Source organism: Lonchura striata, chromosome 12 (assembly GCF_050655825.1).
Source record: "Lonchura striata isolate lonStrDom1 chromosome 12, ASM5065582v1, whole genome shotgun sequence".
Taxonomy (NCBI): domain Eukaryota; kingdom Metazoa; phylum Chordata; class Aves; order Passeriformes; family Estrildidae; genus Lonchura; species Lonchura striata.
In genome coordinates, this window is record NC_140714.1 from 12,151,201 (window position 1) to 12,273,096 (window position 121,896).

General features: G+C 46.7%; 3 protein-coding genes across 11 annotated transcripts in view; 1 reads left to right on the forward strand and 2 right to left on the reverse strand.

Moving 5' to 3' along the window:
* ABHD6 (abhydrolase domain containing 6, acylglycerol lipase) overlaps positions 1 to 9,915 on the reverse strand; it is a 15,013-nt gene extending 5,098 nt beyond the window's left edge. Inside the window, exons 1-6 of one of the 3 annotated variants that reach the window (XM_021532376.3) lie at positions 9,818 to 9,915; positions 6,334 to 6,403; positions 4,492 to 4,639; positions 1,077 to 1,233; positions 550 to 663; positions 189 to 321 (exon numbers count right to left, since the gene is read on the reverse strand). In XM_021532376.3, the coding sequence (XP_021388051.1) occupies positions 189 to 321; positions 550 to 663; positions 1,077 to 1,233; positions 4,492 to 4,610 (523 nt within the window). In that variant the 5' untranslated portion in view covers positions 4,611 to 4,639; positions 6,334 to 6,403; positions 9,818 to 9,915. Of the gene's footprint in view, positions 1 to 188; positions 322 to 549; positions 664 to 1,076; positions 1,234 to 4,491; positions 4,640 to 5,636; positions 6,268 to 6,333; positions 6,404 to 6,531 lie in introns of those variants that run through there. The other 2 variants (XM_021532386.4, XM_021532394.4) reach the window with 2 other exon arrangements.
* A 6,771-nt stretch (positions 9,916 to 16,686) lies between these two features.
* Positions 16,687 to 22,371, forward strand: DNASE1L3 (deoxyribonuclease 1L3). Its single transcript, XM_021530618.3, has 8 exons — positions 16,687 to 17,003; positions 18,414 to 18,502; positions 19,126 to 19,218; positions 19,510 to 19,622; positions 20,110 to 20,222; positions 20,541 to 20,698; positions 21,546 to 21,642; positions 21,868 to 22,371. Exons 1-8 carry the CDS (start codon positions 16,800 to 16,802, stop codon positions 22,021 to 22,023), a joined length of 1,023 nt encoding a protein of 340 aa, XP_021386293.2. The 5' UTR covers positions 16,687 to 16,799; the 3' UTR covers positions 22,024 to 22,371.
* Positions 22,372 to 30,803: 8,432 nt separating this feature from the next.
* Positions 30,804 to 119,004, reverse strand: FLNB (filamin B). Of its 7 annotated transcripts, XM_021532436.2 has the most exons (50): positions 118,940 to 119,004; positions 116,003 to 116,080; positions 102,343 to 102,443; positions 100,954 to 101,361; positions 77,581 to 77,829; positions 76,469 to 76,566; positions 75,465 to 75,612; positions 72,260 to 72,378; positions 71,447 to 71,524; positions 70,511 to 70,673; positions 69,041 to 69,238; positions 67,228 to 67,365; positions 65,991 to 66,117; positions 65,322 to 65,458; positions 64,791 to 64,984; positions 64,358 to 64,471; positions 63,703 to 63,846; positions 63,243 to 63,366; positions 62,839 to 62,999; positions 62,210 to 62,300; positions 61,821 to 61,990; positions 59,659 to 59,776; positions 58,692 to 58,954; positions 57,488 to 58,085; positions 57,093 to 57,266; positions 56,554 to 56,716; positions 56,005 to 56,165; positions 55,172 to 55,339; positions 54,530 to 54,619; positions 53,610 to 53,733; positions 53,202 to 53,358; positions 51,446 to 51,635; positions 49,396 to 49,643; positions 47,585 to 47,659; positions 46,776 to 46,878; positions 45,738 to 45,878; positions 44,092 to 44,220; positions 43,439 to 43,612; positions 43,127 to 43,285; positions 42,552 to 42,755; positions 41,826 to 41,978; positions 41,391 to 41,513; positions 40,592 to 40,858; positions 40,214 to 40,351; positions 40,008 to 40,123; positions 38,129 to 38,261; positions 36,945 to 37,121; positions 34,356 to 34,574; positions 33,225 to 33,428; positions 30,804 to 32,522 (listed from the first exon to the last, which is right to left on the reverse strand). In XM_021532436.2, the coding sequence occupies exons 4-50, from the start codon at positions 101,300 to 101,302 to the stop codon at positions 32,335 to 32,337; spliced, it is 7,959 nt and encodes a 2,652-aa protein (XP_021388111.1). In that variant the 5' UTR covers positions 101,303 to 101,361; positions 102,343 to 102,443; positions 116,003 to 116,080; positions 118,940 to 119,004; the 3' UTR covers positions 30,804 to 32,334. The 7 variants fall into 7 exon arrangements, with proteins under 7 accessions (XP_021388111.1, XP_085446658.1, XP_085446659.1 ...); XM_085590532.1 differs by lacking the exon at positions 54,530 to 54,619 and having other exon boundaries at positions 118,940 to 119,002; XM_085590533.1 differs by lacking the exons at positions 47,585 to 47,659; positions 54,530 to 54,619 and having other exon boundaries at positions 118,940 to 119,003.
* Between the last annotated feature and the right edge of the window lie 2,892 nt (positions 119,005 to 121,896).

Here is a 121,896-nt window from a genome sequence, read left to right on the forward strand (position 1 = left end):
CTGGAGAAGAGTAGTCAGCACAAAGCTGTGATTTTCTCTTGTGCCTTGCCAGAGATTTCCAGAGTGTAAATACAAAATATTTCTAAATGCTTTGCACTACACATCTATGCTGCCTCCAGCACTGCCCTGGGCTTTTGCACTGGCTTCTGCTTGCCCTCTCTCTGTTTCCCCTCCCCTGCCTTGCCCACCTGCAGGACAGATGAGGGTCAGGCTGCAAATATCTTCTGGGTACTGAGCAGCATAGACGCCAGCAACATTCCCCCCCATGGAAGTGCCAACCAGATGAAAGGGCTTTCTGTTCAGCTTGATGCACTCCACGAACTGGCAGGGAGCAGAAGGAGCATTGTTAGGAGAGAGGGAACAACAGCATGGGGTCAGGTCATTAGAGAAATTCAACTCAAAAGCTTGAGGCTGGCAGCTCTGGCTGCCTGGGAAGGGAGAGAGTGAGGCCACACAAGGCAGACTCACAGGGCTTAGCATCCCTCTCGTCCCCACGTCCCTCACGTCCCCATATCCCTCTGCAAAAGTGATGTGATGCTGGAGCTTTACCTGGTGTATTCTTTTAGCTTGCCCACTAATGGAGTAATCATCCAAGTCTGAGCGGGTCGTACCCTCGTGCCCAGGCATGTCCACACATACCAAGTGCAGGTTCTTCGGCAGGAACTGAAGAAACAAACCAGGAGTGGTTACAGTGCAGGGAAACTGCTGCAAAGCCCAAGGATGGCAAGTGGGAAGCCAGGTGGGAGCAGGGGGGGTCAGTCTCCTCCTGGCAGCCCTGGTTGCTCGTGCACCAGAGTAAGTCAGCTCATGTACCAAGGATGACATGATGAGAGAGCATGGCCAAGACTTCCTTCCCATGGAGGCAGCAGGTGTGTACTGCTCTTCCCCTGCAGCTCTGCATGTTATAGGGTGAAGGGAAGTAACAAGAAATGGGCATGGAGCTAAGCAGTGTGTTCCTAGCATGTTACAGTAGTCATCCTATCCCATGCATGCAATTATTGGGCCCCCCACACTCTCCCCAAGCCCAGGACCATCAACTCTCAGGAAGGAGCAACATGATAGAAATGGAATCCCACCTTGACTATGGACAGCCACATGTCCTTGTGGGCTGAGAACCCGTGTAACATCAGGATGGATGGTCGGTATCCAGGCCTTCCTCTATAGGAATAACAAAACTGATAGTCATCGTAGTTTGCATATCTAACCTGCATGCCCAAGGCTCGGCGCCAGTACCTGGAAACAAGGAGAAAACACCAGTGAGAAAGACAAGACCAGGGCCCAGCCATGACACTAGCCAGGTGGCAAGTCTGAAGGCAGCCACAGATTTTTTGGCTTACTAAGGCCAGTTAGGTTGGGCTCTCACTGGTGCTATAATGGGACCACTGGAATTAACCCTGTGCATGTGGTCCCTGGGCAGGTGTAGTATTGGCTGCTGGCTGCACTGCAGATGGTTTGTGGAGATCCACTGTCTGTTAAGAACTTAAAAAAAAATACCCTAAATAACTCATTAAGCAATGGAAATGGGACGAAATAACAATGGTAAAAGAGAAAATGCCCAAAGGCTGGTATGAGGACAGAGACTTAAGCACACATGGCACAGGATGGGCAAGCCAAGGTAGACAGCTCTCCAAGGTAGACAGGTGGATAGGGTGGATCTGTCACAGGGTTATTTGGACACAGTCCTGCATCAATGTGAGTACATCACCCCACAGACAAGCACATCAGCTGCCAGCCAAAACAACTGTGTCACCCTGGAGCACCACAGAAACCCAATTCCCATTGACCAGCTAGACAGCCTCTGAAAATGTATTTATACACACACAAAGGACTGGAGTGGACCATCCTTACACTGGGTTTAGCACCCCAGAAGATAGCAGGCTAACCCAAATGCTGCTCCTCTAAAAGCAGAGGCAGACAGTCCTGCCAGCATATGCTTGCAGCCTGCTCAGAGGATGCTGCAAAACTGCTGGCCAGAGGGACCTGGACAGAGATTATCGGTGACACTTCGGACACATGACGTGTACGTGCAGCCCACGGCAGAGAATGGGGCTGCTTCGTCTGTGATTCCCCTGTGCTCAGATACAGCCCTTGTCAGGACAACTGCTGGGCTACTCCTGGTGGCCAAGACACTGGCAAATACTTTTATAGGCCGTATCAGAGTTTATTTAAGACACAAGAGCAAGGTCACCAGCACTTCTGGACTGTCCTACCTCTCTGCCCACTCAAAGCTTATGCATAGTGAAATCCTCTTTTAGCATAATCTCTTTTTCGAGGGAGTTAGTGGGACTTAAGCAGCATCTCAGCTCTGTGCCGGTCCTACAAGGAGAGGTGAATTTCTCCCTAATAAGTGTCTTAAGAGTCCTTGCCTCAAAGGCACTAGTGTGAACTACCAATGGCCAAGATGATAACATTTTTAGCAACTGATCCTAATGGATCAATTCAGCAGAAGGCAAAATAATCTGTGCAAAGCTGAACTGATCCCTCACAAGGTGTTAACTCACTTAGTGGCAGCAGCTAAACTGATTAAGCCCTGTGGCAGCACAGGCAGAGCGGCTGCGGGGCTGGGTCAGCGGGGCAGCCCTGGATATCCTGCCAGGCAGGAAGGCGCATTAGCAGCAGGGAAAGCAGCAAGGCCGGGGTGAGGGGGCCCAGCATGACCCTTGACTGTGCCAACTGAGGACACTGACTGGCAAGGAGAAGAAGGAGGAGGCAGGGAATTATGGAAGAAGGGAGAAGCTTCCCCCAGGACCTCCCAGGAACTGTGCTGCAAAGCTGGAGCTGCATGGGGCTGAAAGAGGAGGGCAATGTGGCATGCTTCCTGCACCTCTCCTGCCTCTGCTGATGGGGAAACAGGAATTGCACCCTTCAAAAAACTCCAACTTGGAAAGAAGCCAATAGAAAAGGAAGAGTAAGGGCAAACACACACTCTTTGTCCACTGTCCCTAAAAAAAGAGGCGCCCATGACACACAGTGCATTGCAATTACTCCTGTAAGAAGCCCATACTGCCAGAAATGCTGGAAGAAAGGAATGGGGGGGATCACATCCTTCAAAAGAAGACAGTCCTTCTGACCCCTGCTTACAGGCTCCCTCCCTCACCCAAACACAGACCAACCTCCCCACAGTGCATTTTCACTCAGCTCCTTATCTGCAACCCCAAAATAACAAAGGCAGCGGGGCATTCTCTACCTTCCATTCAGCCCGGCTTCTCCAAGCTCCTGGCATAGACCCTGCACCTCCTCTGCCCTGTCCTGCCACCCCTGGCTGCTGAAGGCTTCACCCTGAGCACACTCACCCTGCAGTGCTTTCCAGGCATCCTCCTCAGAACCTCAGTCCATCAGGGTCCTCCCTGGCTTCCACCAGCCGCTCACATATCCAAAGAAATAAACCACCTGGATTGCCAACCCAGTACCACTCAGACACCCATGGGGCAGTGGAAGGCTGTGACACTGCCTGCTCTCCTCTGCAGAGTGGTAATCCCATCACTGGGGTTTTCATCCCATGCTCCCCCCTCTTTCAGATGCTGTGAGTAAAAAGCTTCTAATTAAAGCGCCTTAAGAAACAGGTTTCATCCCATTGCTGAACCTGAGTGCTGTGATGGACAAACAGCTTCCTCTCACACGAGGTCACTTGGACTTGGAAACACCCCTGAGCTGAACTGTAGGAGCCACCATCGACCAGCAGCACGTGAGGGCAGCCTGACACGCTGCCTGCCCTGCCTGTGCTGTCTGCCTGCTGCTGCCTGCTCCATGCTGGGGGATGAGGCTCTGCCCTGACTTCTGAAGGGACTTACTCCAGCTTTTCCTTGCAACAAACCCAGAGAGGAAAGCTGCCAGTGGGCTTATCACTGATTTCCAGGGACAAAGAAGGACTGAAGGATTTAGTGCTTACCTCCTGGTATCAGAAAGGACAAGATTCAAGGGATAAGGAAAAGCATCCCTCCATCTTCTCTGATGCTCCATTCCAGAAGAAAAAGGAAGGATGAGAAAAGCCTCACCCATAACTACTAATGAGGGACAAGTGCCTGCCTGCTGAGCAGGCTGTCAGCTGGGATGGAGCATGTGAGCTCAGGGACACCCACACCACAGCCACACTGATGAGGTGGGAGGTCACCAGACCGCCACAGCTGCCAGGCTGGTGGATAGACTGCAGTGGCAGCGCTTTTCTCAGTCCTGTCCTTGGGAAAGCAACCCAAAGAAGTTTGGAGAGATCTTGCAAGCTGGCACTGCAGTGGCACCCTGGCCAGCTGCCCCTTGGCACAGCCAAACCCCTGGGACAGCAAGAGGCCTCCACAGCAAAAATGCAATATGAAAATGCCATTTTTTTCTCCCAGACACATTTAAAGCTGCACACAGTTGGCATGGCCCTGGAAGACCATATTGCCATCAGGAGCAGGAACACCCAGCTCTGTCCACACTGTGACCCGTGTGTGTGGGGCCCTGCTGGGCACAGGTTCCACCCCCCCACGCGAGCAGCGGGGCTCGTGCACTCACCAGTAGTAGATGCGGATAAGCGCCGAGGGCCAGAGGAGGAATGAGGCCACAAAGGCCAGGATGGGGATAGCCAGGGTGCCACCAGCGATGACAAACATGTTCAGCATATCCAGGTCCATGCTGCTCTTCACTATTCAGCCTCGCCTGCCTGCATTTAGGGAAAGTTCTGAGGTTAGCCACTAGAAATTATGAAAAGTCACTGCTAAATGAGAACTCTGCTGCCAGATGAGGAGGAAAGCAGCTCTGCAAGAGGCAGATATCCTTCAGGAGCACGGCAGTCTCCTTCAGTTTTAAAACCCACCTATTTCTTCTGTCTCCTTAATGGATCTAATCACTGCAATGTTATCTTCTCAGGAAAGCACATCTCAAATGGGCAATGAGCCTCTCAACAGGCATGGAACATGTCCAGGGTGACAGGGCACAACATGACCCTTGGGACCCTTTGCAGACACAGGAAGCACAGCCCCCCAGAGGGGTGCAGGCAGCCTTTCCCCCCACCATGTGTGCAGGCAGCCTTTCCCCTGATGGCTGCAAGCAGGGCCAGCTTCAGGCAGGCTCCATGCTTCTTTTTAGAAGCCGGCATCCAGCTCTGTCTCCCTTCTCTCCCCCTGCCTGATCCCAAATCCCCAGCACACAACCACTGACCTAGAATTGATGGGTTGAGCCCAGCTCTCATTACCGTTCCGCACAGGCACCAACTAATCAAGGAAGCAGAGCCTATTAATGGACTCGGGAACAGAAGGAAACAACTTGGCAGGGCACTCTTTGGTGTCCAGCCCGTATGAGAAACAAATTTATCCCCACCCCCAATCCTCACTTCTGCCCCACATTTTACACCTCCTGTGGATAACAGGTTCCCATCCCTGCTCCCCAGCATCCTTTAGACAAGTCTCAGGGACAGCAGGTGGAGGACACAGAGCAAGGGCACGCCCTTGCACAATGTCATGTTTGTCCCTGAACGCTCCCTACTACAGGCAGCTTGGGTATATTTTTCTCATTAAGAGATTAAACGCTGCCACACACACATCTCCTCTAATTCCCCGTGCTAATCAACTCATGGCTCCCCCGTTCCTCGGCACTACACTTTTGTCCCACATTTGTAAAACGAAACCTCCTCAATGCCTGCTCTCTCACCAACCACTCACCCCCCATCACCACCTCCACATTTCTCCGTGTCAGGACAGTCAGATTTTTTCCAGCTTCCTGCAAGAAGTGGTGTGTGTGCGATATGTGATGCCGTGAAACAGAAACACAATCACCACAGTCACAGCGTCCCGCCCCCAGACACCGTCACATCGGATCGCTCTGGACCCCCTCGGTACACACGACCCTGAGAAACGGTGTACAGAACCTCTGAAGCATCAGCCAGATTTGGCCCCTTCCCCCAGGGAAAATAGGAATAACTGAAATTTGAGGAATACTGTAAATATTTCCACCAGGCACCTCCTTAACAAAGCTAAACCTCATTTCCGTCTTCAAGCCTCAACAACGTCGTCATTCATTTAATCAACGTTTTGTAGAAAGATCCTTGATGTCAGCATGGCTTGTTCATAGATAAACATTTTATGCAACCGATAAACCTCATCCATGCGAGCAGGGCTGAGAGGGAGCCCACCGCAGAGCACTCGCTGCGTTTTGCTGTGTGACTAAAACAGGGCAGAAATCAAGCACGGGAAATCGCCATTGTTCCCACTGGTGACCCGTAACCAGAGAAGGCTGCAGGAAGCAAAAAGCGCGAGATGGTGGAAGTCCCTGTGACACGGGATCACCACCTCCGCCTCCATCTCCACACTACTTTTAGAAAGCTAAACGGGGAGAAAGCCTTTAAAAAGCCCGGCTTACCTTGCAGAGTTCCCCTCCTCCTCTCGGCACCAGCCCTGCTCGCTGTGGGCAGCGGCAGTGTCTGAAAACACTGTCAGAAGAGGAAAAGAACAAGGTCAAAATCGCAATCCTGCTTTCACTCCTCCCTTCAGGCTCGATGGCCCGGTGAGTTTGGGGTATTCAAACCACCAGCTTCCCTTCAAGGCGTCTCATATTCACCTTCTGACAGCCTCTCCCCTGTTTATGTAAATATGGTCTTTTGTACAATAAAGCCCGCTGAGTGCACTTGTTCCAAGCAGGAGCAAAGTGCACGCTGCCATCGGGGAGGAGGCGAGAGCCGCGGGGCGCGGCGGGGAGAGCCGAGCCCAGCGGCCCCGGGCAGCGCTGCGCGGATCCAGCGCCGCGGGCTCATGCTCGCCCTTCAGGTGATTACTGCTATTAGAACAAAGCCAGCTAAGCTGCTTCTCATCCCCTTCCTCTTTGTCTTAAAGGTAATTTTCCAAGCGCTCTCCGTGCCCCTCCCCTCCCGGAGCTTGCCCTGTGTGAGCCAGGCTGAAGCGGAGCGCAGCCGCAGGAAATTACTGGGGAGGCAGCAAAATGCTGGCCTGAACTCGCTGCCAGATTTTGGCTGTGAAATTCACGGGGGACGATTAACAGGTGCGCCGGAGCCACGCGGATTGAGTTCTGGGCTCTGCCCGAAGCCAGAAAATCCCTGACAGGTGCCCTTGCCACGGCCGCAGGTCCGGGGGCAGTCGGGGGCTGCTGTCCCCATCACGGAGCATTTCGGCAGGGCCGTGGCAGCCACCCCTCACCCCCAGAGCCCCGGCGCCCAGTGCCGGCCATGCACCCCCGGCAAGCCCCGCTCAGGGCCCCGCTGGCCACGGGTGCCTGGGGAGGGTCAGGATGCGCAGGCAGCCCCATGGCACTTCCGAACCTCCTTCTGCAGGGTCAGAGCATCGTCACTGACTTCCATGGCTAACTCCGATGCAGGAGAATGTAAGCAGGCTCAGCTATGCAGTCAGGGGCAGACACCATCACCACAGTGTCCCCAGCACCCACTGCCCAGCAAAGCCACCCCTGCACCCATCTGTGCTGCAGGGACACTGGCTCACCGGCTCGTGGGAGCACCCACAGTGGCAATGCCCTGTGGTGGTGCTTTGCCCACCCAGGAATGATAACCCTCCCTGCTGCACTGACACCGGGCACCATCACCCCAGGCCCCAGCACAGTCCTTTGCTACCAGCTAGACAGTAGCTTTTTAAGCCGCTGTGGGTTTAAAAATAAAACAAGCCCTCTGGTAACAGTCGTAAGTCTTCATACCACAGCTCATCCATCATTCTGAGGTGCCCTGTGACCAAGAGTTACAGCAAGTGGCCCCAAGTGTTGCTACTGCTTCTCAGAAGGCTCTCCACACACTTCATAAATTAACTTGGAAACATCAATTAGGCAACTCTGATAAATGATGTGTGATCATGGCAGTGATAACGCCAAGCACACTGAATACGTGGCAGGGCTTGGGATGCCAAACCAGGAGCACTGGTTCCCATACTGGCAATAAGCAATAGCCACCACAGCCTGCATCCCACCTGGGAGGATCCCCAGAACAAGGCACCCCAGGTAATGGGATGGTCCCAGAACAGATGCTAAGGGGAGGTTCCACATCTCCATTTGTTTGTTACTTCCTCCCCTGTGTCAGGTTCAAGCAAGGATCTCAACTCCTGCAAAGAGAGGGGCCAATAGGTGGAAGGGGTCTGTGAGTCACTACAGAGGACAGCATGTTGGGGACATTCCCAAGGCCATGGAACAAGGGTATTTTTCCTCTTTAAAGCTCAGTGTGTCGCTCCAGGGAAGCTCCAAGAATGCCACCCAGGTGTATATTTAATTTTTTACAAGCCCCACAAGAGAGGCAGCAGCAGCAGCACAAAACCCACCCCAAGGCAGAAGGCCCTTGGGCTGGAAGAGGAAACTGGCAGCTGATGCACTGGGCAGCCCTGAGAAAGGCCAGGCAGGGATTTCACAGAACAGGAATCACATGTATGCCATCACTGCCAACATTCAGGCACAAAGGCTGTCTTGGGCTGTGCTCATCAGGACTGGGCTGCACAACTGCTGTTGCACCCAGGGTTTTGCTCAGCCCACCTGCACCCAGTGCAGTCCATGCCTCACTGATCACTGAATCACTGAAAGCTAAGCAGCACAAAAACATATGTTTCTGATTTTTTTTTTTTTTAAGATCTGAAAAGGAAAAAGCATCAACCAATTTTAAGATTCCATTGCAGAAATAAGGGGCTTTGAGGGACCTCAATGACTGAGGTGGGCCCCCTAGAAGCCCTGACTCACAGCACTAACTACGTAAAAAGAAAAACCCAAAACATTTAAGTGAACTCTTTCCCTTGGAAAATCCCTCACCCTTGCATCATCTGCAGCCTGAAAAATAATATTGACTATAAACGATGACATAACAACTGTTATGATTCCCAGGGGTGTAGTTTGCTATGGGATCCTTTAGGTGCTAATCCCAGTGAAGTTATAATTTAATATCTATTAATATTTGAAAGACCTCTGTCTGTCAGTCAGCCAGCTCTCAATCTTAATCCCGCCTCCAATGAGCCGAATGGGAAATGTGCCCTTTCACCTTCATTTATTTATAGATGGCAGAAATGCAATCATTATTTCTGCAGCTGTGTTTCACAAAATGTCCATCTCTGAGCCATTTGTATCTCTACAACACGGCTCTAACGTGAGCCAGAGAGTCTGGGCTGGTCCCTGACCCTGCTGCTGTACCCCAGGCTTGGAATATGCAGGGACAAGCTATCAGCATCACTGCTAGCCAGCCTGGGCATAAGGTGGATGCAAAGCATGACCCAAGCAGGCTGTGCTGCCAGTCAGCGGCTGGTTTGGAAATTCATAACGCGCCCATCCTCCTTGTGGAGCCCGTCGCCATCCTCATCCTGCCGCACACGCACGCAGCAGAGCCTGCACGGCACATCTGATGGCACGAGTGCGCTCGGACCCCGCCGTCTCCTGGGGAGGGGGTAGCAAAGAGTTGGGCAAGGATGAGGTTGGGGTATCCAGGGGCCACATCCTGGTCCCTTTTCGGAGCACACAGCCCCCCAGCCCCTCCCCCCGCCCAAAGCATCCTCCTCCGGCAAAGTGACAGCATCCTCCGAACAGCAGCAGCTGGCCATAGAATCCTTTAGTCACAAACCGGTTTGCTTTGCAAGGGACCTTAAAGATCATCTTGTTCCAACCCCCTCGCCACCAAATGACTAATTGTTGGGGGGGGGGGGGGGGGAATTAAAGGCAAATTAATTAAATCTTTGGATATATAGTTTAATGTTTTTCTTGGATTCCGTCTTTGCTCGCGATCTTCTGCCCACCCCCTGCGATACCACAGCTGGGACCGGGGAGACCCGGGCGCCGGAACGGCCTCCGCTCCGCTCACTTCCCTCCCGGTCCTGTCATCGCCACCGTCAGCCCCGCATCCGCCCCCCCCGCCTCTCACCGTGCCGATCCGAGCCGTGCCGGGCCGTGATGGCAGCGCCGGGCGGCGGAACGCGGCCGCTCCGCTGCGCCCTCCGCGCCGGTGCGGCTCCGCGGGGCGCCGCGGAGAGGCGGGGACGCGGCTCCGCGGGGCGGGATGCCGCGGGGGAGAGGCGGGGTGGGAGGGGGTGAGACGGGGCAAAGAGGGGCTTACAGCGCGGTGGGAGCGGGGGTGCGACGGGGCTGCTTTGCCGGGGACAAAGGAGACAAGGGGGCGACAAGGACCGCAAGATGGCTACAGTGGGCACTAGAGGGACGTCGGTGGATATGCGAGGGGGGATGCAATGAAGCTGCAGAAGGAACGCAGGGGAGAAGTGATGGGGTTTCCGTGGGGATTGCAACAGGGCTAGAAAGGGGGATGCGGTGGAGCTGCGATGGGAATTCAGTGGGGTTAAAGCAGGGGATGCAATGGGCCGCAGTGGAAGTGCCAGCGGTGTATACGGTATAACACGGGCGCTAGAGGGACAATGTGGGGGTACAAGAGGGGACACAGAAGGATGTGATGTGACTTTAGTGGGGGTGTAAGGGAGGGGTGCAAGTGGGCTGCAGGGAGTGGGCAGTTACACCAGGGTTAGGGTAAACCTAGCCCTGGGAAGATGATTCACCCCGCCGAGGCAGCGTGCAGCCACTTGTAGGATTGCAAGCAGCCTCACCACGTGAGATCTAAACGGGGTATTGCAAGCGACACACAGCAGGGAGCCAAGAAGGATGCAATGAGCCTACGGAGCTCTTACAATGGGGTTGCCATGGGGATGCAACAGGGATAAAAAAGGGAACGTGATAGGGCAGCAACAGGGTTACAACAAGGAGACACAAGGGTAGATACAACGGGGATGGGGAGCGGTTTACAACAGGGATGTCAAGGGGATGCGATACAATTGCCACAGAACAGCAAAGGAGAGTGCAGTGCTACACCCCACAGAGAAACCTCTCAGCCCCCTTGCATGAGGCCTGGGAGCAAGCTTGGGGTGGGAGACAGCTGTTCCCAGGCCTGGGAGGGCTGTGGTCAGGGATGTTCCCATGGGAAGGACACAACGGTAGAAATCAAAGCATCCCACTTATAAAAATCCTATTTCAGGTGGTAAAGTAAGTCTGTCAGGTTACAAATCTTTTACTTTCCCAACAGACGACACTGCTATCAGGAGCTGTATTTCAATTTGCACTTTAAAATCTGCTCTGATTTTTCCCAAAACTGCCAATTTAATCCTTTTGCTATAAGCAAAATTAATTTCATTCCCCCTGGGTCACATATAACACTCGTGTGTACCTTTAAATTATGCCAAAAAAATTATGAGAAAACTGAATTAAACTGGAAATGAGATCAGCTCCTGAGTAAGTACAAACTGGGTCAAATCCTCACCCCACCTGTGCTCTGATAAAGGATGTCCCTTTGATTTGGCAGGTTAGGGAGGGTGAGATAATTGGTGTAAAGGGCTTTTCAAGTCAGAGTTTACTACAATAACCATAAGCTTTTGATAACATAAACTTCAGAAGAGATTTATAACCAAAAATCAAGGTGTTTAGGTGGTCTGGTGAAGTTGAGGCTCAGCCTGTTTTGGGTTTTCTTTCTCAGTCAAGCTGGGCTACACAAAGCTGAGTTTCCGCTAAGGTGACCTAGGTGGACATGAGAGGTATTTCACAAGCCTCCAAACACAGTTTGCAGGCAGAGTTGTTTGTTCAGCTTTCTCCTGCAGGGCCCCAGGCTCCCGCGGGACACCTGCAGGGCAGTGCTGACTCAGAACAGAGCTTGGATTACACACCCGATGGTTATTCCAGGCCACCTGGTGGGGAATGCCCCTGCACACAGTCATAGCAAAGGATGGTGCTTAAAATAGAGAAGCTGAAGCAGAGGCCTGTGGTGGTTTTGTGTCGAAACATGGCACGGGCTAAGCAGGGAACCCAGTCCTGCAAGCTCAGTGTGCAGCCACAGGGAAGAGTTGAGTCTCCTCTGGTGGTGATGGGCTCCTCTGATCCAGCCAGTGCCAGGACAAGGCCACAGCTTCAACAGGTCCCAGCCCTGCTGAGGGAGGCAGCCTGCAGAGCCCTGATCACCTTGCAGGCAGGGGCTGAGGCTGCTCCTCTGTCCCAGCACAGCAAAGGAGATCTTGGGCACTGGAGATGGCACAGGGGGAACAGGAGACAGTGCAGGGCACGGCTGGGCTCCCTGTGCCCCCAGAGAGCAGATGAGCCTCAGGCTCCAGAGGAAACCCCAGCAGTTCTGTGGGCACCTCCTTAGGACCCTGCAAGGCCAAGTTTGAGATGGCTGCAATGTGGCAAGCCCAAATTAAAAGCCAGTGCCTGCACTGACCTGCCCCATGAGTTTTATTTCTTTTCTCAGCCCACAGACAACTCTTTGCACAGCTGTGGCAGCTGGCAAGGGCTGAGTCAGCCCTTGGTCACCCTCTGAGGCTGCTGGCACTTTGGAGCCCAGCACCAGCTATGCTGGCCCTTAGCTGAAAATCACCCATTCCTAATGCCAGTGTCAGGAGTTGGGCTTCCCACGGGCACGGCTTTGATCCTGTGAGCAGGACACACAATGACCACAGCAATGACTTATGATCCAGTGAGAAATGAAATGTACCTCTGAAACAGAGCAACCACATAATAAAAACCCATTAAAAATAATCAGAAAGAGCTGTTGCATGGTCCCAGAAACCAGGACACGAGACTTCTATGTAAACAGTCTTGTTTTCCATCGGAAGGTGGGAGCTGTGGCTGGATGCAGTCCAGGATGGCTGTGGAGAGCTCAGACTTCTTCCTCAGCAAGCCAAGAAGCAGCATTGCTCCACTAGGTGAAAGGTTTCCTTGTTATTTTCTACTGCTGGGTGAGGAATCCCCAGGGCACATGGTGAGGCTGTTTGCAATCACAACAAGTGTCTGCACGCTGCCTTGGTGGGCTGAATCATCTTCCCACGGTGCCTTGTCCCCCTCCATTTGCACTGGCACAGTGGTGGCCCTGTGGCATGACCCATGAGCAATGCCCGGGGCACCGTGGGCATGGAGAGTGCCAGAGCCCGCCGTGGGAGCTGCTGTCGAGGAAAGCCTGGCCATGCCCTGAGCAGTGCCACTTTAATAACAGAGCTACAGAATTTCATCCCTCAGGACAGGGATAAGATCGCAGCTCGCCTCGGTTGCAAACTGCAGCTCTGGGTGAGCACAGGGGTAAAAAACTCCTCTGTGCACCACCCTGAGCAGCCACCCTGCCACTCTTCAGGGGCTTCATTGCACAACCTGGGACAAACACAGCAACAATGCTCCTGCCATTTAAAACATTATAAAGCAACACCTGCTTGCCTAATAACAGCTTTAAAAATGCTTTATTAACTCTACTCAAAGTTAATGCATATATTATGTGCATTTTAATTACATCTTTAATTGCTAACAAGATGGGTGTATGTATTGGCACAAAACCTTATGTGGTGGCTGCAATGCCTTTATAGAGGATTAACTTCAAAGTCTCATCTTGTTGTCATGCATGAAAGCCTGTATTTGAGATTGCCTCCTCCAACACAGCTAAGCAGTGTCCTTCAAGAAACTGGAAACATCATGAGGCATTTTTCCTTGGGCTGCCTTGTAGTGGGCAGGCTGTCATGCTTCAAACCACTAACTGAACAATAGTGACATATTAAGTTGAAAAAGAAAACCCTATCAGAGTCCTGGACCAGCAAAGGAATTTTGCCTTGACAGTAATTAAGTAGAACACTTAATTATAAATAAAAATATTTATTATTTTTTATTTTTTTATTTATAAAATAATTACAAATAAAAAATTGGATATCAAAGATTTTATTCAAAACATTCCACGTATTTTGCACAACAAATACTTTTACCCTGCATTGCACTGAAATGCCTGAGGGTCACAGCAGGACAATATTGCCATTATATTGGCACTGAAACCTCTTCCCAAATGACCATATACGGCCTGCAGCACAGCTATGAACTTTAGCAATCCAAAATGGCTCAAGTGCTTTGCTACTTATTAACTTGGAAATCCAGGAGACTGTGATAAAATACTCTGCCTGATGGTTGTGATGAGGTCACCAAGAGCCCAAAGGTCATTTCATTTGCCCAAAGGAACCCAATTTTATGGTGCTGGCATCTTTGGGGCTGGCCCTTTCTGGGCCTCCCCCCATCATTGCAGATGTTGTCAGAGAAGCAATTTGTGTAAAAATTGTAAAAATTAAGAGACGTGCAACACTTTAAAGCCTGCTACATGGAAGTGGAGGCCCCTTGTCCAGAAAACAGAGCTGTGGTGGCTCCTGGGGAGCATCAGCCTGGGGGTGTTGGTCCCCACAGGGCCACTCACACCCAGCATCACCTCTGCACGTGCTGCCCCTGGTTCCCTGTAGGCAATCTCCTCTCTGGGGATGTCAAATGGGGCAGCAGGACACCCCGACAGACTGGGGCTCAGGCAGACCAGGCCAGTCTTTGCAGCCTTCACTGAAAAGCCACAGCAGCACTGGTGTCCCCAGCAGTGCCAACCCCCTGAGCAGCACACAGCCACCACATCTTTCCTACAGAGAAGGAATGAAGCTTCAGCCAAGCCCCAAGCACCCCATGGGTGCTCCCCCACCGTGGAGCAGCCCGTGAGTCATTGCTGCCCTTCCAGCCCAGAACAGGCTTCCTCTGCCAGGGCAGAAGGGGATGTGGGCTGACCCTGCGGTGTCTCCCTCCAGCCCTGCAGGGAGGCACAGGAAACCTCAGAGATCCTCTCAGTCCATCTCTGCCAACAACAATTCTGTGTGTTCCCTACAGGCAGCCAGGGCTGCGACCAAAAGGAAGCAGCTGTGCCTGAGGGGAGAGGAGAAACTCCCACATGGCCGCAGGACCCTCCCACCCTGCTGTCCTGGGGGGACTCTAGGCAGGCTTGTGATACAGGGACACATCTCACCCCAGCCGTCCCACAGCACCTTCTGGGCAGTGGGAAGAAGGTGGAAGAGCTGCTGCTCCAGGGGGAGTGACACAGCAGCCACAGCCCCCACGCAGCCGGGACAGGCTGCACCAAAGGGCCCTGGCAGCAGCTCCTCCCTGCTCGGGGCTCTTGCCCAAATGGGCTCCTGCCCTGCCCTCAGCCTCCTTAGCTGCTCCAGTGTCCTGGCACCAGGGAGAGGCTTCATTAATGAATGTTCCACAGGTGCTGCTCAGCTGGAGAGGCTGCCTCTCACCTGCCGTCGTTCCAAGTGGGGACAAGAATCCCAGACTGTGGGTTTCACCAGCAGCTTCTTGTGCAAGAGCAGGGCAGCCCTGAACTGTCGGTGCTCATGCACCCACATCAAGCATGTTTTATATCTGATAAGGAGCAAAGAGGACATGCATAGATAGTGCAGTAAACAGGGAGTAAAGTGCTGCAGGAAGGAACATGAGCTCCCTGTGTCACCCCCCACAGGTCGACTGGCTGCTGTTTGTCCCCCTGATAATGCTTGGGGTGGAGGAAAAAGGGGTAACTGATATGCCAGGAGCCCTGAAGATAAACACAGTGCTGACAGCCATGGTTCAGGGTCAAAGCCTTCATGGGCACCACAAAAAAACACTTGCTCTTTGATGCCAGGGTAGCCAAAACAAGCCTGATTTTGGGGAGAGCTCTGGGTTTTGATGACTCTGACCCTGAAGCTGCAGCTGCTGTCGCAAATGCTTGGCTCAGGCTGAGCTTTCAGCAAGGTTAAGCTGGAGATTTACACCCCTCCAAGACTGTCACTTTCCCTCCCCTCTCTCTTTATTAGTTTCTTACAGACCCTGTCCTGCCTGGGGACAGCTCACTGGAGACCCAGAGTAGAGGAAGGATGTAATCCCTGTTATTTTGGAGGATGGCCTGCCCACTCCCCAGGTAGCTCTGTTGGTTGGCAAACACTGGAGTAATGTGGTGACACATCCCTTACTGGCAGCCAGTGCTCCAAGCTCCAATAATGCCAAAAGGGATTTGTGGTGCCTATTCCAACACCTGCAGCACATTCTCTGGAGAACTTGCCTCCTCAGCAAGCCTATCCCACTGCTTTCAGCTGTGCCATGTCTTTGGGAGCCCTTCCACGTGCTGTGCTTTGTGCTGTCTCCATCTGAGCCTGTTCAGTAGATCCAGTGTTGGCAGCCACATCCTGGTGCCTCTGGATCTAGAGGCAGCAGGGTGCAGGCAGGCTGGGTGTTCCTAGAGAAAGGAAGGAGGATATGAAAGCACCCTGTAAGCACAGGGAGAAAAATTCAAGACACTTAAAGATGTCACTCAGCTTGAACCCTTGATACATCTCCTGCCTTTATAACTTGACTGAGGGCCAACAAACATGTCTCTGGCTGAGGGCTGACACGTGGTGGAGGATTAAGAGGGTAGGGGGTGATTTCCCTGCAAAAGCCACCTCAGGGGACCAAGCCATCCCACCTGCAGCATCCTCACTCAGGTGTTGTTTAGCCAAACTCGTGTGTCCCCTTCCACCACGCAGCACCAGCCAGACTCACATGCACAAACCAAGACTCCTGTGCTGGGGACACTTGGCCAGGAGTTTGAGGGGCAGTGCTGGGACATCATCTATCTTACCATGGCTGCCTGGCAGATCCTTCCAATGGGTTTCTGGTGCCCTCCAGAAATCCCATCTTCCCCCCTGCTGCTTCCCAGACCCTTTCACCATCCACCTCATCCATCTCCTGGTCTTGACCGCTGTCCTGGAATGGAGCCTGGTCCTGGTGTAGAGTGGTCCCAGCTGGCGCCCACTCATGGCAAGCATCCCACAGCTGGTGTCTCCCTGTGGGGAGGGATAGTGAGTTCTGCTGGAGCTGTTGCTCTGCCAGGATTCTGAGGTTGGCTCAGAAGAGCCTGCGTTCCCTTCAGGCACAAGTTCAAAGTTTCCATGCTGCTTTGTGCTGGGAGATGAAAGTGAGGGAAAGGAGGAAATGGTGATTCCTGTTCATGATTGACACAGCTGACTGCTCGGTTTCACCTCCCAGCCATAGAGGGACGGATGCACAAACACACACACACACATTTCTTTATAGGCACGCTCGCACAACTCATTTTGCCCAGGTCCGTGAAGATGCTGCTCTTCTTCTTACTGTCACTCTTCCATTTCAACCCATCTCTGAGCCTAAAAATCTGCTCCTTCAATGTGAGGTCGTTTGGAGAAACTAAAATAGCCAGACCTGAAGTCATCGATGCTGTGGTAAAGGTATGTTTGTTTGCCTGGGTGAGACAGACACTGAGCTTTCTAGCATTTCTTAGATGCACCATCTTGCACTTTGTTTTCTTTCACAGTTAAATATCAAGCAAAAAAAGGAGCTAATTATTTTAAAAATATTGTACTCTTAAAGTAAAAATCAGCCTGTGGTTGAACAGAATGCATGTTGTTATTTTAGATTTCATAGTACTATAGCACAAAAAAAAATTGCTTTTTCCTTTGGAAATTGAGTTACAAAAGGAGGAAAACCTCAATGTACAGTAAAAATAATTTTCACTTTGAATCCACAATACTTTGTTTTGTGATACATTATTTACCTTCTTTATGTGCTAATTATTCTCAAATATTCTGGTCTAATTAGACCTATTTTCAGGACAGCAAATAGTATCTGTCAAATTAGAGTCTGGTAGAAATTTGAAAAAACAATTTCTGTAAGCAAACCCTCATCATCAGGCTGCCTCTGCAAAAGCTGAAGATAAACCTGGTTTTAAAAAGACTTGTGGTTTTGCCCTCCCAGATGCTACAGTGAGGAGGACGAGGGGCTTGGCATTAGTGAGGTGGCTGTGTGTGCAGAATGGCACCAACGAGGAATGGCACCATATCATTGGGTTGTATTCCCTTTATTGCAAACTGGCAGAGAAGAGTGGTTTGCATTCCCAGACCGTTCTTCCTGTACTGTCATCACTGTGGGCAATACATACTAAATATATATTTATATATATAAATATATGTACTAATTGTGGATAAGTTTCAGGGCACAAAGAGGTTGTTGTTTTTTTTTTTTCTTTGCAAAAATCACCCGCAAGGTTTAAAGAAAAATGAAACCAGGGGCAGAGGGAAGCCTTTGAGAATGTTGGGCTTTGGGTGAGCTGGACTTTCCCACGGGGAATCCCAACAGCAGCTGTGGGAGCTGAGCCTTCAGTCCCTCTGAGGTGTGCAGTGCCCCATGCTGAGGCAGGGAGTTTCTTTGGGCTCCAGGGGCTGTTTCAGAGGAGTCTGGAACAACCCGGGACCGGTGAACGCTCACCGTGGGGCAGGCGCGGCCGGGGCAGAGGCAGCCCCCGGCACGGGTGGTGCTGCTGGAATCGGGCTCACGGGAGCGGCTTTTGCTGCCCCTTCCCCTCCACACTTCCTCCTCAGGGTCAGGTGCTGAAGCTTTTCGCTAAATTTGAAACTCCGCTGCTCCCGGGGTTCCCTCTTCCAGTTCCTGCTGGGGTGTGCAGCAGCTCTGAAAGAGGAAAAGCTTCGTTCCGGCCCCTGCTCCCCTCCCACGATCCCGGGCTGCATGCCACTTCTTTCTCTAAGGATTTCCCCCATGCCCGTGACCACTTCTTTCTAACCCCTTCCTAATCCTCTAAGCCCAGGCGGGCGCCAACTTCCTCCTACTCCTTCCCCTTGCAGATCGTTTCCCGCTGTGACATCATGCTGCTGATGGAAATAAAGGACAGCAAGAACCGTGTTTGTCCTCTCCTGGTGGAGAAGCTCACCAGGTAAGGGTGGCCATGGGCAAATGGACAGATGGGAACGCGGCTGGGCAAGAGCCTGTGCTCTGCCCAGTGCCACTTTACTGGGGCAAAATCTAAGGATGTCCCAGCGCCAAGAAGGACCAAACTCTGGCAGTCTCACTGAGGGACAGGAGCAAAGGCAGCTCCAGACCACTGTAGAACACATTTTTTAAATCAGTATAACCAAGTTAAATTCAATTTGCTACAGAGAAGCTCCCGAAGGAGAAAAAGAATAAGGGGAAATGCCCTCACCGGGCTGGCATCAGGCTGCAGCAGGACAGCCACCTTCCTGCAGCACTTGGAACTGCTTTAGATTAGGGATTGCTTGCCTGGACAATCCAGACATCCAGAGGAAATAGCAGTGTTCAGCTGGCTGGACATGATAACAAGCTGAAAGAGAAACAGAGGCTGCAAGAGCAGGGAGAGGGTGGAGCGAATAGCAAGTGATGGAGCACGGATCCAGATCCTGAGAAGGGTTTAGTGTCTGTACCCACCTGCTTCTGAGGTCAGGCAGGCAATGCCAAAACCCCTGGGCACAGGCAAAATTATCTCTCTCTCAGCCCCTTGTGAGTGCAGAAATTAACTCAGGAACATCCCTTTCCTTCCAGTCAGCTGAAGAGACCAAAGGAGGAGTACAGGTGTGTGGCCAGCAAGAGGCTGGGAAGGAACAACTACAAGGAGCAGTATGCCTTCATCTACAGGTGGGTGAGCCCCTTTGCCAAAAGCCAGCCCCTCCCCCTGCTCTCTGGGGCACAGCCCCTGCTCTCTGGGCTGGACATGGTGGTGGCTTTGCTGTGAGGGAGCCAGAGGTGCAGGCTGTGCAGGTGAGCTGGGCTGTGCCTGGATGTGGGGATCATCCCAGCACAGACACCTGTGTGTCTGTATCCATCCCAGACTATGGCCAGGGCCCAGGTCAGAGCACGGAGTCAGTGTTAGACACGTCTCAGTGAGCCACGAGTGTGACATCCCCTATCCTGTTCATTCTGCTGCAGGCAAGATCAGGTATTGGTGAAACAAACCTACCAGTACCCTGACACCCAGCCTGGGGATGAGGATGTCTTCTCCAGAGAACCCTTCATCATCTGGTTTCAGTCTCCCAAAACCGGTGAGGTGTTTCAGAAAGAAGTCATTGTTCCGCTGGGAGCCAGCACAGCAGCTGCACGTCAGAGGGGAGGCTCCAGGGGCTTAATCCAGACCCCACACTGCTTTTCCTCCCAAGAGCAGCATCTTCCCTCCAGGGCTGCTGCCTCTGGGAAATCCCACAGCCCTGCACATGCCCTGCTGGGAAAGCCTCTGCTGCTGCCATGGGCAGTGGGTTGGTGGATGCATTCCATGCTGCTGGCATAGCCTGGGAGCAGTTCCTGCCTGGGTGCTGGGTCGGGGTTTGCCTGCACTGGCACAGCTCCTCAGGCCTGGCTGGGCACCTGGAGGGGCTCACTGTGCAACCACAGAGATCACCCTGGCCTACAGTCAGAGCAGAAGCTGTTTCTCCCTCAGAAAAAGCCCTTGCTTACAAATCAGTCTCTGTTCCTTTGTGACTCATTCTCTGTTTAACCATTATATTTTTCTTGTTCTTCTGCCTTGTTTTAAAGCTGTCAGTGAGTTTGCTTTTATCCCTCTGCACACCACACCAGACACAGCAGTGCGGGAGATTGATGAGCTCTATGATGTGTATTTAGATGTCAAACAGCGCTGGAAAATCGAGGTTGGTTGCCACATCTGTGTCACCAATTGAGCTTTGGTACTGAGTCACTGGCCACGTTATTCACTATTCAGAGCTGAAAACCTTAAACCTATTGACAATGTGCCCCAGGTTTTAAATATCTCTTTGGTGTATTTTCATTGAGCTCTCCACATTTTATACAGTAAATTTCATCACCTAATAAAATTATCACCAGCGTGCCCTGATGTGACCAGCAGAAAGGAGAAGCCCCACTGCATCCATGGACCATAAAAATCCTCAGTGGTCTTCTTTTGAAAAACTGTCCTCATTATTACATTTGGAAATCCTTTTACCTTCCAGAACTTCATCTTCATGGGGGATTTCAATGCTGGGTGCAGCTATGTTCCCAAAAAGCAGTGGAAGAACATCCGTCTGAGGACTTACTCCGAATTCCTCTGGCTAATTGGTGACAAAAATGACACAACAGTGAAGAACACCACCAGATGCCCATATGACAGGTAAAGGGCTCACTGCCAAACCACCCACTGGTTATGACTCACTGAGAGAAAAATTGTATCAGGAGGTGTCAGTGACCAACAGAGGAAACAAATGAACATGAGTCCATCAAAGACAAAACAGTGTCCAGGGGAAATGTGATCCAAATGCTTCCAGTCAGGAGCACAAAGCCCTTTGCAGAGTGGGCTGGGTAGGATTTACACAGAACCAGCCATCGCTGTGGCTCAGGTGGGGACAGATGATGACAGGACAGCCAGCAGCACTTCTCATCTGCAGGGAGCCCTGCAGACAGCTGGCAAGAGGTGTTGCTGCCTTCTCCACGCCAGCTTTGCACCACGGCTTTTGCTCTTATGTTTGTAATTTGGATTGACAAATGCACAGTGAGGCTCTGCGTGGAGAGGGGACACCTCACCTTACCCTGGACATGTGGCAATCCTGCTGCCACTGCAGCTCCCTTGGCAGGGACAAGAGTACATCTGCTGTTAGAGCCCAGAGTCCTCTTGAAGGATGAGTTTCTGGGTCTGAGCAGGCCCTCATTAATACCTCAGTCAAAATCCTGTGATCTTTGTATCCAAAGCAGGGCGTTGAAATTTGCAGCATTGTTGGTGGGTTTAGACAGAAGTCATTTAATGTTGGTTTCTGAGGCCAGTGCACACCAAGATATTTATGTGCCTCGCTGCCAAGGAGGCACCTAAAGGATCTGACATCGCTGGGCGGGCGGTCCATGGGTGAGGACAAACCACACACAGCTGTGACTTCATCAGGGCCACTCTGCCACCAGCTCAGTGCAGCGAGGCCGCCACGGGTCACGCACCCCATCACAGCACCCCATTCCCTTGCTCCTTGCAGGATTGTGGTCAGGGGACAGAAGCTCATCCAGGCTGTGGTGCCACACTCTGTGAACATCTTTGATTTCCAGGAGGAATTTCAGATGACCGAGGAGCAGGTAGGCACAGCACAGGCTCTGCAGCAGCAGGGAAGGGCTGACACGGGGGCACAGAGCCAGCAGTGCTGAACAGACCTGGCTGTAAAAGCAGCTCACTGTGACCATCACTCCCAAACTGCAATCCAGTGCTCATGTGCCACCTCCCCACATCCAGGCACTGCACATCCAGGCAGGGCTTGCACAGAACACAGGTGGCTCCCAACCCTCTGTGCTGTTGTCTTGCAGGCGCTGGGAGTGAGCGACCATTTCCCAATAGAATTTGAGTTAAAAGCAAAAGGTGGCTTTTTCAACTGGCTGAGATCAAAGTTTTCAAGGAAGAGGAGACCAAGAAGAGCCGCTCAACCAGATCATGAGCGTGTCAGGTCCTCCTACCTGGCATAGAGATACACAGATGCCAACAGATCTCGTAGAAGACTGGTATAGAAATGCTCACAGCAAGTGCAATATTTAGTGGGTAAAAAACCACAAATATTTTGTTAAAGTTCTAATATTTTGTGTGAGAAGGCAAATTAAGACTTAACGCTGCTTTTTCTTCATTGTATACAGAAATAAATTAGCTAGAAGCAGCATATTGTACTTTTTGTCACAAATGTAAGGAGCTACTGCAGGGCTACAATATTTCTGTGTGCTTTACATGCAACACCTGAAGGGCAGGGAGTTCCCATGGGCTCTGGAGCTTTGCCATTCCTCTGTTGGGGCAGAAGGATTAAAAAAGACCTTTTTGCATTATGTGTGTGTCTGTGTGTACGTGTTAATGATTCAGAGCTGCAGCCAGTGGGTATGATGTTGTACCTGGTGGCTTGCAATGCAAAATATTGCTGAATTTAGAGATTTCTCAGTGCGGGGTTTAAATTGGTCACAGCATCTAGGATATGGGAAAGACAGAAAGAAAAGACAGAGACAAGCAGTGAGGGCCCCTTTTGTGCACTGCCCAGCTCAGAGCAGCAAGAAGATGATGGTTCTCACCCCTGCCCACCTGCAGACCTCAGGTGAGACGTCCTAGGGATCCCAGGTGACACTGCTGCCAACAGAGTGTCAAAAAATTCACATCAAAATCTGATTTCAGCATCCTGGCGTAGAAGTGAACTGCACCCCCCTCGAAAAAAAATCTCCATGGCAGTCTAAAGTCCTCTGATGAACCAGATTTTAATGATGATTATTTAATGTAATGGTGCAGCAATCTGTTTTCCTAGCTCAGCCCACAGGCAGCATTTAGTGCAAACCAAACCCTGCCACACAGATGGCATCTGGGGAGTGGGAATAATCCAACTGTTAGTAGAGACAAATATTCATCTCCCTTCATCAATGCACCCCAGGTTGCCTGCTGAAAGGGCAGGTGAGTGAGAGAGGCTTTGTGGGGAGGGAAACAGTTTGGCATTTGTGAAACCCACTGTTCAGGGAGAAGAATTTGAGGAAAGAAACTAAATTAAGAGAAAATTATCTCAGGAGGTTGTGTGCAAAGCGGACAACAAATCCTCCAACTTTTAGTAGCAATTAAAGTAGAAATGATACAGCATTTTGTATGCCCCCTCACACTGCAGTCAACACAAAGGAAAAACCCTAAGAACAAATATTTACATTGGGATTTTTATAGAAATGCCACTTTCTAGCTGACATCAGTGATGGTTCATGTAAAGACTGAAATCAGTCTGAGTCTCTGGCCTCACATCTTGCTTCTATGTAAGTACTTTATATCTCTTGGCTTCCAGAAAGGAGCAGTGAACAGGGAAAGAAATCACCCTCCAGAAAAGCAATAATGGACACATTCAGTCATGAAAGATATATAATTACAACTAATTTTTACTAGAAATATTTGTCCTTACTTGCAATATTTGGTATAGCCTTTTATCCAGCACCTGAAAATAAGAGATGTGGCCAGAGGGCAGCCTCAGGAGTGCTGCCAGTGGCTGCTGGTCCCGAGCAGTGTGCTGGGTTTGGGTGGGATAGAGTGAATTTTCTTCACAGTAGTTGCATGGAGCTGTGTCTTGGATTTATGCTGAACACTGTGTTGAAAACACAAGGATGTTTCTGGTGCTGCTGTGCAGCACTTACACAGAGTCAAGGCATTTTCTGTCTCCCACCCCACCAGCGAGTTGGCTGGGGATGCACAAGAAATTAGGAGGAGATGCAGCCACAGCAGCACTGACTCAAGGGATATCCCATACCAAATGGAGTCCTGCTCAGCACTCAAACCCTGGGGGAGAAGAAAGGTTCATCTTGCAGAGATGCTGAGCTTCTAACTGACGGAGAGACATCTTAATGCAAAATGATGCTCCTCCATGGAGGGCTGGGACATGGTTTTGTGGGATTCACAGCAGAGAGCATCTGCACATTGTACATGTGATAGGGGCTGGGAGGTGTCCCAAACTCCTACTGTCAGCACAGTCTGTCTCTCTAGATATTCATGAGACAATATTATAATTACATCCTAAAATATTTAACAGTTCATGCTGTCTCTAGATTTCCCCCCCCCGGGGATCATTACCCAGCAGTCCCAACTGCAAAGGGGTTTTAAGTTGTTCCAGCCTGCAGGAGCCTCAGTATATTCTGCAGCCAGAACAAAGTGGCTGCATGAATAAGGCTTCTTGAGCTTTATTTATGATCAAACAGGAGTTTTTCACTGGGAATCCAAAATTCCTGGAGAGACTTTGTCTCATGCAAGCCAGATCTCAGATCACGGCTGGGAGAGAAACAAAGAGGCTCTTCAGAAGCAGAAAACTGTTTCCTCCCCAGCAGCCCTGTTCACAGAGAACACAGAGCAGAGGGGGCTCAGCTGAACAAAAAGTGCTAAGACCCCCAATCCTTCAGGTTGGGGTCCTTGGGAAGCCCTTCTCCAATACTGGAGGCACCCTCACTTCCCACAGACCCAAGGTCTCCACTGCCCGCAGAGAGACCCCTCCCAGCCTGCACAAGGTCTCTCTGCTCCTCACCACACAAAAACCCACACGAGGAAGGCTTTTGCTGCCCTAGGGCTGTAAGTCTCTTAGCAGGGGTACCCCCAGGCACCCACAGCAGCAGCCCAAAGCAGGACTGCCTCATTTCCACAGCCTCAGTCATCGCCGCTGGATAGGTTTGTCCATCTGCACCTTCACTTGAAGAGGGCTCCTGGCTTCTTCCTGCCTTGGCACTGCTCCCCACTAACCCACCTGACACCTCTGCCTACCTCCTTTTGCCTCTTCTGAGCTACTGGCAGCAATGAGGACAGAGGGGAGCTGGTACAAAATTCCCCAGGGACCCACCTGGCTTCTTTCAGGGTCTGCACCTAATATCCGATCTAAACCTCCCCTGGTGCATCTTGAGGCTGTTTCCTCATCCATCCCCCACCTGGCTACACTGTCCTGTCAGGTATTGTAAAGTGATAAGGTCCCTCATGAGCCTCCTTTTCTCTAGGCTAAACAACCCCACCTTCCCCAGCTACTCCTCATAAAAGTTCTGCCCCAGACCAGATGTACACATGTACAGATGTTTGGCCACATACAGATGTGCAGCAAACAACTGAGCTGCAGCCCCCAGAAGGGCTGTGTTGTGCTGTAACACAGCAGACCTGGTGGCACTGACAGCAAAATCCAAGGCAGAAAAATCAAAGAGCCTACCAGTGTGATAGCAGCAGCTGGTCCAAGCTCGGCTGGCTCGTGGCCCCTCAGCCTCTGGAGGGATTGTGAGGAGCACTCACGCCCCAGGCTGGAGCTGGCCGCTCACTGACCAAGCATTTGCCACAGAATAGGACCACGAGTGGAGCAGGGGCTTCCTGGGGCATCAGTGCTCATGTGGCACTCCAGGGGAGCTTCCCTCAGTGCCCCTGTAGCCCAGAGCTCAGCGGTCCTGTGGGGATTTTTCTCTGCCAGGCAAGCCTGGGAGATGGAGAAAAGGAGGTGAGGGCAGCACTCATCTTTCTCCTGCCTCTAGTCAAAAGAAAAACAAATTTAAAACCCACTTTCCCCCCTCCATCTGTGGCTGGTGAACAGCAGCTGCAAGCTCCTTCAGCCTCTTGCCCAGGGTAAGGTTTTGTCTCCCTCAGGGCTCCTGCCCGGCAGCGGAGCCGGAGCGCACCGATGTGACCGGGGCCCCTCTGGTGGCACCGCGGTGTGTCCCAGCTGTCCGGGGCATTCCCAGGGAATTCACACCCCCAGCATGGCCAGCAAACCCAGCAAGGAAAGGAAAAGGAATTTACCCTCCTCAGCTGGGAGCTCATGGATCTGCATCACCCCATGTTCTCCACACGGACGTTTCCATTCACTGCGGACAGCCCATGGCTGACCCCAAGGAGTCCCCAGGCCTGCCGTGTTTCTATGTTAATTTTGCAATAAAAAGGGAGCACTTTGTTGGCTTGAGGTCTAGTTATTCTTTGCCCACAGTTATTTAACCAGGAAACGTGCTGTGATGAGCCTCCCGAGGTGGCAGCAGCTCCCAGGACCAGGTGCTGGCAGGTTACAGGGCACATCCACCCCTGGGAGCCCTTGGTGTCCCTGCCACACCTGCACCAGGAGCACAGGGGCAGCTGGCCTGGGCCAGCAGTGACCACAGCCTTTCCTGCCTTCCAACCCCCTTGAGATGTCTCCTAGGGACTGTGCTTCTGCTCTTTGGTGGCTTGTACCTGCTTTTGGGAAAGACGTGAGGCTGTTCTGGCACCAGTGCCACCATCCCCTGTCTGTAACAGATGCCACCAAGCCCTTTTCCAGTGTCAGGGGGAACTGTAATCAATTTGGATCAGAGGCTCTTTCTACAACCAGAGAATCACAGAATATTCTGAGTTTAAAGGGACCCACAAAAATCATTGAATCCAACTTCTGACCCTGCACACAACCCCAAAATTCACATTATGTGCCTGAGAACATTGTCCGAGGGCTTGTGAACTCTGACAGGCTTGGGGCCATGACCACTTGCCTGGGGAGCCTTTTCCTGGGCTCATCCACCCTCTATGTGAAAAAACTTTTCCTAATATCCAACCTTGACCTCCCTGAGCTGGGTTTAGCTCACATTCCTCTCTATCATCCTGACAGATCAGGGACACAACCTCTGCACTTTCACCTGGTATAAAACCACAAGTGCCCTTTCTCTGCAGGCTGGTTTTCCAGTAGGTGTGAAAAACAAGGTTAAATACTTTGTGTGTAATTTTAAATATAGAGTCTCAGCTGCCACTGTTTGCAGGGGCAATATTCTGGTAGAGAGAAGAGAGATTTATAAGAATTAATTTCCATATTGGCAAAGTAACAAAAAAACCTTCCCTGAAAAGCTCTGCAAATGCTGGCATTGAGTTATGACGGCTTTCTGTGTCTCTCATTGGGAGGAGAACTTGACCCCAGCCATTTTTGGGGAAGCCAGATGCAAAATCCCACCCCCCAAACAAAACACCCTAGCTGGATATCACTGTCAGAAGGAAATATCCCCCCTGGCAAGACCAGCTCCTTCATGGGTTCCAAAAGACTCAGACTTCCAACTCAGCAGAGATGTAAATATTTGCAGTACCAAGGTCTTGCAGAAAGGGAGCTCAGCACAGGAAAGAGCTGTCAAACATATCCCTAGGTCCTGCTAGATAATTTTTTCCTATTATTTTTTTTTAAATCATATATACTAGCCTTTCATTCATGCCATTTAAAAAATGTGCTTTAAATCTCAGTCAAATTAACAGTGACAGGAGCTATAAATCCAACCTGATTTAGTGACAATATTTCTTCTAAGCATGCAATATAAATTCACAACTATGAAAATTAACTCCCAAAGTCTGAGAAATTCTGAAAAGCCATTTAAAAGCCTTTTTTCAGGAGGCCCTGGGGAAACAGCCCCACAAAAGAGCGGGGCCTGGCAGCAGGGCTGTTTTGATAACCTTCTGTGAAAGGGACCTGAGAATATTAACCATTACTAAATGTTGTGGAGGAAAAAAATTCTGTAGCTCTCCCTGCTGCTTTTTCAGCTCAGATGGAGCTGTGAAGGTATGGCAGCTGGGATAGGAATATGTCTAAGTTACTGTAACACAAGGAAAAGTTACTTTTAAAATAAACATTTGTTTAGAGGAGTTTGAGAGTTTGATGCTGAAATGTTCAGGTAACCAGTGGGTTTAGTCCCAGCAAGGCTGGGTGCTCCAGTGCATGTTCTGCACTGCTGCTGTTGGCAGCAAAATTCCAAATACTCCTTTCTGCTGCTCTGGATGTGGACAGGAGAAAAAGTAAGAAAAAGAAGATCCTCCAAGCACAGATAAACACTTGGGGAAGCTGCCAGCAGCTTTGCAAGGCCCCATTCCTTGTGTGCCAGAGCTGTCCCTGACCTGGCAGAGGACAACTGGGCAACCAGTTTCATTTGGCTCACGGGAGAGCATGGCACAGCCAGCTGTCGTAATAACAAATGGTTTGGAAAGTCTTTTCTCAAACAAATAAAACACACTATGTAAAAAAGCACCGTGCCATTCCCTGAATTAAGTTTCATGCAACTCCTTCCCACTTTCTGTCCAGTAATGTTTCTAATCCCTTTGGATAGGCTTTTCCATGTGATTTATATAATGTACTACCACAATTTATACATAGTTGGTTCCCTTTTTTTTCAGGTGAAAAAAAGTGCATTGTCTGCACCGCAAGTACATTTCAATGTGGAGTAAAAAATTAGTTAGAAAAGAAAAATCAAATAAATTAAGAACAAATAAACTGCAAAAGTGAGCAGTGGGGAAAAAAGTTTCTGGATTAGAAATGTCACAATCCCGCTTTTAATAGACAAGTAGAAGGAAAGGTTTGCATAATCTTACCAAACCCAGAGCCCTGCAAAGCAACAGCTCTAGCACCCACATTGTCAATGCACCTGGCTGATGTCAGAGCAGGTCAGAGCTTTTTGGGGTGAAGGGAGATTGAGCTTGGACACACAAAGTGCTCTGTACAGGCTCAGGCCTGGAGACTGACCACTGCAGCAACATGGACAAAAAAACTTAAGTATACTGGAATACCTTTACACATATAAATATATACACACATATATATAATGATTAAAGTATTAATTATACAAATATTTTAAGCAAATATTATGTAAATATTAAATAATTTGAAGTATTAAATAAATGGAATATTTAAATCATTTAAATAATATTAAATACTTTTAAATGAAAGTTATTAAAATAATTAAAAGACATATATTTAATTTATTAGAGATACTCACAGCTACACAAGGCAATGTGCAATTACCAGTTTTGCATGCAACACCCCAATATATGAGGAACTTGCCATGCTGGCCGCAGAGATGGCCATCAGAAACACAAAGCCAAGGCCATGGACAGCCAGGGGGCTCTGAAGAGGGAGCTCCCCAAAGCAAAGGAGAAGGCCAGTGGGCAACCAGTGAGATCTCAAGGTATGGCAGGAACAAGCACGGCCCAGGGTCAGGGATGGCTACAGGGCAGACTTGAGCTGCAGGATGAGGACAGGCCGAGTGTATGGGTTGTGAGGAGTTCCAGGACATCATCTCCAAAGACCCCTTCTCTTTGGCCATTGAGATGCACCAATGCATCCCACCAATGCTGGGCAGGGGGCTGGAATGCTCTGGAGTTACCACCCCATGGCAACAGCTGTGCTGCAGGGACTTACCTTCCACCCACCAAAACACCCAGGGAAGCTCCCAGACGTGCCATGGGTCCCAGCATGTGTTCCCATGGGGCAGTGCCTGCCCTGGGGCTGCCCTGGCTCACTGCCAGCAGCAGCAGGGCTCCAGCTGGCCACCAGGCACTGCCAGATCTAGTGCAGGACAGATCGGGCCAGCTCAGGAAGGATGAAGTTCCAAGTGACACTCACAGGTACTAAGTGGTGAAATCCTACTGCAAACCACCACCAAGGAGAGAGGCTATGAACAAATAAAAAGAACTTAAGGTCAACTGAATTGTCAGAAAAGATTTTCCACACCTAAAGGCAAAAAACTGATGCTAGTCCTCTTCCTATACTGAAGAAAGTGCATCTTGTACCATTGCAAGTCTGCCCAGCAGGAGGCACTGGGACACCAGTAACACGTACACGACACCCCGCCCTGCTAAGGATAGCCACTGCACTTAGAAACCTTTGTTAAGGTGCCAAAACCAGAGCAGAATGTCCCCCAAGGCACGGATCTGTGCCCAACACAGTCAGTCCTCAGCTGGCAGAGCTGCTGGAGGTAGCTGAGTGTTGTTGTCCAAAATCAACCCTGCCAAGAAGCTCTTCTCATCACCACTGCTGGGGGCTTGTAGCAAGGTCATTTTTGTGGCCACTCCACAGCTGTCAGTGCCCAGGCCAGACAGAGTTGGTCACTTGAAGCAGAGCTCAGCTTTTACTGTTGCTACTGTTACAGGAGGTAACAGTAGCAACGAGGGTCCATCAACTTCACAGACAGCTCCTGATAATTTCAGCCTGTGTCATTAAAGCAAGACAAGGGGCAACAGGCAAGAGAAGGCCAGACAAACACAGAGTGGACTGGGACATAGGAGTTATGCAGGTGAGATGCTTTCAAGGTTATTCACAACAACAGCTGTATCCAGGCTTGTTTCGTTTGAAAACATTGAATAGGAGGCTCATGCTGACATACCTACCACAAGGCTAATGAGTTAACTATAAAAAGGAAATAATGTGATAAGCTTGTGGTAGGAAAGTCCTTGGCAGCCACTGCATCTCAGGTTTCATGGGGGCTTTCAGCAGGAGAGTGTTTGGGAAAACATCTGCTGGTTTCCATGGCTGTGCCTGGAGGTGCTGGCCCCAGGTGCAGGGAGACACCTCCAGCAAACAACCCCAGGGATCCCGGGGGAGCAGGGGGTGTGGGAGGCTCCGGGATCACAGCCCAGGTGGCAGCTCCAGGGACACAGCACTGCCCCCGTGCCCAGGGTCTGCACAGGGGTGAACCAGCACAGCTGGATAATGCTCCATCCACACTGTGCCCACTGCACCCTGCACATTTACGCATGCCTTAAAGTTCTGCCATTTTGTTTTCAGGAAGAAAAAAGGTTTCAGGGAGAAAAAAGTTAATGGTGTTGAGGTTCTGCCCAAATTTTCATGGCTACCTGCATGGTCCATAGGCTATTTGGTCTGCCTGAAGCTGCTGTGTGGTGTAGTTTCAGTCTGAACTTTACTGACTACATATGAAAAGAATCCGATGTTGTTTTTAACATGCACATTTTAATGAAGCAAACATTTCTATTTAATAAGTTATAAGATACAATTTTACAATCCTGCATTTTATTCCAGTTTATTTTGTTTTTACTTTCTAGTTTACAATGTAGTGAGCATTTCACATTAAGGCACTAAAAAAGCACAGTAAAAAAAACCCCAACCTTCCTTTTTCCCCAGTAATTGTATTGGAGAGCAGTACATCCACACATAATTACAGAACCGTGAGCATGAACTTCTCCCAAAGGAACAGTGACATGTCAACAGGTTTTCAACAAATCCTACCTTCTCCAAACTGCAGAGTTTGAGCTCATCAGGAGAGTTTACTAAAGCCTCAGAAGCTGACAGCAATTCAGATATGCACCTGGGAAGTTGTATGGAGTAATCCGGGACAAACAGACAAGTTAAAAGGAAGTTTCCACTCCCTAACCCTCAGCAGCAATGCCTGTTGCAGCAAAAGGGGATTTCAGGGGAGATGAGTTTGCTTCAGGCACGTCCTTGGACTGAGATACAATAAACCATCTTGCACCAAAGAGGGGTTTGTTCATTGATACTGCTATTGTTGGTATTGCTATTACTGGTAACTTCACAGCCCCACCCTGTGTCCCACGGCAGATGTGGGTCCCTTCCCAGGATGGCTTCTTTGCCTCATCTCAGACACTGGCCTGGCCTGCAGCCTCCAGGGGAACCAATGGTCATCCTCTCAACACATCTTGGTGCTCTGGACTGCAGTGACTCTGGATCACACATGTGACAGCCATGCCTGGCTTAGCAAGTTCAGGGGCTTTACTTAACCCAGCCAACCCAGGGCTTGTTCTTAAATCAAAAAGAGTGTGGGGGGGTTACCTGTAAAGTTGAAGAAACATCACCAGCATCCCAAGCTCATTAAAAACCGCATTACTAGCATTATGGTCAAAAAGCTATCTGTCTCTAGAGTTACAAAGCGTTAACATAGAGAGGCTGAAAGCTTACAGGAAGTAATTTTCAATCTGCTTTTGGTTTGCTATAAAAGATAAACTTTTTCTAAATGTAAACCATTGGCAAAGCATTTTCAAAAACATTTTAAATTTGAGTGGTAAAGCTACTTTTAATAGCTTTTTATAATGTTAAGCATTAAAATTGATCAAGTATACAAAGGCACCTACTATAGTACCAGTTTTACCTCATTTCTTTACAGAAAAGAATTTGAACTGGGGACAGCCCAAGTCATATTCCATAACTAAAATGTAGTCTCCAGTCAAATAAAATCAGTAGTTAAGATACCCAATTACAAAGACAAATTCCAGTTTTCAATCAACATCTAAAGTCTTTAACATCCGCAAGGGAAATTAGTGTCTAGTCATCCACATGATTCTCCAAACATTAACAGTGACCCGGACAGTACTACAAAGGTACAATTTGAAGAGATATTAAATAAATTGACATTAGGTTGGTAAGTAGGATAGAAGTGAAATGCTTGTAAAAACAGTTAGAATTTATGTCTGACTATTGAAATGTGAGCCGTGTCTATCTAGAAATTGCATTTTGCAACACGACTGCACCCAGTACAACTCTACATCTGAACTGCGAATGCAGAGAGCACCTGACAGCGCGTCTATGGAACGGTGACGTGGAAGGGACTCCCAGGAATGTGCTCGTCACCCCACTTCACTGCCAGCACATAGTCCCCCCTCTCCTTGACAACATAAGTGACATTGTACTGATGGCTGCCCAAATGCTTGATGGACACCTCTTCACATGGTATTGTAGGTCCGTGGACACCAACTAACAGCATGTTGGAACCTATAGCAAAACAAATTGTTAATATCCTTGAGCTTAAACAAGGCTGTGGTTGCATCGTAATATATTGGCTCTGTAACACATGGACTTTGTTATTTTAATTCACAGAGTGGTAGCTGAGCTATACCTCAGATTAATTTGGTATAAGAAGGAATTTTATATTAAAAAGCTTTCAACCTCATAGAGTTGAGGGTTTATCTGTGCTATTTGCCAGACCTGACAGGTTACCACTAAGCAGAGCACAGGAGCCATCAGTGCTGCTTGTGAAAACAAGCTGGTATTGCTTTACAAGTACTTCATCAGAAGTTAACAGCAGGGGCCAGTGGACACAGCTGGCCTATAATCCACCCACCACAGAGCTCCCAGATGGTGATGATGATGAGCATCAAAAGGTAACAGGAACACCGTGCATTACATGCTACAATGCACCACAAGGGTTGCTTAAGTTCAGCAACCTGTTTGTTCTCATGCCATAATCCTGTGGTTCTTTCAGGTGCACCTGGCTCAGACAAAGACATTTGGAGAGGAACTTTATGGCCTCTGTATTAGGACTGACTTGGTGAGCACAGTATAATATTTACCATTTTTCTTTAGTACCAGATATTTAACTCAAGCTCCGAATTTTAACTCTGAAAGTTGGTTTAGGGGAAAAATGCTCAGCTAAACCACCGACCCTGAACACCCATCTGGTCCCTGTATCCATACCTGCTTTGCTGCAATCCACAGAGAAGGAGCTTTTCTGACCCACAAAAGCCTTTGAGAGTCCTGCTCCCCGGGAAACCACTTTGCTGGCATCCGAGGTGGATTTGGGAATGGCGCTATAGCAAGTTTCAGTCGATGACCTTGTCACTGACTCTACCAGGATGGAAGAGGTTTCGTTGGCACTGCCTGGACTAACGAGTCGCTGCCCTGGAAACAGAAAAGGTTTCTGACATTCAGATTTGCCCCATCTGAAAGGCATTCAGAAGGAGGTTTCAAAACCCTCCTAATGACTAGCATGCATTCTGCATCCAAAATGCATTTTTGGAGAGGAGCAATTTCCTACTTGGATTTTTAAGCTGACATCTTCCAGCACTGCTGGCAACAATCCCATCCCAGAGCCCTCAAGTGGCTGAAGGACCACAGGAACTTCAGGATTCATTAAGCAAAGCAGGTTGCTTAAGAAGAGTTAATTGTGCTCCAATCACCAAATGCCAAAAATGACTTGAGTTGGCAGAAAAGCAGGTGCAATTTTGCAATAACCCATTTTGAAAGCAGAGCATGTCCCAGCCTGGGGGAGCGCAGTTCTTGCCACCCTCTCCCGAGAACATCACCACAAGAGGGTTTCACAAGCTCAGGGGGAGGAGTAGAGATGAGCTTCAGCCTGTGCTTAAACACAGTGCTGGAGAGAGAACAAGCTTCCTAAACCAGCCTTTCTGACTTCACCTAGGAGCCTCCCAGACACTACTGATCTTTGACTAGGCGATACCTGCACCAAAATGAGAGGCAACACATACAGGTGAGCAGATTTCAGGCTTTGAGCGTGGGGGGAAATGGGTAAATAAGTCATATTTCCCTGCAACCCATGCAAGACCCTAGCACTAGATCAGCACTTAATATTACCCCATAAAGCCATTTTATGGCCCATCACTAAGTCAAGCTGCCAAGCTCTGTGACTACTGCTTTTGTAGCTGCTTCTGAGACCCCTCATCTAGGCTTTGGAGTGACAGGGAGAGATGTTTTGCTTCTCATGGTTTTGGGCATCTAGACCAGAACACCACATTGTCTCGGGAGGATTTTTTTGCTGAATGACATGACCTACTTCAGGCACAGAGTAAATACTAGTTAGCTTTTTACCTGTAACCTTTGCCTTGAAAGGGCTGCCCACTATGTGGTTAGGTCCACCATATTTAACTCCAATTAAATAGTTTCCTGGAGCCATGGGTGTGTACATGACTTTGTAACCTTCTGGAGTTTCCTGGCAGTCCATTTTCACCTTTGATGGCCCTTCAATTGTAACAGAGAGGGTACCTGGACCAGCCTTGGTCGTGTTAATGAAAAACTCCGACTGCAGTCCTAGAAAGACGGAGCACAGTGAGACACACTCTTCCTCACACCCGACGTTACACACGCAGCCTCAGGCATTAAAAACGGGGTAATTTGGCACAAGATCAGTCTGTCAAGGGCTGCAGGCAGGGAGGGACACCACATCCACCCCAACAGCCTTGCTCAGGCCAGCCCCCAATGGAGTTCTGCACCCCTGGCAGCTTCCCCAGCTTCATCCTGCTCCCTCCTCCAGTTAGGCTATGTGACTGTGTGGGAGAAGGGGTCATGAGAGCCCTTCAGGACTCAAGTGGAAGTAATTTGGTATCAAAAAACTGGCTTAGAGAGAAAACGAGCTTTTCTGCTGGGCATCAGAGTCCACACCCACACAGCTCCAGCATGGCTAAGTTTGGGAGAGCTCAGAGCTGTCTCGCTGCCTGGACTGCAAATCAGCAGTGAAGAGCCCACAAGAAAGCAGGAAGGACAAGGGGCAGGAGATGGCCTGGAGGAGATGTGTGTTTGAACTGCTCGGCAACAGCACTCCAAGCAGTTTATGGAAACAAAAGCTTGTTTAATTATAGCATCTGGTTAACACAGCTGAATTATTGCTGCTAATACTAAGCCAATGACAATGCCAGCAACACAAGAAAAAATTAAGTAAGGCTTTCAGCCCCCAAATAATTTACTGTCAGACTCTGGCCTCAAGTATTTATGCTCTTTGGGCTGTTGCATGAGACACTATTGAGGAGGAATAAAGTGCTCAGACACACTCAAAACCAGGATGGCCATGGGAAAGTTTACTGCTGCTGCGATGGGAGCACTGATGGGAGCACGAAGACGTGGGAATAAACTCGGGAGAAGTTTCTAGCCTCCCCACAAAAGAGATTGCTGTGTCGCAATGCTGGAAGAGCCCAGCTCCCACAGAGGATTGAGCCATTTTCCAGTGCTCCAGCAGCCCATCCCCCTGGCAGCACTGGCCCAGGAGGCCAGGCATCAGCCCACAATGCCCTGCTTGGATGGAGAGAAGTTAATTCTCAAAGCCAGCAAGCTTCATAGCTGCTCGCTGAGCGTTCTTGCTGCAGGGGCACGGCTCTTTCCTGTGGCCCAGATGAAGGCTCGCATTGTTGGAGGCTGCAGACGCTCAGCCCTCCCAGGGGGATGGTTCAGGTGCTCAGCCACTGAAACCCCTACACTGGGGCATTGTTCTGAAACGCTGCTCAGCAGCTCCCAGGGCACTGCGCTTTTGGCAGCGGCCAGGACTCAACAACGGGGCACAGAGCAGCTTTGCTGAAATTTAACAGTCTGTTTGGATTAAAAACAACCCCAAGCACTTTTATAGATTAAGAAATATTCCCCTGTCCCTGATGCATCACTGGCTGGTATTAATGAGTGCTTTTGTTTCCACCTATTAAAGGAACTCAAGCTACATCTTTATTTTATAGAGTGTATCTGCATGTTTCCAAAACCAACTGCTTGGTTCCTCCAGAACAGCAGAAGCTTTAACTGAATAACTGCCGTATTTTTTTTTTCCACAGGGAGAAAAAAGGTATGAGATGGAATCCACAGGAGACAGCAGTGGATAGGACAAAACAAACTAGCTATTCCCTTACACTACAAAAGGAGAGAAAAATAATCATTTTACTCTGCTATTTACCTGTGTGTGGCCTGAGCAAGAACACAAATAAATCAAAGTGCATATCCTGGAATGTTTTCGTACTAAGGCCACAAATCATAGAAATGAAAAAACAAACCCTAAACCCTACATTCTTGACTTGAAAACTATCAGATGAGGCAGCCACAGCAGACAACGAGGTGCCAGATTTCCAAGAAGAGACTGTTCACACTGCATCTGGAGCATGAATAGCAACTACCAACAGAACAACCCACCTCCTCCCTAGGGTTTACATATCCTACTGCATTTCACTTGAGATTTCTTATGAGGTGCAAGCACCAAAGGGAAGCTAACACCCTCATACCCATTTAATAAATACAAGATAAACAAGATTCCTTCATCTCTAGACAGGCAACTCAGATATTGTGTTCATGTGTGGAAGGGAGCCAGAGCACCTCTGGAGCTCGAGGGAACATTGACGTGGAGCTAAGCTAACTACCAGAACTGTAGCCCAGCTGCTAACCAGCAGTTCAGTGAATGCATGTTGCAGTTGCTGATTTACAAAACTTTTTTAAGTGTGTTAAGGCTCAGTATAGGCTGCAGACTTGTGAGTGATGGTTATAAGACATGAGGAACATGCTAGAAAGCAAAATTAGCCTGCACTCAAGTCAGCAGAGAATGTGGGTTAGTTCAGCTGCCTTAGCAGGTGAAGTCATGTAAAAGTACGTGTAGGAACAGGTTCTGTACGTCTCAAAGGCCAAGTGCAAGCAGGTGTGCAGGAGAAGGGTTACCCGTGGTGCCGCTCTCCAGGCCGGATCCGTAGGCTGTGACAAGGGCAGGGTTGCCCGCCTGGCCGGGCTCGCCCACGCGCACTTTGAAAGGGCTGCCCACCACGTGGCTCCCGTTGAACTTCACATCGATGGTGTGGATGCCGTTCTCGTGGGGGATGAACCGAACGGCGTATTTATCTGCAGCAGAGAAGGGGCTCTTCTGACAAACCAGAGGCAACAACCCAACCATAAACCACCAGTTAAACCCAACGCAGGGCTCGTTAGCAATCCAAGCTTTTGAAATCCTTTGACATATTTTGGCCCCAGTTTAAGTAACTCAGCTACATGAGCTGCTAAACTTGTATTTAAGCAGGAAAATGCTGTATTTATCACAGAAGGTTTTACAGCTTGTGTTTTCACCTTGTTCACTAGGACCTGATCTCAACTGTCATCTAGTCTGAGGATTATTTACCTCACTCATGCACTGAACATGAAAACTGAATCACAGCCCAATATGTTGGCAGCTGAGGGAGCCGTGTGTAGAAGAAAAGCAGCTGGTCAGAGCAAGCCAAATCTTACCAGCAAGCTGTGTGCTGCTCTGACACCACACCTTTATCTAATGAAGTAATTTAGCAATTTGCTGATATTTCACATTTTTGATTGTGTGTTAACTCAGAGGTGGGACTGATCTCCCCCAGCTGAACAGCTGCTGCTTGTTCATAGTACAGACCATAACTCATACAAACTTCAAGTGAAAAAGAAAAGCTCATTGCTGAAACAGGTGTTGAGCTTTCTGTAGTGTTTGCTTATAGACAGCTTCCTTGACATTTCATGTGAGGGAGTGAGTGTGAGTTAAAAATAAACTATTAGTCAAAGATCGAAGCATAGCTTTGAGAAATAAACTTCTTCTCTGGTTAAATTCAACAACCACATCATATTTCATTTATTACTAATGTCACTGTACCTTCACTGGCAAGCCAAGACTTAAATACTTCTATCTTACACAAGCTGGGGCTCAGTCAGTTCATGGAAAAATATGGAAATAAGCCAGATTTAACAGCTCTTGACACCAAAAAGTCATTTTCCAAGCAACATGCTCATCCTTGGGACACACTATTCATAAGCCAAAGGAACCAAATTCCTTATATGGCAGCAAGTGCTTTGGAGGTCATGCAATTGTTGTATCATCATCAAGCTGTGCTCACCTGGCTCCAGCTCAGACACATGGCACTCTTCGACAGCTCCGGAGGGGCTGTGGACTTTAGCATCAATCTTGCCCTTTGCCCCGTTCAGCCTTATAGCAAAGGATGCTGGCTGATTAACTTTTAATCCAGACTCCTGAGAATGCAACAGTCAGATTATCAAATTCAAACTTTTGTTTCAGACAGCACAAGATTTGTGGCAGGGAAATAACCACTTCAGCATGAGGGTTTCTTGATTTTAACAAAAGGCACAAAGTTGTGACTTGCATTAACTCTCAAATCAGATGCTCTCTCCCTCTGAGGGGGTGGCTGATAGTGGAGTCACCCAGGCTGGCTAGGCTGACTTTTCCCATGGTAACAGACTGTTTTTGGAAGCCAGACAATTGCACCACATCAAAGAGAGGCAGGTTTACAATATTAGTCACCCATTATCACTGAGGTCAGTCCTTGGTATTCAGGCACTTGATTTAAAAGATGCTTAAGCTATAGCTCCATTTTCAGCCCATTCATTCATTCCAGATTCATTCAGAGAAAAGCCTCTGATAATCCAAATGTCTGAAAGAGTAATATGCATGTTTATATTTGCCACAAGAGGCTGCATTTAGAATGCCACCACAAGACGTCTCAAACATGAGAAAATAATTTAAAACACAAAACCAGATGTTGTGGTGCTGTCAGGCCATTGGTGGAAGGCAAGGCAGCAGTAATATCTCACATTTAACATACTTTACCTCATTTTGTTTTCAACTAAATCCTGAAGAGGGAAATAAATGCAACTGAGTAGAACTGGGATACAATGTATAAACAAGTCCCTGATGTGGGTTTAGTGGAGACTGATGCTGCACAATGGACTCTGTTACAGAATACTCAGCTTTATCTGCCTCTCCAGGACTTAACTGAAGTGAGTATTCCTGTCAAAGAGTCTTTAAATGAAACACAAGGCAAACATCAATACCACAGTGACTAATTAACGCCCTTGTAACTCCTGGGTAGAAGAGATACTACCAGACCAGCCTGTCATGGTTCATTTACACAGCTGAGGTGGAGAATTCCTGCAGCCTGGGCAAACTCCTGGGGATCACAGCTGGGATGTAACCAAAAAAAGCCTTAACTGAAGTACTAATCATCACTCAAGGAGGACTGAGATACAGTATGTTTAGACACAGATTCTCAGTCTCACATCCAAGCTTCTGGCTTTGTAGACTTTAGTCAGGCCTTTAATGTTACTTGTATTTTAATGCCTGTAACCACACACATACACAAATTACATGGTGAAGTTACAAGATGAGCCCAGACCAGCTACAAAGCTGTGATTCACTCCGAGATTCACTATCTTTCATGAATCATCTGAGCTGTGACTCTGTGGTTTTGTGGCATCAGCCAGAGCAAATCTGTACCCTGACCTCATCCTGGGGCCACCTCTGTCTGCCTGGCCAGGCTGCAGTGATGTCCCAGCCATGCAGCCCTGTGCTACCTCACCCATGGAAATGCAGCTCTTCATGCACGTGCCAAATGAGTAACTTGGTACCAGCACGATCACTGGTGGTTCACCTCTAAGCTTCAGTTCTCCTTGTCCTTCCCCTAATGGCATGGGAAACATGTTTTAGCTCCTCCAATGCTATTTCTGGAGTTTCTTATTCCTAATTCCCAGGTATTATCACTTGTAACAGTCTCAGTTGAGCCTTCTGCCTTTGAACTCCGGCTAGCCAGAGTTACCCAGGGGCCAGCTGCCAAAAAGCTCTGGCTGCAAGCTGAGCTTGAAAACAAGCACCAACCAAGACAAGGCTATTACTTAGAAGAAAGGACAACCATTTTGGTTTTGGAGAACAAGGACGAAATCAGTCTCTGTGGTAAGTTGTACAGATGTTTCCTTATGTCTCACCTGAAGACTAGTGACAGTGAGCCTGCGAGCATCATCGGAGGGGGCGATGACAGGAACCAGGTAGGGGCTTTCAGGAATGTGCTCATCATTGAACTTTATGGACACCTCATAGTTGCCTGCAGAGAGAAGAGAAGCAGTGAGTGTTATTAGTTTCTTTGAAAGTCGCAATCAGTGTTGTTTCCATGTGATTTGGTCTCAGTACATACCCGGCTCTTGAACTATATATGATGCACCACAAGATCCATCTTTATGGTCATCAAAGGTGATTTCTGCTTTACTTGGGCCTTCTACAGCAATAGAGAGCCCTCCAGCTCCAGCTTCCCGTGTCCATATGCTGAACTCAGCTGTTGAAGCACATAAGAGCACACACACAGAGTAAGTTTGCTGCTGCTGCTGGGCTGCAGCTTCCTCCTAAGAGACTGTAAAGTTCCCCACTTGAGCATATTTGAAGACTAGTAGCTCATCCCATCATCCCGGGAGATACTGCTTAGCAGTTTCTCCAGAAGGCTCCTGTTAGCCAAAAGACTGCACTGCAGAACCTGCACACAGCAGATTCTGGAGCCCACTGAGAGCAGAGCACTCACCTGGAACACCTGTCTCTCCACGCTCCAGCCCCGGGCCTCCAGCTCTCACTTTATGGGCTCCTCCCTCGCCCAGTGGACCCACGGTGAACTGGAAGGGGCTGCCTGGCACCGGCTGCCCTTTGTATTTGACATCCACAGTGTGGACCCCCATTTCTTGTGGCACAAAGCGGACACAGTAGGTGTTTTTGTCACACTCTACAATTTCGGCATCAAAGTTTCTCCCAGAGGGACTGGTTACCTGAGCTGTCATATCAGCACAATCAATTTCTAGCAAGAGATAAAAAAATGCAGATTAGAAAGTGACAAAGGGTTTTGGAAGAAGGACCTGAGCTTATGTGATTACCCAGTACAAATAGCAGAAGAGGGACACAGCTATCTGTGTGCTTCTGGCCAGCTGCAGCTTCCCAGGTGCTACAGAGGCACATGAATTGGCTGGTAAGTGCAGCCAGCTAAGCCTGGACTACATGATTCACAGTTTCCAGACAGCAGTACAAACATTTAACAGCCAATATTATCTTAAAACCCTGGAGCTAAAGTGAGATTTGCAGCCCATTCTCCAGCCTGCTGTACACAGACTAAATTAAATTAAGGCCTCACCAGTATTTATTTCTCCATGTGTTGATCATGGTTATGCTTATTTTTAATTGTTTGAAAATAAACATTACCAATGTTTCTTCTATAAGCTATGTTAATATGAGGATGTCCTTACAAAACTGAAGTTTGTATTTTCCCTTTCTCAAGTACCCCATGCTATACAAGTACAAGCTGTGGTTTTGGGGATAAGGATGTTGCTGCTTACCTGGGATTTTTAGGTTCAGATCACATATGCTTCCTACTGTTGCAACAGAAGGAGCCCGTCTTGTTCGTGTGATGCTTTCCTTAACTCTTCCTTCACCACTTATCTTCACACTAAATGGGCTGCCTGTAAGTATCACAGCAAGTCATAGCTCCTTTGCTTATTACACACACCACTGAGGGCAGAAATGAAAGCTTCCTCTGACTTGTAGGGAATCATAGGGGAACTTTTATACCCAGCTAACAGTCAGGCCCAAGTCAAGTACATGCACATAACCAGAACAGTTTTGGATGCTTGCTGCCCAGGGAGAACCTCATCAAACCCTGGGACATATAATCCAAGCCAGATCACACAGCCCACCCACAGTTCCAGAGCACTGGTCAGCCAAATAAGACTTCTGTTGTACCAATCAAAAATTTGCCCAATGCTTCTACTTACCTGGAATATGTTCATCTGCAAATTTAGTGGACACAATGTACACACCAGGTACAGTTGGAAAATAGGACACTTTGCAAGTTCCATCTTCTAGATCTTCAGTTTGGATCTCTACCTTGCTGGGTCCTTCAACTGCCAGTGAGATCCCACCATAACCTACAAAATAGATAAGTTAGCCTCAGATTTCCAAAGCTCTACTCTAAATCTTACATAAAATAGTCCGAACCCATAGCAGGTGCTAGTTGGTGGGTTTGTATCATAATGGGCATACGGGAGTTGCATGATGCCTTAATGGCATTTCTGTACTCCTAATCAGTCAGAGGCATAGCATGCACTCAGCTCCTAAAATTCTCTGATTCTATCCATTTTTCTTTCCATAATGTTGAAAAGTTATCTACCGAGCTAAAATATTATCCAAAGCTTCACATTAACAGGGAAATAAGCCTCTTCCTCATTTCCTTCTTGCAATACCAAATGATACTAGAGCCAGCACCACCTCAGTGACAGTCACTGTTAGCTGTAACAAAGACATGTGCCAGGACCTTACAAAGCATATTCTAAGTTAATAGCACTGTCTGTGGTTAATAAATGCAGCAATGACAGTGCTTAATGGCCACTGCTGCTTTGCAGCTTGTGGCCTCATGGTTGAACACTGAGGGAGGCAGTACTCTCGTGTAGAGTCAATATACATCTCATAGCATCTCATGCTCCCTTTGTGAGGAAACTAACCAGCATCTCTTGTGTCTACAATGAAGTCACACATTTCAAAGGTTCGTCCTTCTACCAAGCCACGTCCAAAAACTCTTGCCCGTCTGGCATCCCCGATCTCAGACTGGACCACCATGATTGTTACAGGGCTGTTTGGTACATGGCTCCCATTTTTCTTGATGCTAACCAGATGTTCTCCTACTTCCCGTGGAATGAATGAGATGCCTACAAAGCAGAGAAATGTGAGAAATTTATTCAGTTTTTATTCATGTTATACTTGATTTAAATGCCTTAATCACATCAAGAAATTAAATACTGGAAGAGCAGTCTCTTTACTCATGTTGAAGTGTTGCTCTCAAGTGGAACACAAGGCCATATATGTTGACAAAACCCACTTCAATTGCAACCTGGCACGTCACATGCAACTTAAGACAAGAGGCCACTCTTCATACTTTTCTGTCTTTGGACAACTATAGCAAACACTATCAACTACTTGGTTTGACAACACTCTACTGGGAAGGAGCACAGAAGTCAGTCATTTTACAAAGCAAAGCAAACTGGAGTAAAGACTATCACAGTAATGTCTCAGATCTTACCAATGTGGTTATTGGGCAGCCTCTTCAGAAGACAAGGCTCATCACGACCAGATGGGGCTTTAATGCTTGCTGTTAGGAGACTGAGATCAGTCTCATTGATATCCAACATGAAGTCAGCAGCAGAACCAAGCTTAACCTGAGACCGTCGTCTGTTATCATCTGAATACATAAAGAGAAACAAATCACAAAACATTACAAGGTTAAGCACAGAACAAGTCAGAGGACTTCAAATTCCTGCCACAAACCAGGTTTCCCATGCTATCAGAGGTTAATTTTTAATATGAAGCATTTCCAGAAGTTTAAACTTTATACCTGTGATCTTGGCTGTGAATGGACTGCCCGGAATGTGTTTGTCATTGTATTTTACCAGGATGCTGTAGTTCCCAGGTAGTGTAGGGAGGTACGTGACTGTGCATGTCCCATCTTTGTTATCAATGCAACTGATCTCTGCTTTTGAAGGTCCTTCAATAGCCAAGTCCAGCCCACCTAGGAAAAAAATTAGTTTCGCTTCTGTAAATCTTTATGAACACCAGGTCTAAATATTTGGTCCAAAGAGAAATATCCAGTACCTGGTACTGAAAACAGAGTTTAAATGTGTGTTTTCAAAGGATAGCAGCAAAACCAGCTCAGACCAACCCACTAAAAGGCCACAGTTCTATTCAGTCTTTAGATTTACCAAACAGTGATTCCACACCCAGTCATCATCCCCTAGATTTAAGCTGCTTTCAGTTTATTTTTAATCAAACAAATAATTTGCACTCAGTACCACAGGGTACATCTACTGCTCTCAGGAAGTTATAATACACCAATTTTTACTGCCAATTACAGCCTGATATTTGCATAGGTCATTTTTGTCACATCAGAGATTCATAGTTGGACAGATGAATGTAAATCAAAGCCAATGCACATTACACTACCAAGAAGTTCCTCATTTAGGGTAGGATGGGTTCAAAGAACTGACTTACCCTCTCCTGCATCTTCTGTGACAATGGTGAAAGTTGCTGGTTTATTAGCAATCCCATAAATGAGGCCAGGCCCATAAGCAGACACACTACCACTGTTGGGGTAATTGACATAGAACTGCAGAGGGCTCTCTAAAGGGGAAAAAATCCAAAAAGAAGCACTTTTAAGGATGAGTGGTCTGGACTACAAGAACTGATACCCATGCTCCTGAATGCTCTTCTCATGACATGGTATCCGAAAAACCTTACTGTGACTGTAATGCACTTAAAAACCAAATAAGCCACCGTTTCCATCCTCAAAAGACACTTTTCCACAATTTGTGTCACATTCAGTAATGGATGAGTTACTCTAGTTATTCAGAGATAAGCTTAAATGATGTTGGAAAGGGTCTTGTTCACGGCAAGTTTATTTTTAGCACATTAAATCAGAACATGACTCAGAAGCAGGCTTTCAGTTCAGTCACTGATTCTGAATTTTGGTAGCCCAGAATTAGGAACTAGCACAGCACATTGTCTGACTCAATGAACCTGAAAGAGCAAATTTGAAGGGTATCCAAAAATGTATTTGCCAGCCTCAGATTAGCTAAGCCAGTGCACAAGAACAAAAAGTACAGCCACTAACAACCAATAATGGTTTCAGAAAAAGGCACAGATAGCTCTTCAGTCTAAAGTTAGATTTTGCAGCTGAGAAAGTAAAAAGTTTGATTCATGATAACCTTCAAGAAAGAAACATTATGGCATATCATCTTTCTATCCCAGCACAGGAATGGTCTTAGTGAGCCAATACAGCAGACAGGTCAGCACCTGTGGGGGTGCTGTATCTATGAAGTGCTGAAGAGACTGAAGCAGCACTATGCATCACATCATTGAGCCCCCTACTTCAGCCTAAGTTATCTGTGTTTCTGTAGAAACAGAACCAGCAGTTCCTCTCAGGCAGTGCTGAAGGTATTTTGTCTCATAACTACACATCCCTGTATAGGTCTGCCCCTTTCCACCCAGCCCCCCAAAGCCAGGATGCCTGGAGAACCACAGGGCAGCCACAGCCTCCAAGAGAGGCAGTGCTTTCACTGGGGAGTTGGTGAAACAAGGACAAAAGAGAAATGGAATTAAATGCAGTGGTTTCTGTTTGTTAAGAAGTAGCCAGGAAGAAAGAAAAATTACAGCATAATATGCATGTGTGTTTTATTTTATTGCAATCAGATGGAAAGAGTAACTATAGTATTTCAACCAATCAGTTCTCCCCACAATTTTGAGATTTTTTGCCAATGCAGTTTTAAGGATAAACACACACTGTAACCAGTAGTTTTGCTGAGCATCATGGCAGTAAATCTCAACCTGAAAAACTAGTAGTTAGAAAATTGTATGTTTCTTCTTCATAATAAAATGCCACAAAAGCTAGTTTCCCCAAAACCAAAATCCATTTTAAGCCTGGCTGGTACTATTAAACCACAACAGAAGCTCATATGTGCTGGCACTTACTCCTTTGCTTTAGTTTTCTCTGCTTACAGAGAAAGGGCCGTTGAATGGTAAAATATCCTGGGCAGATCTTTCCACAACATGTATGACTCAGCTACAGACCCTCACCAGGGAGCAGATGCATCAGCAGGACTCTGCACTCAGATTTGCGTTGTCTGCTTTGTCAGACTTACCTGGGATGTGATTTCCCATGTATTTTATGTGCATTTCATGGAGCCCAACCTCAGTAGGAGCATATTTCACTGTTACTGTGCCATCTTTATTATCCACAATATCTGGTGTATCCATCTTTCCAGAGGGCATGTGTACTTCACCTACAAAAGGCCACCATGGGAGTTACAGAAGGAGAGGCTGCCTGCTTCCCCTCTCCCACCCACAGAGAATTGTCTAGCCATTTTAAAAAAGCATTTTAAATTGTTAAATTCCTTACCCACAGGCACAAATAGGAGACTAATGGGAACACTAACCAGACATGTTTTCTGCTTAAGCTACATGAATACAAGGAAGTGGTAGACATCTGGCAAACAGTCCTGTGACCTTACAAACTCTACAGGCAGGGCTGTTTGCTGCAGTCATGGAGCTTTTCACAGCAAGCTGCATAAAAAGCACTGATCTACCTCATAGCAAGATGCTCCCTCTTCTGTTGCACTTTTGAAAAGGAAAGTTTTCCCGTTTCTCAAGCTGTGACAGGCCAGCTTGAAGAGTTGGGATTGCTGAGCTAAAGGGCAGAGGGGACACAGGCCTTGTGTACAGGAGCTTAGTGCAACCAGGGTGCCACTGGAGCGATGCTCTCAGCTGCCAGACCTGTAGAACAAGGGTCACCTGCTTTGGAGAAGGTATGTGTAACAGGAATGCAGAATTCACTGCTTTATAGCATCTGCAGAAAAGAAATAATGGAGCTTATCAAGGATGCATGTAGCTGCTCCAGAAGGGAAAAAGCATCAACAGACCCTGAAGTGCAGTAGCTCGCAGCCTAGCAATGAAGGCCACAGAAACACATCAAGAATCCCCTCACTTAATTCAAACCATTGAAGGGGTATATCCTACTCATCCTCAGTGGGTGCCACTCAACGTGAAATTAAACAGCTATATTGCTGGCAGGATACAAACCGCCCACACACACTGTGGTCTAGACCACCCAGTCTGCTAGCTGCAAATGGATAAACACACTAACAAAAAGCATAAATCTCCCTGAGAGGCACTCCAGGTACCTGTTATTTCTCCTTTCCTTACAGCAAATGGGATAACCATATCAAAGGGCCTGAACCCCATGCCGTTCATGTCTCCAACGGGGACATAAGCTTCTTCTGTAACCTAAAGCAAGCAAAAAGATGTGTCACTTCAAAAGTGCTGGTAGAACCAGATGAGCACTGAGCAACTCCACTGCAAGCACAAGCAGAAGAGAGTGTGCGGTGATTATTGCAGCCAGCCAAAGACTGGGCTCCACCAGAGCAGTGTCCGGCCAAGCTCTCCTTTACAACACCATACCGCAGAGCAGAGCAAATCAAACACGGCGTGGATGGAAGACATGCTGGAAAAAAGTAAGAGATAAAAATGGAACACAAAGGGATGGAAGACAATATAGTGCACACAAGACCCAAAGTGACTCCATCTGAAAGGATTTAGTTGCTTAAGGCCTGGAAGAGAAAGTGATTTTTAAATGGGGCAGAATGATTGCAACACAAAATGGACAAAAGGAACAAGTTTCACAATACGAATCTGAACTCAAGACACTGTGATTTTACTGGGAAAACAAAGCAGTGCTCTCAGGGTGCTTTTGCCAACAGCAGACATTTCAGAAGTGGAAGCTGTGGGCGCAATGATCCTCTTCATGTTTACATGAGTTTATTTGGAGACTCCCTTCAAGCAGCAAAGAAAAAACAAGGTCTGGATCCCAAGAACAATTGATGAAACAGAAAGAATGAACACAATGACCAGAGAGATCAAGCAGTCCCAAGAAGCAGGCTGTCATCTGAAATGGAACACAGATGGGGAGCTGAAAAATGTAAAAATTGTGTACCCAAGGGCGGAATCCGGGCGGGGAAGCGCCCACTGGCTCCTGCGACTGTGCGGCGACATCATCTGCATCTACAGCCTGGGCAGGGGTAGAGGCAGGTTAGTTGTTATTACATGTTATTCTGGCATGGAGGCATTCCCACCTTCCACAGTTCAGAACACACTGCTCCTTCCAGTTCAACACCTTCCTCCCACTGCGTAGCCCCCTCCCAGTCCTCTTGCCATAGCAAAGACTCAGATCCAGTCAGGGAAGCTGGGAAACTGCCCTTATCTGTAGGCACTGGAGGAAGCCACCAGTGGCACAACGAAGGGACAAAGCCAGTACGTGCCATTGTTGCATGCTGTGCCTGAACACTGGTGGAACTGAGTATCAGAGTTGCTTTCTTATGGGACTGATGCAGTGCAGGAAGGGAAAGGTTTAAACCTAAGATGAGAGTCCTTGAGTGCTTTGCAGCACGACATGCCAGCTGGGAGGCAGGGTAGATGGCTGCTGAGGGAAGGCTGCTCTGGTTCGTGCACTTGGGTGAATGACCCAGTCCACGTCCAGCCATAACAGCAAAGCCTTTCTTCTGATTCACAGCTGGGACTGCATCGTCAAGACACCAAATGCATTTTCCCTTGGCACAGCCACTCTTCTCACCAGGTGTGTCAGGAGCATGACTTGCAAATTCCCATCTCTCCCATTAAGTCAACACAAGTGGCTGGGACTGACACCCACGCAGGCGGCTCCCCCAGACTCAGCCATCTCTGCCCCTCCTGCCCATTTACACTGCTGCAAACCACCCTAATGAAATAACCCACTGGAAACTTCTGCATGGATGGACTCCACTAAGAAAACCAATGCAAAATAGAAATGCTGCTGTTTCAGTGTTCTCTGTCCCCAGCTGAGACACCCAAGTCAAACACAATGTAACAGTCAGCTAGGAAGTGGGAATTTTGGCTGGCCAGGATTGGGCTCCCTGACCTCAGGAGGCATTTCCTGTGGTGAACCTTGAGCAGTGACCAAGGCAGTAGTTTCTCTCAAGGAAATCTTCAGCTACCCACAGCAATCTTCCAGGATGACAGGCAGGAAGAGCCAGAGTTGCTGACCCCAGGGACTCAGCTGCAAGCTCCAGCAAGACTCAGTACAAGCACAGTCCTGTGATTTCAGGGACCAAGATGCACTAGAGGCTGCTTGGGCTGAGATTACAAGACTGAGAATTGTTTTGCCAATGCAGAGAGATGTTCTTCACAAGAAGAGCTTCTATGAGCCCTGAGAGGCACCTACTTTGCTTTATAGGGGACTGGGGTATTGTTTGCTAAATGTGGAGTACTGCACATAGAAAGGAAGATAATTAGAAGGAGGGGGAATTTGGCTATAACAGTTTAACTAGCACTTAAAAATTATTTTTAAGTGTGAGCTAACAGTCTGCTTCCCTGGGATCTGTCAGCACACCATTCCTTATTTTGGGATCAACTTAAAAAGTGAGAGCTAGAGAAGGCAGAGCACTGTATCTGACAATGACCAACAAAAGTAGTTGTAGAAGCTGATTACCACCACCCTTACATCATTTAGAAAAAGAACTACATGGCCAGGAAATGAAAACCTAATTTCTTCAGAAAAGCCAAGTCATCATCCTCTGATGGTTTCTATCCCACTTCACTTAACTCTATTGCCTGCTCAAAGTAAGCTCTGCAAGGAACAAGGATTCATTAGCTCCTGCTAGCCTAATAAATATCTGAACAAACATTTACACACAGAGTTAACCTATTGCTAAATAAAACATGGCAGCAGGGATTTGAGTGGGAGGTACTTCTGGAGCAGAACTGGCTTACCATGACAGTGAAAGGACTGTTGGGAATGTCCACCCCACCAAAGCGGACATAAATCACATAGGTTCCTGGTTTGGCAGCAGTGTAGAAGATATCGTAAGTCCCGTCCTCATTTTCAACAACATCTGCTTCAGCTTCTGTCCCATCTGGCGTGAGGACGGTACACGTCACTTTTCCCTTCCCTGCTGATTTGGCGTCTACCACAAAACCAACCTCCTCACCAGTCTTCACAGTGGGTGCAATTCCAGGACCTACAAGGCAATTTTAATTACAAAAAGTGTTCATAAGACAGTTTTCCCAGGCAGATCGCCTGTGAAGTGCCTGGGGAGTATGGCACCAAGACACTGGTCCCAGGAAACCACAGATGTGGTTTTGGGAGCAGATGTACAACAAGGGACATTTGTAAAACTGGTCAGCACAGTGGTATGCTAGAGCTGGCTACCAGTTCTCCTTCTCCTCTGCAATCAGAGAGGCTGGATGGGAACAGAGAGGAAAAAAGCTAAGTTTGAAGAAAGTAATGCCTTAACCCATACTCTTATCATCCTACTCCTTTATGCAGAGCCAAAGGCACTTTCTTCTGCCAGCAACTCGGCTGTACCGCTTTAACATAAACCTCCTTGTGTAAGCAGCTATAAAAGGCCACAGTAGCAGCCATGGCCACATTTTCTCCACCATTATCCACATATGATTTTCCACTGTTCTGCCACACATCCCAAAAAAAGAACATCGTGCAGCAATGCCAAAATTGTAACAATCAGATCTAGCTTGAAGAACACTGTGTTTAAATGAGAACTATTATGTCTTATTTGCAGTAGTACATATTGAATACTCCTGCTTCTGACCCTCATTTGTTACCAGGTAAATGGCTCATTTTGAACTGGCAACGAACCTGCTGGTTTAATACATTGGCAGTATTCCAGCACTTACTCCTACGGTGATTGTATTTCAGCTTTACAGCACTGAATCAGAAGCACTTCTTGGAAATGGGAAATTTTAGCTGGCATCTGGCAGTAATCTCCATCTCAGTTACTTTCAATAGTTCATGACTTGAGTTATTTTGAAGAGTATCAGATTTACACATTAAGGGATCTTTTAAACAAATTTTGAGGCAAAGAGGATATCTCTTTTTTCTTCCATTGTGTCAGGAATGTATTTTTGTTTAAAACAACTTGATAGCAGCTAGTTCATGGACAGGCTTCAGGTGCACTCTAACTGCACAATGCCCAGCTCCAGCACAATGCCCACACACTCTCACAGGTCAACAACAACAGATAAGGTTTCCCTGTTCAATTTGGCCTTGCCTAGTTTATTTATTTATTCTATAATCAAGGGACTTAATGTTCAGTGGTATTGTTGTAACTAGTTCCTGTCACTTCTGCTCCCTGCCACAGCCTCCTGGGAGGTGGGAGCACGCTACAGTGACCAGTCCAAAGCCACCTATCCTTAAAACCTGTGTGCTCCTACAGCAAAAAATCTGGAGTCCCCTACACCAAGACAATGATTTTTTTTTTTAGTCATAGTAATTATCTTATCTTTAGGTTCTCTCCTTCTCAAAATCCTGGTCAGACCTAGGTCAATCTGGACCAGACAGAAAAGCAGCAGAAAATTCCACCAATAACACCTAGCCTGAATAGGCTTTGCACATGACCAGCTACTTACATTCTCAGAGTTAATTCTGTTGTAGCTTGCAATGAAAAATTCTTGGAATGCTCACTGTGCAAGGAACATGATGCAGTGGACACACACATATGTGCTATTTTTAAATCAACCTCACTGATGTTCTCAGCTAGATTTAATGATGCCAAAATAAGCATCAGACAATTGCATCTAGCTGTTTATAACATCCCAGGCAGTCTGACAGATTTTGCAAGAGATCCCTGCTCACCCACAGGGTGGACACTTCTTTATATTTAGGAACACTCCTTCTGTAAGAGCAGCCAGACTACACAAGTCTCCAAGCATGTCTTCTACACCCATCACATCTACTGTACCATGCTCAGAAGGCAGCTTTACACCCAGAACAAACAACAGCAAAGAGGAGTCGAACACTTACCTGTGGCCAAACACTTGCTGGCATCCCCAGCTGGAGATGCCCGGATCCTATAGGGGGAGGCCGGGATATCATCTCCACCGTACTTAACGCCAATCGTATAGCGACCAGTTTTGTCAGGGACGTAGGTGACCGTGTAAGTGCCATCCTTGTTGTCATGAATGTCCACTCTCTTGGGTTTGCCCTCTTGGTCCTGGGGAATGAAAACCACAAGATTTAAGCACTATGAAGGTTTTGAATTTCCTTAGCTGGACATCAAATCTGTTCACAATCACACTTAGGTGGTTTCAAACAGATACAGAACTGCAGCTTTTTGAAGTTTAAAGATATTTTGCTCAAAGACTTTGTAACAAAAACAGAGTATTAGGAGCAGAAAGATATCAGACCACTATAAAATAATCACTACTATAATTAACTAATCTTTGGTTGATATGAGAATGTTTATAAGATCAGCAAGGCATTTTAATGAACTTTACATTAATTGTAAGAAGTTCGTGCTTTACTGTCATAGTGCTGTTGGAAATGAAGAACGCTTCCCTGTTCCCTGAGGCACAAATGGGCAGTCACACTGTGCAGCTCTGTCCTGAGTAAGCACTAGGTAGCCTTGGGCAGGTGCTCCCTGAAAGGTCTGAGGGCAGGGGGAAGCATTACTGGAGTCTGCTGTCAACCCCCCTGCATCAGGGATCCAGCTGCTGGCACACTGCAAAGTCTACAGTTAAAAACAGGACTATGCAGCCCCTTCAACTACCTTTTCTCATCAGCTGCAAAGCACAAAGTATTTTAGAAAGTCTTCCAAGCCTGTTTATAGGGAATCACATGTTGTCTCAATTTTGTATTTTATGACTTAATGCTGCCTGGGGTACAGTATAAGCTGCAAAGGACTTGAGATATTAGGTACAGCACGAAAGAGCTTACTTCTTTCAGGAAGGCTTGTGAAACTTTTGATGTTCAACAGCTCAGAATAAGGAGCAAACATGCTGCCAGAAGGATCACCTAATGCACTTCTACCATACAGGACTTATGGAACTTGATCTTCAAAGCCCCAGCCAGGCTGGGAGCCCTGATAAGCATTTTGGATCATTTAAGAGCACACTTGCACACCAGAATTAATGGCAACTGCTTTGGTGCATCTGAGCAGGCATTGAGACAGGACAGGAGCAAGAATGCAGAAGGGAAAGTACAACCAGGCATGCCATGACCTAGGCATGCCAGAGCTCAGCTATGTGCTTTATGGTCCACTAACCAGACACCTTTTTGCTGGGGCCACAGAGTCCAGGCACCAGAAACGTCAGAAAGAGTAGTAACAAAGATAAATCAAAACATTCCTGCAGTATCTCCTTAAACAGCTTATGACTTCTGGCAACCTTGAGGGAGACGTGTGGTAATTTATCATAACACGATGCTCAGAGTGGTCATTATCTCATGACCTTGCTGAACACTGCTAGGATTGTCTCCATTTCAAATGCCAGTATTTTCATAATCTTACAAGAAATTACTTATCTCATTCTGGGCATTTGCAGAGTGTAAGGTTAGGCAAGAGCCAAACAGAGCACATCTGATGACTTTAAGACAGAAGTTTCACAAAGGCACTCTCAAATGCAGAGTGCAAGACTTTCCTGTACCAGACCTTAGTGTCCAGTCAGCAGCCCAGTCTCCAGGACATTGGGTATGTTAGAATAAAGCTGTGGACACTTCTGAAAGGAGAGACTCGTGCCTCCTAGAAAACACGTATCCTGTCTTGCTTGGTTTTGTTACTTACCGTGATCTGTACAGCCAGAAGTCCCTGCCCAGCATCCTTAGCATCCACAGCAAACTCCACAGGCAGGCTGGCTAGAATGCCATAGGAACTGAGCCCTGGACCACTCGCTGTCACTTTACTGGCATCGTACGTAGGAAGCACTTTCACCTTGAAGGGACTTAAGGAGCAATTCATTATTTTCCCTCCTCCCGAGTTAATGGCTGATAGCTGCTGCAGTACATGCTGTACAGCGCTCTTACACTGTCTGCTGCAGGTGCAGTAGGATCAAAACACCACTGAACCCTGAAGTCGTGCAAAGAACTGCACTGGTTAAATAGAAAGGACCACAGACAGTCCTTAAATGGTGCTGGGAGAACACCACTAGATTGTTAAATTTTTAGTTCTCAAAATTTTCTCTTTTCACCTTACCTTCGAGGAATCTCTTCATCAGCATATTTGACAGTGATCATGTAGGGTCCCTCCTGCATAGGGGTGTACACCACTGTGTGGGTGCCATCTCCATTGTCTACCACATTAACAGGTCCCACAACTCCTAAAAAAGCAACACATTTTTTTCTCAGCTATGCTATTAAAATACAGTCATTTGCTGCACAAAGCTACAAGATGGACTGCTCATTTATAACATTTTTTTTAATGAAAGCAACAGGCATGGATCAATGATCAGTTTCCCTTATTTTATATTCAAAGCCATTGACTTGAGATAGATTTTTTTATCCACTGCTCTCTGGGCTCCCATCTTCTTGCTGTAAACAAAAGCTAGCATGAGAGAAAAAGAAAGATGAAGAAAGATCTGTCTTTTGGTACAGTCTAGGTCAAGAGCAATTGCTAAAGGTGCATTGAAGATCTTTCAAGACAGAAAATAAGTAATGCTTATAATTGTCTGAACTGTCATTAACAAGATTACTTATTACTGAACTGAGCACAGAACTGAGCTCTAAAGCCAGTTGCTATGTAGCATTCACCAGCTGAGTCTTTCACAATCAGGTGTTTAGAAAGGCAGGCTTGCTGCCTAGGCAAGAACACCCCTGCAAGCTGCCAAAGACCTAAGAAAGCAGGATCAATTATTTCAATTTGCATTAAGCTAAATCTACAACAGATTATGTGACATATCAGTTCAGATCAACACACAAAGCAGTCTACAATTACAAGTTGGCTTTAAAACACAGAAAGGATTAGTAGTAAAGCAAGCACAAAAGAAATGTATATAGCTGCCATGCACAGCCTAAAAGCAACACCATTGGTTCCCACTCCCTCCTGCAGATGATTCTTGCTGTTGCCAACCGGATTTCCAAGAACCAAAACTGCCAGCAGTTAATGAGAGTTCAAACCTGTCTCAGAGTCACCCTTTGGACCACCTTTAAAGAAATCCGAAATTGCTTTCAATGGGGAGCGCCATCCCTGGGAATCCGTCTCATCCGCTAGAATTAAAGAAGTGTTACCTGCAGGGCACCTGCACAGCAAGACCTGACACTCCAGTGGGGGGGCAGCCCTCACCTCCCAGCAAGATGAGACTTGCAGCCAACAGGTGCTTACTGACAAGATACTGTGCCACTGAGACACAGTAGGTTAATGCAAACACCATCAATGCTATCACTTGAAGGGCCTTGCTGTTCTCTGGGGACCACTGAGCAGTTTCACCATGATTCAGAGACTCCTGCAACCCACTGCCCCAGGTTTCCCAAGTCACTGTTCACATGTTAGACTTTGGATTTACTTTTTGATCTCTAAAACTTAACACACAATCGCTCATCAGTGATGGTTACTCCCATCACTTCTCCCAGCCCTGAAGATTAGGCTAAAGCCATCACACTGTCCAAAGCAGCAGTACCTATGACACAGCTCTCCTGTCACAGTATGACGTGGGTCAGCTGCCAAGGGGCAGAGGGAAATGCTCATTCAAGTGACATTGCCACCTTTGCAAGCTGGGCCAGGACCACGTTACCTGCCCAATGGAACACTTTGGTTCTTACCTCTGGGTCCTGTCACCACCACTTCAAGAGGTGCTATTCCTGCCTTGCTGGTGTCCACAGTGAAGGACTGGGGGATTTTGGCTCGAACAGCCGTACCCAGACCTGGTCCTGCTATCTTCACCTTGCTGGGATCCACAACATCCTTCACAGGAACCTTGAAAGGACTGCCTGGAAGTTGACATGGTAAGTGTTAAACACCACAAGGTTAACAGTTACAGAGAACAAAAGGTCGTTTTTCTCTACCTTTCCTTAGACTTTTTTATTACAATCCCTCTGCTGCAGGCAGGAATTACAACCCCCACAGCCTCCACACTATCCCTCTGCCTCTGCAAAACCCAGAAGTGTAATGATGGTGCTTCTACAGTTTCACAGAATTGCTGTCAACCATCTGTGACCTATCTACTTCTCACACCTCAGGAAAAAAAAACAAACATGAAAGAAACCAGAAGTGCAAATGAAGCATCATGGAGGCAATACATTTCCTTGTATCTTACTGTGTTCACTATGTCAACAGAGAATGAAAAAAGGAAACATCCCCTCTTACTGCAGAACAGGATCTTTAACGCATCCACATACCAAAGGACTATTTTCATGACCTAACACACCACTTGTACATAATACCAGTTATTTGTCATGGGTTAGTGTCCCTTTTCCCATTCCACTCATCTGTACCCATCTGAGCAAATGCCACTGCATTTTCTGCCTGAATTCTGAGGAAAAGCAAAAATCACATCAAAATCCCACAGCAAAAGGGAGATGCTGCCAACTGAGAACTCTGAGTCCATAGTTTGACTTCATCCCTCTTCTGAAAGCCACTGAGCAAGAGCTCTTACCAGGAATATGCTCTCCCCCATACGTGATGTTAACATCGTAATCTCCTGGAACATAAGGAATATACTCGGCACTGCAGCTCCCATCCTTGTTATCTTTACAGCTAATTTTAGATTCTGAAGGTCCTTCAACAGTTATTCCAAGGCCACCAATTCCTGCTCCTCTGCAAGATAGAAACACACATTGTTAGAATCACCTGCTTCTAAAGCAGCTTTGTAGCCTTCACATGCTCTGGCTGCATTTTCATCCTTTTTGGAAATGTGGTATCCTGACTTCCAATGTTCAGCCTTCAGCATGCGCTGCCATGCAAAGCTGTGTCAGCATTGCCTCACTCAAATTTTCCTAGAATTTTCTTCTCAGTAACTATCAATCCCCAATGTCAAATGTTTGCAGAGCAGAATGGATGATGAGGTAACACACACAGTCATCAGCTGGACACAGCTTGGCTTTTTTACAAATATTTGTATTGAGTTTAGCATCCTGCATTGCACACACCACTACGCTCCTCCCCCTCCTCAGATATTCCTTCAAGATCAAACAGGCCCCATCACCTGGTGACAACTGAAAAGGCATTGGGCTGATTTGTGAAAGCTTCTGTAAGTCCAGGTCCTTGTGCCTTCACACGTGATGGGTGGCAGCCCTCTGCAACATTCACTCTGAAGGGACTGTTTGGCACAGGCACACCATCATATGTCACGCTGACTGAGTGCGGACCTGTTAAAAAGAGGCAAACATCTCCTGAATTCCCTAAAAATGCTCATGACTTAACATAAATCTACAGGATGCTACAGACTTAAATGTCAGTAGATGGATAAGTTTCCTCTTGCATTTCACACGACTTCACCAGTGTTTTGTAACTGAGATTCCATCTACAAACTGTTCTTCTAAAGGCAAGTTACCAGAAAAGCCAGTTCTTCAAATTAAAATAGAACTACTTCCTGCAGAATTAGCTCCTCTACTGGCAGACCTCTTGCAAAGATGCCAACAAGTTACTGGCAGACCTCAGGGGTTTGCCAAATGAAAGTGGCAGAAGAGCTGCTTGCTCTTGGTTTTCCCCTTTCAAGTAAAAGAAAACAAGCCCCGAGGTTACCCTTTTCAAATGGCGTGTACTCCACTAAATATGTTCCATCCGCGTTGTCTTGGATGAGACAGTCTGTGGGGGAGCCAGATGGGCTTGTGATCTGTGTCCTGATGTGGTCACCACCAGCCTTTGTTAGAGGTCGAGCATCCACAGTGAACTCAGTTGTAGCTTCTCGGAAGACATCTACAGGAAATGTTTTGAAGAGTCACTTCAAGAAGTGCAATATATTCCAACAACAAAACATTTGGTGAAGCAGCATGATAAACAGCTTGTTTGGGAACATGAGACTCCTGTCTGCTCAAGGATCACCATGGAAACACGCACAGCTTTTACAACTTTCAACCCTCAGAATACACGGAAAGGACTGCAAGCTCTACAAAGTCAATAACAACAATGAGTCTCACCTTTTCCTTCAACTCCTGGCCCAAACACTTTAACTCTGCTTGTGTCCACAGCTGGCTCCACTTTGACCCGGGCTGGGAATTTAGGCACTTGCTCTCCTCCATATCTCATCTTGATTGTGTACATGCCAGCTGAGAGGGGAACGTAGGTAACAACATAGGTCCCATCTTTGTTATCATCGATCTGAACCTCAGCTTTGGAACCAGTATCTGACACCATGTCCACCCGCAGGTCCCCAGGACCCGCTTCTGTGCAGTCGACATTCAGCAGCCCTGCCTCACCTACTTTACCACGCTCCAGACCTGGGCCTGTGGCAATGACTTTAGACACATCAAATGGCATTTCTATATCTGCCTTAAAGGGTGAGCCAGGAATGTGAACTTCTTCAAAGAGGATGTTTACAAAATACTCTCCGGGCTTCGTAGGCAGGTAGGAGACAGAGCAGGTTCCATCGCCGTTGTCCGAACATTCAATTTTAGCTTCGCACGGGCCTTCCACTGTCAAACCCAAACCTCCAGTTCCTGCCCCTTTGGTATCTATTGTAAACTGGGCTGGTTTTCCAACAAGACCTCCTCGAAGTCCTGGACCATGAGCTTTTACCTAAAAGAGAATATGCAGTTGAGCTAAATAGCCTTTTCCATGTTATTGCCAGAAGACTTCCTAGTTACACTTGCTTGTATGTGGGACTTGATTAACAGGCTCTTAAAAATACACAGAAGGCACTGTCTCCTTTGCCACTCAGCCAATTTTTACTGTAAAGCTGGTACTTCTCCTCTAAAGAGATTTCTAGGCAATGATATTTATAATCTCACCATAGCTGTTTCTATACAGCCATGGGAAATAAAAGGTGGAAATGTTAAAATATTTGATGGTTGTACACATGTTTTTCTTGAAATATACTTCCTTAGAAAAACAGCATCTTAATACATCAGAGATGCTTACCAGAGAGACTTAAATTAGGAGCAATACTTAAATTTGCCACACTAAACAGGATATTTGTCATATTTCTGATTTTTTTTTTTCAAATACGGTGTTACAGGAATCAATTCTACAAGTCATGGAGGCTGCAAAAGGAATCACCGAGCACTCTTGAGTAAGGATGTTCCTGGGTATGTTTTGGCCAAGACCAAGCCAAGTCTCATGCAGTAGCCCACAATTCAGTTTTCAAATATCAGTTGCTGTGACAGCCCTATACTGTTCACTTACCTTGGAAGGGTCTGGAGGTAATGTGGCCTCCACAGTGTAGGGGCTCCCTGGGATTGGGTTGCCATCATAACTCACATCCACCACATACAGTCCTTCTTCCCGTGGGATATATTTTGCAGTGCTGCACTCCTTACCCAGGACTGGTTCCACCAGACATGGCACAGCTTTTCTCATAGGACTGGAAATATTAACCTCCAGTTTACCTTGCCCACCAGCTCCTTTGGTATCAATTACAAATTCCTGATCCTTCCCTACTTCCACTCCTGAAAAAGACAAAACCCATATTACATTACTTACTTAACATCAGACAGCAGTCCAAAGAATCTCCCATGCACATATCATTGAGGGAGCAGGCACTGGCAGAGCCCTACCCAGTCTGCATTCCTCTGCAGGCAAAAAACCCTCCCAAGCCAAACAACAAAAAACCCCAACCTAAACCAAATGCTTTGGTTAATCACATTACAAAGCTACAGAGGAAAACAATCCTGTAAGGTGTGGTCTGAGATAGTATCAGAAGCTAATTTCAGGAAAGCAACAGTATTTCACAGTCTGAAGTTCTCCCACTTTTGGAAAACAAAAAGACTATATGAATGACACTGTGCATTGTAAGAGTTTGATACATTCGAACAGCCATCTAGCCCTTAGGGAAACAGATTTCATCGGTGAGTTTTCAGCCCGGTGAAGCATCCAGCTTCTATTCATCACAAATGACCAAACTCCAAACACATGTTTTCTCCACATTACTATGTAATCTTAGCAAAAAGAAAAATAAATCTAAATTTAAATAAGGCCTTCAAGAGGACCACCTAAATAAGTGTGGTCAAGTTATAAAGTTGGAGCTGGTTGTTCCCCAGCTGTAGCAAGTTAAAAAGGAGATTATTTTGCCTGCTTCTGTTCCAGCAGAACATGCTGGCTATCACCCAGACTCCAGAGACCCTTCAGAGGCTTCCAACCCACAGGTACTTACTGTTTTCGAGTCCATTGACTATAACTTTGCTTAGGTCTAGAGGAGCAGCAACGCCCACTGTGAAAGGGCTTTTAGGGATAGGATCACCACCGTAAGTTACCAAAACCTTCATTGGACCCTAGTTGGAGAATTTACATGTTAGCTCAGTTCCTCACTTCACATAGACACACCAACACCCAAGCAGTACATAACCACATCAACTAATCTATTTTATCTGGCCACAGACAAACTTACTGGCTTATGGACATTAAAGCTCACAGCAGTGCAGCCCTTCAAAGTACTAAATGGTTTTTATTTAATACAGGAAGAGCAAAAAAGACAGTTGTTTCCAACACTTAATTAAACTATATTCAAGTTGCCTGGCAAAGCCTTCAGCTCAGGCTGGCTCCCACCCCCCGGCGCTCAGACCCAACAGCTGAATGAATGTCCCATTGCTCCAGACCAGGTATCCCCTTCCACCACATGGAGAGGCCAAAGCTAAGACTGCAAAGAGGCCATATTATTACAGCATCTGAAATACCAGGGGTTTAAGCTCTACAAGTCAGAAAGATTAATGCTCTTGTGTATTTTGGCTGGAATGCTGCACAGCCACGGCAAGCTCCAGCCCATGATGTGTGTCCCTTTTATTCTCTCCTACCACAGTCCATATTTTAGCTATATTCACTGTTTGCTTAGTTTTCACTCTTGGCCAGATCTGCTCCCAAGTGAAATAATCATGGATGTTTCATGCAAGCTAGTGAATAGCTTCCATGATTATTTTTGGTTGTTTTTAGAAAACACACACACGGGTAGCTGTAGCAACACCACGAGATAGATAAGACCAAATAAACAGCATTAAACCAAGGCTGCTCCACAACTGACGCTGCCCCTCAGGAATTTAACTACCTACTCCATCCTTCCACTCCTCTAAGGAGTCCACAGTCTCATTCATAAGCTACTGCTTAGGAACCTGAGAAGGACAGGGTCCAGGAAAGATCTATATGCTCACAGCATGGAGGGACAACAAGGCTACTCTAATTACTAGGCAGTCTATTTTCATCTCTTAACTACTGCTCTCCTGCCACTGCTATCCACAAGCATCTCCTGTAAGCCCACAGTGCTTCCATGACCCATGGTACTTCTCCAGATGGAAGAGCCAAGGGGAAAACCTGGTTTGGGCATCCTGGTTTCACCAGGGATTTTCAAGTGAAGCACAGAAATCTGGTACTGCTCATGAATGCATGGAGTACAGAGGAGTGCTCCCTTCTGCATACCAAGACTGACTAAACAAGCCAAAGCCTCTCCAAACAGGCACGCCAGCCACATCCTGAGATCATGCAACTGCTTTATCGAAAAACAAACGCTAGCTCTATGGTGCTTCCAAGAATTCTGAACCAGCATTATCAGTTAAATAATACTGCAGTCTTCCTTATCAGTTCACTTTTACATAGCTCCACTCAAGGAAGCTGGGGCAGATGACTGAGTAGTACATGTGGCTGTTCAGGAGAACAAGAGTAGCAAAATACTTTCGTCTTGGCACCAGGGCACCTACATCCTCAGAAATATAAGATTTGTGCATTCTGGTGTTTAGTGGCCCTTTACAAACATACAAGTACAGTGTAAGGAAAAATATTTCTAGTTATTAGGAGCTTCCACTTTCAGCTTTTTAATGGTGCTGCTGCAAAGGCACCAACTTCATCACTTGCCTACAGGAAACTAGTGCACCGTCATCCAAACCCTTCTTTTTGTCCCTGCTCTGGTTTGCACTCCAGCTCCTTTGACAGCAGCAGCCTGATGACAGGCAGCACACCACAACCTCAGCTCTGCAGGACTGCAGCAGCTGGGGCAGCAGTCAGCTCCATTGTGGAGTCTGGGAAGGTTTGCCACTTCTCTTCCTCAACTGATAAGGTATGGAATGAAGATGTGAGCTGTGTGCTACTGTGTCAATATCTTTCCTTGCCATAGAAAAGATAAGTGGCAAGCTATCAATAAACTACACCAGAAAAACTGCATTACTGCTTTCCAACTCCCACTGTTCTGCAGGCATAGGGATCATGGGGAACAAGATACCCTGGCAAGTTTTTTCTGCTTTTTCCTCTATGTACAGGTACTAGGGAAGGAGGTCATTGCACTACAGCAACACGAGTTGCTCACTCTTGTACCACTACAGGAGTCAGACCTACCTGCTGTATGGGCGTGTACCTAATAGTGTGGGAATAGTCATAGTTGTCAATGATATCCAGATCCATCACTGCCTCTCCTGGCACTGAGCTGCTGAACTGCACATCCAGTGGTGCTTTTCCAGCTCCCTTGGTGAACACAGTGAAGTGTGTTGGTTTGCCATTTTCCACACCTGAAGAAAAATGTTAATTCCAATTTACACACAGCTCACATGGAGAAACTCTCAAGAAGCGTTTAGTACCAATAAAGCCCAGCCAAGCAAAATACCAAGGGAAAGACATTGTTTGCACCTGCCTGACACCCCACCCTGCTGCTGCATCCAGGCTGTGACCATTGTGCTACAGCTCCTCATGATCCAGTACTGGTCACACTACATGAACCCAGCTCTCACCAGTTTTGTTCAGCCCAGGTCCTTCAGCTTTCACTTTGCTGGCATCGTGTGAGGGGTCCACCTTAACTCTGAATGGGCTGGCAGGAATTTCCTGCAACAGAAACACCAAAAATAACCATATCAATCTACACTAGCCAAAATTAAACAGATAATAGTTTTAAGATAATTCTGCTCTAATTCCAGCATCTTGAGTAAAATGTCACCTCACTTAAAATTACCTTACTGATTAGTGTAATTCAAAGTATAGGGCAAAGTTGGCAGCTGGAAGTTTGTCTCTCTGTTTTTTATTTTTAAGGAAAACCTTTTTCCCCTATTTTTCTTGAAAAGTCACTTAGGTATTTTACCTATAGAAGGCAGCCTTGCCCCATGCCTCCACCATGGAGACCACATCCATTATGCCAGTCCAACACATTACACAAACTTCAGCGTCCCCAACTCCTCTCACTTGCATACATGCAAGTATTACCAAAGAAGTTCCCATTTTTTACATTGTTATAGGAACAGTGAGCAAACAAAGTGCATGTAAGCTGATGTGGAAAGAGCCAGCTGTGAACTGGCTAATGCATGGTGATCAAAGAGCAGATAAACAGATTCTCAAAACATCAGGCTGCAAAAGGAAGATTACAAACCTCTCCTGCAAAAAGCACTTTAATAGTGTAGCGCCCGGCAGCAGGTGGTGAGTACTTCACTGTGAATGTATCATTAGCATTGTGGATGATGTCAAAATCTATGTCCTCTTCCTCACTGCTGACCACACGAGCATCACACTTGATTCCCACACTGACATCACCTAGGAAAAGTGGAGGTTTTGCTGCTGGACAGCACAGATATTGCCAGCCAAACAGCCAGACCATTCCCATTTCTAGCCGAGTCACCATGTTAACTAATGTAACAGATCAGATCACAATTCACTGCAATGTTCTGTCTCCAAGGTTTTTCCACTAATAAGGAAAACCAGCATGGAACAGTACATTATCCCCTCCTTGCATGACCTATGATTCTGATACCACAGAACAGCCCAGCCTGCTTTTACCTTCTCCTGCATCCGTGCAGTCCACAGTGAAGTGGGTCGGCTCACTTGCCTTCAGGCCAGTTCTCTCCACGCCAGGTCCAAACACTTTGACTTTCTGAGGATGACTCCCTTGACCTATAAGGACCTACACAAATTTACAGGGGTCAGAACCACACATCTTGGTCACACTTGAGACCACAGACAAGTCAGAGCATTGCTTGGAGAGGAGCCACAGGATAACAGATGCAAATGAACAGCCCCAAATTACCCAGGCTGCAGCTGGGCTGATAGAAGATCACCATGTAAGTTGTAAAAACAGAAATATTCATGCAAGTGGATAGATTTAAAAATAATTAAGCAGAAGGGCACACCTCCTTGGAGTTCACAGAAGGGTTTTATCATCCTCGTTGTACTAACAAGTAGTTGTGAGCACCAGTGTCCTATTTGGCTAGAACTAAGTACTATTTGTCTCTGTACTTACCCTAAATGGGCTATTGGGCACATTTGCTCCACCCCAGACAACAGAAATTGTATGTTTGATTGGTTTAACTGGCACATAGGAGCAGGCAAACACACCATCAGGCTTGCTCTTCATCTGGATATCAATAGGGTTTCCTTCTCCATCCTAAAAAGCAGTAATACAAACAGAAGGTTCAGGTACTTCAAAAATGTTTGCACAGTTTGAACAGCTCAAGACTGTTCCAAAATGTGTCAAGGTTTGTTTTGTTTTTTTTCCTGAACTGCAGCTTAGAAATACTGAAAAAAACATACAATTTACACTCCTGCAAGTCTTCTTCATCTAACACCTCCTCATTCATACACCATCCTACAACACATAGAAAATTTACAGGCTCAGAGACACTTCAGTGCTTCCAAATGACAACTCAAGGAAATTACACCTTGCTTTGCTTCCAAGTAAGGAAGCAAAGCCATGTACTTCATATACTTCAGAGCAGTCACTTTGTCTTCAGTTGTTGCCTGACTACATTACACAGATCAAAGCACAGAGCTTTGACTGAATTACACATGCCCAGAATTAAGTGGTATATAAGTGAGTAGAAATACTTAAGGCATTTTTCTAAACACTATTAAAGTCCTTTTGCTGCAGTTTCACACAGCTGCCTTTGGGTTTTTACCTGTGCATACATCTTCAGAGGTGCTTTCCCAGCATCCTTGGTTTCAACTGTGAACTCAGCAGGATTGTTCACTATACAGCCAGTCCTCTCCAAGCCCGGGCCATAAGCCTTCACCTAAAAGAGCACCTCAGGAATATTAGTTTGCAGTTCAGAAAGAGAAACAAACCAAAGTGATTTATGTATGAAGACCTGCCCCCTCCACAAGCCCCATGAAGCATGCAATGCTACCTCAGCAAATTTTCATTATATTAAATCAAAACCACAACAGTATTATTCGAAAAAGCTGGGGAATATCTGGCTGGGTAATAACTTGGAAAATTCAGAGCTTTAAGCAGAGGCACTTTAAGAGTCTGCCACCAGGATCCTTTAGAGACATCTCTACTGTAGTTACATCCAAGACATGCTGTGCCACGGGTGAACTCCTGTGCCTCACCTTATCCGCATTGAAGTCTCCTGAAGCCGGTCGAATGAAGGCCATGTAAGGGCTGTCTTTTATGTCCTCATCATCACACATGATGTGCACAGCATATTCACCAGGCTCTTTGGGCCAATACTTCACATCACATGAGCCATCATTCTTGTCATCACACTCAATTTTAGCCTGAGAAGGGCCTTCTATTGCAAAGCCTGAAAAAGGAACAAGTAGGTTCCTCATGTTAGGTTTGTGGTGGCTGCTAATTTAACACCACTTCCACAAATAGCTTTTTGTTAGCCATAAATATGCCTGATCTCTCAGTCACCCTTCTTCAGCAATACAGGAGATAATCCATCATCTATCATTCCCTCCTGGATCTCCTCCCACAAAACCACAAGGACTTGCCTTTGATTGATGTTTGTGTTTAGACCACAACATCTTAGAGACTTGGTTTTTTTACTGTTGGAAACCTATTGTTTCCCATGAGTTCGCTGCTAGCATTGCAAGATACAAATATTTCAGGGAAACTAAGTCAAGTAACATACATACCAAGAGAACCAACTTCTGTGCCAATGGACTCCACCACAAAGTCAGCCGACTTGCCCACAACTCCCTCGTGCAGTCCTGGCCCCCAGGCTCGCACTTTCTGAGGACCTGCTTCATGACCCACCTGAACTTCAAAGGGGCTACCAGAGAAAAACAAAGCATGGTATTAGAAATGGGGACATATACAGCATCTCTCTTTTCCCCCAAGCAATTAAATGAGGTTTTACATTGAATTTTCCAAATTAACAGATGCTATCATGTGGTGGCACAGTGCCCAGCAGTGTCTTTCTGGCAGAGGTCATCCAACCCATCACCATCTTCCACCACAAATCCTGACTGTCAAATACTTGCTCTGCTTGCTATAGCTATGGACACTGAAATAATAGATCCCTTCAAAATCTTACAGCAAAGTCCAAGGTGCATGATCCACCATGTTTTATTAGGTTTTTTATTAATGATTTTGCATTAGAAAGACTGATGCAAATCACCTTTCAGAGCTTTGTCAAGCCGCTGCAGCCCAAAAACAGGCTGTTAAAAATAAAATGTTACAACAATTTGCCACTAACTTGTCTTCCCACTGCTTCTTCAAAGGTCAGTGTTGCTTTAAAAGCCCACCAACTATACAACCCACTGAAGGACACAAAAATGCCCAAACAGCTACTTTTGACTCACCTTTTTGGGATGTTTTGCCCACCCCATGTGATTGTGACAACGTACTTCCCTGGTGTGGCTGGGTAATATTCAAATGCATATATACCATCCATAAAGCCTTTTTGTTTCACCAACTCCTCCAAGCCCTCTGTTGAAAAATCAATTCAGCATTGAACTTAACAGTTTCCATCCTGCTTTCAATTACTCAGACAAGTTCATGTTTTCTAGTATTTATTTTAGCTTGCAAGAATAAATTTCTTCCACCAGAAAAAAAAAAGGTCAGGTTATAAGGGAAGTTAGTTCTAGCTGCCCTCTAGGACAAAGACAGCAAACACTTCCAGAAGAAATACAGCAGAAAGCATTTTAAGTTACCAGACTTAATAAGTTCCCTTGTGTTTTATTTTCTTAGTCTGCAGTATGATGCATGTCATATGTTAAAACAAAAAAGCTTAACATTTGTCAGACTTTGTAACCACAAGTATGCAGGGAATGCCTACTTTTCATTTTCTTCAAGATGAAGAAAAGCTTAATACGCTAAAATTTACATTGATATGTCTGTTGGTTTTTTTTCCCCCCAGCCTCATGAAGCCACACAGTCAGAGCTCTGTGTGTGTGGAGGAGGTGAAGGCAATACAATGCACCTTTGAATGCCGCCCCAGGCGGGGGGAGGTGGTGGGCTCAGAGTACCACACAGGGACTGCTGCTGGCGGCCGCATGAGCCAGCAGTCCCTGTGCTCCCATCCTCCCAGGCAGAGGGCCACATTCAGGGCTCGGGACCAAGGGATCTGGGAATCGATCCTTAGAGATGGTCTCTGTCAGCCTATGGGTTCCTTTCCTCCTCTGCTTGTGTGCCCAAGCAGCTAGTGCCACCAGGAATACTGCTCTGAGTAATTCCCAGCTTTATGAGAGCAGGATTTTCCTCATGCCAGAGACCCTGGCGTGTGACTTGCTTCCACAGATTGGATGAATATGCAATGTATACTCATAAAGCTTGGAGGCCACAGCAGGCAGATGCATGGATTTTCTCAGTTTTGCTAACTGATGCATTAAAATGGAAAGAACTAAAACTAGATATAATCTTATCCAGCCCTGCAGATCAAAACCTCCCTAACAGACACAAAGTACCAAAAAACCATTCTGAAATCTGGCTTTTTATATGGATCCCATCAGTTCCATCTCCTTTCTGTTCTTTTTCCCAGGCTCTGCTCCCCGCCTTCTCCAAAACACATGCACAGTACAGATTCACCCCAGCACTCACTTGGTCCCTTGATAGTCACTCCAAGATCTCCGCTCCCTGCTGCTCTTGTATCAACCTTGAAGTCGGCTGTCTCCCTGATACGGACGCCCTTGGGCTGCAGGCCTCGACCAGTGGCACGACACGCGTTGGGGTTGCAGGCTGCAAGGCAACTTCAGGCATTACTACTGTCTCTGATCTCAACATACAGGTAGCCTAGCCAGCCTGGGACAACCTTCAGTTTAACGTTGACTCAGGGCAACCACAGCTTAGCTTTCAGCACAAGGTTATAGCATTAAGACAGACAGACATGAATCCACCTGGCTGCTGTCTATGCCCCCTGGCTTTTAGGCAGTAGTACTGCCGCCAGGCAACACTGACCCCCTCCAAGACCATTTTTTAGAATGATTGCAAACACTGAAGACCTTCTGCTTTCCAATTCAATGCCAGTTATCAGTACAAGACTTTTACACAGCTATCACATAGAGATATTTGCCACAGACACAACCTTCCTGACGCCTTTCACATTGAGGCCCACCGCAGTGTAGGGTGAAGGGTCTCTTTTGCAGATAAGCCCCAGTGAACAGTATTATTCTTCTGGTCTTTCAGAAGCACATGACTGGGATAACTGCTATTAGCAAAGCTGAGTTTTGCCTGTGCTTCATTAAAAGATGTCATGTCAAACCCCCCACCCCAATTGTCACAGTTCACACTTTCACAGAACCAAAGTCACCGAGCCTCTGCAGATTGAAGCAGGGTGGGCCAGGAAGGTTTAGGCTTATCATGACCTCTTTACTCCAAGCACTTTTCTGAGCCTCCAGAGTGGCTACAGAAATTTTGTGCACTTAGGAATAGTTTTCATTACACAGTCCCAGCTGTCATGAGGTTTTCAGCGCCAAAGACCTGAGAGGTTTGAAGAGACTTACAAACAGCCACAGCTTCCCAGCACTGTAAACCGAACACGCATTTTCCCCAAGCACGCCGTGCAGGAGCACAAGTCTGCCAAGCAGCTTGTTAGGTTTTCACTCATTATACAGCAGCTTACAGGTTTTCCCCTCACCCCTGCAGCAGCCAACATCACCCTGTGTCCTACACCTGATGGTGTGAGTGGGGACTGTGTGTCATCTGCCAGCTCTGAAAGCTCAGTGGGAACACACAGGAGCATGGCTGACATGGAGTGGGAACAGCTTGCAGAGCACTTACACAACTGCGTCAGGCAGCTTGTGGTTAAGCCAGTTTCACTGTCTGGGTCACACAAAGCTTCAGTTTGTTTTCAACTTTCCTCCCCAACCCCAACCAAACCAAAAATCCTTTTGGCTGGGACAAGCTGCAGGCTAGAAGCTTACAAAGAGCAAACATGACGGAGCATCCTGCACACCTCTTACCAACTATGAAGCCATTAGCAGTGAAGTCCAAAATTCCACAAATGGAGGGTAGCTCAGGAGAGATGAGCAGAGATCTAAAAGCATAGGAGCACGTAAGGATGGAACAGAAAGCAAATTAGGTGTCCGTTAAGGAGGAAAACAGTAAATATAGTCATTTGAGGAACAAGGGTGGAAAACAGCAAGACACTGCATAGCTGCATAAATTACTCAAAAAAATTCAAGGGGCAGCTTAACATTTGTAAGTCTAGGCAGAAAGGAAACTAGCAACAAAAGCCATATTACTGTTAGAGAGCACTGGTTTACCCTGAGAGTACTCAGGTGACCCACTGAAACAGGACCAAGATGTTGAAAGGTACAGGGAATATAAAAGGCATGATCCAAGCATATTCTGTGATCACATCCAAAGAGAAAAGTGTCCATCTTACATTTATATACATTTTTTAAAAACATACCCTCTCCAATGAGAACAGTGCAAGGAGTTTTGGGAATTGCCTCTCCAGCAAAAGTCACTTTGACAATGTGAGGACCAGCTTGAACAGGTTTATAGGTGCAACGGTAGACTTGGTTGCCTTTGTCTTCCACTACAACTTCAGCAAGGCTTCTTCCCTGAGGATCCTCCACTTCCACAATCACATCTCCCACACCAGCACCTGCAAAGGAAACAAGCCCAGCTAAGCCTTGGCTTCCCCACCAGCAACAGGCACCCTGTTTCAGACTATTACAAGCTGTCTGGGTTCAGCCAGACATCCACTGCTGCCAGTTCTAGGCACAGCGTCTGCATTCAACTTTTGCTAACAGCAAACATTTGAGCAGGGAGTGGGCAAGACAGCATGATGGCATTCCATGAAGTCAAACTGACCAGGCTCTGCTGCTCCAGCCACAGGGTTTCACAACATAGTACTGAATATACATACAGCCTGGTTATCCTATGGATACCACCCTGTAGCACCTCTATCACAGATCAGACCACAGCTTTACCAGTCAGTTCAATCTCCCAGGCTCTGAAGTGGTTTAGATTAAGAGATTTGACAAATGAATGCTGGTCTGACAAGGATCCACTCTGCTGGACTATATGTATTCACTTTTGTTCATACACCTGCTCCTCTCACATCTTAATTCACTCTTACAACAAAAACAGTTTTCTATACAGTTTCAGAGGCCAAACATGTCTTTACATGACTCAGACCACTCCTTCTCCCAATTAGAGGCTGAACATAATACTTGCCTCACTATAGCCACATTTAATTTTATTCCTAAACTCCCTCAGGCAGAAGGTAATTTCAAATATGCCACTCAGCATATTTTGGTGTTTAAATGCTACAAGTAACTGCCCTAAGTAGTTTCACATTGTTCTAAATGAATTAACATTTGTAGCATCTTATTGACTCATTCCTTTAGGCTATAGCATTGGCCTAATAGTAGGTAACAAATAATGTGATGGAGATGCCCTAATGAAGATAGTAACCTTCTAATAATTACAATAGAGGCTAAAACCAGTTCATCATTGAAGTATGAACTCAAAGTAGCACTGCAGCAGGTTCTTTCTGTAGAGCTAAATATAGAACACACTGCACGTTTACAGTTGGCTCACAGTTTATCCTTCACATTCACGCTCAACATGTGACAGTCCTGTTTAAAATGAGTTAGACATGGGAAAGAAACTAGCCAGGAACTTGACTACTGCCATCCAGCAAATTCACGGCAAATTTCTGGGTCAGGCTTAGCACCCTCTTGCCCCAGCTCAGCTCTGTACTTCAAATATTTCATACACACCTGAAGCCTTCTGAGCAGCCCAGCTATAATTTCACCTATGAGCTGGATGGGGCTACAAATCCTCATACACTTTACAGCTATTTTTCCAAGCCTCAGGTTCTCACATTTGGGGAAACTGGGGGATTTCCATCATCACTCATCCTGCTTACCTGCTGTGTAAAGGTCAAAGTAGGTAGGTTTATTGGCAATGTTCCCTGCTGCCTCCAGTCCTGGTCCCTTTGCTGTCACTTTGCTTGCATCTCCCTGGGCTTTGTCAACATTCACTTCAAATGGACTCTTCGAGATGTGCTGCCCAGCAAACAGGACTGAAACCTAGGGACAGACAGCATCAGCTTGGACCCATCAGGCAGAGGCAGAGCACAGATCACTACCATAAAGCCAAGCACGGGGTCAAGCATCTGCACTTGTAACACAAAGACTCTTTCCCTCAGAGGCAAGGGACCATCCATCCCACAGCCTCCATCACATCCATGCTAACTGCTGGCCACCTTCTTAAAGTTCTCCTGGTTACAGAATCGGGCACACCAGCATGGAAGCTTGAATCAGGATATGCCAATACAAGGTTGATCTCCATCCAGCAATAAAGAGGCAGCAGAACTTGCATTTTATCTTTTCAGACTGGCTGTGGGGACCAGTCACTCTAGGAAGTGTCAAAGCAACAGGATCGCCCATCATAAACCTGTGTCTATGGGCATCCAGGCACAAAGGGAGGAAGTCCTTCTCTGCAAAATCCCTACATTGTACAGTGCCATCAGCAAAGAGAGATCTTATAGAAACAACCTGTTGTTTTCATCTGCATCTCTTGTGATAACCCACAAAACTGGCTTTGTGAGTTGCACCGAGTGGCCCAGCTTGATACCCAAACACAAACGCACCTTGTCCTAACACACACCTCTTTCCCCCTTGCAAAGGGAGCAGCCCAAAAGCCAGATGGAGAACTAAGGCCACATCAATTTAACTTTTCTGCAGGATGTCTGAGGTGGCTCTTACCCATCAGTGAACAGGGAGCCCTCAGGAGCTCATGTTAACAATCAGAAGAGCAGTGTGTCTATCAAGAGAATACTGGTTGTTGACACAAAACCCACCTTGTGAGGTCCAGTAACCCTTGGAACATACTGTACTGAGTAGGTCTTGTTTTTGTCACTGGATGGCGTTATCTTTGCCTAGGAGAGAAAACACATCCATCGTCAAGCTGTGCCTACGCACGCCAGCTGAACTCTTTACTGATACTGCAATCTATTTCCAGAGTCAGCAATGTTAGACACTTGTTGCTGTGAGAGCAGGAATCCTTGCTATCCTCCTCTTCTCACATGGAAAAAAATCCCGTTGGTTTTGTCTTCACAAGAGAGGAAGTAAGCTACCTTCTCCTCAACCCAGCCCTTTCCTTTACTGTTAATTGCTCTATTGAAGCAGGCCAAAAATGAGGAGACAGTAAGTCCAATGTACAGCTGTATTTTTCTGGAATGCAGCAACATGATCAAGTGGAACACTTGGATGAGAAGTTTCTATAAACATTAAAACCAGCATTTTAACTCAAAATGATTCATGGCATCTAAATAGTTGCTTTAGCCATTCTTGCAGAATGAGTAAATGCAGACAGTGATTTACTGATTTGTGTTATCTAAAAGCAGGTCAGAGTGTACTTGGCCAGTCAAGCTAAAGCTCTGTGACTACTGGACACTGGAGCTGTGTTGCTTAGTTGCAAGTAGTGACTGTTTTTCAAGGCAATCATGAATAAAAGCTTGAGGCTTCTTGCACTTTAGATAAATGGTATTTTGCAATTTCTTTTTAGATTACTTATTTGTTAAGAACTCACTTGTGAAAGATGAAGGTTACCGCAAAAACTACAGCATTCACACCAATCTGACTTTTCCATACCAGACACTTAACATACATACCTCCTCTCTGTTTCCTTCTGGATCTTCTATGAAGACCATCAGGTCACCCTGCCCAGCACTGATGGTGTCCACTGTGAAGATGGCAGGCTGCTTCACCATGTTCCCATGAGGCTCAATCCCTGTGAGACAAATACAGAATAGCACATTAGCTGCTGCTACAAAACCCAAAAGACAGTTTGGAGGCTACCCAAAGGCTGTCCAACCCATTCTCCCTTGCAAGCCATCAGAATCAGTTCCCCCAGACTTCTGCACATCATGTCTTTATCCTCTGCCCACAGCATGATGCTCACAAAAAGGCCTTCTCTTACAATACAAGTACTTTTAAAAATTGGTTGAATCATTGGCACTCAACTCATCTTACAATCTCTGACCAAAACAGGAATGCAGCTGCTATCTGGATTCAGGTGAAAACCAGTTACCCTGATAGGTACTGAGGGTCACTCCCACTGCTGGCAAGTGCAGGGCTGATGCTGACAGCAAGCAGGATATGTGCATTAGCTGCTATTTAGGAACTGTTCTGCTTCACACAGTTAAATGTTTAAGTGTGTTGCACCACAGGACAGATAACTAAAGAGGCAGGAGAGACATTTTGGGAAGCATTTAGGTGAAGGCATTACTCTAGAGCCAAAAGACCTACTTTAAGACAGAATTTTTACCTGTACTGCCCCATCTTACTCCATTTTCAAAATCCAGCAGGTACAGATACTGCTCAGATTTACTATTCCTTGAAATCTGCTCAGACTACCAGGCCAGAGTGTACACTGTACAAATGGCATGCAGGAACCTCTTAAAACAGTAAAAATCTTGCTACTTGGTGTGGTTTCCACTTAACTTTTAATCAGTTTCCTTATTCTCCAGCACAGGGCCTGCTACAGCACGCATTTACCAGCAGGGTTTCATCATTTCTCCGTACACAGTCCCAGGTCACGACATCTGTCATGGTGGTGTCAGACTGAGTGGGTGGAAGAACTTCCCAAAGTTGCTGATTCCAAACTAGCCCAAACACATCCATACCCTTCCGTCCAAGGCAATTACTCCTTGGCTGATTCATAAAACCGTGGGCACTACTGCTCCATAGCACAATTAGTGGAAAGTGCAACGTCTGATAGATTATAAAGGAAGTGGTTGTGAACAACAGAATTCCTGAACTTGTTTATCTTCAGAAAACAGTAACTTGAGAGTAATGCAAGGAAGACCATGTTTTTGCTAGGAAATCTGAGCATTCTGATAAGGTGTTAGCAATTGACATATTCATTCTTTCAAACTAAGCCCTAGATTATCATCTAGCTGAAATTGCTAAAAATTTGCTCTGTGTCTCTCTAGTCCATCCCATCCCACAAGCATTAGGATATGGTATTCAAGTTAAGTATCACACCTTCTGCAAGCATAAGAAGGATTGATTATCCTCCTCTGAAGACAATTTCAGCCAGGACACCATTAGTTACAACACCTTCTTAGCCTACACTTCATCTTCTAAATTTTACTACCTTATCAGTGGCCTGCTTTGGATGGTTAAATGAGAACTCCTAGTCCACCACTGATGACCTACACAACTCTGTAGGTCCCCTCAGCAGGCACAAACCCTCACAGTCCTCAGGGTGGTGTGCTACAGCTAAGATTCTTGTTGGGAGGTTATGAAGAGCTTACATTAAAAAGGGTAATAAAAAGAGCTAAGATTGACCCACTTAGCACTTGACAGTCATCTTTTTTTGGAAGCATGAAAACCTGTTTCTCACCTATCCAAAAGACCCTGCTCAGTCAAGGACTGAGCCCCTTGCTGCTGGAGTCACCTTCCAGTTCTGATATATCCTAGCAGTCAGAATTATCAATTAGTATATATAGTGACTCTGTTTTGGCAATTAACTTAATGAAAACATCAATCTTTCAATAACAGCCACTCACTCTGATGTAATTTTAATTACAAAGGTTCCAGAGACACATGAAAGCAGACTACAAAGTAATTCCAGTTTTTGAATGAATAAAAACATGACTAAAGTCACACTTGACAGACTGAGGCAGGCTGATCAGTTGTTTACACATCTGGAGCCTGAAAATGTGTCTGTGTATTGTGGTTTGCTGTGGAGGGCACCAACAAAGGACATAAAACCCCAAGTTGGATAGGTGCTAAACACACCCTGACTGTAGGAACTGCTCTTAAGTGCATAAATAAAGACCGTGTCCCTTCATTCCACAAGTTTCAATGGAAAATCATTTCCATTTCAAATGGAAAATTTAAAAAAACCCAGGCAAGTAAGAAAACCAGAAAAAAAAAAAGTTTTGTTTCTTTCAATTTCATTCCTGTACATCCAATTCTGAAACACACTCATTCTAAAAATCTTGAAGGACCAAGCCCACATATGTAAAAAAAAAAAAATAAAGGTGGAATGGAGAGCCAAATATAATGCTGAAGAGATGTCTTCCAACATGCCAACCACATTGAAGGAAAAAAATCTGTTATTTATTCAGTTGTGACTATGCACCAGTCTAGAATAGAACCTCACCAACAGTTACATGAAATTATCAATTTAAAAGGTCAGTTAAAAATAAGAATGCGTATATAGATCTACAGTTACATAAGCATCTATGGACAATCAACAAATTCAGCCTTCAGTCCTTCCAATCAGAAACTTCAGCCTTTCTAACAAGGCTCAGCACTATTTAATGTCTCCAGGGCTACCAACCCATCTTTGTACATGTGCAAAGTGTTCAACACTATCAATCAACTCAAGTAAGTAATTTAGAATTACCCCACTCTAACACACATCAAGCCTGGGAAACTGAAAACTCTCTCTACAGAGAGCCTGCCAGAAAGACAGTGAAGTGATGAAGTTTTTCTTCTTTTAAGGAGTGCTTTATCACCACAAGCATTCACTGCTAGATCATCACCCATCAGCAGCAACACTGCTCTTCTGAATTCCACGCCAAGGTTGTTTTAGCCCCATATCATGCTACTTCTTCCAGCTGTGGATGGGAGGCTGGCAGCTTGCAGAACAGGTTCAGACAGGGAAATTTACATGTTAGAACTAGGAGTGCCTTCTGGACTATATCCATGTATTTCTGAAACCAGGCACCACATCAAGAGTATACAAGTGAAACTTTGAAGTCAGTTAGTTACAGTAGGTCTGAAGTTCAACATAAGCAGAAACCCCACCCAGCTTTCTGAAGAGTTACTGCTCCATGCAGCTTCAGCTCACCAAGTCCTTACCTCTGCCATAAGCCCTTGCTTTCTTTGGATTCAGTTTGGGTTTTAAAGGAGCTCCTGGTTTCAGCTTGGCTTTGGGGAACTGGGACAGGTAAGTCATCACAGAGTGCTCATCCACATCAGGGTGAATAATTTCTTCAGGGGTAATAACCTGAAAGACAGTGCAATTAAGCATATTGTACCAGTGCTTGGTTACCACAGGTCAACACAGAAACAGAACTATGACACAGATTTCAAAACTCCCACATGCTAATGGGATTTCTTACACTTATTTTCCCTTTGATACACACAATTTCATTTATTATCTCAGGCAAGAAAATCAAGAAGCTCATTATTGTCCCAGTGTGGTTTGGGGGCTTTTTGTGCCTTGATTACTAAGGGTTCTCAGGAGACTGCAACAAGTTTAATTACCAAGGTAAGACAACAGCAGTTCCCCTTGAAAAGTGACATGGGGATAACTGATGTTGAAAAAGTTGGTAATTCATAATCCTGCATGCTTACAGCTCTGAACTGCAAGGCTTGCAAAGTTAAACTTGTGACCAGTCTCTTCTCCTGCTTCAGAGACTTCTGGAACTCTGTCCAAGTTTATCAGCATGAAAAGAATCCAGTTTGTAAATACATTGCTCTCTGTTTGAACATTATCATCACAGGTGATTTCCTAAGCCAGTACATTTTTCTTCTGTAGAATTCAATGCAGCAAAACAAACTCATGCCATGGACTAACATGTCAGGCACCACCATACAGACCCTTTCCTCCTGCCTTACATGCTGCAACAGCAGCAGTCTTCAGCAGAGACACCTACACAAATACAACCAGAGCTCTGAAATTTATTAGTGTGTTTCATAACAGTGCACCCTTTCTCAGGCAACTCTACATGAGTTAAGGCTAACTTTTGAAAGCTTCCAAGCAGCTTCACCTGCTTTCCTCTATTTAAACTCCAGCTAGTCACAAGACCAAAGTTGGTCACTGTACTCCCCACAGGCAGCCCATGTGTTGGTGGCCTTACCTGTGGTACACCCAGCCAGTCATCCGCCTGCTGCATGGCTTCCCGGGCATTGTCCACGGGCTTCTTTGGGTCCCAGGTCTCCCAGTCAGGGCACAAACCTGCAAGCACATTTCAGTTGTTGTGTGTTATCTGCCAAGGTGCTTCCCTAGCTGAAGAAACTAAGTATAAACTCCATGTCCTTTTGCATTACACTTCTTCGCAGAAAGACATTCAGAGCTTTGCAGATGTAACCAAAACAAGACAAGCACATGCTGCTTACTGAAACAACTCTAAGGCAACAATCAGTGCAGAATCATAGAATGCTTTAGGCTGAAAGGAATCGTTAAAGGTCATCTAGACTGACTCCCCTCTGCAACGAGCAGTAACATCTTCAACAGAGCTCTGTGCAACCTGACCTTGAATGTTTCCTGGGATGGGACATCTACCATCTCTCTGGGTAACTTGTGCAAGATACCACTCTAAATTTAGCACAGCTACATCTACCATCCTTTACGTTTCACTGGTTCTCTTGCACCACATTTGGTAAAGAAAATTTCAACCACTTGCCACAGCAGCCTAGATTGCATTAGATGAGCACCAGCAATTCCACTAGCAAAGCTGTTCTTATAAGAAAGTGATGAAATTTTGCCTTTTTCACACTACATCAAATTATTTGCCTTAAGCAGCTCAGTCTCAGCTTGCTAAACACTGAAGTTTCAGCTAGTGTGCAGCTTCTGGCTGCTCTGTGCTGCCTTTGCAATCCTAGTTCAGGAGAACACATGAAGTCTCCCACTGCACCCTGAAGCTGAAAGGTTGTTGGCACTTGCTGTGGGAACAATCCTTTCTTCCATTTAGGAGCCAGCATTTGTGCCTTTGTCCCTTGCACCCAATACAAAGCTTAGATGTGGCGCCTCCCATAACGCAATCACACATTCTGCTACAGGCCAGAATTTCTCTTGGCCAAGAAGTTTAAATCTTGCTGCTTCCTACAGCTGGTCTCTTTGGACTCTTCTGATTTTCTTGAAAGCCTCATTCCAGTCTCAAGCTCACCAGTGAAAATCTCCTCCCATAGGAAGAGAAGTCACAAGGATAACAAGCAAGGAAAACATTGGCCATCAGAATAAAGGACTTACCTGGAGCACAGCTGTCAACGAGAGCACCCAGTGCTTTGCCATCCTGCCAGTTCTGATTGAAGTTTGTGATTGGCAAATAAGGAATTTTGTTCTGGATCCAGCCCAGCAGCCTCTGCTTAGGGGTCTGCTTCTTTGCATCATCATCACCTTCATCCTCCCACACTGGCATAGAAATGGAGTAGTGAAGGATAAGGGTCCATATCAGGCCAAGGATCAGCTTCAGGTTTCCATCAACTATGGCTTTACTATCTAGAAGACAAAATACATACAACTGATTACCTGCCATTCTAAAGAAAACAGTGTGCCAGCACTCATGCAGGTAATCAAGGACAAGAAAAATGACCCAGGCCACTTGCAGGCACTTGTTCAGGTAGAGACACCATTCATCACAGGGAGCATTAGACAGGACAGAAAGAAGAGTCACAGGACTCAGTGCTCTCCAGTTGTCACTTGTCCTTCAGCTTTACGATCTTAGCTTAGGGGAGGTGGCAATTTGAGGCCTCTAGTATTTTGATTTGGATAAGTACCACCTATATTTTGTAATGGCATTTGTATCTTATGAAAAAGGCCAAACAGCATGTGATGGAGGTCACAAAACCAGCATCCCAACAGGCATTACACACTCCAGGGCACAGATAAAAGCATCATTTAGGAAGCAGCATTTATATACAGAAACATGTCTCCCACACACATCAATAATTTGCCTTTAAAATGGTAGGGAATAAAATAAAATGCTACTATGTAGTGAAGACAAGCAAATACAGAGTTTGGAATTGGTCTGGATATATTAAGACCTGTGTACGATCAGCAAAGCGGGCAGTGGAAGTCCATGGACAATCCTCTGCACCACCACACAAGACATCATCCCTTCACACTACAAATTCAGAGCTACAGGAAAGAAGAGCCAGCTTTGGCTCTTCCATATCATGCTCCAGTTTAAGAAAAATTTATCAGCACAGTGGCCATGCTGCTGTTCTGCTTTAAGACACACTATGGAGCTAGCTAAGTTTAAGGCTGCTGGGTATCAAGACCACATTTTCATAAGCAAAGTCTGCAGGGGCAGGACACCTTTCTGCATCAGTTTGGCCTTGTGAAGTGATCACGACAGTTCTGCAAATTCATATGCAAGTTACCTTAGCTTTAATGAGTCACAGATTGAATATTCTCTGTTACAATCAGCACTGTTACTGTTGCTTGATTTGTCCCTTATTAAACTCTTGAAATTTTGAGGTGTGGGCTTAGTTTCTCACACCTCTCTCCCTTTGAGCTTGTAGTTGTTACTCAGGTTGTATTACACTGCTAACGGCTCCAGATTTTTCAAGCTCACCCAAATCAGAGCTCTTTTGTTTCAGGATGCTCTCAGTCTGACAATTACCCTTACTCCCAGCAGAATGTTACAGAGCAACATTTTTTTTGTTCTTTCCTCCATTTCAAGTGCAAATTGTTACAGAAATCCCTTTTCAGTCAACAGAAGTTACAAGTGACCTGGAAAGTTCTGCCTACTCTCCAACTCCTGCAGCATAAACTGGATGAAAGACAATTACAGCTGTATAAACTCCCTTTCATGCCACCAGAATTATTGTACAGAAATCTTACAGAGCTCTAGCTAGCAAAGTAAAAGTGTTCTGTAACTGGGCTGCATTCTCCAGTCACATCCAGAGTGTTAACAGGCAAAGGCCTCCAAGGTGACTCTCATTGTGCCCAACACCCACTGGGCATGCCTTACCTGCTCCTCTTCAGCTGTAGAGACCACAGCAGCAATCCAGCACCATCTTATCAATGCAAAAAGATCTACTAACTTTCAAAACAAGTATTTATACAGAATAGTGACCAAGAATAGTAATCACCCTTTAACCCAAAGCTCAGGCAAAGCAGTTAATATTTACATGGTTTCACAATAGAGCAGTATGTCCTAAACAGATAATGCTGTAACTTAAGACCTTGAAAGGCTTTTGGACTTTCTGGGTAGTTAGTGTCTGGTTTCTACTCAGATTTATTTATATGGGATTTTTTAACATCAGTTTTGACTAATCTTCCAGGATTACGATATGTGTCTGCCACTTGACTGCTCGCTGATTACACATCCAGTCCAAGATACACAATAGATAGCTATGGGGTGATTAAGCCCTACTGGGTTTTAATTACAGGTTCCAAGGTAAAAGTCTACATCACATAAACAGTGGGTCTCCTAGCAACAACTAAACAAGCCCTACTGTTACCGGTTTCTGCTCTCTTTCCAGCTAAGCTGCCTTCCCTCCCCCATGCCAGCAGCTCCTTCATCCCACTCCATAGCACAACTACCAGGTCACACTGTGGTGCTGGAGCACACCAATGGCCAGCCCATCTCTGCTCCAGAAATGCCTCTAAGCTTCAGTTTCAGATTTATATCGACATCGGCATTTTTACTAGAGGGACACAGCGATGATTTAGTATGCTACAAGCAAGCTCATTTCAGAAAACTATCCAGTGTTTTCAGGGAGGAATGCCAGCAGGACAAGAACCACCTTGAGTACAATGCTACACACACATTATTCGAGATAAGGAATGGCTCATTTTATATTTCTAGCACATAAATAATGTCTGTATGTGGTTGCATTATGATTACTACAGCAACCAGCTGTGTCTTCAGAGCTTCCCCCAGCACCTCACTGCCCTCACCAAAGGCACAGCTGGGCTGTGGTCCTTGATCTGGGAAAAAACAGCCTGTATGGGCTTCACAGCAAGAGCAAGAATATCCCATCTCACCAGCCTCATCCAGAAAGGCTGGGCACAGGGCTGCAGCCCTGATGACAGGAAAAGGTCACCACAGGAACAAGACAGCTCTTCCTCTCTGGGGTTGGTGCCATTGCCACAACTGCACTTTGTTAGCAAGTTAGCAAGCTCTCACAGCCTCCCAGCTTCCTGACAGGCATAGGGATCTCATGATGTAATTTTTTCCAAGCTAAGGAGGAGGGTTTGTCTACTTTCATTTGGGGTGGGAAGTAGGCAGGGAGAAGAACTCCTAGGCAGGACAGGAGACCTTATCAGCACCCAGCAGAGCTGCCCACATGCCCTTTTCACAGGCATCCCACTCCCAGCACTAGCTCACAATCGCTATGACTGTATAAAAGAACCCTCCACATTCAAGAGAAGACCAAAGTCCAGCTCAAAGGAGGCTTAGCTTCCATGCACTGCTGTAAAGCTCAGCTCCACCTGAGCACTCAGCCTCACCAGAAGAGCTTCTTCTTTAGTGCTGCCTTTTTCATTAATTGGCTAAAAATATTCCATGCATCTTGGGTTTTAAGATGAAAGTGGCAACCAGGAAGACATGCATCCATTCAGGGAGCACAGAGCTGGCCTTAAGAACACATAGTACAACCAACTTCGCAAGCATCCCCCACCAGCTCCGAGTTCACACTAAATCTAATATTGCCAAGGTGTAGGGATAGTGGAAAAAAATATATATTCCAATGACACTTAAGCACCAACAATCATTACTGCAGTCTCTGCTTGTACCCCAGCTCAGTTGGCTTGCCAAAGAATTCCCTCTATTCCCTGGTCTGCTTCAAGACACTTTCTGGCCATCTCAGGCTGGAAAACAGATTACATAAACAGCAGATTTCCACCACTGCTTTCCTACAACAAACATTACTTTTAGGCATACTTATTACTCACACAGTCAATGCTTTAGAGCCTTTAAAGTCATGTTTCTCAATTGCTTCACTGGAGCTCATAGTAAATTTACAACATAGAGATGCACACTTGTATCAGTGCTTCTGAACCTCACAGCCCGGCCCTTGACAATTCATCTGCACCACCCCCAGCTGCATTTGGCTTTCAGCTTCAATGAGTTAGGTGGATAGGAACAAATTGCCTGCCTTCAGCTGCAAGAGTGTGTTTACTCCATAGCACCAGCCACGTTTCTGCAGATTAAAGGAGCCCTCTCCATGCAGGAGACAATCACTGGTCCCAGCCTTCCTGTGGCTTGGAGGAAGCGAGCTGCTGGATCTCATCTGCCAAGATCATTTAGCAGGGCTGAACCAACTCTTTACAGCATCACTGCAGACAGCTTTAATGTAGTAACCTTTCTTGGAGAAAGCATAGTCATCTGCATAATTTGCTTTATTCATGTCACAGTGCTTATGTTAACATCTGCAAGATGCCCTTACAGGTGTGTCAGAGAGCAACGTTCCCTAGTTCCAGTAGGAGATGTGTGCTTTGGAGATCAAAGTCCCTGCACAGCTGACTCATACTTGCTGACAATCACTGGACTTCTACTTTCAAAAGGCACACTTTTATGGGAAGCCCAGGCATGAAGCAGGAATCCATGCCACAGGCCTCCCTCTCTCTTCACACTAGTACTTTGGAGGACTTTAGCTCAACTGGAAACAGGCAACTTTAGAGATGCCATCTAGAAGAGCCAGTGGATAAAGGGTCTGGAAAGAGCATTTTGTGCTGGTTTTGGTGGGTTTGGGATTTTTTTATTATTATTAGAGCTAAGAATTTTTGGGTGTGATATGCAAGTTCTCCTCCCACTCTCGCTGGGCACTCCAAAACTTTGAATGCCGTAGGGTGACCACTTGCAGACAGTCTGCAAGTTCTTATGGCTAGACATGCTGTCCTAAACCACCAAGAAGCAAAAAACGCAGAAATATTTAAGTTTGGATTTAACACAAACCCTCCTTCTCACCTACACTGTTCAACATGCATTTTAACTTCAATTCTCCTTCTCCAACTTGCTTCCCTCCTCTAGAGACACCCGATGACAGTCCAACATCAACAAAACAGCAGCAGCCATCAGCAAGACACAGCCCCCATTCAGCTGCAGGCAGGCAGGAGGAAGGGAAGGGCTGCTATCAGCCCACTGCTGAGCTCCTGCTGTCAGGGTGCATCTCGACATGACATACATGCTGACTGCTGGAAAAAACCCGCCAGCCAGACTTAAGCTGTTCTACAGAATCAACAACAGTATTGAATAAGCAAGCAGACTCTTAAAAAAAAAAAGTATCTATATATAGCCTACAACATTAAGTTTTATATAGAAGTATTCTGCTTCCTAGTCAGCTATTAAGTGGCTGCCTAGTAGGGTGAACAGGAAAACAGGCTGAACCAGAGCTCATTTGCTTCCATCACACCTCTGAGTCTAGATTGTAATTCTTCCACTTTTATTATCCTATTAACTAAGTGGCAACCAGCCCAAAAAATGGATTATGGCAATTCCATAGGCCAGCAGTACATACCACCAGTCTCAGTCTTGAAAAGGAACCAATTTTCTACTGCTCAAACTGATTTATAACTGTTGCTCTATACTAAAATACTAATATGATATGTTACACTTGGACTGCTAAAATCAGACTCCTCAAAGCAAAAAGAAAGATGTTCAAGTGCCAGGGCTTCAGCTAGCAGTGTGACTAGCCTGAGCCAGCAATGTGACCATTTTGAAACAAATGTGTGTGTCAATTTTATGGCTTGGGCCACAAAAAACTTCCCAACTCAACCTACCAAATAGAAAACTGCCAATGCTTGGTCCTCTGCATTTGTGCTTATAGCTGCCCCAGAAGCCAGTGCCAGAACTGAAACCTGGCACTGGTTGGAAACCTGGACATTTATTTACTCCAGTAGAACTCCCTAGATTCTACTTGGAACACATGGCTTGAACAATATGACCTTTATTAGGTCTGTAATTGTACAAAAAAAACCCCACAACAACAAAAAAGCATTATAAACAAGTTTCTGACTAGTATCTTCTGCTCATGTGCAAGTCTTCTCTGCATTCAGATTAAGCATAAATACTACCCAAACTATGGCAATGTTCCTTGAACTCTGCCCTACAGCAGAGCTGCAAGTCATTCTCTGCTGGACAATTAGTGGAAACAAGCTACCGAAGCAGACAGCTTCCTTACTAAATCAAGTCATACAGACTGTGGAAGTATTGCAAAACAAACAAAGGACTAAAAAAGCAGCTTTTGGGTAGTGAATTTTATTTTTTTAAATAGCTTCATGGCTGAGGCTGCAGTCAACACAGCTTGTTCACTATCTCACAGAGCCATCTCAGAAGCTTAGCTGTTGATTTTCACACTGAGAAGTTAAATCACAACCAGCATTGATGTTTACATCCACCTTCCCTAAAAAGAGGTATTCCTCTTCCTTTCTTATGTCCTCCATATTTAAACTTTTGTTCTCTGCATTATATGTAGGGAGAAACCAAATCCATGGTTCTCAATACAAAACAAAAGTCTCACCAACAGCCCTTATTCTTTATTTCCAGGCATGGAAGGAATTTTGTATAGCACACAAAATTCATATGGATCAGTTATGAAGAGACTGCAGGAATTTTAGCTCTTAGTGTCTTTAAGTGTCTGAGCATTTTCCCTCCTCTAGTTATTCTCACCTATTGTTAAATAGCTATAGCAGCTATGGGACAGAAAAATTAGGCAATGATTAGGGCTTAATCTTCTGGAACAAAGAAAACACTGCACTGAGCAGAGCCACATGCCAAACAGAAGTATGCAGATGAGATGGAGCTGAGCAAGCTGCCCAAGGAAATTCTTTGCTGAAGCATACAGTATGTGTTCACAGGCTTACTGTGTCTGCTAAAGACATTAGCAACATCCTCTGTAGGGATAATATGTCTTTAAATCAATTACAGCAATTCCTCTGTGCTTTGAGAACATATGCAACCATTTCCTCCAGTGTCCCTTAAGCCCAGGTCCATCCCAGCTCCCCAGGGCCAGCACATCACTTGTGTCCTGCCATGTGCAGCCACTCACCCCACGGAAGCACAGGCTGTGCCTAGCACAGAGAGCGGGTTGAACTCGGGCTGGTTTTGTGGATACCCAGCTGTGACCTGCCAGCCTCTAACTGCCACGTGCAGGTCCCACTGCATCTCTGCTTCTCAGCAGCATTTGCAGGCAGTGCTGTGATCCCCAGGACAGCTGAACCTCAGCAACCGGAGTCCCCCTGGGCTCTCAGCTCACTGGCTCCCAGCTGAGCACCCACGCCCTGCCAAGGCACAGCCATTCCTCAGCTTCTCTAATGAGCCTTAGGGATTTCATCACCTGAGGAAGTGTATCTTCAGGAAGTCTAAGTGATACACCATGTACACTCAGAGATCCACTAAGCTTTTTACAAGGTAAATTTTCCAGAGAAAGAATGACTCTTCACTAGAGGGTTGTAAGAACAGTAACTAACTGGTGATCTAGACATGGGCAAGAAAAGATAGGTTTTATTTTTTTTCAAGGGACAGAAACCATTTTCTTCTAGGCTTACCAGGATGACTGGTTATTTAAAAAAAAAAAAGTAATACAATTCCTTTGTGAGAAAAGTCTTCAGATTTGAGATATTAAACACTATACTTCAGAGGGGTTTAAACTATTAAAACAGTGTTTACTTCAACTGGATTTGAAACCAATTATGTCAGAACTTCAGGCCAGTGTTGCATAAATCACCCTGTACCATCTATTGGTGCATGCTGGGTCTCTAGAAAGGTAGAGAGGTAGAACGGGCAACTGAAAAAATAAGTTCAAATCCAGTCCTTTTAGTGTAGGTTTGGCAAAAAAAAATATCACACAGACTTTTAATATAGTAAAGAATAAAAATAATCAAACCAGTGGAGCTCTCAGGAGCAAAGAACAGATTAAAATAGCTCTGACCAACTTCTTAATAGGTACCCAGAGGCCACTTGTGTCTCACATCCAGAAAAGAAAGGCATAACACAAAGCAAGTTTAAGCCAGCAGTATAACAGCAACCAACCCAGCTTCTCCAAGAGAAACTGAAATCACCCAAGAGGGCTTGAAGGACATGTCAAGAATTTCAAAATTAGGAATTCTTAAGGCAACTCGGGAAAATAACTGTGGGTGGCTTATGATCAAATTCCTTAATACCTTCAGTCTGAACACACCTAGGTTTCTGATGCCTTAAGTGCCATATCCCAATTTAGGATATGAGAAGGCAAACACATTACTCTTATATCCAGGAAGACCTGCCAACAGGTGTTAGTGCACATCCAAGCCTTGCTATGAATACTGTCTGTGAGCACCAGGAGGGCTCTGCACTGCTGGCACGCTGCTGGGATGGATTAGCAGTGAGCAAGGATGCAATACAGAACAATAAGAGCTGCCATTTACAGGGGCTATTTCAGACCCGGCTGCTCCCGGCCAAGCAGGTCCTCACCCACAGCTGCAGGACTGCAGCACAGACACCGAGCTGAACAGCATACAGGAATGCTGTGCCCATTATCTGAGATCCTTTTGGGGTGGGGGAAGAAAGGAAGGCGTCTGTCTGAATGTTCTGCCTTTGTAGAGCAGCAAGTTGCCATGAGCGCTGCTTTGTCCGCAGCCAGCGAGCCCCTCGCCAGGCTGGCAGGGCAGAGCGCCAGCGCCACACTAACCCCAAAACCCCGGCTCACCTCCAGAACCGGCACAGCCGAGCACCCGGGGGACAGGAGGCATCACAAGGGGGTTCCCCCAATGCTGGAACCCCCGTGCCCACCTGCAGCTCCCGCCCCATACATGGGCAGCGGCACGGCGGGCTCTGGGCCTGCCGCAGCACGAGGACGCCCACGGCATCCCTGCCAAAACCACCCCACAATGGGCCCTGTGAGCACGGCCCCTGCACCAGCAAAGCACATTCCCCGCTGCTGAGCTCATCCCTCCGGTGCTGCTACCGGCCCCAGGAGCGGCTGGGACACCGCGGCTCACACATGCCTTTGCTGGGGACAGGCAGCGCAGCATCCTGCACAGGCACCGAACCAGCAGGTGACGTTCAACCCCTGCCACACAAAGATCCATGTTTCCAGGGGGAATGAGTGGAGGCTGGGTGGCAGAGCAGCCAGCCTTCATGTTTTGCTATGTACAGGGAGCCCAAGCCTGCATGGGATAATTCTGCTCCCCATGGGCTCGAGTCAGCAGTATCCCATTCTCCAGGACAGCATAGCCAGCAACATGCCAAGACTGACTGCATCAACCTCACAGACAACAAGTGGATTGGGAAAGCCTCCAGACAGCACCTGGCAGCACGGGCTGGGGCTGTAGAGAAGGGCTTCAGGATAGCACCCACATGGACACTCAGTCCCAGCAGCCCCAGGTTCAGAGGCGGGTGGAGGGAAGTTCCAGGAAGCCATGGAAACAGCACAACACAAGGCGCCCAAGTGCTAATTAATCATCCAGGAATAACTTGAGAAGGAAAGTCCCTGCAGTGGGGAGTGAACATGCTAGAATTGGATTTCTGCTAAATGATGGAGGGAGGGTGAAGAAGGCATCCTCCTGCCTTTGTCACACTCTGCTGAGAAACATTTAGCTCAACTCTTTAAACCAAGTGACATGACACAAACTACACCTCCCTCCTCCACTGATGAGACAGGAGAGAACAGGGAAAGATTCTACACCCGGTCTGCACTCCCAATGAATCAGTACATTTACTGCCATGGCACAGGAAGGCTTCACCTGCCCATCAGAGCAGACATCTACACCTGAGTCAGCAATACCACTAGCCAATTCACAGGAATGGAGTTCCAGTTTAAGCAAGACATTAAAATTTTAGTCAAATGTAGTATAACTGTCTACACCTCACAAGAAACACTTCTCTAGGAGTCTGATCAACTCAAGGTTGTTTCATTCACATGTACAAACAAAAGAAGCACATAATCACAACACAACTAGAAAGCCAAGCCTCAATCAGAAAGGCTGAACTGAAAACAACAGAATAGTGCAAGTGACACAACAAACTGTCTCTGAAGCCTAAGAGTGCTGTAACCCTCTCTGTAGGATTAAGGTAATCCTAAATCTCACAGGTTACTTCAGGTCTCATCAAGGTCAAAAACCTGTATAACTCCTGCAGAGACCTCCCAGGGGTTGGCAGAGGCATTAGGTGACAAGCCATTAGTGCTGTCCTGTATCTCACATTACTGAATGAATGTTACCAAGCTTCAGTACAGGGGAGAACAGGAAGGTCCACCTTCAGGCACCTCAGGCATTGGAGAGGAAAGAATTGGAAGACAGGGCTACAAAAAAAAAAAAAGATGCCTCAGCAAGACCAAAGAAGCAATATAATAATGCAGAGATTTCCAGGCACCAAAGCGACCTCTGTGCTACTAACAACGTGTTTATTCACACTGGGGGTAGGTCAAGATAGTTATATGAAACAGCATGTAAAATCTTGCCGAGATAAATGAGCCTATTCAGATAGGGCTGTCTAACATCTCCTGTTAGACGCCAGGCACAAAAGCTGCAAGGGATGGACTTTGTGAAGCCAAAACCAACACATTTGAAATTATCAGAACTGATTACTGTTTGGGGAAATCCTTGGCCACAACATACACCAAGATTCAATTTTTCCATTTGAAACCAGAATTGCTACACTGACTGTGATTCACTGTACACAGGGCTGTTCAAAGGAAATCCCCATTCATGCAGCTCTGCACAGCTCAACCCATCTGCACTCCACACTGCAGCACCAAAGTACTGAGGATTGGAGTACATTTTGTGGTTTAGGGTAAGTAACACATCAGAAAGTAACCTACCAGTCACTTTAGCTTTGCAAGAGATTTGTGGTTTATCTCAGTTTTGATCATCTCTGATTCTGAGCACCTAACAGCACTGCTCTATGCAGGCTTGTTTTGAAGCATTTAAACACAGGTACCATCCTACAGATGCTCTCCAGCCCTCTGCAGCTTAATGACGGCATTATTCCAGCTATCACTGTCCAGCCATTTCCCTGAGAAGCAACAGGCAAGGTAATTTTAACATACTCTGCTCAGTTTGGCTGGGATAGAGTGAATTTTCTTCACAGTAGCTGGAACAGGGCTGGGTTTTGGATTTGTGCTGAAAACCATGCCGATAACACAAGGATGTTTTTGTTACTGCTGAGCAGCACTTACATAGAGTCAAGGCATTTTCTGTCTTTCACCCCACCAGAGAGTTGGCTGTGGATGAATGAGAAATTGGGAAGAGATAGCAGATCCTCAGTGAGTCAAGGGATACCCCATACTGCACGGTGTCATGCTCAGCACAAAACCAGAAGGAAGTGGAGAGGGGACATTTGGAGTAATGCCACCTGCCTTCCCCAGTAACCATTACATGTGATGGATGGCTGAACACCTTCCTGCCCATAGAAAGTGGCAAATAAATGCCTTGCTTATTAAGGTGTCTTCATCTCAACACATGAGTTTTCCCACTTTTACTCTTCCAATTCTCTCTCCCATCCCACAGCAGGGAAGTGAGTGAGCAGCTGTGTGGGGCTGAGCTGCTGGCTGGGCTTAAACTACAACAGTGCAGATTGGAACAGGCACTTTGAAATTACCCCCCAAATCTGAATTTCGTCAGTTCATTTTGACATTCAGACATAGTACTCACTCAACACAAACACACAGCAGAACTATCTCACCAGGCCACTGCCCTTCAGCACTGCTGTGATGATGTGAAACACCTAAAATGATGCTTACCCAGGCGGGGGTGACACACAGCCAGGCTGCTTTCTGCAGCTCCACACTGAGCAAGGGTGTGCAGGACACAGTCACTACAAACACATGCATGGCCTGGAAAGCATTGCTACTTTTCCATGACCATTATGAAGGTGTCTTCAAGCTTCTGTGCATAAGCCTGCTAGATTTAATTTCCCATCAGCTTTCACATACAGACACTTATCCTCCACCTCCACTGGAAACCATGACTAGTTTCTTGACTCTCCAAGAAGGAATGGGGTTGCTTTTTTCCTGAAATTCCAATTTTTAAGTAAAAAATATTGTGTGCTGTATCTTGAAGGAAAAATGATCTCCCCATTTTCTGAGGAAACAATGAAGCTCAACACATTTTTTTGCTCAAACACACTGCTTGTGCAATGCAGCCATAAACACACTTCCATCTGCACATCACACAAGGCTCTCCCCTGCACCGTGTGGGTTTGAGCCCTGTGTGTTTAACACCCCACACACGACAGCACTGTGTTTATACAGTTTCAGCTACAAGCCGCTAACATAAGGAATAGACGCTTGGCTTAAGGCCCAGATAATTCATCCAACTGTGGCAGCCACTATCACACAGACCTCTTTTGAGAGGAGCTTTCATGACCAGGAACACGGTGCTGAATCTGCAGAGGCACAGTCTGCACGGGTGGTCTCCAAGCACCTCAAAAAGGACCATCTGGGATTAATGGCACAGCTTGAGCACACATTAGCCCCAGCTGTGCGACACCCGCTCATGCAAACCATATACCCACACCTCCCACTCAAACTCGCTCCCTGCACAGCAAAGCTTTGCTTCAAATGTGTGGGTTTTGCATGGCCCCAAATAGTCCAAGTCCCCATCTCACCCCAGCTGCCATGGGCTCACCAGCCCCAGAGTTACTGTCCTGCACGATGGGTCCTGTGCCACGCCAGGGCTCTGCTCAGGGGCCATCCTGTCACTCTCCTAGCAAAAGGCAGAGGCAGGTCTGCTCAGCTGACACCATCAGCCTAATTCAACTTAGTCAGGAGCTGCTCAGTCATAACAGGCTCTAACAGAGTTTCCAAACTAGCCAGTGCTCAGAGGGATACTACCTTTCCCCTCCAGAGGCAGGACTTCAAATCCTCCAACTAAAGGCCTCACACAAGTCTTTCCAAACTTCACAAGCTTGCAAATCTCTCCCCAGTTTTCAGGGACAGCACTCCGTCACACACATGCTGACCAAGAAGGGTGCAGGCAAATCTTGACCAGCTACATGATCCCATTTTTAATCTGCAGTCTCACACTGGTCACATTTGCAAGCCTATTGTATTTCACATTTTTAAAAGAACATATAAAATTGTAGAACACTGGCTCTAGAGGCAACTATTTGCAGCAACTTCACAAGCTACATTGCTCTGTCTGATCCCCCATACCTCTTCCAGGTACCTACCAGGTTTGATGCAGCATTAGACATTGTTTTTTAGCAATTCCTCCATTTCACCATGAAAAAATGTTTACTGGTATACTGTTACCTCCATCCAGTCACAACAAGAGCCCCACAGGTGTTTATATTACCCCTAAACGAAGTCTGGGCTGCTTCTCTCAGTTCTATGTTTGAGCTTAAATACTGCTGCTAACCAAGTACTGCTTCAGAAGCCTGAGTTACTCTTCTTACAGGTAGAATAAGAAATATTCTGCAGTTTGTTAAAGCCTATGTTTAAGTAATAAAGCCGGTTAATTTAAATAGTTGCACTTTCTCTGCCTTAGGCAGTGCTTTCAACCAATAGCTGCAGCACTATGTGTGAAGCAGCTCTTTTCCCTTTGCAATTAAAACCTTTCAAAGGGACATGGTTTTATTCAGTTATTTATCTGTATCAGAAGAAATATTTCTTTACTCAAACACTGAACTCAGAGCTAGGCTACAAAACCACAGCAAAATTTGAAGTGTTGAAGTAGGGCTTTATGCTACTAACTTCAGAGGGTTTCCCTGTTTGAGTCAAGAGTCATTCAGCAGAGCTTTCCACCCAGGAAATCCCAGACATCTCCACTGCATACAAGGCCTGAAGTAGCTGCTCCTCACTGAAGTCTGCTGCTCATAGTGCTTTCACAGCAAAGCAAACCTCTATGAGACAACCCTCACAGTGTAGCTCCAAACTGTCTCTTTCAGGAAAACAGTAGATTCGGATATACTCCAGTGAGAATCCCAATGGCAATGCAGTTAATTCTATGGGACAAGGTCATCGTGATACCCTCGTCCAGTAGCAGATGCTTCTATCTCCGTAACTGCAGATGTCTGCAAGTCATTAGCATGCTTAGCAAGGCTCACTGAGCAGCCACAGATCATCCAGTGTGACAGCACCAAGGGCAGTGCTGAGCTGCCCCACTGTACAGTGGCTGTGAGCTGAATGCAATCAGCGTTTCTTGACGCATGTATTTGGAGAGAACCTGGACCACTAGAAGACTGCCTCAGGCTCTTCTATGCTTTTTGGATGCAAAAAACATAACTGGCCACCTGGGAGCTGCAGCTGCTTCTGCATGGCTTTGGGGAGCCCTAGGGCACATGGCAGCTTGGGGATCTGCAGGCACTCCTGCATCACCTGACTTTGTGGCCTCCCACCAATAGACAATTCACTTGGTCATTGGCACCTTGACTTGTCTGGCAATCCCTACTCAGCACTCAGGCCTGAGAAGTACTATTAGTACAGGAGCTGGTTTATCAACATGCAGTAACCTCTGCAAACTGGGATCTTCTCCAAAGTAGCTTTATTGGGCTGTGCAAGTTACCCTCCCCCCTTTGGCCACCCATGTTCAATGTCACTGTTCAGTTGTCCAGCACATATGCTGCATCCTCTCTTAAGAGCATCAAACTCACATAAGTCAGCACTAAATAGCATAGGAACACATGTTCACAAAGTACTTGGAGCATTAAGGTGGCACCACAATAGAGGGTCCTCCAGTCCTGGTTTAAAAGCCTCCATGTCTTAGCCCCAAATTCTGATAGTAGCAGTGTCCAGCACTGGTGAGCTCCAGCTGTGGCACCAGAAGTCACTGCCCTTTCAAGTGTCACCACAAATTTACCTGGCAGTCACTAGCCTAGATTTTCTGCTTCTTCATAGCTGCATTTTTACTACATATCTAAAAGAGCTACCAAAAGAAATAATCCCCAGAGACAACCAAAGCTGTTTCTATTTGACTTTCAATTAGATCATTGATCTTGTTCTAGCGGTTACATGAGCTATAGGATATTTGCATGCAACCACACTGGTAATCAACAGCCAGAACAAAACTGAAACAACACAATTAACATCCCAAGTCTTCCCACAGATGGTATTTTAAGTCTATTCAGACACCAGCTTGTCCCCTACAAGGGAATTTGACAACAAGCCATGCCTGAGTAAGTGACAACTGCTCAGAGAGCCACTGCAACTAGAGTGACATCAGCAAACAGCAGCCCTTCAGGAACATCCAGATGCTGAAGGAGGCTCAAAGATGCCCAGACTTCAAATTATTTGGGAGACCAACAAGCAGAATTACTTCTAGTTTTGTAGAGAAGCCCTACAGAAATTCACTGTCTAGCTGTGATGGTGAGGCAACACATGATACCTTGCACCATCAAGAATACAGTTAGACGCCAGTTTTGTTTAGCAAGCCAGCATTTCCTGTTCTGTAGCAAGGATCAAAAGCAGAGAGATAAATCCAAGATTTGTGTCTCACACCATGACAGATACAAGGTGTATTTATTATACTGTCAGTTCCCAGTGTGGAAGATGCATCAAAAACAAATGCAGGACCCTGCACATATACCCCAGATCAGGCTCTTTGCTCCTGTAGTCTGAGACTAGGGAAACCTGCTCCTATCACTCACCTTATAACAAAGGGAGGATCTGTGCAAAGCTAAATCTCACCTCCAAGATGTACCCATCAGTGTTTTAGCACTGAGACTTGAACTAGTTCCAAGACCCATGGAAAGTCCACTAAAATTGCTGCACCTACTACTGCAAGGTTGTTGTGAGAAAAGGGAATGCAAAACAGTTAATTACACCACTTAAAGAAAACACAGATAGAGCAAGTTAGTATCTAGCTGAGGGGAACTGTATTTCCTCTTCTGTGTTTGAATAACCTTCAAATGAACATATCATGGGTGTTTGCTCAGCACAGCTCTGTACGCTGTGCCTTCTGCTGCAGGGCTCCAGAGCAGACACAACATAGTGTACATAACATAGCTCACCACTTGCTCATTTTGGGCCCACCAACTACGACAGCGCATTTTATATAGGCTCAGAAATGCAGAATACATTGTCTCTTTGCAAGAGAGGCCACAGACTAATCAAAACCAGTAGGCAGACACAAGCACACAGGGTAGCCCGAAATTGCCATGGGCTGTGAGGTGCAGAGGACAGCAGCCACCAGCTTCCTACTCCCAGGTCAGGCTGCAGCAGCCCTCAGGGCCAGACATGCTCACAGCACCAATGCAAAAGATAGGAGTTGGCATTTCAGAGCAGCATTTAATAGCTCAGCCTAGAGCTCATCACACAAGTTTCAGCACAAAAAGTGGGTGGAAGCACATGAGCTATGGTCTAGCAGTTGCCTCCAGTGCTTTCAGCTGCTGCTCTGAAGCAGAGCAGCCCTGCAGAGGGCTGTGGCCAGTGTTGCAAATGCCTGCACCTCACCCAGGCAAGTAGGATGCAGCAAGAGCCACGCCAGCAGCATGGGGAGAGCAGAGGGCAGCTGACAGCCCCTGCTCAGTGCAGCACCCACACCATGCCAGAACCAACCACAGCAATGTGACAGTGGGATGTGCTGCAATAGCCATTGCCCAATTTTCCCCTCTCAGCAGGCAGGCTGAGTGTCTGCATGGCAGTCTGTGCCCACCTCGCCCTCAGAGGACCTATCACTTGGGAACTGTGCTGCCACGAAGCCTGGCCAGCTCATGCCAGAGTAATTCAATGCTCTGACAAATAAATGCGTTGTGATTTACAGCATGGCCTGAAGCAAAGGAGAAGGAGCCACAGCCCATGATGTCATTGCAGCCCACAGTCATTTTTGTACTGTTACTGGGTAACGTTGGCAGGAGAGTTCATGCAACCTGCTGCTGCTGTTAGATGAAAACAGTTCATCCCTTTGCAAGAAAGGCCACAGCCTGGATGGTCCAAGCTCTGCCACTAACAACTCACCAGCCTGATCAGTAAAACTTGCTATATTTCAGTGACCCAAACAAATTAACTCTGAAATATCTGCTGAATTTATGCTTTAAAATAAGAGACCACCTTCTGTATTTACTGGCTCCTTCCCATTAGTTTAGTTGTCTACTTCTCCAGGTTGTAAGGAACAGCAAAAGACCATCACCTCACTTGGAGGAAGCATCCCACTAGTAACCAGACAGTGAAGCTGCTTGTGTGGCCATTCTTCTCAGACACTTTAGAGAGACACGGCTGTTTTCTTTCAAGGGCAATATCAGTAGGAGGTTCCAAGAACTTCAACCCATCACACCAGGGGAGACAGGATTCAGCTACTCCACCCTCTGCCCACTCCCAGGCAGCCCAGGGCAGTAGCCGCTGATTTACTCACCACAAGGGAGGATGTGCTAGGCATCCCTTGCTTCCCCAGGAACTTGGGCAAAGTTTCATTTGGCCGCTGTTTGAAGTGCCTAGCTTGTATTCACTGACACAAAAAACACAGTTTATTCTTGCAGTGGTTGCATCCCAGTTACCATGTACAAGCACAGTAGGAACTAGACATAGCATACATCTCACTATGGATGTTAGATTTCAACTACTTACAGCAGAATAGTGCTTACACAAGGATTTGCAATCCAAAGCCCACCACAGCAGATAAAATCTTCACTGTGATGTACCAGATATCATGTAGGCATCTTCAAAATTCAAGGTTAGCTGCAGGAGGGACAGAAAGCCAAGGAAGGCTGACAGACAGGTTATAGACCACATCAGAGCCCAGAGAACCTTCTGGTTAAGATACAGCATACACTTATTGCAAGGCTTTTGAGTACAGAACTGGGATTTATCTCCTAATGATGACCTAGAAGAAAGTCCTCCCTATTAGATTACAGAGCACAATTTCTTCCTTAGGAGGAACACAAACAAGGAGGAGTGCAACTACACAAACTTTTGTCTTGTGGGGAAAGAAAATCAGCACCAAGTCCCCAGAAGCAGAACCTAGGGGGGAAAACTCACTAGAGTTTCATTGCACAAATCCAAATAAACAGGCAGAGCTTGCTTAGCCCATTGCACAGAACCTCAGATCTCACCTGACTCAACTCTGAACCGGAGGTCAAGCTCCCAGGAAGAGCAAGGGTAGCTCTACTCACCCCACCTGGTGGGGGGGGTTGCAAGAGGGTCGGGTGAGTATCCACTTTTACCACACACACAAACAAGTACAGCAATCAAGAAAATACACAGAAGCAGCTAGCACAAGTTTCACAGACACAGTATCTTCATGAAACTGCTAATCCTACTTCTCCAAACACCACCTAAACACACATACTGTTCCTCCACCACTTTTGACCATTAGCAGGCATTCAGACTGCAACAAGCCAAGCAGTGCCACATAGTGAAAGCTGTACCACACTGCTCAGATCATCTAATGAGGGTAGGTGGTGCCTTCCCCTAGTCTTTTCCACATATATTTTGGGTTCAAAACTTCCCACAGCAGTTAACATTCAGCTACACAGCATTTCCTTCCTCCAGCAGAGTTACACTTGATTATATCCAATTCCGTTTTTCTTGCCACATCCAAGTTGATTGCAGCTACCCACCTCATCTACTTCCAACCACCATCAATACCAGGGTGCACTCCTCCTCCCCATGGGTGGACACTCTAGAACAGGACCCACAGAACTATCAGAGGACACAAAAAAAAGCAAGAAAACCTCACAGGCACCTACAGTTTGTCTACAAAAGCCTGGCTACATCAGCAATAGCCAGAGTCACTCTCAATGCTTTGTAAGCAAGAGCCACTGTGACAGGCTCTTCAGCCACACTGGTACCACACCAGACAGATCCAAACACCAGTTCACTGAGCTCTGCGTCCTTTCTACTGTAAGGACTTATGACTCAGGTGACATACGAGCACACTATCATGCCAGGCAGTCAATGAAGACAGGGCCACCTGATGCTGGTGGCAGGGACCTGGTAAGCATCACAATACAGCAGAGGTTTGTTCATTCCAGCATAACCAGCAAAACACTTTCACTCTGGTGTGCTTGCTAAACATGGATTAGTGGTCTAAACTTAGCAGATCCTTGTTCAGGACCCAAACTAGCTGCTCATCAAAGTCTTTTTCTGAGCAGCAAAGAGAAAACAGAATTCTTCTGCAGCCTGGGGGATTCAGAGACCATTGTTTTACTTCCCATTGCTTGGAGCAGACACAGAACAATGCTGGCAACACAGCAGCATGACCACACACAAGGCTAACCACATTCTTAGGTTACAGTTGTAGGCTAGAAAAGTTATCCTAATCCATTTAGATTTAAACATCCCCATGTAAATCAATACAGGACGTGGCATTAGAATATGGAGCAGTTAAGATTTCAGTCCATCCTGAATAGCTGGCATAGCCTTCAGTGCCTTAAATAAAAAAGCTGTTTAGCACATTAGTCTATCTGGCCCTAAGTAATTTTACTGAAGTTTGATCACTTTACAAGTTTCCGCTCATATGTAAAAGAATGCAGGAACAGTCTGTGTAAGCTACCTTAAAGTCTCCTGTAACTTGGAACTCACTTCCAAGGCAAAGGCACTTTTTCATTAGACCAGCAGTCCAACTACTGAAACAGAAGGTCCTGAGGAGACCAAGTTCCTTCCAAAGCTGAAGCCATCTCCAGCGAAGAGGTTCACTGCACATCTATCAAAAATTATTTTCAAGGAGAAGGAGTTATTGTCATATTTCCAAGAAGCAGAAATCTGCTTCCAAGACACACTGGATATTTTCCAGAAAGCAGCATCCAAGGAAGTCACAGATAAGTGGCAGACAAAATGCAAGTGTATTTTGACTACCTCCTTATGATGTGTTAATAGAACATTGAGTGAGACAAAAGAACCCTTAAACATACACAAGCTGAAAACACAGGCTGAAAACACATTTTCTTTTTTCTGTTTTCAAGGACCTAGCTCTAAGCGTTACACAACAAGACATTTACTGTTTTACAAGAGACTAGTTTTCCCTCTGGAAATGTACCGTTTATTTTGTCACTCTTTAATGTATCCGCAGCATAGGGAAGAAAGTTGGTTTTCAACTATTTTCCTAAAATGAGATTTCTGTAAGGTCCTCAGACTCACAGGTCATGATACTTTCAACTTAAGCACACTATAGACCACAGTGTGTGCATCAAGTACTTGATCATTAACCAAAACCCCACCCAATGCACAGGTTAGGTTTGGTCACTACCCCTGCAGCTGGGATATGCCACCACCAAACTCACCATGAGGCAAGTACCAATAGACCATGATCATAGCCCTATCCTCTCCTCAGCCATCTCCTTCCTGGCATAGCTTAACTCCCTGCATGCACTGCAGCAGGACAAAGGATCACCACAGAGACAAATCTGTAAACAAATCACACAACAGTAGCCAAGGCCAGCACTGGATCCACTGCCATGGCACAGACATGCCACTGCCCATCCATTGACTTTCACTGCCACTTCACATCCTGCTGTTGTGGGGCAAGCCAGGTCAGCTCACTTACCTGGTGAAAGTGCAACCTGGCAGAGAAACCATATTTTTCAGTTTGCTCAATATGACTGTAGCAGCCCAAGACTGCAGTTTCACTCAACAAGGCAGCTTGGCACCCATTCTCCCTCTACCAGTGACACAAGGCTGCTGGATGAGCAGTGGCCATGAGAACATTGCCAAGAGGTACTGAGCAGAAGAGTTTTCAAATAGGACCTGCTGGCTGCAAGCTTGGGTGCAACTTGGCAGGTCTCACCCCAAAACCATTTGCCAGGCTTCAGCCACCCAACTCCTCTGTTTCTAGGCTACATGAATTGACACCTATTACCAGTTACCAGGGTTTCTAGGGACAAGCTCAATACCAAATTAGCTTCAGCTCCCCTCCCTTTTCTGCTAAGCAGTCTGTAGAGTTGATCAGCCCCTTCAGCCAAGAGCAAAGCCCTTGTGTTCTACATTCCTGGCATCCTACTCCCAATGCCTGTCATGCAGCATGCCACTCAGCACCCAGGAATTTGCAATTATCTCAGTCTAGCAGACAAAGAAAAAGGCTAGACTTAATACTTGTTAACACTTGAGCAGCACAGCAGCCACCTCACTTTGAGCAGAGGGCTCCGTGAAGTCACCTGCTCCCACAGCAGCTTTTTCAGAGCATTCACTCCTATCTTTGCTGGATGGCATAAAGCATTCACTCTTATCTTTGCTGGATGGCACAAAGATGGTCTTTTTTACAGTAGATCACAGATGCAGTCAATTTTGCATTGAATTGAAGACACTTCATGCCCAGAAGACAAGCTTCCTGAAACTAGCAAACGACTTTGAGCAGAGACTAAACACTGGGTAACAGCAGCAGGAGAGATTGGGCTTCTAATATGCATCCAGAAAGGGCTGTGGTCAAACACTGTGAATAGGCAGACTTATTTTAAATATACAAACATTGAATGCCAAAACCTTGCTACTGAAAAGATTTTAAAATGTGGTTGTAGTACAGCAGCAGTAGCTGAGCCATAACACATGGCTTCCAAAATGTTCTTGGAAGTTAAATAATAACTGGAACAGGCACTGCATCCACTTAGCAGAGGTCTGATGGCATTATTAATGCCAGAAATCCAGCAGGCACAGCTGTCAGGTTTCCCCAGTTGATTTGGCGCTAAACACCCCAGGCCCTGAAGACCAAGCTGGTCATAAAAGTTCTCCACCTAGAGCCTTTACTAGTTTGGTTTTTTTTTTCACTTCACCTCCAGGATTTGCAATGGCCCTGATTTTGTTGAACAACACAAAAGAGACTAAACAGTAGAAACAAAAAGAAAGCCTCAAGTTCTTCAGAACCTGCAGAGAAGAACACACCAGGGGCAGGTAGTGATCCCAGTGGATGCTGCATCTGCAGGATAGGTGCTGAGGGCTTCAGCCCTTCAACCCAGCAGAGCACTGCAAGGCTCACTCAGAATGTCTTTTTTGGAAAGGGCATTCAGCATGTTTTTTTGGGACAGGCTCAGTTTATCCAGGACTGTACAGTAGGGCTCCTGTGCTACTCCTTGGCTTCAGCTCAGGTGGCAGAGCACTGATGGAGCTGTACACTCCTTCATGAGAGGCTTGGATATGGCAAAAGCATTAGCAGTCATAGTCATTCCATTCTCTCAAAGCTTCAAGTTTTCTCAGAGTTTGGTTTTTTAATAATCAACACAAAGCAAGTAAGCTGTAAAACAAATAGACATGTCTTAAATGGTTACAGATACCCTGCAGTTCAGCCTAACTGTGCAAAGGAGCTGTGCTGCTGGAGCAGCATTTCTAGAACGGAAGTCACTGAAAGCCAGACTTGCTGGAGTAGCCTTGATCTCCCAAGCCCGTCACCCTCGGGAAGTTCCACAGACAAAGAGGAAAGCAGCTGGAGCAACAACATTTTTCTAGGGAAAACAATACAATAGGAGGGGAGTGCTGGCCTGGCGTTGGAGCTAGTCCAGCACCTGCCACAGAAAGGTGAGCTCTGATATTAGCAAAAGCTCAGCCCAGGAATTAGCAGCTGCAATTCGAACCCCACTGGGTACAAAGGGAATCCATCTCTAAGTAAATAATTAGCACCAACTTCATTCCCAGCTGCAAGTTAGCTGTTCTGCCCAGGGAGGACAATCGGCCACTCTGGACCAACAGTCCTCACTTCTTGTCCAAAGCTGCTTTTACACACTAGCACAGGGGAACAAGAGGGTACGCGGCTACAGGTTTCCAGAAAGGGACAGGTCTCTCCCAAACTGGAGAAGTTTCTATTTTCTTGCCTTTGAAGAGAAACAGCTTTTACCTTGGCCAAGCATTTAGGAAAACTGAGAAGAGCCACACTACAAATTCAACTGTGCAATTCACGAGGCCAGAGTCATCAGGAAGCAGTAGTTATAGTTATCCGGCAAAGAGCTAGAAAAGGCATTCACATTCCTTCCCAGAGATCTCTCAGGCATTCAAATTACTGCTTTACAGACTAAATTGTGGCCACACCTGAGCTATTCCCCAAACGGTCATTGAATGCATTCATGAGAGATCATCCGCACATGCCAGCAGCCTTCTCTCCAAACCACCAGCTACCAACCAACTGCACGCTCCACTATGGCATGGACAGGCAAATCTAATGCCAGCCTGGTTGGCAGTAGCTCAAAGCACCCATTACCTAGGCTTAGCAGCGTTCCTTGAACAATTCCTGCCGTAACCTATCGCAGCAGAAAGATTGAGGAGAAAGTACAATGTTGTTCAAAAGCTGCAACTCCGCTTAGGCATCAGTGCTAATCTGAACACTGGCATCATCTACTGGGCTGTGGAGAGCAAAGTCTCTCCGCTCTCCTATCCTACCTACGGCTGCAGCTATTTCCGCACAGCCGTGAGAGCCTGGCGCCGGCACCGTGCCCGGAGCCAGGTACGCCCAGCTAGAGCAGCATCGTCCTGCCGCATATTTCTGCCGGGCTGCTGGAGGGATCAGTGCCTGGAGGAAGTGGCTGCACATGGAAAGAACACGCTCTGGGCAGTAGGTCTCTTCAGGAAAGACCTGAAAGCGAAGCTTCACCTATGAAGTAGTGACCATGAGGGACGCTGAGGAGGACAGGAGCGCACTGCCAGCCCCGACAGCCGGGCTGTGGGCAGCCCCACGGCACACAGAACTCTTTAAAAACAGAAGCAGCAGAAGTCCCTCAGCTCCCGAGCCCGCAGCCCCTATTGCTCTGAGCCTCGTCATGGTTCCGCCAGGCAATGATCCAGCGCAAGAAAAAACACAATTAAACGAGAAAGCAACAAAACGGCCCGCCGGAGACGCACTCACCGATGGAGACCAGCTTGATGCTCTCCCGCTCCAGGAACTCGAGGGCCACCGAGACGTTCTCCAGCTGCATCTGGCGGAAGGTGGGCCGCTGGTGGTACTTGCGGTACATGCGCTTCTGGCTGAGCACCTCCAGCAGCGCGATCAGCCGCAGCCCGTCGCTCAGGTCATGCTGCAGGTTGCCGATGCGCTTGTTGACGCAGCGCAGGTGCTCGTTACACCAACGGGTGAAGGTGTTCTGCTGGATCCGCTTCCAAGGCGCGTCCTCCGCCAGGTCCTTCTCGGTGGCGGGCATCTCGCCGTCGGGATCGGCCGCTCTCCGCGCGCCCTGACCCCGCGCCTGCGTGCTCATGGCCGGCCCCGCTCCGCCTCCTCGATCCGCTGCGCCCCGCCCGCGCCCCGCCCGGCCGCCTGCGGGGAGGGAGAGAGAGAGAGAGTGAAGAGCGCCGCGCTCAGCAGAGGCCGCTCTCCTTTTCCTGCTCTCACTACTGCCGCCTCCCCCGCTATCCAACCCGCCCGCTCTGCGCGGCCCCGCGCCGCCGCCCGGTATTTATCCACCGGGAGCGGCACGCCCTCCGCCGCATCAACCCCGCGCCCCGTCGCAGCGGCCCGCGGGGGCCGGCCTGCGATGGGCTCGGCTCGGCTGGCCCGGCCTGGCAGAGCCCTTGGTGAACCGGGACCACCCTGGGCCGACACTTAACCTGGCCCAGGTGCCGGGCGGGGCTGGGCGCAGCCCCCAGGCACGGGCAGGATCGCAGCTGGCCTGGCGCTGGTGCCCAGTGGGGGTGCAGCTCCCTCACCCCACAGACAAATGAAACCCGCAGTAGGAACAGGAGTGCAGCCTCCGACCCACCCGCACAGCCCCACTCGCGCAGGCGACACAGGTCAGCCGCCAGCCGAGTGACGGCCGTGGGTGGATGCAGCCACGGTGGGTGACCTCTCGCCGGGCCGGCAGAGCCCGGGCTCCGGGCTGGGGGGATTCGGTTCTGCACAGCCTGCGCCGGGAGAGGCTGAGGGTGCTCACACGGAGTGCGATGTGGCAACGCGACGGCAGCCTCTGTGCCGACACACACGATTTTATAAATAATAGAAACCTTTAAAAGCAGTCAGTTACGGTTCGATTTCTTGGGGGGTTCTTCGCTTTTCCCCCCACTTTTGTGAATGATTTCCTGGCGGGCCACTCCCTGTAGACATACAAGACTGACTTGCCGCTGACTCATTTGATGACAGCAGAGTCAATAGAGCTACTCCATTGCTCCACAATGAATTTTTGCAGGTCGCCGAGATATCTCATGACACTTACTGGGTCCCTGAAAGCTGCGGTGAGGCGTCCCTGCGTGACCCTATCCCGAGGGAAGCCTGTGCCCACCCACTAACCCAGCACGCACTTACGGTCTTGGCTTTGCTACCGGGAGCTGCTCCGCTGATTCAAGCGAAGTGTGTGTGTGTCCACCTATTTACATCAAGGCTGCCACTCTGAAAGGTGCAGGTGTCTGTCAGAGAAAACAAATCCATTAAAATACAGTCAGTAAAGTCTAAATTAAATTACTATGGTTATTTTCAGCTAGAAAATTCAAATACAGATGTGCAAGGGTGTTATTCTAATGCCTCTGCTAAACCATCACACCATGGTTTCTCTCCAGTGACCTAATAGATCCTTCCTCCAGAATACTTTATATTAGATGCATTTGGTGACAATAAATTAAGAAAGAAGCAAATACGAAGGTGAGGTAATGTAGGAGTTAGTCTAAACTTCCATTGTTCCCTAATCAGCATTGCCTCCTGTTTTAAAACTCTCAAAGAAATCAGAGGTCAGATTTAGTATACTAAAATGTTGAAGTGTATCTCATGGCATGTCACTGCCCTTTCCTCAAATTACTGAAGCTGTTTTTATTATTCAAATAAAATCTGCCACTAAGTGAGAGCTTTTATTTACAGAGCAAAACCAGTGACAGGGCACAGAGATGCTGCAGCCAGGGTAGGCTGTGCCTCTGCGAGCAGCTCTCTGCTGTCAGCTCAGGCTTGTCCAGCCCAGGGGAGAGCAGCCTGGAAACATGGAGCTGAGCCTTTTCTCAAGGACTTTTCTCCCATCATCCTATACTTCATCTTTTAATAGATACTAATTGCTTATTGACTTTGGCCTGGGCTGGGACTCCTTAGCAACCATTCCACATCCAGATTAGCTGATTGCTTATAATATTTTAATTTCCATTCCTTTTCACTGACACACCTAGTAATGCACACTCTTCAATATCACTTTGTGCCCATGCCATTCAGCAAGTTGAAACTTCAGCCATTGTTTTTTCTGTAACAAAGGCAGTGAATAGGAATTGCGCAGAAAAAAGACAGAGTTAGTACGAGGACCTCTATTTTTAACTTAGGTATTTCACTAAAATTTTCAATAAAAGTAATTTTTTCCATAGACTCAGCAAAGAAAATTTTTATCCCAATGATGTACTGTGCAATGACATACTCTGCACACATAAGGACAGCGGTTTCTTTTAGTGGTTTTCCACCACTCCATCCATCCATCCATCCATCCATCCATCCATCCATCCATCCATCCATCCATCCATCCCACTAGAAGCACTGAGGCACAAAACCAGATGTGAAAGTGCTCAGCAAAGCTCTGGCACAGACATGCAAGCCCAGCTCACCCCGTGAGACTCAGGACAAGGGCAGTGGCACAGTCAAGGCTGTTGCTGTTGGGACCATGCAGGGTTGGTGGGGTGCTGGTGGTCTGGATGCAGCAGCCTGTGTCACAGCTGCCCTTCCCTGCACATCACAGGGCTTTTGATCCAAATTCAGCCTTTTGCATCCTGACTGCTTTCATGATTATTGGGAAACAAAGACTGCTTTATGGGAAGAGAATGAAAAAAGCAAAATGATTTCTGCTCTGAGGAACAGATCTTGTTTCGTTCCTTTCTTCCCAGTCATAGATGACCCTCACAGATACAGTCTGATCAAGATTTCTGGTTGATTGCAAGTGAAGAGAGGCAGGCCTCTGCCTGCACGGCACCCCATCGCCTTCACAGGTGACTGAGATCAGGAGAGGTGCCCTGTCTGGGACCTGCTTGGCCAAAAATGTGATATCCAGCTGTGGCAGCAACTGCAGGGCTGGGCATCAATGCTTGGTCTCATCTACCCATGAGAGAGTCTCTCTGTACTGCTCTGTAATTGGATTTTTCTTGGGGTCGTATTTGACCTGAAAAATACGTTTCCTTTTAAATGAAGTTGGAAGACAGTTTAACACAAGTGAACCCATGTTTCAAGTTTCATCAGGAGACTGAGAAATAAAAACAAGCTAACCCATGAATCTGTACTTGCTGGAATAACATCTTGGTACTGTATATTATTACAAATGAACTAATGTATGCCTTGCAGAAATACCTTATGTGCATATTTATATGAGTAGATATTTGTGTGGATATAGACAGAAAGGGAGGGAGATTTCAATACTATGCTCTGGGGTGGATACTTTTTTTTGTTTTGATTTGTCCTGTATGACAAAGATCTTTCCATTCCATTCTTCCTTTACTTGCTTGATGCAGATACAAGGAAGGAAGAACACTGTCATTGTCTCTTGAAGCCTGGTTTTGCAAAAGCAGAAGGGTGTGGGGAGCTGCAGCATGGGCCTTCACTGACATCAGTGAACAGCACATGATGGGGTGACTAACGAAGTCAGGTCTGTTTCGGAGTAATCAACTTATCACAGTCTCATGTGATGATATGTTCTTGGATTCCTCCAAGTCATGAGCCATACATGAGAGATCCCAGCCATTTGGGACACTGTTCATGCTCTCTGCTTGACATATTGTTCATCGACAGATTGCTTTGATTGTAAGAGTACAAGAATCAGAATTAATTTCAACTGTTAATCCAACATCTGCACATTTTTCTTAGAGCAGGAATCAGCCATGGCTGAGCATTCAGGCTGAGTCTTTGCAGGTAAAAGGACTTTTCTCTGCCCCAGCAGGTCATGCTTTAATTATCACATCTCTGAGGATCTGTGCAACAGAAATGTCACCTTCTGAAGATTTCAGTGGTGCTGCTAATACACAAGGAGCAATGACAATTTTTTTCCCACACTACAACTAACCTCACACAAGTGACTTTGAAGATGCATCATATCTCAGCAGAAATGTACTGAAAAGCCAGCAGGATGCCTCCATCTTTTCCAAAAGTTTCTGTCAAAGCAGCAGCACACTGAAGGTTTGTGCCCTGGGGCTGTCAAAACTTGTGACCTGTCAGGGCAAAGGCTTGGAAAAAGAATAACTGGGCTATAGCACCCGGGTAGCTTTAGAAATTTATCAGGAGATTTTAAATATTTATAATTTTTTGGCACATAATAGCCTTATCCAAACACAGGACAGCATTGTGCATTAAAACAAAAGCCATGGATAACAAACGCCATAAAATAAATTGTAGCTTATTCACACCAGTGTGCAGATGCTAATCCTCACATCCCCACGGGGCAGCTCATCCGTTAACCCAGCACCCAGCCAGTAATGCTAAAGATCCAGCAGCCGTGGCTCACAGTACTTAAAGGTTTGCCTTTTCAGAAGCCACAGGCATGGAAACTCAAAGGAATTTCATGACTAAGTGACCATAAATGCATTGCTGCGTGTTGGCAGCACCGAGCCTGGCTCAGCATCACAGCTGGGTCCTCCCAGCCTCCCGTGTCACATACTGCACATTTTCTTCACCCGTTACCTATTTACTGGGTTCTGAAAGACAATAGAAGTGTTTCTTCTCAATTTATGTAGTCATTAAACATCTTCTTTTGTTACCATGATCTCTACGAAGTGAAGCCAAACCAAGCTGTTCAAGTCAAAGCATGAATCAAATGGATTGCATCATATGGATTGCATTTTCCTTATTCAGCAGCTCTATGGAAGGCAAAGAAGTTCTACATTAAACAGATATTGGCTAGGACCTTTGATACAACTTGTTCTGAGTTTTTCCATCTTCTGTTTCCTCCTCTGTTATCCAAGGAAGACAGCAGTATGAGAGCCTGCAGCAGCAGTTCAGCCCAAATCAGAGAGAGGGATGTTATTAGGCAGAGAAATCTCTGGAAATATGCTGAAGAATATAACTTGTTCTAGAATTTGCATTGAAATATATATTTGGGAAGTCTATTCAGGCAAGAGTTGCTTCTAGTAGCAGTTGTGTCTGGGGCAATTTTCATCTCTCTGTGTCTGGAAGAACATGGACTTTCTTCTGCACAGAGTTCTTGCTGCATTATATATGTGTATATATATGTCTTTCTGCATCATGTATGTATCCAGAAGCTGAAACTGGTGCCAAAAGAAGCATCCATCTGGCAAACACAGTGTTTTGCCAGAACTTGCAGTGCTGCTTTTGCCTTGAGTCCCAGGGAGACCCACAGCTGGAATTTAAAGGTCTGGTTTTGACAAAGGCCCTAAACAGCCCAAGAGCAAGGTTGTTTGTGCTTTTTGCTATCCTGAAACCAGAGGAGAAAACTAAACTGCAATCCATCTAGCACATACTGGAGGAGCAAGGACAGGGCATTCCCTGGGAGTGTCTCATGCTGGAATTCACCTAATTTATTTGTCCAAAATACCCTTGCTGCTTGTTCCCATGAAATGTTATGAAGTTGTTATCTTTTTCTTGGTTCATCTATTTTTTTTGACTGATAAACTGATGCAGGTTGTTTAATTTTACTTCTGTTTAGTGAAGTTGTTTTTGAATGAAAAAACACATACTCATCACCACCATATATAAGTATCTCTCTTTCCAAAATCCAAACAAAGTTGTGCTGGTACCTGAGGACAATGCCTGGCAGTGCAATTGTCCCCACAGCAGTGCCTGCTCTCAGCCAGAACCTCCCCCACCCCCAGCACCAGGAATGCAGCAATGGTTGCACTGTGGGTGTCCGTGCGAAACATAGCTTACCCAAATAAATGTGACTTGACATATCAAACATGAAGTTGAAAAATAATTTGAAATAGCAGCTCATTTTTAAAATAACTCAGGATCTGATTTCATGACCTGGGAAGTCAGATCCTATACAAACCCACACAATGCTCCAGTGTGCAGCTAATCAGGGCTTCCTGCCCCTAGCAGATACGGCAGACACGGGCCTCATTAGACATTTTCTCTGCTTACTTCCAACCTTACTGCTTGTGTTTGCACTCAGGGTAATGAGAGTTCTCTTCCTAAGAGGATACACCCATATTTCTCAGGGTTGGAATTTCTGTGCTTTTACTCTGTGAGTTGGAGTTTGCAGGAGTGACAGTGTAAAGTTGGAATTAAACATCTCAAGTCTGCCAGAGCTCATGGACTACACAGAATTCCAAGTGTTTCCCAGTTACTCTTCAGGAGCTGATGTAACCTGAGATACAGATGAATAGTTTTGTTTGACTTCAGAGGAGTAGCCAAACTCCTCCTTGGGACAGCTGGATGTAGCATAGGAAGGAACGCTTTCCAGGGGAACAGTGTATATCTTTTAAACAAACCAAAACTTTTCTGTGTAACATAAACAAAAATTGTTGACCTATGTCAGCCAAAGGGAGAGTTTATTTGGCTCTCCTGGCACACACCCCAGGATGCAGCAGTGGGGTGAGAATGCCAGTGCACAGAGTGAGTGAAAACACAAAATCCCAGCTATTTCAGAGGAAAGGCATGACACTGTGGTGCTCGCTTCTACTGATCCCACGACGGTGTTCTCATGATGGCAAATAATCAACCCCAGAAGCACTTTTAAGTGGATTTGCTTTCTGCAAAAAGCTGAAGTCATGCTCCTTTCTTTTTTAAACATTCTTACAAAAATATTCCCAGACAGAAGACTTGCGTAAAAGAAGCTTTAAGTCTACTGACTCATTTGAAAGCTGCTTTATTAGCCCCTACACGGGCTGATAAGCCCTGCCTGGTGCATAAGGACACAAGGGCTGTACATTGTTCTGCTGCTCAGCTCACTGCAGTGCTGGCAGCCTGGGCTTGATCCAGCCAAGCAATTAGAGAATTTAACTTCCTCCATAAATACTTGTACGTGTGAGGCCATGTGTTTGGGGGCATTCCTCTACTTGAAAGGAATCTAAGGTTTTAAACATGTTGCAGAACCAGAAGGAGTTCTCTGTGGACAGCATCACATTGATTTGGGTGAGAATTCGGAATAATAAAAAGCAGAAGAAAAGCACTTGGGCCTGATCAGCACCCACCAGCCTCAAGCCACCCTTCCCCCTGCATAGTTGTTAGTCAGTTCTGCTATTAGTGAGTATATTGCAGCATAACAATGTCCTGCAGCTGAGCTCTGCCTAGCAACACCCTCAAAGAGGAAAGGCGGGTGTGTGGGTTCATGAAGCACCAGCAGGGGGAAAAGGCAGGGTGTTGCCACTGTCCCGGAACAAATGGAAGACACCACCCCAGGGTGGGCAGGAGGAAGATGGAGGCTTGGAAAACCCTGAGCTGTGTGTAGGGTACTGCATGAACTAAGGGGCTGGGTGTCTGGGGACAACTCAGCAAGGGTTTGTCCAAAGAAACTGGAGTTCTCAGATGGGACAAAACAGGGCAGGAAGAAAGATTAATAGATCACCCATGGCACAGTCAGTGCCTTACCAATTCCAGTTCCTAGGATCTTCTCTGGCTGTATACTTTCCCTAAAAAATGTGAGATTCCCCTAGGGGGATCCTCACTTTGCTCTAGCTCAGCCTTTGGCTTGTAGAGCAAAACCTGCAATTCCCAGGTTCCTGCTTTTCTCAAATGACGATTCCTGGATTTTGTGAAGCAGGCCCAAAAGACTAGAAGGGATACTAATGGCAGACAGTGGCATTAGAAAGGTGCTACCAGTGGAGCTAGCTGGGCAGCTGGCACCTCTTGCTCCTTGTGTGCCTGGCAATCCTGAAATGGGAGGTAATATTGAGAATGAGCCCAGTTACAAGCTATCTAATTGAAAAGGACAAAAAAGTAAAGATAGACCCTTTTCAATCAAGGAGCTGTGTATTTCAAAGGGCAATTCAGCCACTGCAGCAGCTGGTGCTGCACTTCAGCTCAGCCATCTGGTGTGGCACTCCAAGCAAGGAACTTTGTAAGTATTGTCACTTCCCTACCTGCTAAAACACCAACCAAGAGCCTGGTATGATGCAGAAGGGGAAAACCAGAGCCCTGGCAAGCCCAGTCCTACAATCAAAGTGAGCAAGAGCCAAATGTAAAAGAGGAACAGGGCTGGGCCATTGTTTGAGAACTGTTTTTGAGGTGGCCACTGTGCCTTAGTTCCAGCTGCCTCATTGCTGCAATACTGGTTGTAAGAGGGGGAGGGAAGAGTGAGTTAAAGATAGAGCAGCCCCAGGTAAGTGGTTTTATCTTTACAGCCCTGGTGATAACATGGTTTGCAGCAGGATGGGGGTGATCCGATCCAGCTGGGGCCAGTTGTACTATGTGGAAGCCCCACAGGGTCATGGCAGTGAGGATGTCATCAGTGCAGGGCTGCAGGAGTTCTGCAAAGCTCTGGGTTATCACCACTGCCCTCTCAGAGGCACTGGATGTTTGCACAGGCACAGCATGGTGACTGCCCAGGTGCCTCTGGGGGCCCTTGTTTGCTTTTGGCTTCTCTAAGGCTCAAGCCTGAGAGGGAGGAAGCAGCAGCTCCTTTAGGGACCAGAAACAGCCCCCAGATTGCAAGATGCACCAGGAGGGCCAGGTGTACCTACAAGTCTCCTTCTGCTCTCTTCACAGCCATTGTCGTCTGGATATACGTTCTCTTGGTTGAACTTTGTATGTAAAACTCTTCCTCTGTTCTGCATGGACTTTAGTTCCTTGGCACTGCCATTGCTGGCTGGCAAGCAGCTGGTATGACTGTGTCCTAAAGCATGGGGCTGAGCAAGGCAGATGCCAGCACACCTGTGTTATATCCATCTCTCTGGGAGCAGCAGGTAGGAAGACCCCACAGCAAAAGACTTTGGTCCTGTGGGAAAAGCACCAATCTGGCTGTTAACACACTGGTGCTGCTGGTGCTCAGCTGGCACAGGTACCGTGACACAGCCACACCCAGAGCCTGGGAGCTCCACACAGATGGATGAGCCGTTCTCTGTTCTGTGGCAGGCTTGGCTCCACAGAAGCCTTCCTCCTGCTCCTTCGCCAGCCTCGGCAGCGGTGTGCTGAGTTTTCTGCGGTTCTCACAGCAACTGCAAATTTTCCTTTTGCAAAGCAGAAATTCTCTCCCGGGTTCCTTGACAGCAGCAAAGTTCCAGTAGCGAAGTGGCAGGGAGTGATGTAGCAGCTGCCAACCGGTCAAGTACGACTGGAGAACGGCTTTGTTGTCTGAGGGGTGGCAGACCGGCTTCCCTTCCCGGCAGATCCAGCCGCTCTGACGGCTCCTTGGACCACTGATGAAGTGGGCAGGGGGTGCCTGCGAGCCCAGCCCGGCTCCGTGCCCGCCGCTCCGTGCCCCCTCCGGGCTCAGGGCCCCCTCAGGGCTCCGTGCCCGCCGCTCCGTGCCCCTTCAGGGCTCCGTGCCCCCTCCGGGCTCCGTGCCCCCTCAGGGCTCCGTGCCCGCCGCTCCGTGCCCCCTCAGGGCTCCGTGCCCCTTCAGAGCTCCGTGCCCCTTCAGAGCTCCGTGCCCCCTCAGGGCTCCGTGCCCCCTCAGGGCTCCGTGCCCGCCGCTCCGTGCCCCTTCAGGGCTCCGTGCCCCTTCAGAGCTCCGTGCCCCCTCAGGGCTCCGTGCCCCCTCAGGGCTCCGTGCCCCCTCAGGGCTCCGTGCCCCCTCCGGGCTCCGTGCCCGCCGCTCCGTGCCCCCTCCGGGCTCCGTGCCCCCTCCGGGCTCCGTGCCCCCTCCGGGCTCAGGGCCCCACAAAGCCCTTGGCGCTGCTGCCCCCTGCCGGACCACGGAGCCCGCTTGGCCCGGCCCTCGCGGCGGCCCCGCCGCTCCCGGCGCCGGACGAGCCCTAGCAAAATTCCTTATTGGTTTCATTTGATAAAAATCCCTACCAAAAAACCCCGCAACGGTGAAATCATAGAGCCGTAGAATCGCTTAGGCTGGGAAATCTCTCTAAGATCACCAAGTTCAACCATTAGCCCAGCACTGCCAAGCCACCACCATCATGTCCCTCAGTGCCACAACTACATGGCTTTTGAAAACCTTCCAGGATGGTGATTCCACCACTGGCCTAGGCAGCCCATTCCGGTGCTTTTAGTGAAGAAATTTTCCTTAATATCCAATCTAAACCTTCCCAGGTGCAACTTGAGGCTGCTTCCTCCTGTCCTGTCACTTGTTACACCTGGGAGAAGAGACTGATCCTTTCAGGTGGTGTAGATCCATGAGGTTCCCCCAGGTCTCCTTTTCTCCAAGCTAAACTCCCCCAGCTAGTCCCGAGCAGACCTGTGCTCCAGCCCCTTCCCCAGCTCCCCTGCCCTCCTCTGGACACACTCCAGCACCTCAATGTCTTTGTGCAGTGAGGAGCCCAAAACTGACCCAGGATTTGAGCTGTGGCCTCACCAGTGCCCAGTACAGGGGGACAATCACTGCCCTGGTCCTGCTGGCCACACTATTGCTGACACAGCCAGGATGCCACTGGCCTGCTTGGCCCCCTGGGCACACCTGGGCTCGTCTTCAGCTGCTGTTAACCAACATCCCCAGATCCTTTTCCAATGGGCAACTTTCCAGCCACTCTGCCCCAAAATCACACAAAGCCTGCGCAGCTGATGGGTTCATTCGCACTCTTCAGGCCTTGAGAACTGCAGTGGTGGGGTGGGAGCAGCGAAGGGGCTGTGCTGCCCCTGCTGCGGCCTGGGAGTATCTTCTCATGCCGCAGGAATGTGATTATGTCATGGCGAGTCCCCCACACGCCCCGCTGCTGCCTCCCAGCCCGCTGCCGGCTGACAGCTCTGGGAAGCATCGTTACTGCTGAAATGGAGGCATAAATTTCTGCTGGCAGGGCTCCTGGCTGTAAAAACTTGTAAGCTGTAGCAACCGCTCACTGCGACAAAGTTACTCCGACGTTTCCCATGGTCCTGGTACCATCCCTCAGAGCTGGGGGTAGGAACAGGGGGAAAATGTTTTAAAAACTTTTCATTTTCCTTATGTAGTTGAGCATTACCGGGGGCGATGTTTCTGCCTGTGCATGAATTCTTCCTGCTGAACTCATGGGGCATGACGCACCCACAGGAGGGGAGAGCATGCCCAAGACAAGAGCGGCTGAAGTACACTCCTGCTGAGCTACTCTTTCTGAGGATTTGTATTTCTTTTTCCAGCCGAGGAGTTTTATTATTACAGAAAGAACATGAGATTTTTATGAGTGATTTTACAAATTAGCTTCTCAAATTGTTTGCAGCAGCACAAGAAATGTTGCAGTCATTAAAGTTCATAGAAAGTATCAAATGCTCCATCACCGCAAAGCTTTTCCTTGTTGCAAGAGAAACAAAGCAAAGTCGCCCCTGGCATGTTTAGACGTCTGACTCAGAAATGCTGCTCATCACCTCTCTACCATAGCGTACAGCAACTCATCCTGCCCTTGTGCACACTGCTAGAACGAGCCCAGAGCTGAACGAGCACAAACCCAGCTACAAACATGATTTTAAAAACAAACAACTAATTATTTCCATTCACCTCATTTAATTTGGGCTCAGTGCAGAAATGCTATTCATCTAATAGTCCAAAATATGTCACGTATTAGGAGCTAAAGAGTCCAACCCAATGAATGAGTCATCACCCAGTGGATGAAATCCCATATCTTCATGGCTGCTCATAAATAAGACAAGCTCAACTTTATAGTAAATCATAAGTAAACAATGAACTATATGAAAATCAGACTCAGCTGTGTTATAACTGCATGGGCACAGTGCCCACACAGAAATGAAAAACGAATGTGATACCATCACTGTTGGCTTTAGAGACTGGATTTGGGACTGAGACTCCGAAGAGGGGTTTTGATACATGTAGTAGGGCAGTCAGATATCCAGGCCTTTGAGGCCACTGCAGATGCCTGTTTGCAATAAAGAACATGTTATCTTGGCCATTAGCACTTCTGAACCTCCAATTCCAATGGGCAGATTTTCTTAAGTTATTGTCTGGTATCTTTTTGCAACAGCCCACAATCTCCGGGCAGTGCTCTCGTGTTCTTGCAGCCTGCTCCTTCACCAGTGCTCCCTCCTAGAGGGAAATGAAGAGCAGCAAAAAGATGTTCCTTCACCCTGAGATGAGGATTGGCACATCCTGTGCATCCCTCATAGCCATACCCTGAGTGCTGGGGTTGGATTCACAGAGAGAGCTGGAGTTTTTGATTTAATACCTATTTGAACCAGTGCTGTGAGAGAAGGCAGGAAATAGCAGAAAGTATTGATCAACCTCTATCTTGTTATAAAATTAAGAGCATATAAAACACAGTATTGAAATAACTGGAAGCCTGACCACACTGCAGACAGCACAGCAGAAGGGCCAGGCAAGAGGAGGTGTGTTGACAGCACTGAGAAAAATTCTGGCACATGGTCATGAAGGGATCCTTCTGCAGCAGGGGCAGCTGAAGCCACCTCCAAGTCTGAGCTCCATTGCGACCCCAGGGCCCCAGCCAAAAGCAGCTCATGGGGCTGCAGCCAGTTTTGCAGGGGCATTTACTCCAATAAAAAGTATCTTTCTGCTCCTGAGACAGAAAGTGTTTTGCTATTTTGTCAAAGACTCTGGGAAATGTCTTATAATTTCCTATTTGTATTCAGGTTAATGGTGCCAGTGGGATACAAAAAAAATCACAGGAAGCAAATCCTTGAATTTTAGGGAAATCCAGGATGTATTTGAATGTGCTAAAGGGTAGACAAGGTTGACAACCTCAAAGGATATTCTTTTCTCATTATACTAACACTGTGCAGATAACCATTAATGGCAGAGCTGCTATTGCCTGAAGAGAGGGCTCCAGGGATAAGCGCCTGACAGAGGAGCCAGTTTTGAAGTTTTCCACATCTGCATGGGCTTCATGGTACACTCTGAAGTGGAGATGTCCTGCTGCTCCCTCACCGTAGCCTTCTCCTCTCAAATACAGTAAAGCAGCTCAGGCTGCCTTTGAGAGAGCAGTGAGGCCAAGACAGTAGCTGGCTATAGGAAGGGAAGAGACCAAAGCAGCTTTTCCCTGAGAGAGCAAAACTCCAGTATCTGCCAAAGTACACAAGGACACAGACCGCCTTGTGGCTGTCCCTGCAGAACAGGGGCTGGGGCAGATGAGGATATCCGTTCTACAGTGATGTGTCCAGACACGGGGGAGGCCTTCAAGATGTGTCACAAGAATGAAAGCCCAGAAGAGGCCCAAGCCTGACTGCAGGCACTTAGTCCATCCCAAGGGACGTAGGGTCTCATGCTGGAGAATGGGGCCTGGCTCCCTTCCTCCTTCCTGCCCCGACATGACTACATTTCTCTAAAAGGCTGAGAACAGTTGTGCCCTCTCAGGATTCCATAGATGATTTACATGTCCTCTCATGAGGCCTGCAAAGAGCTCCTCTGGCTCCCTGCCTTCCTGATGGTCCTTGACCCAAGTGACTCTGGCAGTCAGAGAAGGCTGGACAGTACCACAGCCTCAGCTTGGGCTTTTCCCAAAAAAGATGCTGTGACTGGGGAAGCTGTTTCATTTTCTCAACCCTTGGTACAGTTGTAACAGGGCAAAGCACGGATAATATCCAACCAGAGATGTGACTGCAAAAGCCCAGATCACTACTTGCTATCCAAGCAGAGATCCTCTGTATACATTCTCTTTTTAACATTGGAAAATTATTGTACTTTAATAAAGTTCTGTAAATGGATGAATAATTTCCACAAGGAAAGAATGTTAAACTTGCATTGGCACAACGTTACTTCTAATCAAGTGATCTTCATAATTCTCCAGAACAAGCAAAACTTAATATTTTCCATACGTAACCATCTTTGTCACCCAAAGTACTTTGTATTCAATAAAAATACCAGCTTTCATTAAAGAAAAAAACCCTTTTGGTACGCAGTTTTTCTGGCATTGCACATCTCTGGTTCAGTCACTCAACATGTTTAGAATTAAATCTCAAAACCTTAACTCACCCTCTAATGATCTGTTTGTTTCTAGATTCATATTCCCACAATATGTTTGCTGACAGCAGTTGGGCTCTTTGACAAAAGTCAAGAAATTTTTCCAAACAATGTATATTTGCTTCATTCTGGTGAATTACAGGGGAAGGGTGCAGGCTGTACAAGCTGTCACCAGTAACGTGACTGTAAGACCAAGTGTAATTTATTTAGTACAAGCTAAATGTTTATACTAAATGTTCTTTGTTCTGAACATTATCACTTCAACATTGAGCTTTTTATGAAGAGAGTTGTGAGAAAGGTTGAGCCCTGTTTTGAAAGGATTTTTAAATTTAGCATCACTATGACTTGGAGCCAAAACCATGATGCATACAGTTCTCAGGAGAACGATGGCAAAAAGCTGCTTCCCTTGGTTTCAGGCGCTTCTAAACTGTTCTTTTTGACTTTGTAGTATGTGTTAGAACTGCATAAGAGCAAAACAGTTCTTGAAAGGATATGTTGTTTCAAAATAAATCCAAAATCTTACACTCCAAATACTGTTCAATGTGGTACTTTGATATTATAGCACCTTATCCCTTTCTCCCATTCTTAAAATAATCCCTTCAAATTAATATTGATTTCACAAAGTACTTTGACCTCAAAACAAACAAAACACAGTGGGATGAAATCTGGTCCTACCAATATATTCCTCAGCCTTTCCCACCTGCCCACTGATGTATGGGGTCTGGAAGGTGTCCTCAACTTCGTGTCCACACACAGCTGCACTTCAAGAAACAATGACAAGCAGCCCTTTTTTAATAAACTAGTGACACCAGTTTATTAACCTGCAATAAAGTGAAACTAAGTCTGTGATACCTGGAGAGCCCAGGATATTGTATCTTTAAAAAGTCAAGTGCAAGTTACTCTGTGAGAGGAGTATTGGACATTTTCAGTAGCATAAATAATCTCATTCCATAAAAACGCACTTGGAAACTGCATTCAGTGTGATATTTGCCACTCAGAAAAGACAACAAGAAAAAGGAGAGCAGCAAGGAGGATGATGACTATGGCACAGGAACCCACCTTGTAGTGAAGGACTTCGGGATCCTGATCTACTACTGCTGGAAGGTCAAGGCCAGATGTGGTTGTGAGCTGCAGCACCTGCATGGAGAGAGCAATGTCAGAGGCAGGGTTCCACTTCCCAGGGGAAAAGTGACTCATGGCAGAAAGCTGCAGCTAAGCAGCCACACACTAGGGAAATACATGCTCAAACAGGAATAATTTGACCTTGTGAACAGCTAACTGTACCCTTAACTATCTCTTACAGTTAGATACTCCACCTCTCATATGGAAGGAAGCATCAATGTCAGATTTTTCTCTAAACACATGTAATTTAAATGGGAACAGTTGAAGGCAGTTGTCCACCCTCACATACTGTACTTCACTCTAGTTCCTGTTTTCTTGGGAGCAATTCATCCTATGAACAGTGATTCCAAGTTTTACTCCTAGAAAGCATTAACATCTTAATATTACTTCCATTTTTTACAGCAACTAGAATTATCTTTGTTTACTCATTGGAAAATATTTTAGACACAACAAATACAATACCTCTGCGTTTATCTGAAGGAAGGAAATCCTTTCTGCAGATTCCCCTTTGGTCCCTGCTGAGCAGCCAACTCCAAAGCCTGCAGAGTGCCCAGCAGCATGCAAGGGTGTTTCTCTGGGGTGTGAACTCTCCTACAGATAACAACTTTATGGCATAGGCATTGTTCTTTACCAGTACCCTTTTTAACAGGTATTTAATGAATAGGCTTTCAACTGCAAAAACACAGGCTGAGATCAAGAAGGCAAATGACCTTTGTGCTTGTGATTGTATGTTCAAGTAATTACGCTTATTTTCCTCATTAACATATAGGAATCCCTTTTATGTTAACGCACTTTATTTAATTCTAATAGGCTTTTTGTTGTATTTAAAAATATAGAGGAAAACAGAAAAAAAAGTCCCATTGTTCTCCCACATGTTTGTTTTCACTACAACTACTAAGAGGAAAAGCCCTTTACAAAAACAGGATACAGCAGTCTTCTCTACGCTGTGCACCCCCCGCCCGCACACTCTGGGCATGGCTGCAGTGGTAATCGAGAGTCCACAGAAAATTGTCAGTGATTGAAAAACATCAATGGGAGTTTATTCTCCACTTCAATGAGAGCAGTATCATGTCCCTGCTGAATAAACCTCACCAGCCTGGGCAGGTTCTGCTCCCCTCAGACAAATTGCCACCTGCCTTAGGACATTTTCTGTGTGACATCAATTGTAGAGAGAGGGGCAGACCCCACCATTGTGGAAAGGCGTTAAGTCAATGACAAAGGCCATAGCATACAGTGTCACTTCCCAGCAGTCCTAAGAGACAAATCACCAGGGAACCATGTAATGTCACCTAAGTCAGGTGCTGCCTGGCCTCAGAGATGCTCCAGATCCCCCATGGATCTTACTAAGCAGCTACAGGCTGTCTCTGGGGTGGCCTCAGGAGTGGGGCTCCCCACTGCATTTCTACTAATGACTTTTTAGAGCTCGCCTCTTAATGTATCCCACGGCCTCCTTTCCCCCCTCTTCGATTATTGCTTCCCCTGATGGATTTTTGGCCAGTCAGCAGAGGAGTTCCTGGCTGTGCCAGCAGCCCTCAGGAAAGGCCAGAGCTGAAGCAGGGGAACTTCTAAGCTGCACTCACTGCAAAGCACATTCCTGTGGGCTGTTGTTAAGAAGATAATAAAAATTGCTGTTTTCTTTCTCCCCACACGTTAGCATTTGGAAGACTTCATACTTCCAAAGAATCACACTGACTTCTTCTCTGTGATACGGAAGAATAAATCAAACCCAATTACCAGGAGACCTGCATTTCTGAAATCAAGAACGTCATCTCTGGCCAGAAAGTACCTTGGGGGAATCAAGTTCTAGTAACTGGGAGGCCAGTAAAGAGCAATTTGGGCTTTTCTAACTGAAATGTTGTGATTGCACTTCCATTCGCCTGGGCAGAAACTACCGCTGAGCAGCCTGGCAATCTCCTTCAAACACCATCCCAAGAGCATTTTGGTTTTTAAAAAAGTCTTGAATTTTAGGGAAATATGTCTTCTGATTTCTTTCTAAGGAAAAACATAAAATGCCATAAGTGTTGAGGATATTCTTGCAATGAAGAGAACAGAATACTACTTTGGTTTTAGTTTTATAGGACTGTGGGTCTTCCTGTTTTTCTTTTAACTGTGTTAAGTAAGCCTTGTTTCTTCACTAGAAATTATCATGACTTGATTTAACCATGCTTCCTGAATAAGAGAAATCTATCATGTAAAATGATTACATTACAATGTAAATTATATGAGAAATGTTTATGCAATTCCTTAGGTAAAACAATACCATTTTATTACTACAAAATAAACTTTCAGATTACTGACACTTTGTCTTTTAACCAGAGAATCTGCTATGGCTCAATAAACTGAAGAGCCACAGAGACAGTTCAGCGCAACAGGCTATAGTACTTAGAATCAGACCACAATGTTTTCAATTCAAGGGGAAAAAAAACCCAATTTCTACTTATATAAAAATCTTGCATTATTTAGAAACTGTAAACTGTCTGGCTGCTTTTTGCATTTATTGGTAAATCTCTGATCATCATCAGAGGACAGAATTAAATAATGCAGCTGTCATTCGTTCCTCATCAGGGAGAAATGAATCCACAGTGCAGCAACCCTCCCCTGCTGCATGCAAGGAGTTCAACTACAAAACGATTCTTTTCCCAAACTCTCGGTATCTGCTGACCGGGTGTCCCAAAAGGCAAGAAATCACGATTCCCCGTGCAGTGTCGGGACAAGGTCGCTTTGAACAACTCCTTTTCTGAAAGCAGAGCTGGGACAGCTGTCCATGCCCTCCCTCCATCCCACGGAGCTCGCTCCCTCCCACCTTGCCCGGCCCCAGCCCGGGGGTCCCGCGGGCCGAGGGCAGGTCCCGGCCCCGCCGCCCCTCGCACCTACCGCCACTGCTCCCCGCCGCCCCACCGCGCCGATGGATGGATGGATGGAACTGCCGGGCTTGGCTGGAGCTGCTGCTGTCCCAGCAGCGGGAGGTCACCAGGCTGCTAGTCTGATCTTCAGTTCGCTTTCCATCTGAAAACTTTAACTCCTTCACGCCCTAAAAGGCACAATATCAGCTAATACTGCAGCACTGTGCTCATCCCTCGCCAGGGACTCTGGGCACACCCTTGTTTCAGGCTGCTGAGAACAAGGACACGCACCTGAGAGAAACCAGGATATATGGGGGGTTGGCATGGGCAATTTTGCTCTGAGACTTGGGGTGAGTGTGATGTCAAGATATTCCTCATAACAACACACACACTCCTAAACCCTGTCCTGTGTATTCCCACACATTCCTGTGGCTGCCAAATCCCTGCAGGGGACCCCAGGGGCTTACATTTTGGAAGGGAAGGGGAAAACCTTTGACAGCACTTTTCCCCCTGTATCACCAAGCCCCATGGGAATTAAAGGGGGTGGAAATTGCTTCTGGCAGAGGAGATACCCAGATCTGAAAGGACACACTGGGAAGGGGCCCCTAAAAATCCCAGCCCCATCCCTGCTGCCAGGAAAACTCAGCCAGCCCTAGCCTGGCCATGTGAATGCCTGGGCACCCATGTCCCTCCATCCTTGCTTTGATGAGAGAGGGGTTCCTGGTGATGGGGTTTTGTGGTCTAGTTTGAGATGCCTGTGCGAGAGCATGGGTAAGAACTTGTCTTTGCTTTGCCCTCGCAGCCCACTGAGTTTCCAGCTCTCTGCACATCAGCCCTAGGCCCTGTATATGGTACTACCAAAATGTGTAGGACAGAGTAATGGCAGCCATCAGGAACTCTAACTGCTACTTTTTCAGCGAGATGTTTAAAATGGTTATGTGACAATGGCAACCCTGACCTCCATGTTCCTCTTGCACTCCTCTGCTGTGTGACTCTTGAGCAATGGAAACACTGGGTTTAAAGGCACTGAGCCCTGTCCCTGATCCCTGGCCCTGGCTCTGGGGTCACTCTCACCCTCAGCCACCACACCATTCCTCTGCAGCCTGTTCAGGTCTGGCAGATGGGAAGGAAGACTCCTGCCCCTCCCAGAAATGAAGCTAAATCTGGCCCCATGCAAGGTTTCTTCAAATAGCACTTGCTAGGCATAAAATCATGGCTCAGTACAGTTTGCAGTACAGTACAGCCACACACAGGCTGCCCTCTTGCCCAGCTGTGGTGGAAGTCACATGAAAGGGACAGGTGTAAACTTACCATCCTCCTCCAAAGAAGGGTGTGCCAGGCAGGCAGGCTGCAGGATGTCACAGGAAAGGCCACACATAGCAGGGACAGGGGCATTTCATGGAGCCAGCAGGAAGGTAGCAGCTCCAAGCTGTGTTGGAAGTTTGCTACCCAGAGTGTTGCAATGCCCTGTGGACACTGTGTTCACTAGCCCAGGTGCATTGGCACTCCCCATGCTGAGCCCAGCTGCTGCCCACCTCTGCTCAACCTCTGTGACCTTTCTGGTGCACCAGCCCATGCATCTGCAGGAGCCCATACAGTTGTCATTACTGGTGACAAAGTGTTCACAGCAAACAACCAACACAAGGCTCCTGTAACCCACGGCTATGATGCCAGCATGTCCCACCCTGCACCATGTGGCTGGGCTTCACTCATGAGTTGCCCAGGTACAGGCTTTGCTGAGACCCTTCAGCCAATCCAATGCATTTGAGCCCAATTAAATAACATGACCCTCAGCCAGTGCCTCCAGAGGGGATGCACCTGGCTGAGTCTTTTCCTATCCCAAAGGTGATTCCCAAAGGACTATTGGTGCATACCACAGCCAGACCCCTTCAGCTCCCAGGCACTGTGAGTTATGCAAAGGGTGACTTTTGACCACAATAATAGCCTGAGTGAGGGAGAGGGAGGAGAGACCTGCCCCCTTGCCTTTTTCCACAGAGCAGGAGCTGTGACTGCAGTGACATGAGGAATCTCTGAGGCTGCACCACTGATGGGGCACGAGGTGGTGGCTGACACATAATCCCCATGCAAACACCCTTTATCAAGGGACTGCAGCAGCTTTTCATTCAACCCTGAGATCAGCAAAAAACAACATTTAAGATAATTTTCCAAACCTTTCTCTGGAGGGAGGATAGCTTTGGGGCTTTTGATTTCAGGTATGAAAAATGTAATTATGGATAATGATGCCTCTTGCTGTAACCCAAACAAAAATCCTTTCTGTGTTTCATGGCTGGTCCCTGTGCCCTAAAGTAAAAGAGGGTTTCTGCTTTCATTACAAAACATATTTGTATTTCAACCTGTAAGGCCTTCTCATCTGGGAGCTGTCTAGTGGCCAGCAGTCTCTCCTGCATCTGGTGTTACTTAGCCAGCAATTTTTCTTCTGTGTTGCCTGGGGGCCAAAAGTACTCCCCAAAAGGCAAAACACGGGTTAAAATTGTTTAGAGAACAAAACTCTGTTAGAACATTTTATTGGAGTCCTGGGAAATTACTTCTAAAATACATACACATAATATTAGCAGCAATAGTAGAGTTTTTAAAAGTTCACTGTAAAAGTAATGATGTTTCAGATGAGAGCCAGCATTTCAAACCCATCTGTATGGAGATGACATCAGACACACTGCTTATGTTTCCACTTTTGGTGGTGTGAAAGAAAATATGCTGTTATACATACTTACCTTTAGCTAGTATGTTTGCTTAACTTGGGACAGTTTGGTTGGGTAACTGCTTGAACTCAGAAAGCTTCACTTTCACAGAAAGCAAAAACTGGGTTTTTTTGATTTACAGCCTTCTCAGCTTGTATCAAAACCACCCTCTCAATCCTCATTGGGTCCCACCACGGTGACACTTAAATCCACCGTTCTATTTAAGTTATTATAAAGTGACAAATTAATCTAGGACATGGTAAATGCAAGACCTGTCACAGCAGACATC

Bases quoted from the DNA above. Each gene is read 5' to 3' on its own strand.
- FLNB (XM_021532436.2), bottom strand. From the start codon at position 101,302: ATGAGCACGCAGGCGCGGGGTCAGGGCGCGCGGAGAGCGGCCGATCCC. The intron at 72,379-75,464 runs GTAAGGACTTGG...TTTGTCTCACAG, and splicing joins AGCAAGGGCTTATGGCAGAG to GGATTGAGCCTCATGGGAAC. The intron at 58,955-59,658 runs GTAAGTACCTGT...TGTCTTTTTCAG, and splicing joins AGTCAATGGACTCGAAAACA to GAGTGGAAGTAGGGAAGGAT.
- DNASE1L3 (XM_021530618.3), top strand. From the start codon at position 16,800: ATGCACAAACACACACACACACATTTCTTTATAGGCACGCTCGCACAA. The intron at 18,503-19,125 runs GTAAGGGTGGCC...CTTTCCTTCCAG, and splicing joins CTGGTGGAGAAGCTCACCAG to TCAGCTGAAGAGACCAAAGG. The intron at 21,643-21,867 runs GTAGGCACAGCA...GTTGTCTTGCAG, and splicing joins TTCAGATGACCGAGGAGCAG to GCGCTGGGAGTGAGCGACCA.